Source organism: Heterocephalus glaber, unplaced genomic scaffold (assembly GCF_053883595.1).
Source record: "Heterocephalus glaber isolate CG9 unplaced genomic scaffold, H.glaber_assembly_v1.0 deba00001861, whole genome shotgun sequence".
NCBI classification, from domain to species: Eukaryota; Metazoa; Chordata; class Mammalia; order Rodentia; family Bathyergidae; genus Heterocephalus; species Heterocephalus glaber.
The window spans coordinates 842502-954459 of NW_028258501.1; the positions used below are offsets into that span (position 1 = coordinate 842502).

The 111958-nt window shown below is 56.0% G+C and overlaps 8 protein-coding genes, 1 non-coding gene and 1 pseudogene across 16 annotated transcripts; 9 read left to right on the forward strand and 1 right to left on the reverse strand.

The window, feature by feature from the left end:
- Window positions 1-3510: 3510 nt before the first annotated feature.
- On the forward strand, window positions 3511-5930 carry Emd (emerin). The gene is made up of 6 exons (XM_004874989.4): window positions 3511-3753; window positions 3840-3941; window positions 4092-4169; window positions 4395-4516; window positions 5138-5181; window positions 5263-5930. Exons 1-6 carry the CDS (start codon window positions 3672-3674, stop codon window positions 5591-5593), a joined length of 759 nt encoding a protein of 252 aa, XP_004875046.2. The 5' UTR covers window positions 3511-3671; the 3' UTR covers window positions 5594-5930.
- Window positions 5931-21141: 15211 nt separating this feature from the next.
- Window positions 21142-43309, reverse strand: LOC101703404 (transketolase-like protein 1). Of its 2 annotated transcripts, XM_087204072.1 has the most exons (14): window positions 43171-43309; window positions 40429-40583; window positions 40110-40198; window positions 39734-39823; window positions 38984-39084; window positions 38762-38874; window positions 38432-38680; window positions 32448-32612; window positions 28779-28935; window positions 26775-26905; window positions 24806-24889; window positions 22513-22609; window positions 22160-22279; window positions 21142-21485 (listed from the first exon to the last, which is right to left on the reverse strand). In XM_087204072.1, the coding sequence occupies exons 2-14, from the start codon at window positions 40561-40563 to the stop codon at window positions 21307-21309; spliced, it is 1710 nt and encodes a 569-aa protein (XP_087060198.1). In that variant the 5' UTR covers window positions 40564-40583; window positions 43171-43309; the 3' UTR covers window positions 21142-21306. The 2 variants fall into 2 exon arrangements, with proteins under 2 accessions (XP_087060198.1, XP_087060199.1); XM_087204073.1 differs by lacking the exon at window positions 24806-24889.
- On the forward strand, window positions 33515-37101 carry Rpl10 (ribosomal protein L10). The gene is made up of 7 exons (XM_004874993.4): window positions 33515-33657; window positions 33838-34285; window positions 35463-35521; window positions 35613-35720; window positions 35850-35988; window positions 36650-36812; window positions 36885-37101. Exons 2-7 carry the CDS (start codon window positions 34014-34016, stop codon window positions 37035-37037), a joined length of 894 nt encoding a protein of 297 aa, XP_004875050.4. The 5' UTR covers window positions 33515-33657; window positions 33838-34013; the 3' UTR covers window positions 37038-37101.
- LOC147820550 (small nucleolar RNA SNORA70) lies at window positions 36467-36601 on the forward strand. Its single transcript, XR_015448415.1, has one exon. It is a non-coding gene; the product is annotated as a small nucleolar RNA SNORA70 (small nucleolar RNA).
- A 1803-nt stretch (window positions 43310-45112) lies between the features above and the next one.
- Window positions 45113-51194, forward strand: Tafazzin (tafazzin, phospholipid-lysophospholipid transacylase). The gene is given in 10 exon segments (XM_087204097.1): window positions 45113-45495; window positions 45650-45778; window positions 46286-46331; window positions 46473-46558; window positions 48708-48788; window positions 48856-49013; window positions 49015-49141; window positions 49266-49318; window positions 50224-50301; window positions 50384-51194. Coding segments are annotated over 10 exon segments (969 nt in total). The 5' UTR covers window positions 45113-45386; the 3' UTR covers window positions 50486-51194.
- Window positions 51195-58875: 7681 nt separating this feature from the next.
- Atp6ap1 (ATPase H+ transporting accessory protein 1) lies at window positions 58876-66005 on the forward strand. Of its 2 annotated transcripts, XM_087204078.1 has the most exons (11): window positions 58876-59078; window positions 59325-59451; window positions 61973-62047; window positions 62577-62770; window positions 62990-63030; window positions 63718-63803; window positions 64016-64102; window positions 64205-64254; window positions 64710-64757; window positions 64839-65070; window positions 65173-66005. In XM_087204078.1, the coding sequence occupies exons 1-11, from the start codon at window positions 58921-58923 to the stop codon at window positions 65380-65382; spliced, it is 1308 nt and encodes a 435-aa protein (XP_087060204.1). In that variant the 5' UTR covers window positions 58876-58920; the 3' UTR covers window positions 65383-66005. The 2 variants fall into 2 exon arrangements, with proteins under 2 accessions (XP_087060204.1, XP_004875058.2); XM_004875001.4 differs by having other exon boundaries at window positions 64016-64254.
- A 731-nt stretch (window positions 66006-66736) lies between these two features.
- On the forward strand, window positions 66737-72753 carry Gdi1 (GDP dissociation inhibitor 1). The gene is made up of 11 exons (XM_004875003.4): window positions 66737-66917; window positions 68082-68189; window positions 68292-68391; window positions 68519-68653; window positions 69037-69235; window positions 69450-69581; window positions 70044-70143; window positions 70565-70736; window positions 71453-71597; window positions 71695-71749; window positions 71830-72753. Exons 1-11 carry the CDS (start codon window positions 66873-66875, stop codon window positions 71980-71982), a joined length of 1344 nt encoding a protein of 447 aa, XP_004875060.1. The 5' UTR covers window positions 66737-66872; the 3' UTR covers window positions 71983-72753.
- A 573-nt stretch (window positions 72754-73326) lies between these two features.
- On the forward strand, window positions 73327-82024 carry Fam50a (family with sequence similarity 50 member A). 2 transcript variants are annotated; one of them, XM_004875005.4, is made up of 13 exons: window positions 73327-73551; window positions 74623-74707; window positions 74790-74889; window positions 75357-75499; window positions 77092-77168; window positions 77252-77318; window positions 77405-77466; window positions 77553-77629; window positions 77869-77923; window positions 78054-78102; window positions 78201-78271; window positions 78358-78468; window positions 81619-82024. In XM_004875005.4, exons 1-13 carry the CDS (start codon window positions 73441-73443, stop codon window positions 81850-81852), a joined length of 1242 nt encoding a protein of 413 aa, XP_004875062.1. In that variant the 5' UTR covers window positions 73327-73440; the 3' UTR covers window positions 81853-82024. The 2 variants fall into 2 exon arrangements, with proteins under 2 accessions (XP_004875062.1, XP_087060219.1); XM_087204093.1 differs by lacking the exon at window positions 81619-82024 and adding an exon at window positions 78575-78746.
- Window positions 82025-88757: 6733 nt separating this feature from the next.
- Plxna3 (plexin A3) lies at window positions 88758-102840 on the forward strand. Of its 5 annotated transcripts, none has more exons than XM_004875007.4 (33): window positions 88758-88875; window positions 90490-91110; window positions 91375-91914; window positions 92247-92429; window positions 93259-93387; window positions 93455-93555; window positions 93763-93886; window positions 93965-94121; window positions 94206-94305; window positions 94525-94639; window positions 94747-94947; window positions 95070-95166; window positions 95277-95467; window positions 95537-95682; window positions 95762-95882; window positions 95986-96122; window positions 96212-96382; window positions 96488-96581; window positions 96659-96898; window positions 96982-97125; window positions 97195-97429; window positions 97511-97653; window positions 97736-97992; window positions 98165-98231; window positions 98324-98470; window positions 98554-98713; window positions 98802-98905; window positions 99035-99131; window positions 99217-99437; window positions 99712-99881; window positions 100248-100460; window positions 100561-100711; window positions 102430-102840. In XM_004875007.4, exons 2-33 carry the CDS (start codon window positions 90514-90516, stop codon window positions 102523-102525), a joined length of 5649 nt encoding a protein of 1882 aa, XP_004875064.1. In that variant the 5' UTR covers window positions 88758-88875; window positions 90490-90513; the 3' UTR covers window positions 102526-102840. The 5 variants fall into 5 exon arrangements, 4 of the variants coding, with proteins under 4 accessions (XP_004875064.1, XP_004875065.1, XP_087060186.1 ...); XM_004875008.4 differs by having other exon boundaries at window positions 99247-99437; XM_087204060.1 differs by lacking the exon at window positions 88758-88875 and having other exon boundaries at window positions 90254-91110.
- A 4653-nt stretch (window positions 102841-107493) lies between these two features.
- On the forward strand, window positions 107494-108245 carry LOC101707622 (Golgi apparatus membrane protein TVP23 homolog B pseudogene; annotated as a pseudogene).
- Window positions 108246-111958: the final 3713 nt, after the last annotated feature.

Below are 111958 nucleotides of genomic sequence, written 5' to 3' on the forward strand. Positions count from 1 at the left end.
CAGCTCAGGAGGCTGAAGCAGGAGGATCACCACTAGTTTGAGGCCAGCCTGGACTACATAGTGAGACCCTGTCTCAAAAAAACAGAGAAAAAGGGAGGGGACAAAAATGAAAGGAGAATGGAAATAGAATAGGGAGGAAAGATAGAAGGGCTTGGTGACAGCTGCCAAATGAGTTTGGTCATCTACAGTTTAACACCAAGAGCAAGGTGCTCATCACTTCTGCGCGGCTGCTGCATCCCCTCCCGTACTCACTTGCCACGGCAGTCTCCCGTGGGAGCCCTCCCTGGGGAGGCCAGGGCACGATCTTCACTTGTGACACCAGGGGGCTGAGCTCAGGCCCCTCAGTCTATGAGGCGGCTGCGCTGGGGTTCATGGCCGAGGCAGTCAGGCAGGGGTAGACTAAGTTAGGGGAAGCCCAGAAGAGGGCGTGGCTGTGTGGCTGAGACCTAGGCCCCACGGAGTTTGAATTCTGCACACAGCTGCTGCCCACTGCACGTACTCTGAACACAGGCCATTCTGTGCCTCAGCTTGTGCCAGGAAGGTTTGTGTCGCACTGACTGTTCCTCACTGAAGATCTTAATAAAGATATCTTTTCCTTGTGTTGAAGAAATCCCCCCCACACTCTTTTGAGACTGTGTCCTGCTATGTAGTTGAAGCTCGCCTTGAATCCATTATGTAGCCCAGGCTGGCCTTGAGCTCACAGTGATCCTCCTGCCTCAGCCTCCTGAGGGCTGTAATGACAGGTGTGCACCACCATGCCCTGCAAGAAGCATCCTCATGTAGACTTTTTCCTTCTAACTTCATTCTTGCTGGGATTCTACAACATACAACTCAGAAGCCATTGCTATCCTTAAAGACTCACTTTTCTTATTCTTGACTCAGAATTGGCTGCTCCCAAGCTCTTTCCCCCCTGGCTGCACCCCAATCTTACTCTGTTTGCCCTTCCCAGAGACCCCTAGAATGCCTCTCAGGGGACTCCTGCCCAAGAGGTCTCTGCAGCTCTGCCAGGTCACTGCCCAGAGAACTGGGTGCTGGCCAGGTGTGCCACTTCCTGGGGCCCTGGGAGAGCTGCTCCACCCTGGAACCCAGTTCCCCTCTGGAGGATGGGGAGGGTGGTCTCAGGTCTGGTGGGAGGGGGTTTCTGGTCAGCATGGAGCTGTGGTACCATGGGGCTACTTAGGCTTTGGGTCCCATGGGGTAGGCACAGGAGGGCCACCATGACTCAGCTTGATAGTGCCACAGTTGAGGGACCATGTGGTGGCCAGTGGGGCGGGGGACCCATGAGGCAGAGCACTGAGGCAGGTGTGCATGGGGCACTCCTTCGGGAGAAGGCAGACCTAGAATTCCTTGACCTCATAAGGAAACAGCCGGGATGTGTACAGGGCGGGGTGCTGGGCGCACACTCCGAACACAGCCTCTGGGAGAGGGGCCAGCCTGCAGAAGGGGGTGTGGAGAGGTGCTGGGGTGCTGGATTCTGCCCAAACTGAAAAGTCCATGAGGCAACTGCCGATGGCCCGGAGCCCACACTATCGTCCCTCTGCCATATACTCTCTTCTCAGCCCAATGAATACTTCCTCCTTGCTAGGGACACAGCAGGGCATTGTCTTTAAGACCTAGCCAAGTGGGCATGGTGGTGCATGCCAATAATCCTAGCATACCAGAGGCTGAGGCAGGAGCATCACCTGGAGTTCCAGGCCAGCCTGGGCTACACAGTGAGTTCAGGCCAGCCTGGACTACATAGCGAGACTCTGTTTCAAAAAAAAAAAAAACCAAATAAATAATAAATAAAACCTAGCCAACAGCAACCCTTCATTAGGATCTCCGTGTGTGGTGAAAACAGGGTTCCATTTCCTCACCATTGCCTGACCTCGTCAAACTTCTGTGAAAAACTGGCTTGTGATCTTCAGCAGCACCAGCCAGCCAGGAGAGGACCCAAGCTCTTGCCACTTTTTTGTCAGCAGGCATCCCAGGCTCTGGTTTCTTCACATTTCCCTCCAGCTCTGGGCTACTCTGAAACGTTACCAGAAACCTCTGTAGTAGGTTGCAGTCTCCTGCTCAGTGCTAGGGTGCAACCCTGAGAAAAAAACTAAAAGACAACTAAAAGTGACAGTACCGGGGAGCCAGGGAGGCTAATGCTGCTTAATTAGCAAAAAACAAACAAACAAACAAACAAAACGCTGGTGCATCCAAGCCACTCATTTTTATTAGAAATGAATTGGTGTAAAGGCAAGCTATGTGCAAAGGCGGGACTATGTGTGTAGTTATGCGGTTTCTGTGGAAACTAATGGAGGCAAGGCTCAGAAAGGACAAGACAAAGCATTCTCGAATTAGGAACAGAATAGACAAAATACCTGGTTGTAATTGGAACACTGTCCTTCTAGTTAAGAAGGTTTTAGTTGTGGGAATGGAATTTGGGTGCGAGTTACTCTGACCTCAGCACTAAGGCTTCAGCCAGACTCACTTCTACAAACAAGCCAACAGTGGGGTTAGCTCTTCATGGCCTGCTGCTTACAGCCTGCTTTGGGCATGATCAATATTGCGGTCCCCTGCACTGGGCCTGCCCCATGAGGGGCCCCCTAGCTGGCCCCACAGGCCACCAGCCAGCTTTGGTGCTGGGAAAGACCGTCCTTTCCAAGGGAGGTCCTCAGCGACCGTCGGCCAATCAAGGATCCTGAGCAAAGCTTGGCAACCTTCCACGGTATATCCCACGCCCCTCTGCGCCCTGCCCGGCCACCACCTGGGTCCCTTGGCTCAGGGCCACTCGCCAGGAGAGGAAGCCCCCTGTGGCCATGCGCCCACAGCCCGGCCCAGAGGCCCACACACGGCGCAGGGTTGGGCAGCACCGCCATCTGCCTGCTCGCACCACGGGGCGCGCTGTGCCGGTGCTCGCGCCCGTGAAGGTTGTGCGCTCGGCCCCCGGAGTGCCGCCGGCGGCCTCTTGGCCCGGCGCCCCATTTCCTCCCGGGGAAGCGAGGCCGCAGGTTGGGGGAGCTGGTGGGCGCAGGTGCGCGACGAGAGTCGAGCGGGCCAGGAAGGCAGCTGGGGGCCGCGTGGGCTCCCGGCTGGGCGACAGCCTCCGTCCTGGTGCAGCGCACTGGGACCGGGCGCCTCCCACTGCTGCCCTCCGGGGTGCGACCGAGAACTCTAGGTCTGGAGTCCGGGCTAGGCAGGGAAGTAGGGTGACGCCCAGGTGGCTCAGGGACTCGAGCCACCACCAGTACTCTGCCCCACCGGCCGCCACCTCCCGCCGGTTCCTGCGTGCTCGAATCGCGCGCATCCCTCCCGCCTCGCGCGTGTACCCGCGCCTCGACACCCCACGCCTGGACCGGTCTGCACCGCCCAGGCTCCTCTGAAGGCCCCGCCCCCTCGCCGCCCAGCCAATCCCGCACGTTCGTGACGGACAGGCTCGCTGGCCTCACCCCCGCGCGGCCCCGCCCCTCCTCACTGGCCCAGACTGGTCTGGGCCGGCTGCTCCCGAGGGTTGGCCCCGCCCCATGCAGCGCACGCAGCCTGTGGGTCTTACGGCCGTGACGCGAGTGGGACGCAGGTGTGACGCAAGCGCGACAGCTCCCGAATCGCTGGCGTTATATCTGCTGCTCTCCGAGGCAGCCGTTTTTATTCCAACCCCCGGCCGCCCCCGGGCCTTCGCCGCCAGCCTCCCGGTGGCCGCCATGGACGACTACTCGATTCTGTCGGACACCGAGCTGGCCGCGGTGCTGCGCCAGTACAACATCCCGCACGGGCCTGTCGTAGGTATGCAGAGGGGGGCGCAAGGGACGTCCCTGGAGAGCCGTGTCCCCCCCCCGCGCCCCTGACCGCCCCGCGCCCCGTGTCTACAGGCTCCACGCGCAAGCTCTACGAGAAGAAGATCTTCGAATACGAGAGCCAGCGGCGGAGGCTGTCGCCCCCGGACTCATCCGCCTCCTCCTACCGGTTTTCAGGTGGGACTCCGCCCCGCAGCACCACTAGCCACTGCCACTCGGGAGACGGGGCTGGGGCCGCAGGGAGGATGGATCGTGAGGGTGTGGTGGGGCGTGGGGAGAAGGGAGGGAAGCTGGGGGGCAGCTGCTCCTGTCCCCTTCTCGATTCAGACTTGGATTCAGCATCTTCCGGCTCAGACATGTATGATCTGCCCAAGAAGGAGGATGCTCTGCTTTACCAGACCAAGGGTAAGCGCGGGGCTGGGCTGGGCCACTGTGTGCCTGCCCACGCACACGTGTGCGTGCGTGTGTGCGTGTGTTCGTGTGTGTGTGACACTGTCAGTCCCATCAGAGAACCCTTCAAGGGGAAACCAGGAGACCCCCACTCCTTACCAGTCCTAGAAGGCGTTCACATTAGGGCCACTGGCCCAGGTGGGGGAGACCACTGTTTTTTTACCCTTGTCCCCTCCAAAGGCTACAACGATGATTACTATGAGGAGAGTTATCTGAGCACCAGGATTTATGGGGAGCCTGAGGCCAAGGGCTTCCGCCAGCCAGTGACATCCTTCTCGGATCCTGACACCTTCCATCACCAGGTTAGCGAGCTGACTGTCACAGCTTGGGTGTGGCCTTCAGTCACAGCTGGGTGAAAAAATCCAGGCAGCTACTGAGAGCGAATGGTGGCTCCTAGGTCCTCAGAGAGAGTCAGCACATAGCTCTTTGGTCGAAGCCTGTTTTGGGGGTCCATCAAAACTATTTGATTAGGGCCTAGGTGTGTAGCTCAATAGTAGAGCACTTGCCTGGGAGTTGATGCCTAGTATCCCAAACTATAAAAAATTTGATGAGAAGCCAGGTGTGGTGGTGCATGTGCCTGTGCTTGCAGTACAGGAGGCTGAGGCAGGAGGATCCCTGAGCATTCCAGGCCAGCCTGGACTACATAGGGAGACTCTCAATTTTAAAAAAGACAGTGCCTGGGGTGTGGCCTGGGATCTGGGCTCATGTACTTTCAGAAAAGCCTGTGTGTGGGGGGGGTGTTGGGTACAGACAGCTGGGACAGTCTTCCTGAAGACAAGAGCCCAGGAGCCCGGTATGGTTGGGGCTGGGGGGGAGCAGGTGTTGATCTTTGAGCAGGGTCAGTGCAGGCAGGCCAAGACATTTGGTCTGAGGTAGGACAGGGCCGTTACTGCCTGCCAGGCTCCTGAGCATCTCTCTTGCAGGTGCGTGAGGAGAGCGTCTTCTCTGAAGAGGATGGCAGGGACAGGTGAGCAGTGCACAGGCCCAGGGTGGGGGCAGGCCCGGGGCTCAGCCCTCCTGGCCTACCTGCGCCCTTCTTTTGCTGCAGGGAGCGCCCTGTCTACGGCCGGGACAGTGCCTACCAGAGCATCGCGCACTACCGCCCCGCCTCCAGCATCTCCAGGGGGTCCGTGGGCTTCTCCTACTACCCGGGATCACCCACCTCTTCCGGGTCCTCATCCTCATCCTCTCCACCTTCGTGGCTCACCCGCCGGGCCATCCGGCCTGAAAAGCAGGCCTCTGCAGCGGTGGTGGCCCAGGAGCGCCGGGTCCCACTCTGGGGCCAGCTGGTACTCTTCTTGGTGTTTGCTGCCTTCCTGCTCTTTGTCTATTACTCCATACAGGCTGAGGAAGGCAACCCCTTCTGGATGGATCCCTGAGGGCCCCACTTGGAGCTGGCTCGGGGAGCCTGGCTGGCTGCCTTAGCAGTGTTCTGGGGGTGGGGGTGGGGTGTTGCTGTGTGTTCTAGCTTGGGGTGCCGGGCTTGCCCAGGGCAGTGCCTGCCCTGCCGCCTGGCCCTGCCTTCCTTGGGAGCCTCCCACCCCTCCTTGCCTCTGAGCCTTGAAACTGGGCCGAAACCTTGTCCTTCCAAGGGGAACATAATTGTTGTTCTGCATGCCACCTCTTGTTCATTGTCACCTGTTGTGGGATCAAGTAAAGGCCGCCCTGATACTGTTTTCATGGACACACAATAAAAGACCGTTTATTTTTACCGTGGCGGCACAAGTCCCTGGGTCCTGTGTGGCTGCTGCCTGGTTGGGTCTGCATCGTTGCCTCGGTCTTGGGAGTGGGAAGAAATGCTACCCGTAGATATGTTCCTGTTTCGTTTGTAGGTTTTATTTCCTGACTCATTTCCTGGAGCACTTGTGACTACTTAGAGACATGACTACCATATGACAAAGTGTGTTGACAACCAGTTTGGGGACACAGGTAAAGCTGTGTGGATAGTACTGACTGTAGGTATTTTTACACATTTGGAGGCACAGGGATGAAAAAGAAATGACATGCTAGGTGCTGGGTTATGCTCCTGTAATCACAGCACTCCCGGAGGCTGAGGCAGGAAGATTGCAAGTTGAAGCCCAACCTGGGCAACTTATCAACTTAGTAAGACCCTGTCTTAAAATTAAAAGGAACCGTGGGCCAGGTGTGGTAGCCCACACCTGTAATCCTAGCACTTGGGAGGCTGAGGCAAGAGGATCACTGTGAGTTTGAGGCCAGCCGGGGCTACATAGTGAGATCCTATCTCAAAAAAACAAAATGAAAGAAAAAACAACAGAAAACAAAAACACCATGGGATCCTGGTGATCGGTCATTGCTCAGCACCACAGGGGCAGGTGCACAGGATTGGTGGGAAGCAGAGCCATAGCCAGGGATCAGGCCCTGGCTTCAGTCCTCTGGCCTGTGACCTGCTCCTTGCTACAGGTGGCCACACTCAGCCCAGCCATGTGCAGTATCTGCACATGTGCCCCTGAGCAATCAGGGCTCTTGGCTGTCTTAGCCATGCAGTCTGGCAGGACAGGAACCCTCTTTATCTGCACCCTCGTCTCCCCAGTGCTTCTGATCCAGAAGTAATAGGTGGTTCTTGTGCATTTAAAACATATAGAAAAGGGACTACCGTGTGGTGTAGCTCAGTCCTTGCTTCAATCCCCAGCACCAAAAGTAAGACAAGCAGATAGGAACAAACCACTTCTTTCCTGAGTGCTCCTGTGACCTCAGCCTGCCTAATGGGCTGCCTCCCACTTGGCCCATTTCCCATCCCCCAGCAGCTACTTCGTGGACCCTAGGCCCCTCCCTTCTGCCCCTTGCTGCCTTAGGCAACACACAAGGTATTGAGGGCTGGTGCTACCACAAGGCCAAGGCCCTCATGATTCTCTGGGAGACCTGGGCATGCGTGGGCAGGAGGTGCCGCCTTCTCAAAGCACTGCAATAAGGACCTGGTGGCCACACCACTGCACCTGTGCGTGGGGTGCAAAAACAAGCAGTGAGTCCTCACAAGGACTTAGGGACACAGTGACACATCCTCCTACTCAGAAGTAGGAATGCTGAGAGGAAGGACTGAGTCATCGCTCGGGATTGCTGGGGGACAGGACCCGGACCCGTGGGGACCAGCAGAAATGCAGGGGCTCTGGCAGAAGCCCTGATGGCTTGGGCTGGTGGCCATCCTGAGGATGGGTGCAGGCACACTGAGGCTTCAGGACAGACCGACCTCAGGTCTCAGGCCCTGGATCTGCTACCCGAGGGGCGGGCACAGCAGGTGGCTGGGTGTATGTGGGAGCCATGCAGATAGCTGGCAGCAGAGAGGAGAAGCCACCCAAGGGTTTCAGTGTCCCCCTTTCTCATCTGTTCACTGTTCCAAGGACTCCAGGTCTCTACCTGGCCAAGGAGCAGACAGAAGATGGCTGAGGCTGTACCAGGTGGCACCATGCCCACCTTCCTGACCACTCAAACGGAAGGCCTCCACTGGCCCCAGTCCTCAGGGACCCGAGGGTGCCAAAGCCCATGTCCCACCCAGTCCCTAGCACTCGCAAGTGCTCAATCACAGGGACCTTGAGGAGGAGAGGCCCCAAAGGCTTCTGCGGTCACCATGGGGCTCCTGGGGCTCTAGTACCCCCAACTATCCCTGCTTCCCACACGGTAGGTCTCAGTGAGACTCTGAGCGGGGCGCTTTCCACTGTCCTTTGGTTGTCACCCTCCATTCCCCAGAGGGCAACATGGTGCCAGGAGAATACCACGTCTGCACTGGGTGCCACTGAGCCGGTGAAGAGCCCTAACAGCCAAGGGAGGAAGTTAGGATAGGACAAGGAGAGGGGACAGAAAGGAGAACCTATAGGGTTTCACCATCTTACCCAATGACCCAGCTCTTCGTGCGCCCTCCTGGGGGTGGGTTTTGAGGGGTACGCAGCCCTCTGACCTCTGCCGCCAACCCCAGCCAGGCAGGGCCCTATCTCACCGCCCAGTCACCAGGAGTCCAGGGCACACCTGTGCTTGCAGCGGCCAGGACGGAGCCCACCCCACGAGAAGGGGAACAGGTCCCGGGCACACCTCGGGAGAGGTGACAGGCCACTTGTCCCTGAGCCCACAGGGTAGTGGCCCAGCCCAAAACACCAGCCCCGAGCCCTATTGGGACACAGGTGTCCGGAGCAGGGGTCCCAGGCACAGGCCCTTCCAAGGCCGGACACACGTGCCCTGCTCAGACTAAGCAGGGGACCACGGGCTGGTGGCCTCCTGTGCAGAGCAGGCCCCAGAAGGAAGCTGTAAGCTCAGGCAGGACTGGGCACAGGGTTTCCAGCACAGCAAGCAGCCCTCGGCCCCCAACAGACGGCATCAGCCTGGCCAGACACCTCACCTCCGCCTCCTGGCCGCCCTGTGCCCCAGGCAATCTGGGAGGGGTGGGCAGGACTGGGCCCAGTGAGGAGCAGAAAGCCCCATGGGGAGACCAGGGAGAGCCAGGGTCCCGAGCTGGTGGGGGCCCACACAACACAGGACACCAGCCACAGGAGGGTCATGGGGAAGAGGCCCAGGGCCACCCAGGGCTCCGAGAGACAGGGCATCATGGCACAGGTCCCCCAAGTGCCTGGGTGCACCCCATCCCCACAAAGGGCCAGTGTGTGACATTTCCTGACACGACACCCAGGGCAGAGGCCACACAGGCCAGGACCCTCTGACCTCAGACGTCACTGATCCAAAGCAGGCAGCGCCGGAGGTGTGGGCAGCACCTTGGGAACAGGATGTCCCCAGAGAGGAGTCCTGTCCCCTCCCACCCCAGGTCCCCTGTGGGCAGAAAGGTACCCCGGAGCAGGAGCACCGGCTTCTGACTGCCCGGGAACAGCCTTGGAGGCTCTGGGCACAGGTGCCTGAGGGCGGCCACCCTAGGCACTACCTGGGACAGGGCATACTGGGGTGGCTCCTGGCACCCCCGGTTCTGGGACCCTGGTCACAGCGCTTGGAGCAGCTGCCCTGGGAAGCGGGAGGGAGGGTGCCGCGGGGCCAGAGGCCATCTGCCAGGTCGGGGCGGTGCAGGGTGGGGGGTGCAGTGGGGATGATGCGCATCTGCAGAGCAGGCCACGGGGACGGCACGGCCTGGCAAGGTGCCGGGCAGCTGGGAGGGGGCGCGGCCCCTCCCTGGTCCTCAGCCAGATCCCCAGGGCTGGGAAAGGCGAAGTGGCTATGTCAACACGAGGGGACAGGTGGGACATCGAGGGGACACGTGGCCCAGGAGAGCGGTGGCATACTGAGCTCGAGTGTGTCTTGGGGAGCCCAGGACCCTTGGGCTGACACCCTGGCTGAGGGACTGTCCCTGCCACGTCAGGTCCCACTGGGGAGGAGAAGGCACAGCCCTCTGCCTGCCCCCACGCCCAGCTTCAAGATGGGCAAGGCGGTTTGGGGGGTGGTCAGGAGCTGTCACCGGAGGCCAGGGGGTGCCCAGCGGTGACAACCAACAGGAAAAGTATGCGCCAGCCGCAGACACTGCGTGACCAACTCCGAGCCACCCAGGCGTCATCAGCGGGAAGTCCCCTGGCCAGGGAGCAGCAAGCAGGAAGGAGGCCACTGTCACCAGAGAAAGGTGACAGAGAGGGTCTTCGGGCCCAGAGGAAAGCCCCCGCCTGCCCACGCCCCAGGCCCCAAGGGTCCCGGTGTGAGATGTCAGAGTCCAGGGCCCAGACACACCCCCCCAGGGGCCCCGCCTTTCCACCCGGGGGGGGGGGGGGGGGGCACGCCCTTCCCCTCTCCATCTGGGTGGAGGGAGAGGGGAGGCCTGAGCTGAGCTGAGCTCGACCCAGCCGGGTCCCCGAGCGGGCGAGTGGGCGCTGGGCTGGGCGCTGGGCGCTGAGCGGAGGCCCTGTGGGGTCCCCCAGCCCGGGTGGGGACTCCCGCCGAGTTGAGCTGGTTGCCATGACAGGAAAGGGCCTCCTGGCCCTGATGCCAAGCCTGCAGGACGGGGACTTGGCCACCGCAGCTGACATGGCGGCCTCGAAAGGGCCAGGAGGGAGCCTGGCTGGCATGGGGGCCACACCCGCTCTCGGGGACATTCTCCTTCCTAGCTCGATCTCTGGGTTCCCAGCTGGACCCTGAGAGATGGCAAAGCCACCCTCTGCTCTCGCCACGAGGCCTCTCCCTGTCTGGGCTGCAGGGACGCAACACAGCCTGTCATCCGGGTGTGCACGGAGGACACGGTCCTGAGGCAGCCTTGCTGGGGACCCGGACAGCAGGGCAGGTTTCTGGCAAAGGTGCCCATGAGCCCTTCTTCTGACTGGAGGAGCAGCCAGGGACCCCGATTCCCTGGGGTGTTACCCCATCAGCCCCATTCCAGCTCTGGCCTGCCGGCAGGAAAGCACAACACCGGTGCCTCAGTCCCCCAGGAGAGCCGTGGGGTCCGGGAGGCGGTGGCTCAGCCTTGGGGCAACCCCGGCGGTCTGCTGCTCCCCAGCACTGGTGCTGCGGAGGCCTCCCACCCCGAGCGGCCCCGGTACAGGAGGGGTCGGGAGCAGACAGGGAGCCAGCTCCAGCCTCCTGCCAGGCCCCACCACGGGGCACCCGGAAGGGACCCTGAGCCACAGCCTGGCTCTGAGGGTCCTCCTGGGCAGTCCCTGGGGAACAGGGCGAGGAGGCGGGACAGTCACGTGGCGGCGCTGCACTCGGGTCACGGGCTGCAAGGCAGTCAGGACGGGCACAGGACTGTCGTTGGGGACCCTGCCAAGGCTGAGCCCGGGGCAAGCAGGCCCAAGCCCTCAGGAAAGGCCTGGCCTTTCCGATGTTGCCCAGACTTGAAGCCAGGGGCTGCTCGGGAAAACTCCCAAACCTAAGCACCAGGGACCGGGACAGCATGAGGACAGCCAGCAGTGAGATGAGAGCGAGCGAGCGCCCAGGCCCTACTGGCAGAGGGCAGAGGGCAGAGGCCAGGGACGGAAACCGAAAGCAACATGCTATCCTCTGCCAGGCGACGCACCTGGACACGAGCCCTTCTGTTTCCTCGAGAGACCCTGGGCCTCTGGTGGGGCTCCAGGGAGACGACGGCCACCCTTGGACCTGCGCGGAGACCACCCAGGCAGGCCGAGAGTGGCCAGGAGCGCCATCCCTGGGCGGGCCCGCAGCCTGGGCAGCAGCACCAGGAGCTGGGAGCCCAGCCCAGGGAAGCGAATTGCGGGGGCACGGGAGACACCCAGAAACCCCGAGCGAGCGGCCGCTCCTGTGGGTGTCCCATCGGCCCGGGGGCCGGGGGTGGGGGGATGGTGCTCCCAGGCGCAGTGTAGGGGGCCAATCGCCCGGAGGGGTCCGTTCCCTCCCACCTCCAGGTTCCACCTGCTTTCTCTGCGGCCACCCGGACCTCCCTCCCACACAGGGCAGCCCGGGAACTGAAAGGGCCCCAGGTGGCACTCAGCCCCACCGGGTCCTGACGTGGGACAGAACACCCGCGGCCTCCCCACCGCGCGGGCCGCAGCTGTCAGGTGAGCTGGGGACGGGTCAGGCCTGTTGCCTGCATCCCCAGCGCCAGAAGCGAGGGATCCCGGACCCCTGTGACTCGGGCGCCAGCTGCCACCTCTACCTGGACAGTGCCTGTGTGTGTGTGGGGGGGGGTGTCCGTGCTCAGGCGAGACACAGGCGCGTCCCAGCCACTCCGCCCGCGGGGCGGGGCGGGCAGGAGGGGACAGCCACCCTCTGGGTCCCGGGAAGCTGAAGCGCGAGGGAGAGGGCGCGAGAGCGCTGGGGCCGGACTGAGGCGCGGCCGAGCCACGGTGTTCACGCTGGGTGGCCAGCCCCGGCGGCGGCGGCGGCGGCGGCGGCAGGCTTCTCGCCATCCCCTGTCCCCTAGTCTCCCTGGGAGGGCGACGTCTCCTTCCCGGGCCTCCTGGTCGGGCGAGGCTTGGGGGAGCCCGGGACGCACTTCGGAGGCCCACGGGTCCCCAGTCCCGGATCTCCACGGAGGCTCCTTCCGCTCTTCCTACCGCCAGGGCGCAGACGCCCGGTTCGTCGGGGTCGGACCGGGCGGGTCGGACCGGGTGGCACAGCTCTTTGGAGATCCCCAGCCTTCCAGCCCCGTGCCGGACTGGACCTTCCCATCCCGACCGCCTGCTCCCACACCCGCCTGCGCCTGCGCCCGCGCCCGAGCCTGCGCCCGAGCCTGCGCCTGGGGGCACAAGCTCCGCCCCTGGGAGCCGGCCCCACTCCCACACACGCCCCTTGCCCCCGGCGGCCCCGCCTCGCCGCCTCGAAATGGCGCCTGCGCAGGCGCGCTGGAAGTTGGGCCTCGACTTCCGCCTGGTCGGGCTCGGCTCGCTCCACCAACGAGAAGGCTCCTTCGAAAGGGAAGTTCCGTCCCCCAGCGGGGGCGGAGGGAGGCTTCGTCTTTCCTCGAAATCCGCCCGGTTACGTGCGTGCTCCCGCTGCGGCCCTGGGCATTGCGGGCTGCTCTTGTGTGCTTGGGACGGCGGGGGGACCGTGCGGCACCAGCTCCGCGCACATCTGACGCTGCCGGGTCGTGCTCGGTTGTGGGCGCCAGGTCCTGCGCTAGTTAAGTGCACCGGAAGATGCGGGGGAAAAAACTCGGGAGACCGCCCGCCCCGCGTTCCCAGCCTGCGCCTCTTCCCCGGGGCGGGTCCGCCGGCGAGGTGTCCGAGGTGTCGCTGCCCCGTGGTCCCGGCTCCTCGGGAGGCTGGGCCAGGGCGAGGCTCCCACGTTGCAGCCCAGCCCTGCAAGTGAGCGAGACCCTGGCTCCAAATAATGAGAGCGAGGATGCGCCTGCGTTCCCGGGGTTCACCCCCCCACTACCGCAGAAACCCGGACGGAAACGGTGCGGGAGGTGTTCCCGGCGCGGCGCAGGCGTGCGACTGCGGGACTCTAGCCTCTGTCACCAGCAGCAGCCAGAAGACAGCCCTCCCCACCCGAGGGTCTCTCCTGTGGACCCGATGTAGACTCGGCCTCCACCTGCAGTCCCAGCCACCCGTCCGTCCCCTGTTCCCGCGCCTGGGGTTTGTCACGGGAGGACTGTCCCATCCATGTCGCCGCGGGAGCTGCAGCCCCTGGGAGGGCTGTGACTCCCTCCAGGTCCCTCTGAGTCCGTCCTTGTGCCCGCGACTCTCCCTTTTCGCCGCCTGGTCAGCGTCCAGGCTTCCAGGAAGCGCAGTTTGAGTAGTGGCCCCTTCCAGGACAGGAGTTGCTTTTGATCCTTAAGGCACTCACCCAAGAAGCCGAGGTCGAGCACTGGCGCCCAGGTTTTCGCGGGGTCCTGTTTCCTTCTTGAGTGCCCAAGAGAATGGGTGCTGGGTCTTGTGGAAGTGGATTTGCAGTTTCCATGGCAGTTCCATACTGTCACCAACACAGTCACTCACATGGGTGTTTTAGGTGGTTGGGGTGTGTGCGTGTGCGAGACAGAGAGAGACAGACAGGCAGACAGGCAGACAGGCAGACAGCGTCTGGCTCTGTAGCCCAGGCTGGCCTCGATCTCACGCGGATGCTCCTGCATCCGCCTCCCGAGTGCTGGCATCACAGGGGTGCACCACCACACCCGGCATTCCTACGGTTTCAAAACACTCATGCTGTGTCAGGCGTGGTGGTGCACCCCTGTGATGCCAGCCCTCGGGAGGCTGGGACAGGAGGGTCGCTGCAAGTTCAAGGCCAGCCTGGGCTACAGAGTGAGCTCAAGGGCAGCCTAGGGTACAAGGTGAGGCCCTGTCTCAAAAAATAAAGCAAGAGGCGGGGGATGTAGCTCAGTGGTACCACCGCCTACCTTGAAAGCGCAAGGTCCTGAGTTCGATCCCCGGTACCCCCCACAACAAACAAAACACCTTTAAAAAACCCAAACAATTCGGAACAGGCTATTCACTCTTGCAGCGGTTGTCTTTGGCCGGAGCGGTGCATCTTGCCGATGCCTTTCGTCTGCCCTCGAGGTGGTGTCTGCTGGGACCCCTGGGTGGCGGTTTCCCCGGGAATCCTCAGCGACATCCTGCAACTGGTGTTTATCCTTGCTGTCAGGGTGGAGGTGGCCCCTGAGGTTCTGTCCTCCAGGTGAACGCCAGGCGACACCTGAGCCTTCTACTCTCATAGGCCTGAGGAGTCCCCTCGCAGAGCCCATGCCTGTGGAGCCACGCCTGCCCTGTCCCGGCAGCCGCCGACCAGGCAGTGGAGGTGGGGTTGGAGGACGGGCTCTGTGTTCCCCTCTTCCTGGCTCTGCTCTGGCCCCTTCCTTCCAGTGCCTCGAGCTGCGTCTCCTGCCTGCAATGCCGTGCATCCTGGGGGAAATAGGTCGAGGCGCCAGCACCTGGCTCGGGCTGTGTCCTTCGTGCAAGTGGCTTGTCCCCCACGAGTCCTTGTGCTGAAGTCCGGGCCGAGGGCAGCTGGGTCGTCACTCAGGAGGGTTCCCGGCCGTCTCCCATGGCCCTGGGCACCCAGGGCGCCCGCTTTCCTGCTGTCCCCAGCTGCTCCTCAACAGGGAGGAGGACACTGGGTGGTCTCCCTGGGCAGGTCCCGCACCCGAAACGCTCCCTCCTGGCTTCCACGACCCCGCCGTCACCACTGCAGGTGCCACTGGCCACAGGGCCCAGGACACAGCAAGGGGTGGAATTGCTGGCGCAGAGGCAGGGACCCCTGTCACGGCACACAGTGCCACCCGAGAATCCTCCTATCCCCATAGCAGGCTGGTCCCCTTGGCGCTGAGCTGCAGTGCGAGGTCCGTGGCACCCGGCTGCACCCCATCTCGGCCCTCTCCTCCCAGTTCCTCCGGTCTGGCTCCTGAGCCTTTGGCGGCCCTGGTGGGGTGGTGGTGGTGTGTGTCGCCTGACACTAGGGCCCCTGGTCCCCAAGCAGAGGTCTGTGATGCTGCTGGTGTGGACCCCCCGCCCCCCGGGGGGGGGGTGTGCTGAACCGCTGCCTTCTGATTCAGGGTGCGGAGCTTGGCCCATCCCACCTCAGCCTCCGCTGTGTGCTGCTCTGTTCTCTTCGGAGTGGACGACCTGCCCCTGACCCTTTCACCACGTGGATGCCGCTGCCCGGGGTGAAGGGGCTGAGCGAAGGCACTTGGGGCTTCCCGAGCTCCTCCCTAGCTCCTCTGGGTTCCGGGTGACCAAGCCCCAAAGGGGCCTGGAGCCAGTCACCTCCCGGATGGGGTGGAGGCAAACCGGGGGTCTGGCAGGGGCTACTGCCTGGGGCTGAGCCAGGATCTGAGGTTTTCAGCAGCTGACATTAGTGACCCTGCCTGAGTCAGGTCGGGGTGGCAGCACCACATTTCCATCAGCGCCCCACCTGGGTGGAGGAGCCTCCTGCCTCGGCCTTCCCGGGAGACTGGCTTTGCTCCACCTGTGCCCGCGGCTCCCTCAGTGTGACACTCAACCGAGTTTGCTCCTTCCTGGGGGATGTTCTTCCCCACCCGGCGCCCGCCCGAATGAGGTTTCCCATCAGGTTGTCCATGGTCACAGGACACCCACATCCCCGATTTGTGGATTCTCAGCATCGCTTTGTCCCGGGAGCCCTCGGCCTCCCCCAGGCAGGAGGGGGGACTTTCCCTGCCGGTGCGTGGGCCTGGGCCATTCTTGCCCTGCTCTGCCCAGCCCTCGGGTGCTGAGCGCCACTGTGACAGTCCCTTAGGTCCTTCGAGAGGCTCCTTCCCACGTGTGGCATCGTCCACAGTGCCGCACTGGGGCTGAGGCCGTGGCCAGGCCCACGGAGCCGACGTGTGGTGCAGCGGAGAACGGAGGGTGGTGGTGCGGAGTCCTGCCAGAAGTGGCTCGTGCCCAGGGCATGGGTGGGAGGAATGAAGGGCTTGGCGCCCCTGTCCCTCAGGCAGGAGCGCAGGAAGGTGTGGCCCGTCTCTCTGGGGCCAGAGCCAGCCAGGGTCCCTGTCCCCAAGGCTGGGGGGCCTCGAGGTTCCTGGGGCCCTGGTAAGCCCCTTCCCGTGAGTCCCTGCAGGCCCGTGTGCCCAGCAGCCAAAGGCTCTCTGCCCTCTCTGCCGGGGCACAGGGCAGGCGAGGGCACAGGAGACTCAGGCCTCCCGGTCCTAAGGAAGCGTCCTTGTGCGGTGAGCACCCTGCCCCACCTTCCAGGGCACCTGGGTGTACAGAGCACCTTCCCTCTGGCTCATTCCCAGCAGAGACACAGAGAGACAGGGAGGGAGGAGCGGCTGGACCGAATTCTTTTGTTGTGGTGCTGGGGTTGATCCAGGGCCTTCTCAGTGAGCTTGATCGCAGCTCTTCTTCATTTCTTATCTGGAGACTGACCGGGTGTCCCTAAGTTGCTGAGTTGCCCGGGCTGGCCTCTGACTTGTGCCCCTTCTGCCTCACCCTCCCTCCGTGGCCTGAGCACAGGCAGGCACCCTCGGACCGAGCTTCTAGGGAGAATCTGGATGTGGAGTTGCCATTGCTGGGTGGGCCAAGGCCGGGGCGGGTCCTCTGGAGCCCAGTCATGGATCAGGCTGTGGGTCTCGGCCACAGGAGCGCCAGCGCTTGCTAGGCAGGGACAGAGGGTGGCGCCTCGCAGGCCCCTGGCCTGTCCTGCTGCGGGGAGGAAAGCAGGGAGGAGACCATGCTGCCCACACAGGGGCCTGGCCCACGGGAGGGGTGGGTACGGTGGCTGAGGGCCAGTGGGGTGGGGGCCCCTGGGCTGGTGCCCTCCCTCAGGGTGGGACCCCCTGGGAGCTGAAGGGCACTGGTCTCCAGGGCGTCACCCTCAGGGCATCTGCTGGTGTCCTCAGGGGTGAAGGCTGCTTCCTACAGCCAGGCTGTCCCAACGGCCCCTCCAGGTCCCTCCATTCCTGGCCACGGCCCCCAGTGCCGTCAGTGTCACCAGGCTGTGCTGGCACAGGAGGCTCAGTGGCTGGCGGCCGCAAGTAGGCGGGATGCGTGGTAGAACCGGCTGGGGCCTCAGCCCCTGCCTGCTGAGCCTCCTCCTCCAGCAGCGACCCCAGCCTGGATGGAGGTGCAGAGCGGGTGTGTGCACGTGTGGGGTGTGTGTGTGTGTGTGTGTGTGTGTGTGTGTGTGTGTGTGTGTGTGTGGGAGGGGAGCGTCCGGCCTGGCCTTCCTCGTCCTGCCTGGCCGGGTGGCACAGGGACGCTAGCGCGGGCCTCAGACATCTGTGGGGGCACAGCTGGGCCGCCTCACCCCGCGGGTGGTCATTGGTTGCCGAGATGCGGCAAGATGCAGATGGCAGCAGCCGGGGAGGGAAGGGAACACGTGAGGAGGACACGCACCAGCTGCCCCCGGAGCGTCAGCACTGTGTCCTGAGACAGTAGAAATCATAAATAAAGGACGGCTTCAAAGAGAAGGGATAAGTTTGAACATCCAGGCAGATTTGAAAAAGATGAAACCAGAACTTTTAGTTCATCATTATCCATTTTGGGGTCCTGGGGGTTGGACCCAGGGCCTCTGGCAATGAGCCACATCCGCAGGCATTTTTAAAGTTTGTATTTGGAGATGAGGTCTCAATCTGTTGCCCAGGCTGGGCTCAAACTTGCAGTCCTCCTGCCTCAGCCTCCCAGAGGGCTGGGATGACACGCGTGCGCCACCTGGCCCCACCAGGCTGCAAAGAGCCCTATTAGCAGAAGAAATGGACAAACAAAACAGCAGCCGCAGCGACTGGAACCGAGTTTCCGAGTGTTGGGTGAGGAACCAATCGGGCCCCGAGGGGAGAAGGGCTGGGGAAGAAGGTGAAGGTGCGGAGGGCGCTTCCGGCTGCCCTGTGCTTGCTCTTGGCCGGCGGCGAGGCCTCCTCCTTCCCTGAGGAATCGGGGCCTCTCGCTCCGCGCCGGGGGACCTGAGCCCCGGCTCTTCCTGTCCCTCCCCGGCCCCTCTAGGGCCAGGAGCTGCTTCCTCCCCGGCTGTGTCCCTTCGGTGTCCCCTCTCCACTTTCTGGCCCAGCCCCAAGCAGGCAGCGCTGTGGCCCCCTCTCCAGGTCCCTGGCTCCCAAGCCACTCCTCCCAGGCTGCCCTTTGGGGACCAGAGTGTGCTGCCTTGGGCGGGGGCACAGGCCCGAACCTTTCCCTTGGGGCGGCGGCCGCAGTGAGCGAAGCTGTCGCCTGCCTGTAAGGGTGGCCTGGGCCCAGGGACCCCGTGGCAGCCTGCACCTGCAGAGTGCCAGTCCCTGCTGTCCTTGGCTGGCACTGTCGTGCTGCTGGTGGCTACAACGTATGCAGTGCCTGGGGACGATTGGGACCTGAACCCTGGGACTGCGACACCTGGGTGGTCTGCGTGGGGGCTGAGATTGGAGTGGGCCTGTCCCCCTCAGCGTCCCCTGCCAGCGGGGTGGCCTGGCCTCCTGGGGTGGGCAGTGTTGTCTTCCGTGCCTTGTCTCTTGTCGCCTGTCCCTGGCGGGGTCTGGCAAGGAGACGCTCGTCACTCCCCAGAGTTGGCAGGCGCTCCTTCTAGACACTCGACACATGACACCCGAGGCTCCATGTCGCCAGGCTCCCGCACACAGGGACACAGAGAGGAGCGGCCCTCCGTTGCCAGTTCCTGTACTACCTGGTGTGCTCCTCGGTTCTTGCCACTGAGCACTGTTAACTCTTAGTTTGTGATTCTCATTCAGGTTTGATTTGCTTGTGTGATTTCATGTTTCCTGAGTGCCAATGTCAAAGCCTTTGTTCTGTCAAACTCAGACTGGCTCAGGTTGATCCCTGTTGTGAGGCACGCACGTGTGTGTGTGTGTGTGTGTGTGTGTGTGTGTGTGTCTGTGGTTGTGTACAAGGAGACTGAGACAGCCCTCACTCTTCCTGGCTGTGGGACTGACAGAAACTTGGAGCTAAATGGCCATCAACTGACGAACAGATAAGATGTGGTTTTTGTCGTTTGTTTTATTGGTACTGGGGATCAAACTCGGGACCTTGCACTTGCGAGGCAGGCGCCGAATCCACTGAGCTAAATACCCAGCCCCAAGATGTGGTTTTTTTGTGCAGAGTTTTTTTTTGGGGGGGGGGTACTGGGGATTGAACTCAGGCCCTTGCGCTGGCGAGGCAGGTGCGGTCCCCCTGAGCTGAATCCTTGGTCCAAAGATGTGATTTTTTTATACAGTGGAGTACTACTCTCCCATAAGGATGAGCTTGAGACATTTCTAGTTAAATGGGTGCACCCTGAGACCACACTCTTAGTGGCATAAATCGGACACACATGGTTAAATGCTGCATTGTCTCTCTGGTGTGAGAAACTGGAAAATGGAAGTAAGGACTAAGATGCATAACAGATGTTGGGGAACGGGAAGAAAGTGTTCAAATGGGAAGGGGAGCAAGGGAGGAGGGAGGGGGAAAGGAAGGCAGGGACAAGAAAACAGTGAAAGTAGAAGGACAAACTGGAAACCGCTTTTGTACACAGAGAGGGCAGGGGCTTGAGGGGGATGGGAGAAAAGAGGTGGGAGGGGCCAGGTAGAGGTGCAAATTCCCTAGGATGAGTGTTCGCACTATGTGTGCCTAAAGTGCTCAGTACATGTTTTGCTATGAAAAAATGAATTAAAAAAAAAGAAACTCGGGGCCCTCTTTGTCTTTCCTTGCTGTCCCTCGGCCTCTCTCGCCTGTCCCCGCTGCACGTCTACATCTTGTGCACCACTAAGTCGTCGTTTCGCTGTGGCCACCCGTTTCACCGCTGCTTCCGTGGCGATTAGGAGCAGCGCCCGCAGACATAGCCCGGCGGATCCCCAGGAGGCCGCCCCGATCACCCACCGGAGGAAGGGACCCGGGTTCGCCGGGGCGGGGACCATGGTGTTCGCTTGGCGCTGATTGGCTGCGGGTGCGAGAGTGACGGCAGAAACCCCGGTGACGTGGCACAGGCCGCGTGTGGATTGGCTGGTTTGGCGGCGGAGGGCGGGTCAGTCGGGAGGGCTGGGGCCATTTGGGGGTGGTCAGGGTCGCGGGGAGCGAGAGCGTCGCGGGCCAGGCGGCTCGGCCTGCGGGGGCGGCCGGGCTCCCCGTGGAGGGCGCCCCAGGCCAGGGCCGCCGCCTCCCACCCCACGTAGCGGTCCCCACCGACCGGGGAGCAGCTGAGAAGGGGCTCGAAGGAGAAACCCGCCAGCCGGGCAGGGCGGCCTCCAGGGGCGTCTGGGTGGCCGAGCAGCAGACAGTGGCACCATTCGCCCGGCCGGCGTTCCTCCGAGGACAGCAGGGAGGCGACCACTTGAGCTGGGCTCCCCAGCCCACAGGAGAGGAGGGCGGGCGTGAAGGGCAGGCCGCTGGGGCCCCTCCCCGTCCAAAGGGCGCCACTTGCCCGACATCGTGGTGCCCAAGCGGAAGCGGGCTGTCCAACCACACTTGGCCTGGGCAGGGCTCGGCACAGCCGTACCCACAGCAGACAAAATGGGGCCAGCCAAGTGCCCGCCCGGTGACAACAGGGACATACAATCCGCAGCAGCAATGGAGTATTGCTCGGCCAGAGAAAGGATTCATTCTGATGTAGGCTGCACACCTTACTCGGTGAAAGCGGCCATTCTTACAGAACAGCCCCGACGGGGAATCGAGAGGTGGCCGGGGCTGGGGGGGCAGCCGTGCTCCTGGAAGTCCCCTGGTGGTGAGACTCATCGCCAGCAGTGTCGCTCGGCTGTCACCCACTTTCTAGCATCACCCTCTGTCAAGGGTCACCTTGTGAAATGTCGCTGAGACCACACTCCCTTTCCAGGCCTGACCAGGGAGCAGGCCCCAGGACCTGGCAGTGTCTGGGGATGGCTGTCTGCGGTGCGGTCCCCTTCTCTGGGTTTCCCTTGGGGCCCTGTCACTCTCCCATGTGTCTCTGCAGGGCATCACTGCCGCCAGCAGCCCAGGACACCCCAAGCGCTGCTCCAGCCCCAGCGGCGCACGGGGGTCACCGAGGAAGTCAGAAAGGCTGTGCCAGGAGCCCTGAAGTGGCGACAGCAGTGGGGTACGTCACTGGCCTAGCGCTGAGGGCAACACACCGCTAAGGACAGGGCCTCCACACCGACCCTCAACCCACTTCTCCCCAGTCTCTCAAAACTCACTGCCAGGTGTTGATGCATGAGCTGTATTTACCACTTAAAGCTTGCTAAGAAAGATTCAAAATGGAGCCTAACAGTTCGGCTAAAGGGAGGGTGCTCACTGGGATGTCTGAGAACAGAACAAGAGCTGAGACTGAGCGTCACAGGGGCGCACGGGGTGGGCGGGGCGCACGCGCATCACTGTGTCAGCATGCGCATCACAGCCATCACGATGTGTCTGGCGCTGATGCCGAACGTGGGGAGCACCTCGCCGGGCCTCCCGCTGCAGGACACACCCATGACCGGCACCGCCAGCCGGCACACCACGATGTCGGGCTCCGTGGAGACAGCAGCACACACAGCTTCCCCAAGGCCACCTGGGGAAGGACACAAGGGACACTGGGATCCACTCTGGACGCATGAGGGAGACACAAGCTGGGCAGCCCGCAGAGGAAGTGAGTCTCCTCCGCAGCCCTACACCGTGCCCTTGCGCAACCAAGGAGAGGCCGCTCTGCCAGATGGTGGGATCCAGGGCTTGGGACTGGAGTCTCAAGCTGCTGGGGACCTACAACCCACTAAACCAACACAGCAGGGGTGTCTTGTCAGAGGGGGGTGACAGGCAGGCCTGGCCGCGCTGCGCTGCCTATGCAGAGCACCCGCCTTCCACTATGAAGCCGGGCATCTCCGTGCGCGCCGGGCACAGGTCCCACATGACCCGCCTGCCAGCCGAGCAGGGATGGCACATGGCCGGGTGCTCTGCAAGACTTCTCCGGTCTCCCTGAGCCCCCACACTGGTGCTGTGTGGCCCTCAGGCAGGACAGCAACCACAAGCTGGGCCCCGCGTGCCCCCTCCCTGGCACACCCCCCTCCGTGGTCTGCATTACGCAGCGCTGCCTCTGGGGTAGCGGATGGACAGCCAAGCAACCGGAAGGACTAAGTGCTCCCTGCCCAGTTAGCCGCACACAGAGCCAGCACAGGTCAGCAAGAGCCCTACACCGACACTGCAAGCTGCAGGTGACAGAACGCTTCCCCCGGCTCCCAGTGCCCGCACCCTCTGGGTAGTGGTCCTCCACTGTGACGATCCGGCCACCAGTAGCTTTTGCGTTGGAGATGATGGTGGCAGTGTCCAGGGGCTTGATGGTGAACGGGTCAATGATGCGGACGGAGATGTCTGCAGAGGAGCGAGACCGATGGGGGTGAGGCAGGCTTGGAGGAAAGAATGGGCCGTGACAGGGTGGGGTGCAGCTCAGCGGGACCACACCTGCCCGGCACACGCAAGGCCAGGCCGGGCCCCACCCCGCACCACCAAGGAGAAGACACCCGGGCCAGAAGTGCAGCAGCCGCTCTCGGGAACGGGGCTCCAGCTCGCAAGCCTCACTCTCCGCCCGCCCACAAGCAACTGACCTTGTCGGCAGAGCTCATCGGCAGCCATTAAAGCTTCCTGCAGAGTCACCCCGGCTCCAATCACGGTGACTTTGTCCTTGTCACTGCAGGAGATGACCTGATGCAGTGACAAAACAATGCTGTGGTTCCATCTCCATCCACAGCTGTTTAAGAGCATTTATTCATTCTTTCTTTCTTTTTTTTTTTCTGGCACCAGGAAATGAACTCAGGACCCTGTGCTTGCTAGGCAGGTACAGTGCCACAGAGCTAAACCTCCAGCCCTGTGGTTCCGTGTCAAAATGGAGGGCGCTCTGCTGCATGCTACTCCCCAACACCAGCAGTCTCATCCCTCATAGTCCACTCGTTAAAAGGTAGCTAAGAGGACTGGGGATTTAGCTCAGTGGTTCCGGTGCCTGCCTCGCAAGCACAAGGTCCCGAGTTCGATCCCCGGTACCCCCCAAAAATAAATAAATAAAAGGCAGCTAAGACACTTTGTTTGAAAAGTCAGGACACTGTCTTTTTGCTAAGCCTCGTTTTATATTTGTTTTACACACTCATCTACCTCTCCTCATGATTTACAGTGCAAAATTATCAAGTTCTTATGTAAGACAAGATGACCTCTAGCCAGCTGTGATGGCACATGCCTGTAATTCCAGCATGTGGGAGGCTGAGGCAGAGTGATCACCTCGGGTTCGAGACCAGCCTGAACTACACAGTGAGGCCCAGTCCTACCCCTCCAAAAAAATGATGACCCTCTAATGGTCCAGCATGCACAAGGCCTGGCTTCCAGTCCCAAGTGTCGCAAAATCTGTGTGTGTGGATGCACACACACATGCACTGACACACACACCTATGTCCCCTCTGCCAAACTCAGCCCTTTACACTTTAAAGAACTCATGTTCTTTACCAATGGGAATTTTCTTTCTTTTTCCGGGACCAAAAAGTTTGAGGAAAAAAAGCTGGGCATGGCGGTGCACACCTGTAATTCCAGCTGGGGCAACTGAGACCCTGTCCCAAACTAAAAAATAAAAAGGGCTGGGGATGTAGCTCAGTGCAAAGGCCCTGGATTCAAGCCTAAGTATTGCAAAAAAGACCAGAGAGATGGAAAAAGCTGTGCAAACCATGCAACTGAGAGACAGATGCCCCCTCCGAGGTGCGGCTTTGGGTTTAGGCAGGGGCACAGAGCACAAAGAGCCCAGACTTCACACAGAGGGGAGCTCTCCACCGCTCTCTTCAGCAGTGTTGCCAGCAGCAGCCACTCGCAGCCCAGACACAGCTGTCCTGAGTACAGAGCTGTGACTCTGCCGCAGCCCAGCCCTTCAGGAGCAAGGTGGATGTTACCTGCAGATCGTTCAACAATGCACTGCAGTAAGCATGTCACACGGTTAAGCAGAGTACCAAGGGCACGTTAAACTGCGTGGAAGGTGCTATAAAAGCAGGGCACAACACTTGTCTACACCAAGGCAAAGACAGGAGAGAAACCTGACCGACTGTCCGCAGCCTGGCTGTCTGGGTGGTGAGCAGCGTCACAAACCTTTTCCACGGGCTTGTCTGGCTGCCCCATGCACGGCTGCCCAGGGAGACACAGGAAGAGAGGATGGGGTGGCCAGGATCCTGGTCTTGGTGCTCAAGGCTGGGCGCCAGTCTTCTCAGCAGGCATGCGGGCGAGGCTACACCCCCACGTGCAAAGGCAGGCTCAGGGCACTGAGCCTCCATGGGCACAATGCCGCATGTTCTTTTCCACCGGCCTCGGGTCTGCAAATTCTTGACCCAATGGACCCGTTCTTGTCTTGGACCGCTTTCTATTATTTTGTTTACCTTGAGGTGGGGACCAATTACAGCCAAGACGCGCCAGGGTCTTCACATTATTATTACAGTGAGAGCTCAACAAAAGCCAGGCTTGATGGTCCACACCTGTAGTCCCAGCTACAAGGGACAGGCTTAATGCAGGAGGGTCGCATGTTAGAGGCCAGCCAGCCTGCAACTTAGTGAAACCCTGTCTCAAACAGTTCTAAAGGCGACTCCATTTGGAAAGGAGAAAAGTGTACATCAAGCTGAAATTACTGGAATATTCCATCTTGAGGAAAAGCAGGCAAAGGTCATAATTTGTTTTTTTCTTTTTGGTACCAGAGATCGAACTCAGGACCCTGCGCTTGTGAGGCAGGCGGCGGCACCACTGAGCTAAATCCCCGGCCCTACGATTTTTTTTTTTTTTTTAAGCAAGAGCAAAGAAAGAACGATGTGTCAACTGTGGGGGTGCCTAGCATGAGATTTAGAACAAATGCTATCAGCAGTGGTGCACTGTGGCCCCTACCTTAGCCTGTCCGATCTTAAAGAGCTCTTTAGGGCCATAAATAACTTCAGTTTCCGGATGGCTGGTCCGAATGTAGCATATTTCCTAGGGCCGAAATGCAAATCAGAACCAGTCTTTAGAAAAAAGCAGAGTGTGAACTTCCAACTAATAAAGCATCAGCGTGTGGGGGAGAGGAAGCCTATGTACTGAGCCAAGCCGGGGCGGGGATTCAGCTCAGTGGTGCCGCTGCCTGCCTCGCAAGCACAAGGTCCCGAGTTCGATCCCCGGTACAAAAAACAAACAAACAAAAAAGACAGATAATAAGAGCAAAGCCTAGCAGGCTACACAGGCAAAAGCCTAAGCTGGAACCGGGCAGTTGCCCTTGGTGAACCGGCTTCCCACACTGTTGGCTCTGTCTCCACAGAGCATCAATGCAGGGAAGGGGCGCTGACCCACATGGACGACGATGACGTCCAAAATGCAACGTGAGAAAGTAATTTTCACCCCAAGATAGTGTATCATGCTTTCTCCTTTGAAACTGATTACTCCCCCGGACACGAAGGGACCCGTTTGCAATCACCACCAACTTGTATGCGTACATACATAGCAGCAGCCAACACAAGCAACATGAGGACGCATTAGAAACTAAAGTGTCAATCAAAGAACTGTCTTTGCCACTCCCATGAGAGGAAGTGGCTGGAAAATGCACCCCTGCTACGTGTTGCAGCCAAGTCCTGGTGAGGATGCGTGCCACGTATCCTGCCCAGGTTCCGACGGGATGCCCACTGGCTCCCCATTTCCCTGTCTGCCTCTTCCAGTCCTCCTTCCACACCCTAGGAAGCAGCCTCTACCCTGAGGTCTATCACAGTCTTGACCCTTCGAGGCCAGGAAGACAGGGATGTAACAGGTAGGGCCAGGTGTGGCTCCATCGCAGCACCACACACTCCACCAGAGTCATGCCTAGGAAGTCAAAGGCGGGCACAGACGGTGCGCGGCAGGGGGTCACCGAGGAAAGGCTCAGAGGCACGCAGAGCCCAGTGGCACAGGCCGGGAAGGCAGAGGCACTGGCTGCTCGCTAGGCTCTCCTGCTGTGTGGGCTGGCCCAGGCCCAGGCCCAGCGAGGACAACGCCCTCATCCCTCTGAACTCTGAGCTGTTTCGGGCAGCGGGGGTTTGTGTGGTGCACTCCCTGTCACCCACTCTCACACTGCTGGGATTTAGGAGGTGTGGCTGCAGTGGCGGTGGCTTGCCTACCCCTGGCTTCAGTAATCGGGGTGCCGTTTTCTCTTTTGGGGGGACAGGATCTCACTATGTTGCAACTCCTGGGCCCAAGCAGTGCACCCACCACAGCCTCCCGAGTAGCGGGGCAAGGGTGTGTCTAAGTTTCACAGGCGCCACGGTGGGCTCCGAGATGGCAGCTCCACTGGCCTCTACTTTACCCACAGGTGGCCTGTTACACCTCTTCCTGTGGAGACATCCAGGGCACTCTGTCTTGGCCTGACCCCTGCCTGAGGGGCCCAGGCCTAGTTCGGCACCCTTTGCACCACATGACTTTCACCACCTGTCTGTAAAGGCTATGTTCTTGTTCTTTTCAGAATCCTGACACTTGTCCGAAATCCTAGCACTCTGGGAAGCTGAGGCAGGAAGATCACAAATTGGAGACCTCCCTGGGCAACTTAGACTCTGCCTCAAAAAGGGCTGCGGATGTAGCTTGATCCCTGGTACCAGAAAACAAAAACAAAACCAATAATCCTATCATTGGGTTTCTTGTTGAGGATTTTTTTTTTTTTTTTTGGTACCGGGGATCGAACTCTCGGGACCTTGCGCTTTCGAGGGAGGTGGTGGAACCACTGAGCTAAATCCTGGCCCTCACTGGGCTTCTACAATGCATGTAACATTGATGCTAAAAATGGGGGGACATCCAGTCAGCCACAAACTTGTAGCAGAGCCGAGAAGCAGTCTGCGTCTAAGCCAGCGTCCCCTACACGTACCTTGGAATTGGCGGCCAGATAAACAGCATGCTCCATGGACACAGCGTCACTGGGGTAGAAAACGGTGCAGTTGGGGAGTGCTCGGAACATGGCCAGGTCCTCCAGGGCCGTCTGGGTGGGGCTGTCTTCACCTGAGACAGCCACAGGCAAATCAAAAGGTGAGTGTGCAGCCCTGGAACGCCCCCCCCACCCCCACCCGGGTCTCTGAGGAAGCTCAAATATTGTTGCCCCAGGGTACCATGAACTGTGCTGTGGCAGAGCCCTAGAAAAGGTCCCGTGTGATGTCACAATCCATCATGTTTCTCGAACTTTCCTGCACCTGTGTCCCTGGCAGCTTGAGGAGATACTCTGGGTCAGACCTTTATAGCCTAGCCTCTCTGTCTGAGCGCACTTCTCACTGACTTCTGCCTCTTCTGCCCCACCAGGTCTCTGACCTTGTCCTCTTCACAGGAAGGTCCCCTCTGTCCTTCCCTCCCTGCTCCTCTACCCCTCTCCCTCAAGACACTTTTTTCCTTATCTTTGGTGTACTGGGTATGGAACCCAGGGGTGCTCTACTATTGAGCTGCATCCCTAGCCTTTTGTTTTCTTCCCTATAAATTTTAATCTGTGATAGGCAATGTTAAAAGACATATATTAGAAAACAATATAGCGATCAAATTCCATTTGGTAAATACTTTTGTGGAACAAAGAGAATTCCCTCATATCTGACTTTGTATTGTGCTTTGTTTGCCTTCTGAGAACCACACTAACAACAAATAACATAAAGAACATATGTAAAGCTTGTTAAAATGGTTCCTAGCCCTTTATTTTTAATCTTGAGACAGGGTCTTGCTAAGTTGCCCAGGATGGCCTTGAACTTGCAACCCTCCTGCCTCAGCCTCCAGAGTAGCTGGGGTCACAGGCACATGTCACAGTGCCTGGTGACATACGGGGCATTTTCAGGTTGACATAGCTGACTCACTTTCCCGGATGTCCTGGTAGCTGAGCATCATGCAGCTTTGGGACACCTGAGGGGTTGCTGTTTTGACTAAGGGGCCCTTGATGTGGGTTGAGAGACGTTTCCAGCCATAGCACTATGGAAGGAGGAAGTACACAGTGCACAGCTGGAAGGGCTGTCACTGTACACACTGTCTCTCCTCCACCTACGGTCACCGCTCCCTATAGCTGATACCAAGGATCCTTGCCCGCTTGCCTACCCACCCTGAGATGCGGCTGTGCCTCAGGTGCCCTGGCCCTCTGATCTGCCCGGGCTCCCTGGATGTCTCCCTGTGCCTTCTGCATCACTCATCCAGCCGTGACTCCAGCTCTACCTAGAACCCTGTCGTCTAGTGCCAGGTAGACGGCACCCCCAGCATTCTAGCAGCAAGTGCCAGCCACCACATCTACCGAGGTGACCTGTCCCAAACAAGCACGCCAGCTGACTCACCTTTCCACGGGACTCCCTCCACTCTCCCCAGTGAGCTGCCCCAGAGACTTGCTTGGCACAGAGCTCTGAACCCTCCATCTGCTAGCTGTACTTCCTCCTCCTCCTCCATGCTCCTTCTGGTCCACTCTTGTGTCTTCCTTTGTCCTCTCCCAGCCCTTCCTAGCATGTCACTGCTCCTGGGACCATGTGTCCCCCAGCCTGCTTCCCTGCATCATCTTCCTCCAGGGGCCCCACAATGCCCCTCCCTTCCCTCTGCCTGGGCTGCTAATCCCAGTCAGATTGCCACCACGTAGAGGGCGGAAATGGATGCTGGGGCTCTGTGTTGTCCCCATTCATATCCAGCGCATGGGGCTCAGGGCAACCATGTCTCAATGAGTCGAGTGGCCACGTTTACACAACTCAAGAGATGCAAGGGGTACCCAGAGCATCTTAAGCAGTTCAAACAGGACATGGCTTTCTACAAAGACATTCCGAGCAGTCCCACTTGAGAGGGGACCCTGAGAGCTATAACAACGCAACCCCCCTGCAACGGCTGGGACATTAATCAGCCCCCACGATGACGCACTCCCGACTCATACCCACGGACACCCCGCAGTGGGAGCCGACGAGGCAGATGTTGGTCTCACAGATGGCGCATACACGGATCTGATCAAACGCCCGGCTCAAACAGACGGCAAAGATGCTGGCAAAAGCAACGGTTCGGCCACGCATGGCACAGCCCAGCGCCACGCTCACCTGCAACACAAGGAGCACAAGTCAGAACCCCTCTGGCCTCTGCTCCCTGCCCTCAGTGGCCACAGCACAGCACCAGAATGGCCCCTACGCTCTGCGTACACCCAAGTGCTCCCCAGTCTTACGTCTTTCTCTCTCGCTCTCACCTTCCTCCCCACCATGGTGCCCTTGCTGCGCACTTCCTGGGGCACGAGGGCCTCCCGTCCCCCTGTTCACTTTGCCCCTACCCACCTGGGCCTGCATGTCACTTCCGTCCTCTCCAGTCCCCGATGAGGTCACCAACCGTGCAATGACTCCCCACCGACCCAGTCTCCCCTTCTCTTGAATCACCATTCCCACTATATACATAGGTGCCTTCCTAACACTCTCCTATCACACCCTGTCCTCCCTCCGGAGACTGCCTCACATCTCTGTTCTCCTGCATGGGACTTCCTGCCCTACTATCTCTGAGCCTACTCCATCTATGCTGCCATCCCCGCCTCAATATAGGAGTGTCCCCTGCCCTGCCCTGGGTTTTCAACATCTCACTGGGTCTCTCGGGAGCACCCAGCACGAGTCATCCTCCTTTCTCAAGCCACATCTTGCGGCCTCCTGGATTTGCTGCAAGGTGGCCTGTGCCATGGGCAGCTGGATACTGTGTCCCAGGGTCTGGGGAGCCCTACCTGGTCCCAAACTGCTTTAGACCTTCATACGGCCCCTGCTTTTTTCTATCACCATTCCTTACCTTCTCGGTGGTCACTATAACCCAAAAGGCTCCCATGGATACCGTTTCCCCAGAGCAGCCCTTAAACTAGAATGTGAATGACTGTGACAGTAAATGAGGCCTTTCCAAGGGGTGTGCAAGGCAACCAGGTCCCACATTCACCCCTCAGAGAGGGGCCTGTGGCTGCCTCACCCACCCTCTCCCTATCAAACCCCAAGGCCTGGCCTGGCCCACCTGCATCTCCCAGAGGGTGCTAGTCTAGAGTGCAAACCTCCAGCTGGAACTAATGCACACAACAGGAAATGATCATGCAGCGCTGAGCACGTGAAGAACTGAAATGATCAGATAATTCCCAAGCCAGGTGGCTTCCAATTCCTTTAGCAAAAATCAAAGAAAAGATAGAACTACCGACCTAAATAATTTTTTTTTTTTTTGCGGAACCAGGGACCGAACTCAGGACCCGGCACTTGCCAGGCAGGCACGGTGCCACTGAGCTACATCCCCGACCTGACCTAAATAATTTTTACAAATCACTTTTTCTGCTCACACAGTCTCTGTAAGTTAGTTGGCTAGGCTGGCCTTGAAATCACAATCCTCCTGTCTCTGTCTCCCAAGCAGCTGGGACTACAGGCATGTGCCACTAAATCTGGCTACGAACAACTTTGAATGAAAGACCATTGTGTGATGTTTAGTTTGCAATGGGGAAGAAATTCAAGGAATGAAATGACATTCTCCTAACAAAACTTCCATTCCCATCTACTTATTCATGTAAGATTTCTTAGTACTTGTATCATTGAAATGAAAAATAAAAATAGAATCTGTTCTCAATCTTACCCTCATTGAAGTTACAAGTGTATTTATCTACTGATGTATATAAACTAATAATAGCCACAGCTCAACTGGAAGAAAAAATTCTAGGGCCGGGGATTTATCTCAGTGGTTTCGTCGCCTGCTGCGCAGGCGCAAGGACCCAAGTTCGATTCCCGGTACCAAAAAATAAAAAATTCTAAGGTTCAGAGGTCTATGGTTTTAAGAAAAATTTAAAATATTATCAATTTATATGCATATTTTTATTGCAGAGAAGAACAGGACAGTCAATAAAAACCTTTCATACATATTAGGGAAATGGAACACAAATAACAGTTCAAGTAGAAAAAGGGATTTAATTTCTGACAAAGGAAAGGTGTCTTACAGTAACTTTTGGATGATTTATTAATTTAAAATACCAAAATTTTAATACTTGGGCAATGACATCCTTTCCAACTACTTGAATTTGTGATTAAAAATTCAGATGGTGTACTCTTTTTTTTTTTTTTTGTACCGGGGATCGAACTCAGGTCCTTCCGCCTGCGAGGCAGGCGGCGGAACCACTGAGCTAAATCCCCGGCCCCCAGATGGTGTACTCTTAAGTGAAATAAACCAGACACCCCTGTTTAAATGCCACATTGTGTCTCTGGTGTGAGAAACTGAATGTGGAAATAAGGACTGAGATGTACAACGGATGTTGGGCAACGGGAAGAAAGTGTTCACATGGGAAGGGGAGCAAGGGAGGAGGGAGGTAGAAAGGAAGGCAGGGACAAGAAAACAGTGAAACTAGAAGGACAAAGTGGAAACAAAGCTTCTGTCCCAGAGCCCCTGACGGTGCCCAGGGCCCATTCATCCTCAGGCTTGTCTAGGCCACACGACTCACCCCTGGCGCTTGGTGGGCAATACACGCTTCAGGCTCCTGCCAGGGAGACACAGGAGCTTTCTCTGAGACCCATCCCCCTCCAAGCTAAGTGCTACAGGGTCTCAGGCAGGGCCAGTCCTGCTCAAAGCCCTCCTGTGGATTGCCAGCAAACTGCAAGAGAGCTGGGACACTGGGAGTTGGTCTCTGAAAATGCTGTTTTCACCACCTGGCCTGGCCGCCTTCCTTCCCTCCACGCCCTCAGCACCGGGCTCCCCAGGCCTCCACTGGGAGCACCATCGCCCGAGTCCATGCACAAGTGCGTCCCCGGAGGCTCAGCCTGGACATCAGCTTCCTGACAAGCTGTCCCTGCTCACCCCTAGCTTTCCCGCAGCCGCCTCTATCTCCTCACCGCCTGCCGGCCTCTTCGGTACTGCTCACTCCCAGTGCCAGCATGCACAGCACACGGCTGCTGGCTGGAGGACTAGTGAGGTAGGAGCAAGCTTTCTGGTAAGAGGGTCCGTCCACAAAGCTACGGACTGAATTTTCTTCTTTTCAAGACAGCCAACGGAGACAGCTTACTGAGATCCAGGGATGCTCTAGCCCTGAGCTACAACCCCAGCCCTTTGTATTTCTTGAGACAGCGTCTTGCTAAGTTGCCCAGGCCAGCCTTTAACTTGCAATTCTAAGTATCAGGTATTACTGGCATGTACCACCATGCTTGGCTTCTAACTCTTTGTATTCTTGTTTTTGGTACCGGGGATCGAACTCGGGACCTTGCACCTACGAGGCAGAACCACTGAGCTAAATCCCCAGCCCACTATTTGTATTCTTGAGGCTCCACTTAGTGTAACAGATGCCTAACTGTATCAGTCCCTGTGCCACAGTGGTGAGGGAGAAAGCTCATTTCTGGTGGCTGCAGGACTGCCTAGCTCTTGCTCTAGCCTGCTGCTCCCTGGACATGGTTCCCAGGGCCACCCCAACCCCCTGCAGCCAGCACACCTGGAAACCACCTCCCTGAGTCTGGCTCCTTGCCTGTTTGCCTGAAGGCTTTGGGAAGAAAAAGCTGCCATGCAGGTGGGCTTCTGGGTCCAGTGGACCCTGATGGCCACCAAGAAGACACGAGAGGATCCCGTGGGCACTCACCATGTTTTGTTCAGCAACAAGGCACTCAATGAACCGCTCAGGATGCTCCTTCTTGAATATCTCTGAGAAGGTGTAGTTCTTGGTGCCACTATCCAGCACAACGACTCTGTCGTTCGAGTAGCCCAGCTTAGCCAGAGCCAGACCACATGCTTTGCGAGTATCCATCTAGAAGGGTAAAGTGGCAAAATTTCCTGGAATGTACTTAGAAGAGAGATATGTTATCCATCTTGAAGAAATTAAAATGTATCATTTACAAATAATCTTCCTTGTAGCTCAGTGGTTCCGGGGCCTGCCTCCCAAGCTCAAGGTCCCGAGTTCGATCCATGGTGCCAAAAACCCCCACCAAAGAATACAAATAATCTTCCTTAACATTGTAAACTTGGATTGTGAGCCAATCGTAAAATGGTACAAGGCTTAGGATCAATTTCTCAAAATTCCATCTCACACATGGGTAATGTGGTGCTCATCTTTTTCTCAAATTATGATTTTTTTTTTTTAGTTCACATACTCCTAAACCTCACTTCCCGAGCAGGAAAACACTCTAAAACTCAACGGATTTCAGACATTAGCAGTTCTCACTGTAGTTTTCAAGAAACTTTGCTACACTCATGGATCTACTGTCTAAAATTCAGACAGCTTTTTATTTGAAATATTTGCCTCAACTAAATTTGCTCTCTCTGTCCCATCCAGGTAGCTTACTAATTTTTTTTTTCTTTGTGATTCTGCAGATTGAACTTTTGGTCTTCACACTGAGTTATATCCCCAGGCCTTGCTGTGAGACAAGATCTTACTAACTTTCCCAGGCTGGACCCAAACTTGCCATCCTCCTGCCTCAGCTTCCCGAGTAGCTGGGATTACACACATGTGCCACCACACCCAGCCACGTAATTCTTTTTAAAAGAACAGGGTTTTTTTTTTTTACTTCCCTGTGTAATCCAGAGAGGAAGTTAAAAAAAAAAAAAAAGGCCAAGCCAGTCCATCTTTAACAGTAGACAGAGAATAGCGGCAGTTTCATGTACACTGGACCATCAGGGCACCATAATATATATGAGTTTCCGGGACGGGGCGGGGCTGCTCCTCCTAGGCCTCCTCTCCGAGGCAAGGCCAACACCGGGGTCTCTGGGAAATTGGGACTCAGTGCAAGGCCGGCTGCGTATTTGTCGGTTACGGGAGGGGCTGATCTCCCGCTTCAGCCTCCCTTTTGACAAAGGTAAGCGGGCCGAGACGCCACCATGGCTAATGCCTGCGGTGCCTGGCGCCTAGGAGACCCGGAGTGCCAGTCCTGGACTCCGCAAGCTAGGGAACGCCTGCGCGTCCCCCCCAAGCCCCCCCAAGCCCCCCCAAGCCCCACCCAAAAGTCATTCTTTCAACTCCTGTATTTTAATTACAGTAATTCCTATGGCAAGAGTCCCACGCCCAAGATGGCCAGCCGGAAGCTGGCTCCTCAAACCTACGTGTCCAAACCTCATTTGCTAGCCGGCCGCCCATGGTTCGGGTGTCGTCACTCTCTGCTTTGCGCATGTCTCGGACCGCTCCCACACGCAGGCGTAATAGGCCGCTCTATCTATGGTTCAGACGTCTGATAGAGCGCCCACTCGCTTTCGCTGCGACTCTATGGTTTCTGCGTGTGATGCTATTCGCCTATATAAGTCACGCGCAGGCGTAGGTGCGCCTCTTTTCCTCCGGCTCGGTGAGTACATGTACCTTAGAGGTTATTTGATGCCTTTTCCTTTTTGCCGTGGCCTGAAGCTTTTGGTCATTTTCTGTTCCGATTTTACTTGTCTCGTCACAGCCCTCAAGACCCTTGGTGTCGCCATGGGACGCCGTCCCGCCCGGTGGTGAGTGCCGAGTCAGCTCGAATAAGCTGTTGAGAAATGAGGGATTATTGCTTTTGGCGCCTTGGACAACCTTTGGGTGGAGCCTCCGTCGCGGCCTATTCTTGTCCTGGGATATGAGTCCATGTTTCCTCTAACATTTCCCTGGTCGCCTTTATTTCTCGTTTATACTATATTTTCTTTTAAAAGTTCAAGCTTTTCGTTGATTTTGTTGTTGGGGTGGCGGGTTGGCCCGAGACTGGAAGTGGAGCACCAGCGTTGAGCTGGAAGCGATCTCCGCCTGCATCTAGCCCTCTGTTCGGGACGTTCCCCTCGTTCTAGGAGGTGGATGACTCTCAGGGTCATTGTTTCCGAATCTTGCCTGAATTTCCCGGAGTCCACCGTGTGCTCTTAATCGGATAGCAAAGACAATTCGGGCGCATTCGCTTCTTGCCCTGCAGGGGGCGCCTGGCGCGGAGGCGGATTCCATGCCACGTGCCCGGAAGTCAGCTTGAGTGCCTGGACTGGTGTACGGTGCGCCCACTGTAGTGCGCGGTACTGTGCAGAGCTGTGGGTTGTTTCTAAGCTGGGAGGTGGGAAGTAAACTGTTTGCTTTATCAGGAACAAACGAGGGTGGTAAGGGAAGTATTGACTCTTTAGTGTTAGTCTGGGTGTTTTCTCTTGGGGCCCCCTGTTGGAGTATCGTTTTACAGCAAATGTAGAGCCTTTTTCTGCGAATGGAGACAGCTTATTGGTGGATATTCATTTCTTTTGGGCCTCTTGGTTGTTTTTTTTTCCTCTTTTCATGTTGGGCTGGGGACTTAATTAAGTGCTAAAGAGGGCCTGGGCATGATCCTCATCACCTCAGAAGAAATAAAAAACGCTTTGGGATGTCTGCCTCAAAATTTCTGGGCTCAAGAGATCCTCCTGCCACCACTACCTGGTTGTTGGGATGCACTAAGGGTGTGCATCCACCTGCTTCACGATTGTTTTTTTGTTCGTAGTACTAGAGGCTCGCCCTGAGCCGCATTCTCAGCCCTCTTGTGCTGAGTTTCCCAGGCCAGCCTGTAAGGTGAGATTCCTCTACCTCAGCCTCCTGAGCAGCTGAGATTCCAACCATACGCTGCCCTTGGGCTGTGATTGTTTAGGGAACATTTCAGCAGTTTGAGTTCCTTTGTGACTCGTCTTTTTTCCTATGCAGTTACCGGTATTGTAAGAACAAGCCGTACCCAAAGTCCCGCTTCTGCCGAGGTGTCCCTGGTAAGTATCAGGAGAGCTCCAGACCTGGTTTGGCCACACTGCCTCTGCTGATCCTGCCATGCCCTCCCACACTCACCCAAGTCTTTTCCAGATGCCAAAATCCGCATCTTTGACCTGGGGCGGAAGAAGGCAAAAGTGGATGAGTTCCCACTGTGTGGCCACATGGTGTCCGATGAATATGAGCAGCTCTCCTCCGAAGGTTAGGCGGCCTCCTTTGCCGATGACGCTCCCTGGCACCCATGGGACCCTACGCCACAGCCCTTCTGCAGCCTTGCCCAGGTAACAAGGCCCTACCAAGTGACCTGCACTATTTCCTCTCCCCTCCCAGCTCTGGAGGCTGCCCGGATTTGTGCCAACAAGTACATGGTAAAAAGCTGTGGCAAAGATGGCTTCCATATCCGCGTGCGGCTCCACCCTTTCCATGTCATCCGCATCAACAAGATGTTGTCCTGTGCTGGCGCTGACAGGTAAGTTGGGCTTGTGTCTTTTCCTGTAAGTTGGGGACCCCTGTGCTGGATCACATCTAGTAAGGGTGCAGAGGTGACTCTACATAAGTTCAGCTGCCCTTGGTGATTAAATTTTTAAAATCATGATAAGAGCTAGCAAATGGGTTTTAATGGACATGTGCCCATTCTACAACCAGAGTGGGCTTCCTCCCAGCAAAACCCAAAAAGCACGGGCAAGTCCTGGCTTCCTCTGGGCCACAGATAGCACTTCAGTGCTCCAGGCTTCTCTGCTTAAAAAAATCTTGTTCCAGAAGCTGGGCATGGTGGTGCACATTTAATATCTCAGCACCTGGTAGGCTGAGGCAGGAATTCAAGGCCAACTTGGGCTACATAGTGGGAGACCCTGTCTCAAAAAAAAGTCTGGCAGCTGGTAGTTAGGGGGGTGCCTGGGCCCACCGCACCATTCAGGGCTTCACACTTTGGGGGCGGTGGTCTCAGGCTGCAGTCAATTAAGCCGACTGGGTTCCTCTGCTGGTAGGTGCCCAGTGTGCAGTGGCTGCGAACAGCAACATCCTTGGTAGTGTAAGTGGCCTGTTGCTTGTACGGGCTGCTCCAAGGGACCTTGGAGACACTGATTCCAGGTGGATGTTCCTTGTCTGACCTCCTGCCATCCCTAATGCAGGCTCCAGACAGGCATGCGAGGTGCCTTCGGGAAGCCCCAGGGCACAGTGGCAAGGGTTCACATTGGACAGGTCATCATGTCCATCCGCACCAAGCTGCAGAACAAGGAACATGTGATCGAGGCCTTACGCAGGGCCAAGTTCAAGTTCCCTGGCCGCCAGAAGGTAAGCAGCACCACAGTTCCTGGCTGCAGTTTTCCACACTGAACTAACCCTAACTCTTTGGTGTCTCCGTAGATTCACATCTCCAAGAAGTGGGGCTTCACCAAGTTCAATGCAGATGAATTTGAAGACATGGTGGCTGAGAAGCGCCTTATCCCTGATGGCTGTGGGGTTAAATATATCCCGAACCGAGGCCCCCTGGACAAGTGGCGGGCCTTGCACTCCTGAAGGCTTCCACTGTGCTGCCCCTCCTAACAAGTTCATCAATAAATCTTATCTCTGCCCCACTTAACTTGTGTTCTTTTTTTTCCGGTACTGAGGATTGAACTTGGGACCAAAATCCCCGGCCCACTTGTGTTCTGATATTCAGAGGGCAGGGGTGGGAAGAAGGCCTGCAAACTGTTAACAGCTTTTACAGGCAGGGCCAGGCTTTTTCCCAGGTGCTGCTGGATTAGCCCACGCCAGGCTGTTTTCCTCCCAAGTGTGATTTTTGCCATCTGGCTTCCCCAGTCCAGGGCTTGGCAGTGCTGGGCCTGATGATGCTGTTTTCCTGCCTGTCTGTAGCGGCTTGGCTCCCAAAACTTAGGCTGCTCCCCAAGGTCCTGTGTACCCAAAACCCACAGTGGAGTTTGCTGTGTCCTGGCCAGGGTCTGTCCTGGACCCCAATTCTAGGAGAGTTCCAGGGGTCTGGTTTCAGAGCTGGGGCTCAGACACCTTTCATTTCTGTTTTGTTTTTTGGGTACCGGGGATTGAACTCTGGTCCTTGAACTTGCAAGGCAGGTGGTGGAACCATTGAGCTAAATCCCCAGGCCCACCTTTCATTCCTTATAACCTTCACTTAGAGCTATTTCCAGTGTTGAAGATTACCTTTATTTTTGACCTTGCTCTAGGTTATAGATAGGTTTTCCAATCTGTCAGCTTGTAAACAGCCTTGGCACTGCTCCTTGTGCCCAGCACTGTGTCTCATAGGCTACCCTTGTTGCAGGACAGTGGGGTGGGTGGGCTTTTGGGGGCCCTTAGCTCGTCCTGTGTCTTACCCGCTTAACCCACGTGAGCCCTGTGCACAACAAAGGGAGCGCTCCACGAGCCTTATCCCTCCAGTTGGGCTTTGCTCCCAGGGTGTTGGTTTTCCTTTAATCATAGACTTGAGAGCCCTGCAGGGTTTGGCTGAGGGGAGAGGTGGAGATCCTGCCCCTTCCCACACTGACTGCCTGAGGGGCTGGCCAGGGTCCAGCCTGGCTCCCAGCTTCAACCCAACTAAACCATGCAAGCCAACCTAAACAGGCAAATGAGGGGGGCACAGATGAAAGCCCCTCAGGGGTTGCTTCGGCCCCAGGTAGGGGGACAGAGGCCAGGGTTTGAGTCGGGCACCGTGCTTGACTGAGGGCCCAGGAGAGGCAGCAGCAGGGACAGCAGCAGCAGGGTGGCCAGGCTGGGGGGCTGCACACGGTGTGGCGCCTGATCCAGCTCCACCTCCACTGGGTAGTGGTCACTGATGCCGAGGGCCTGGGAGGGTGAGGATGCACTTTAGGCGGGGTGGGGGGTGGGAGCGTGCGTGTGTGTGCGCGTGCGTGCAGCCCTGCTCGCCCTCACCCCAGCCCGTCCCACCTCCCAGCCCTTACCTCCTCCTCGGAGAGCCGGAAGCTCTGGGGGAAGTTGAAGGCGGCAGAGGCGCGGATGAGCCCCCAGCAGGCCTCGCCATGCAGCACGATGCGGTCGTAAGTGCAGTTGGTGCTGGCCCGCACCGTGGTGTCCTCACCGTCGGCGATGGCCCAGCGGAAGCCCGCCTCAGTGCGCAGCAGCAGTGTGCTCAGGCGCTTTTTGGCCAGTGAGGCGCAGTCGGCATTGAAGTCCCCAAGCAGGATGACATCCTAGGAATAAGAGGCATCAGGCCTGGCTTTGGGGCCAGCCTGTCCCCACCGGTGGCCCCCGTGCCAGCTGCCTGGCCTGACCTTGATCTGCCAGCGCTGGGCGACATCCAGGAACACTTCATGGAGGGCGTTCAGCTCGTTCTCCACGTCCTTTGGGGTCGTGTGCAGTGGGACCAGGACCACGCTGGGAAGGACTACAAGGCGCGGGAGCCAGGGTCAACACCCAGCCCAAGCCTCTCCTGACCTCCACCCCCTCTGTCCCATGGGAGCCAGCCAGACTCTCCCACCTTTGTCCCCTCCTACTTTTGCTAGGCAAAGTGAACTGGGCCACAAAGGGTGCCCGGGCAAATAGGTCATCCTTGTCTTCATACTGGTAGAAATTCAGGACTTGGGTCTTGTCGGACCTGGGAGGACAAAGGACAGGAAGCAGTTGCCCTGAGTCACTGATTTGGGGCCAGGGATTTAGCTCAGTGGTGCCGCCGCCTGCCTCAAAAGCACAAGGGCCTGAGTTCAATCCCCGGTACCAAAAAAAAAAGAACATTTAGATCCTAAGTCACTGATTTGGTTTTTTTGGTTTATTGGTTTTTTTGAGACCAGGTCTCTCTGTGTAATTCAGGCTGGACTTGAACTCACAGTGATCCTCCTGCCTCAGCCTTCAGAGTACTGGGATGACGTGGACCACCATGCCTGGCATGCTGGTTTTAGCTTGCATGTGCCAAGAGCACAGGTGGCACTTGGATGGCCTCTCCTGTTTCCTGGCCCTGCCTGTTTCATGTTGGCACAGCCTTTTCTCTAGAAGGTGGTTTATTCTTATTTTTATTTTTTTGGTACCGGGGAGCGAACTCAGGACCTTGCACTTTCGAGGCAGGCGCTGGAATCACTGAGCTAAATCCCCAGCCCCTATTTTGTTTTTTGAGACAGGGTCTCACTATGTAGCCCAGGCTGGCCTAGAACTCTCAGCGACCCTCGTGCCTCAGCATCCAGGGTGCTGGGATGACAAGCCATCTCAGAGTAGGGTCAGGGCTGCCCTGCCACCTCTCACCCTGTGCTTACCGGTAGATGTACACATACTTCTCCTTGTACGTGCTGCGCCCGAGCTGTGAGCTGTTGAGGAAGCCATAGCACCGGGAGCCATCAAATTTGCTGCAGAACAGAGAAGTGGAGTCAGGGCCTGCAGTACGGTGGCCCCCACTTGGATGCACAGAGTCCTGCACAGCATCTGAGTTTGTTTGTTTGGTTTTTTGGTACCGGTGATTAAACTCAGGACCTTGAGCTTTTGAGGCAGGCGCTGGAACCACTGAGCTAAATCCCTGGCCCCCTTTTTTTTTTTTTTTTTTTTTTTTTTGAGACAGAGTCTCACTATGTAGCCCAAGCTGCCCTCGAACTCATGGAGATCCTCCTGCCTCAGCCTCCCGAGTGCTGGGGTTACCGTCTGAGTTCTTGCAGCAGGAAGGAGATGGTCTTGTTGGAGGAGTCCACCACCTCCTGCAGTACCATGATGTCACAGCGAGCCAGGATCTGCAGGACACGGGAAGGCCAGCCCTGCTCAGAGCTGGGCCTGGGCGCAGAGGGCAGTGGGACTCAAAAGTGTCACCCATGGTACAGAGGGAAAAGACTGATTGATGACAGCAAGCACCATCCTCTGGTGGCCCGGATGTCCCCTCCCCGCTGGGGCATGTGCCAGATCAGCAGGGACTGGGCTTTGGGTCATGGTACTTGGGGCACAGAGCACGCCACCGCCACTGTACCTGTACTAAGGTGTCCTTCACTTGCTCCCTCGTCGCCTTGGCCAGTGTCAGCCGGTGGGCATTGAAGGCGCAGATACGAAAGGCCTCAGCCTGGCCCGCCAGAAGGAGGAGCAGGAGAGTGGCAAGGCCGTGCATGGCTGCACATGTGTAGGGCCCTGTGGAATGCGGGTCCTGGCTGGGTGGCGCTGGCCCTGCTGCAGCCCTGCAGGTGCCCACCTCCCTCCCAGGAGAGCCCTGCCAGTGTCTGCCACAGGGCCGGCCCACACAGCAACACACGAAGGGGCTGGGGATTTAGCTCAGTGGTTCCGCCACCTGCCTCGCAAGCACAAGGACCCAAGTTTGATCCCCAGTACCAAAAAAAAAAAAAAAAAATTTGCCAGCACACGAGGCACAGGTTAATGACAGTTCAGTGACCTGGAGCATTTTCCCACTGTTGTGTGGTCACCTCCTCCCACCCCCAGAATGTTTCCATCTTCCCAAATTGAAATTCTGTGTTCTAACACTAAGAAGAACTTCCACAAAGGTCCTGCACCCAGGAGACTGAGGCAGGAGGATCGCCATGAGTTTGAGGCCAGCCCGAACTGCATAGTGAGACCCTGTTTCAAAAAAACAAGAAAAGTGCCTGGGATTTAGCTCAGTGGTTCCACCGCCTGCCCCACAAGTGCAAGGTCCCGAGTTTGATCCCCGGTACCAAAAAAACCCCAAGAAAACATAACTCCCACCCTTACCTCCAGGCCCTGGAACTCTCCATTCTGTGGGTCGCTACACATTTGACCACACTAGGGACCTCAGAGAAGTGACACAACATAGTATCAGTCCTTTTGTGACTATCTTGTTCATTGATAGCGTGTCCTCATGGTTCACTCATGTTGGCTAGCAGGTGTCAAAATGTCCTTCCTTTTCAAAGCTGAATACTATTCCATTGTATCAAGGACATTTTTTTATCTACTCGCCCACCCAGGGACACTGGGTTCCACCTCCTTTTTGGCCACTTTGAATAACAATGCTGTATAAATATCTTGATTTTTTGTTTTTTGAACAATTAATTATTAATGGTCTTGGGTCTTTCTTTCTTTTCTTTTCTTTTTTGGTACTGGGGATCGAACTCCTCGGGACCTTGCACTTTCGAGGCAGGCGGAACCATTGAGCTAAATCCCTGGCCTGTTTTTTTTTTTAAATCAGGGTCTTGCTATGTAATTCAAGCTGGCCTGAAGCTCACTGTGTGGCCCAGGCTGGCCTTGAACTTTTGGTGATCCTCCTGCCTCAGCCTCCTGAGAGCTGGGATTACAGGTGTGCACCACCACACCCAACTAGATTTCTTGTTTTTGATGGCTTTGGGTTCATACTCAGAAGTGGAATTGGTTGGAATTGGTTGGGGCCGGGGATGTGGCTCAGTGGCGTAGCGCCTGCCTGGCAAGTGCAAAGTCCTGAGTTCAAGTTCCAGTACCCCCCCCCAAAAAAAGAAGAAGTGGAATTGGCAGGTCACATGATGATTCTATTTTGAATTTTTTGAGAAAATGCCATACTGTTTTCCATAGCTGTTGTACCATTTCCATTACCGCTCACAGTGCACAAAGTCTAGCCTCCTAAACTGCTGCTCACCCACCGATTGCCCTCCCACTGCCCAGCCCCCACCTGAAGAAGGCCCAGCTTCTCCCTTCCATTAGCAAATAAGGAACCTCTTTATGCACTGCTGGCCTCGAGGGCATATGCATTTAAAATGACCCCAGATGGCTAGGCACAGTGGTGCACAGTCTGTATTCCCAGAACTTGGGAGGCTGAGGCAGGAGGACTACTGCAAGTTTGAGGCCAGCCTGAGCTACATAGTGAGAGCCTGTCTCAAATAAAGAAATTAATTAATAGTTGAGCCATCCCAGATGTGGCCACATCACCTCAGTGCAATGTGTGAGGGGCACCTTCCCATCACTGGGAAGCCTTTGTTGTTCACCTTGCTGGCTCAAGCTCTTTTCTTCCTGAACATCTTTCAGTTGTCTATGTCTTGGTCTCACCTTGAACTTGCCCTACCTTTTTCTTTTTTATACGGGGGATTGAACCTAGGGCCTTCACTGAAGCACATCCCCAGCCCTTTTAAAATTTGTTTTGTTTTTTGAGACAGAGTCTCGCTATTAATTCAGGCTGGGCCTAAACTCACTATGTAGCCCAGGCTGGCCTCGAACTCATGGTGATCCTCCTGCCTCAGCCTCCCGAGTGCTGGGATACAGGCGTGAGCCACCACACCCAGCTCTTTTTTAAAATTTTTATTTTGAGTCAGTCTTGCTACATTGCCCAGGCTGGGTTTGAATTTGCGATCCTCCTGCCTGAGCCTCCCCTCGTGCTGACATACCAGGTGTGCTCCTGCAGCCCTGGTCTTAAACCCATGCTTTCTCAGCTACCTCTGCCCTTGCCCTCCAGTCACTTCTGCCTCTGTCTGTTCCTCTCTCTCTTCCCATCGCCCCCGCTCTGTGTCTGCACCTGCTGTGTCACTCACGCTAATCTGGGATATATTTGGACAGCCCTGTGCTGCTACCCGCGGGACTGGAGGCCACGGGAGAGAGGGACAAAGAGACGACGGTTGTGGCCCCAGGTCAGCGCTTAGCCCCGGGGCCTCCAACGCCAGCCACCGCCCCAGCCCTGGCCTCCGTCGCCTCTCTACACGTTCCCTCCCTCCCTCCGCCCGCCCGCAGGGGTCCCGTACCTGTCACACCCGTCCATTTCCACAGTCCATTTCCACGCTTGCCTTACCTTAAACGGATCGCACACCTGGCAGGATCGCAGCGCCCGCCTCGGTGGGAACCAGAGCCCAGAGAATGAGGAAGCTATGCTCCCAAGCCGAGCCACCCCGGTCGGGCGCGCTCCAGCCCCAGTCGCCGGCCAGTGGCCCGGGCCCCGCCCGCAGGGAGGGTGGTGCCGGCCTGGGAACTGCCAAGCGGCCCGCCCAAAGCCCGCCCTCCCGGGCGGGGTGGAACTGGGCGTCGGCCCAGGCGGGGCCTGTGGAGCCTGAGAGCCACGGGAGCGGGGTTGGCCCGGCCGCCGCCGGCCTGCAGAGTGACCTGGGCCAGCGCCGGGGCGGTAGGAGACGGTGCCGAAGGAAGCCCCGGATCCGTCCAGGTCCCCATTGGAGGGTTACCAGTGTGACCGTGCAGTACAATGTCCCCGCCGGGCAGAAGTTGGCAAGCTTTTGGTTTGATTTGGGGCCGGGGATGAACTCAAGGCTTCCCGTATGCTAGGCAAATGCTCTGTCACCACACTACAGACCAGACCCTTGGAAAAAATGTTTAGGTCAATGAAATTATGGTTTGAGCCGGGCATGATGGTGCAGCACTCGGGAGGCTGAAGCAGGAGAATTGCCGCAAGTTACACAAACCTTGATAGGGATGGGTTTTAACCATGCTTCCTTTTGGTACAGGAGATTGAACTCAGGGCCTTCGCACTGAGCTACATCCACAGGGCTTTTTCATTATTATTTTTAAAATTTTTATTTATTTATTTATTTTGGTACTGGGGATGGAGCTCAGGACCTTGTGCTTGCAAGACAGGAGTGGAGCCACTGAGCTACATTCCCGCCCCCACAGACCTTTTTAAAATTTTGAGACAGGGTTTTGCTTAAATTGCTCAGGCCGTGCTCGAAAGTGAAATCAATCTTCCTGCCTCAGCCTCCCAGAGTGCTGGGTTTACAGGGATGCACCACGTCACCCGGCAGGGACGGGACTTTTGGGTGAGAAGTATGTTTTGCAAGGAAAGGTAGTGGTTGACAGTGTTGTTAACATACACTCTACAATACATATATAATATTTGACATCTTATTCTTTACCTTACTATATTAGCATGTCCTATCATTACATTCTATTTTACAGACATATATACATACTATATGACATAGTCATGTGATATCACAATTAATGTAATTTTTTTTGAGACAGGATCTTGACATGTAGTTCAGGCTACCCTGGAACTCATGGCAGTCCTCCTGCCTCAGCCTCCCAAGTGCTAGGATGACTGGTGTGGACCACCACGCCGCCTGGCGCAATTATGTAACGTTGTATTTTTGTTATTGTTGTTTTAGTTTTTTTGACAGGGTCTTGCTATGTAGTTTAGGCTGGCCTGGAACTTGCGAGGATGCTCCTGCCTCAGCCTCCTGAACGCTGAGATGACAGGCATGCGACACCACGCCCAGCTGTAAAATTGTATGTTCATAATTATGTAAAACTACATAGTGGAATATATAGGTGCACGTATATCATTTATATTATATGTCACATAAGACAGTCCAAAATATAAAATGGTTAATTCCATATCATGCGAATTTTACCTCAATAAAAAGGAAGGGACCAGGGATTTAGCTCAGTGGCACTGAGCCTGCCTCGCAAGAGCAAGGTCCTGAGTTCAATCCCCGGTACCAAAAATAAATAAATAAATAAATAATAAAGGGGACAAATAAAAGGCTCCCGCAGCCTAGACTTTGGTCATCTCAGGTAATCGTGCTGTGCAGCCCCTGTTACCTACACACTTCAGTTAGGGACCCTGACCCCAAAGGCGCCGCAGGCTGAGGATCGGAGGCCGGGATCCAGCAGGGCCGCGCGGGAGCGCGCAGGATCAGCCTGGCCTCGTCCCCGCTGCCGTCAAGCGCCTGTGCGTTTCACGACAGGTGGGTGGGAGCCGGACGCCTTCTCCTGATCGCTTTCCGGCGGTGCGCAGCTGCCAGGCTGCCACTGTGCGGGTGCGTCCCGCTGGTCGCTGCGATCCTGGCTTCTGATCCTGGCGGCGGGTCCTCTGTGGCGCGGCTCTGGCCCCATCTACGAGGTGGCCCTGGCCCGGGTCCCCGTCGCGCCGATCCGCGGCTCCCGTTTGTGCTCGAGGCTGTCCGAGACCCCCGGCGACTGAGGACACGGACCCAGGCCGGCCGGCCCCGCGGGCTGCCCAGGGCGGCGCAGTACCGGCGGCGGGCGGCGCCGGAGGCCATGCCCCTCCATGTGCGCTGGCCGTTCCCCGCCGTGCCGCCGCTCACCTGGACCCTGGCCAGTAGCGTCGTCATGGGCCTGGTGGGCACCTACAGCTGCTTCTGGACCAGTGAGTGGCCCATGGCCAAGGCAGGGTCTGTCCGGTGTCCCCACGCTGGCCAGAGCTGGAGCTTGGGGTTTGGGGCAGCGGTGGCACATCCCCGAGGAAGTTAGCCTCAGGCAGGTGGGAGGAGGCCGAGACTGAGACCCCGTCGTCCCCTCAGAGTACATGAACCACCTCATCGTCCATAACAAGGAGGTGCTGTATGAGCTCATCGAGAACCGAAGCCCCACCACGCCCCTCATCACCGTTTCCAACCACCAATCCTGCATGGACGATCCTCACCTCTGGGGTAATTGGGCCGGGTGCTGGGCACAGGGAGGTAGAGAAGGAAGCCAGGTGGGCTGGGCCGGGCTGGGCAAGCAACACCAGCACGGATCACTGCCCACTGGGCTCCTTGCACAGCCCTGGAATTCCTAGGTCGGAGATGCCCCGCCTCCTCGGGCAAGTTGCCTTTGTGGTCCCTTGGGCATTCCCTTGGGGTCTCAGAAATGTGAAAGGAACAAGGAAGTGGCTATAGGGCAAGGCTGAGGCAGGAGGGTCACTACGAGTTTGAGGCCAGCCTTGGCTTCATAGTGAGACCCTGTATCAAAAAACAAACAAAAAGAATGGGAATTGTCAGGATGTAGCAGGGAGGTAGGTAGATCATACTCAGCGATGAGCAAGATTATAGGGGCCAGGGGGAAGGAACTTGGAGGTCCAGCCCAAAAGTCTAGAAGCTGCCACTGAGATGAGGGAACCAAGGACCCGTCCTGAAGGAAGGTGAGTCAGGCATGAAGCCTCTTCTCTCCTTACCTAGGGATCCTGAAGCTCCGCCACATCTGGAACCTGAAGCTCATGCGCTGGTGAGCAGGCCCTGCCCTCCGGGCCTTCCGCAGATTTACCCCCGCCCCCAGGTGGCAGCCGAAGTCCAGACAGGGCACAGAGTGCGGCCCACAGGCCCTCAACCTGGGTGGCAGCGGTGACCGGGCCTGTCCTTGCCCCAGGACCCCAGCAGCAGCGGATATCTGCTTCACCAAGGAGTTCCACTCGCGCTTCTTCAGCCTGGGCAAGTGCGTGCCTGTGTGCCGAGGTGAGCCCTGCCTGTGGTGTCCGGGATCCTGGGGGTGGGCATGCTGCACCTTGCTTCTGTCTCCGAGTGGCCCGTGTGTGACAGGCTGCCTGGGAGCCAGGGGTGGCACCGCTATGGGCTGGGGTGGTAGGTACGCACCACCACAGCGGACCTGGGGAAGGCCATTTTATCCCCATTCTCCAGATTGGGCTGTGAGAGCTTAAGCGGCTGGCCAGGTGACACAAGGTGAGAGGTGGCAAAGCCACAGTTCAAATCCAGGTGGCTCTCTCCTCTGGGGAAGCAGAGAGGAAGGGAAAGGCGTTCGGAAGGTGGCCACACAGGTGCCGGGTACTGGAGAGGTAGAAAACTGTGGTTGTAGGAAGAATGGGGAGGTTCTGGAATAATCTGGTTAAGAATTTTGGGCTCTTATCCAGGTGTGGTGGCCCATGGCTGTCACCCCAGCCTCTGGGAGCCTGAGGCAGGAGGATCACCATCAGTTTGAGGCCTACTCGGGCTGCGTAGTGAGACCTTGTCTCAAAAAACTAAAAAACAACCACAAAAACCTGGGATTCAGGGGAGGGATCAGTTGAGGTTCAGCTGCAGACATGGAGCTGAGATTCCAGAGGAGGTGTGGAGAGAGCAGAAGTCCTGGACAGAAGCCACCAAGGTGCCAGAGAATGACAGCCAAAGAGAAAAGTGAACCAGGGGCCTGTGTAGCATGGATCCCATTGGTGACCCTAGAGAAGCCATTTCCATGGAGTGATGGCCACAGGAAGTGGCCTTCTGTGGCCCAAGAGGGCTGGTGGCACTGCAGTGGGGGATAGTAGGGGTGGTCAGTCTTCTTAAAGGGTTGCTTGTGAGGAAGAAGAGGGAGGAGAAGGGAACCAAAGGATTTAAGAAGTCAAGGGAAGTTGTTTATTTTAATTTCCCATTGGCCAAGGTAAAACATGGCAAATCCTCAAATAGCCTCGACCACACCTGTAATCCCAGCAACCTGTAATCCCAGCACTCTGGGAGGCTGAAGCAGAAGGACTGCAAGTTTGAGCCCAGCCTGGGCAATTTAGCAAGACTCTACCTCAAACAAAAACAAAAACACAAAGCTGAGTATGTAGCTCAATGTGAGGGCCCCGGGTCCAGTACCACAAACATACAAAAAAGAGAAGAAAAGAAGAAAAAAAAAAGTGCAACCTTAATCCCAAGCACCAGCAGGGAGAGAGTGGCAGGGACAAGTTACCTATCATGCACATGTGACCTACCCAAAGCTTTAATTACAGGGCTGGGTATGCAGGACATACCCAGCATGCCTTGCCCCTCCCTGTCCCCAAGCCCAGGCTCTGTAACGTGATAGTCCAGTGCTTGGGGGCTTGACGCAAGCTAATTAGACCCAGCATTGGCAAAAGCTACGCCAAGACACGCTTTGCAGGTCCCGGTGCTAAACTCTGTAGATGGGCACTGGTAGAGAAAGCCACACCCACTACGAGCACCTGCTGCAGGCTGCAACCCCAAGGGGAAGACCCCTAGCCTCTAGGCAGCTGCGACCCAGGTCCGAACTTCAGTGATATTGACACTGCTTGATCCCTGACTAGAATCGGCCTTGCAGAGAATAGGGTAAGAGGCCGTTGTTAGCTCACTGTCCAGAGATGGTCCTGGTGTGTCTGCTGTGTCTCCCCACTTTATTTCATTTATTTTTTGTGGAGGTTTTTTTGGTTTTTGTCTTTGTGAGACAGGGTGTCACTATGTAGTTCAGCCTGCCCTTGAACTACAGGCTGGCCTCAAACTCGGAACAATCCTCCTGCCTTAGAGTGCTGGGATCACAGGCGTGCACCACCATGCTCGGCTTTATTTTGGGGGTTTTGAGACAGGGTCTTACTTTGTAGCTCAGGTTGTCCTTGAACTCAGCTATCCTCCTGCCTGAGCCTCCTGAGGGCTGGGGTGACAGGCATGTGCCACAATGCCAGCTGATAGGATATTGAATTCTGAAGTCAAAGGCCAGGGTGGCCAGGGCGGACCAGGCCCTGGCACAGTCATCTGGCCATTGCAGGGTGTCTGTGTATGGTACGGTGGGCGTGACGAGTCCCTGAGGTGCCATCTGTGTCCCAGTGCAGCACATGAGTGTCTGGGCGAGTGGGGTGCAGGGTGGAGACTGACGGGGACAGGCCCTTCTCTACAGGAGATGGCGTCTACCAGCGGGGCATGGACTTCATCCTGGACAAGCTCAACCACGGAGACTGGGTGCACATCTTCCCGGAAGGTGGGTGGGGCCACAGGGGTTGGGCTGTGAGGGCCCAGTGCCCGGCCTCACCACACTTTCTCTGCAGGGAAGGTGAACATGAGCTCTGAGTTCCTGCGCTTCAAGTGGGGTGAGCCCTGCTGGCTGCCCTTGGCCAGGCGTGTGGGAAGCAGGGGCTGGGGGCCAGGCAGTGACATGAGGGTTACGCAGCTAGTGGGTTTGACTGGGGGCTGGCAGGGTGGCACTGGCTAGGGGGTGGGCAGGGCAGCTGGGCATAGCCCATGCCAGCCTTTCTGCCACTCCCCTGGCAGGAATTGGGCGCCTGATTGCTGAGTGTCACCTGAACCCTGTCATCCTGCCGCTGTGGCACGTTGGTGAGCCCGGGGGACAGACGAGGGGCTCCCTGGGTGGGGCGTGGGAGTTCTGCTGGGCAGGCTCTGTTCCCGGGCTGTCTGTGGTCCCAAAGCAATGTGTGGCCTTCTGTGTCCTGTGCCGCAGGAATGAATGACGTCCTTCCTAACAGCCCACCCTACTTCCCTCGCTTTGGACAGGTAGGTGGGCACTGCCACTACTTATGTCCGTGCATCCGTCTGTCTTCTTGCCTGCCTGTCTGCCGTGTGTGTCCCAGTCCATGCTGCAGAGGACTGGGTTGGAGACCTGCCCCCAGAGCCTTTGGAATAAGGGGTCAGAATGGGACAGGTCATCTAGGATGGGTCCCAGGACTACAATGGCTTAATTTATTTGGTTCATTGAGACAGGGTCTCACTGTGTTGCCCAGGCTGGCCTTGAACTCATGGCAATCCTCCTGCCTCAGCCTCCACAGTGCTGGGTTGGCAGGTGTGCACCACCATGACCAACCCCAGCTCTTGGGTTTTTTTGGTGTCAGGAATCAAACTCAGGACCTTGCGCTTACGAGGCAGGCACAGAGCCACTGAGCTAAATCCGAAGCCCCTCCCTACCCTTTTTTGGAGACAGGGTCTTGCTCTGTAATCCAGGCTGGCCTTGAACTTACTGTGTAGCCCAGGCTGGTCTCAAACACACAGCAATCCTCCTGCCTCAGCATCCAGGGTGCTGGAATTATAGGCATGCACCACCATGCCTGGCTCCCAGCTGCTTGTTTTTTGGTTTGTTTGTTTGGTACTGGGATGGAACTCAGGATCTTGCACTTGCCAGGCAGGCGCAGCACCACTGAGCTACCTCCCCGGCCCTCCAGCTGCTTGTTTTAAGGAGGGAGATCAGAGCTGGGGATGTAGCTCAGTGGCGCCGCACCTGGCTGGCAAGCCCAAGGTCCTGTGTTCCATCCCCAGTACCAAATAAATAGATAAATAGGGAGATCAGTGAAGGAACACATGGCTTATGGGGGTTGGGAGGGAGGACTTGGCTGTGGCTCCAGGGTGGCCAGGGCAGGGATAGTGGTGGCTCCCTGCTGTCATCCAGTGGCCGCCTCCCTCCACAGAAAATCACTGTGCTCATCGGGAAGCCCTTCAGTGCGCTGCCCGTGCTCGAGCGGCTCCGGGTGGAGAACAAGTCAGCCGTGAGTTTCCTCCCAGCCCCTTGGTCTGCCAGGGGGCCACCCATGGTCCCCAGGTCCAGGCCAGCCCAGTCCTCGCCCCCAGGTGGAGATGCGCAAGGCCCTGACCGACTTCATCCAGGAAGAGTTCCAGTGCCTCAAAAGCCAGGCCGAGCAGCTGCACAGCCGCCTGCAGCCAGGGAGCTAGGCCCGAGCCCATCCACCGGCCGCAGCCATCCAGGCCCAGGCCAGTGTGCTGGGCTCAGGGTGGTGCCAGGTGGGCCCAGACCATGTTCAGTGCCTGCTTCCAGCTGGTGCTGCAGCCCAAGGAAGGGCTCTGTGCTGCTGGCCTCTGGGCCATGGAGCCAGAGGAGACTGAGACAGGGCTGCTCCTGGGGCTGGCATTGGGAGGGCCAGAGTGGGCTGGCTGGTGGGGACAGGCAGCTCATGAGGCCATCCAGCCTGGTTCTCCTTGCCCACTTGCCAGTCCAGAAGCTGCTTACCACCTCCTCAGGGATGGCTGTTGCCATGTCTTCCTTTCTTTTTTTTTTGAGACAGGGTTTTGCTCTGTAGTTCTGGCCAATCTGAACTCACTTTGTAGCCCAGTGGCCTGCAACTTTGGGCAATCCTCCTGCCTCATCCTCCTGAGTGCTGGGATGGCAGGTGTGCACTACCATGCCCGGCTCCCATGTCTTCCTCCTTGTAGCCCAAGTTCTTCACTCTGGGCCCTGGCCCTGGGCAGGGTGGTCACAGTAGCCCACAGGCCGTAAGAGCAGAAGATGAGCCCAGGCAGTTTGTGGCAAGGCCTGCCCTGTGCAGGGCCACTGACTGTCCATCCTCCTGCTCTCAAAGCCCGCCTGGCCTGGGTCAGGGTTTCTGGTTTTTAAACAATAAAGCATTTGTGTTGTGCTATTGTACCTCTGGCCTCTCTATAGGGAGGGCAATGGGCAGAGACCTCTGGACAAGAAGGCAGGACTTGCTGGGTGTGGTGGCACTTACCTGTCAACCCAGTACTTATAAGCAGCCCCTTCAGGGGACAGCAGTCAGGCCGCTCAGCAACATGTCTGCACAAGCATGTGATGCGGTGCTGGGGGCTGAACCTAAGGAGCACTGAAGTGCAGCCCCAGCCCTTTAATTTTTGTTTATACTTTGAGACAGGGTCTCACAAAGTTGCTCAGGCTAACCACAAACATGCTATCCTGCCTCAGCCTCCTGAGTAGCTGGGATTACAGGCATGTACCACCACGCCTCGCTTACATGCACACCTCTAAACCCATAGGAAAAAGAAAAATTCTATTATTGTTATTTTTAAATTTTTTTGCAGCACTGGGGATTGAACTCAGGACCTTGCACTTGCAAGGCAGGTGCAGTGCCACTGACCTAAATCCTTGGCCCACGAAAAATTATACTTGAAATTAAATATTTATGTTCTTTAATTTTTTGTTTGTTTTTTTGAGACAGGGTCTTCCTATGTAGCCCAGGCTGGCCTTGAACTCCAGTAATCCTCCTGCCTCAGCCTCCCCAGTGCTGGGATGACAGGTGTGTGCCACCACGCCCAGCAAAATTATTTAGACTTGAGAGGGAATCAAAACATTACCACAAACCTAGCAGAATGCAGTGAATAAAGGATCCAGAGGGCAATCTGTAGCCTTAAAGTTTATGTTAGGAAAGAAGGAAGGGTGGAAATTAGTGAGCTGGGCATCTGTTTCAAAAGTTAGAAAGCAGGGCTGGGAATTTAGCTCAGTGGTGCTGCGCCTGCCTCGAAAGCACAAGGTCCTGGGTTCGATCCCTGGTACTGGAAAAAAAAAGAAACAGCTGGCATGGTGCCTACCTGTAATTGCAGCACTGAGGAGGCCGAGGCAGGAGGATTCCTGTGAGTTTGAGGCCAGTCTGGGCTACATAGTTTAAGACCAGCCTGGACTATACAGTGAGACACTGTCTCAGAAATAAAATGAAATAAAAAGTTAGAAACATGGCTTAAACCAAAGAAGGTAGAAGGGCGGAGTTAAGTAAGGTCAGCCTGGCATATTCAAGGCCCTAGGCCCGACCCCCACCACCACAAAAGTAAATCAGTAATGCAAGTAAGAGCAGAGAGGATGACAGGAAACATAATGGAGAGGAGCACAAACACCAATAACTGGTCCTTTGAAATGGCTGACAACTGGGGGCTGAGGCAGGAGGATTACCATGAATCCAAGACCAGCCTGGGCTACACAGCGAAATCCTGTCTCAAAAACACCAAATAAAATATTTATAATTTTAAAATTGGGGAGGGGAGGGAAGGTGATTGGGAGAAAAAGAGGAATCAAACTGTATCATGTACAGGTACAAACCCCCTTTGATGAATGTGATCATTATGTATATTTAAATTATACCAATAAAATTAATGATAAAATAAAATTTCCCTGGGTTTGAGCCAGGCGAGGTGTTGCACACACCTGTCATCCCAGCAACCAGGAGGCTGAGGCAGGAGGATCATTGCGAATTCAAGGCCAGCCTGGGCTACATAGTGAGTACTGAGACCCTGGCTAAAAAAACATCAGCAACAAAAAGAAGATGGGAGGGGGCCGGGGATTTAGCTCAGTGGTTTCGCCGCCTGCTGCGCAAGCGCAAGGACCCAAGTTCGATCCCTGGTACCAAAAAAAAAAATGGGAGGACTTGCTCCATCAGGCATTAGGTTTTATTATTGATATTATAATTATAATGATATTATATCATAATTAAGACAGCATTATATTAAGTTAGGGATAGTGGTGCATACTTCATCCTCACACTTTCAAGGCTGAAGCAGGAGGATCACAGCAAGTTTGAGGCCAGCCAGGGCTACACAGCAACACTTGGTCTTAAAACAACAAAAAGCACCACATTGGCTAGACAAATTCACCTGTGGGATGGCATCTGGCCTCCCATCTATGTGGACATTTATTGTATGACACAAGCAGGATCGCAAGCCAGTGGGAACGAGGTTCTTTTCAATGGAGGGCACCGAGACCACTGCAGCCTCCCAGGGAGGAAAGACATTTCTGCTCTGCTGCGCCCACTGGAACACTGAAAATAAAACAACTACTACGAGGTGACGGAGAAGGATGCACCCCTAACTGTAGGGCTCACTCCTGGCACGTGAAGAAGAACTCCAAACCAGCATGGGCCAGGCTGCCTGGACGGGTGGTCATGTGACCCAGCATTTCCCAGAGGATCCTGTGCTTCCCAGAGGCCTCCTCACCCCTCCACTGGCAACTGTGCCTCTCGATCCCTGCCTCATCCTCCTGTGGTGCTCTCCTCTCCTTTGTTCCCCTTAGGGAGACACCAGTCTGGGCTTAGGGCCCCTGTAATCCAGTATGGGTACTTCTTCCTTTAACTTGATTGGATCTGCACAGATCCTATTCCCAGGCGAAGTCACAGTCAGAGGTTCCAGGTGGATGTGACTTGGGGGTGGGGACCCTATCCAGCCCTGTACATACACCCTATGATGTGGCAATTCCATGCCACGTAATATATCTTTGAAATGCCATATTATAACTGAGCAAGGTGGTCCATGCCTATAATACCAGCACTCTGGGAAGTTGAGGCAGGAGGATCAAGTTGAAGCCCAGCAGTGACTTAGCAAAACCCTCTCTCACAATAAAAAATAGAGGGCTGGGGATGTGGCTCAGTGGCAGAGCACCTGCCTGGAAAGTACGAGGCCCTGAGTTTGATTCACAGCAAAAGTGAAAAAATAAGAAAAAGACCAAAGCAGCCCCTAAAATAAAAACTAGAAGCTGGGGCTGTAGCTCAGTGGCGCCACCACCTGCCTCGCAAGCGCAAGGTCCTGAGTTTGATCCCCGGTACCAATAAAATAAAATTTGGAGCTGATTTTTAAAAAGTAGAAACGGGCTGAGAATGCAGCTCAGTGTGACGGCCCTAGCTTCAATCCCCAGTACCACAAAAAGAAAAGCAAAGCTGCGCGCGCACACACACACACACACACACACACACACACACACCCAACAGCATACACATACTTGCCATGACAGCCCACATGGGGCCACTCAAGGACAGCTGCAGAACAGCTCGAAGGACATGGGGTGCTTCGGCCACGGAAGGGTGTGGCCATGTGCAATGATGCAAATTAACATCCTCATGCTGAGCATCTAATCCAGACCCAAAATACTAAGTAATTCCATCTATATAAAGTCCCCAAACAAAAGGAATCTGTATTTAGGGATGCATACTTAACTGAGGAGATATTAAGACCAAAGTCTTTCCCCTGAGTATTGGGTTTGTGGTCACTTTGGAAATGTGCAGGGCCTACTAGGGGTTTTAGGGGGTCTGACATTTTAGTTCTTGGCCTGCTGATGCCATAGGACCCTGCTGTTTTGTTTTTTGAGACAGGGTCTTGCTATGTAGTTCAGGCTGGCCTTGCACTCGAAGTGCTTCTCCTGCTTCAGCCTCCCTCCTGAGTGCTGAGATTACAGGCCTGTGCCACCACACCTAAGACTTTTGATGAGTCATTGTGCTGTGCATGTTTGTTTTGTGTACCGTCCTGTCTTTTATGGGCTATATTTCTTTTCTTCTTCGTCTTTGGTTTTTTTTGGTACCGGGGATCGAACTTGGGACCTTGCACTTGTGAGGCAGGCGACGCAACCACTGAGCTAAATCCCTGGCTGGGCTCAAACTTTTGATCCTCCTTCCTCAGCCTCCTAGAGTTCTGGGATTACGGATGTGTACTACCTCGCCTGGCAGTGTTTTTATTTTTGTATCTCATCTACAGGCAACACATATGTGTAACATACTTCTTACACATGTATATGTAACATTGCCGGGGATTTAGCTCAGTGGTTTCGCTGCCTGCTGCGCAAGCACAAGGACCCGAGTTTGATCCCCGGTACCGAAAAAAAAATTGTTGACATGTATATGTAACATATATGCAAATACGCATGTTGCACACTTTTGGTATGCACTCCATAGTACAGTGAGATAACTTAAGATGCCTGTAATCCCAGCTGCTCAAAGGCTGAGGCAGGAGGATGCTGAGTTTGGAGGCCAGGCTGTGCAACTTAGTGAGAGGGTCTCAAAATTAATATAATACTAGGCAACAGAGACATGGCAGGGGGTATCACAATCTCCAACTTGAAACTATACTACAAAGCTACTGTGATAAAACAGCATGGTACAGGCAAAGAAACAGACTTGAGGACCAGTGGAACAGATTAGAAGATGCAGAAACAACTCCAGACACACTCAGCCACCTCATCTTTGACAAAGGAGCCAAACACCCTCATTGGAGGAAAGATAGCCTATTTAATAAATGGTGTTGAAAAAACTGGATTTCAACCTGCCAAAGATTAAAACTAGACCCATACCTATCACCATGCACTAAACTAAGATCAAAGTGGATTAAAGATCTAAATAATAAAACAGAAACAGTAAACTTGCTGGAAGATAAGTTAGGTAGAATTCTTGAAGACATTGGCATAGGAAAAGACTTTATGAACAAAACCTCAGTAGCACGGGAACTAGCCCAAAGAATCAACAAGTGGGATCTCATCTTATTAAAAAGCTTCTGCACTGCAAGAGAAACCACCAACAGAGCTAAGAGACAACCCACAACGTGGGAAAAAATTTTCAGTAGCTGTAACTCAGACAAAGGACTACTATCTAGAATATATAAAGAACTTTAAAAAAATCAGACCCCCCCAAGTTTAAAGACCCAATTCAAAAAATGGGCATCTGAAATGAACAGGCATTTATCAGACAAAAAAGTAGAAGCAGCAAATAAACATATGAAAAAATGTTCAACATCACTGGTCGTTCGAGAGATGCAGATGAAAACAACACTGAGATTCCACCTCACCCCAGAAAGAATGGCTTCGATCATGAAATCAATAACAAATGCTGGTGGGCTGTGGGGAGAAAGGAACCCTTCACCATTGTTGGTGGGAGTGCAGACTGGTGCAACCACTGTGGAAATCAGTATGGAGATACCTCAAAGAACTAGGACTAGAGGTCCCATTTGACCCAGCTGTTCCCTGCTGGGTATCTTCCCCAAAGAATTAACAGAATCATATCACAGTGATATATGTGCACCCATGTTTATAGCGGCACAGTTTGTAATAGCTAAAGCTTGGAAACAGCCCAAGTGCCCATCAACTGGAGACTGGATAAGGATGACGTGGTTTTTTTATAAAATGGAGTATTACTCAGCCATAAAGAACGAGAAACTAGAGACATTTATAGCTAAATGGATGCACATTGAGGCCATACTTTTAAATGAAATAAATAGGATGCATATGTGTAAATACCAAATAGTTTCTCTAGTGTGAGAAACTGAAAGTCTAAATAAAGATTAAAATGAATAATTCACAGTGGGAAATAGGAAGAAAAGGTCTAAAATGGTAGGGGAAGTGGGAGGGGTAGGGAAAAGGAAAGAAGGAAAAGGAAAAATTATGAGAAAAGGAAAAAATGGAAACAAAGTCTTTGTAAATAGGGAAGGGTGGAGGGGGTGAAGAGAGGGCAGGGAAATGGGAAAAAAATAAGAACCAAGATACATCATGTACAGGTACACGTACCCAGTGATGAATGTAAATGTATTGTATACCTACAATGTCCCAATAAAAGAATTTAAGGAAAAAATTCATATAATAGCTGGGTGTGGTGGCACATGCCTGTACTCCCAACACTCCGGAGGCTGAGGCAGAGGGATTGCCACAAGTTCGAGGCCAGCCTGGGCTACATAGTGAGTTCAAGGCCAGCCTGAACTATATAGTGAGACCCTGTCTCAAAAAAAACAAACAAACAAGGGCCGAGGATTCAGCTCAGTGGCACCGCGCCTGCCTGCCTCAGAAGTGCAAGGTCTTGAGTTTGATCCCCGGTACCAAAAAAAGAAAACAAAACCCCAAAACAGAGGGCTGTAGGAACTAGGGTGGTGCTCCGCTCCCTCACTGTAGGAGGCCTGGGTTTGATCCCCAGCATCAGCTTCAGGGAGGTGTCACTAACATTTTAACATTGTGCCTCACCACACACCTCTCAGTGAAACACCCTCTCCACTTTACTTTCGGTGCATTCAAAGGAAGTTGCAGGTATTGGGTCACTTCCTCCTAACTTAAACAGGATGTATACCCTTAAGGAAAGTTCAGGATTTGGTTGTATCACTTTGTTTGCAAACATCTCCAGTCTGAGAAAGAAAATGAAGTGGGACTCGGAGGGCAGGCAGACCAGGAAGAGCGTGGCACTCAGAGGACTGAAGAGAAAGCAGGTTTATTATCACTAGGGGCCCAGTGGGAGTCCCCTTCCAGGGCCTGAGGCCCGCTTCTCCGTTTGTTCTATTTGTTCTTTTTTTTTTTTTTTGGTGCCAGGGATCGAACTCAGGTCCTTGCGCTTGCGAAGCAGGCAGCAGAACCACTGAGCTAAATCCCCAGCCCCAGTTCTATTTGTTCTTTAGCCAGGGCGGGGGAGCAGGCAGAATTTTACAGAAGCAGAACTTAGCAAAGGGCATGGAGGTGGAGGTAGTGTTTTTACAGTTTATCTTTAAGACATGGGGAGGTGGGCAGCTGTGTCTCAGCAGTTCATCTTCTCGCACAGTGACCTTTGTGGGTTTGGGAGGAGGGGCAGGCCTTAGATGGTCAGCCTCGAGACCCTCAGTCTCTGCCAAGCTTTGAGACTGTCGGTCTCCAGTCTGTCTATTATTTTCATTTCAAAAACACGGCACAGAGAAAGACAAAAGCCTCCCTATTGGCTTAAGGCTGTGACCTCTTTTATTTTTTATTTTTTATTTTTTTGAGACAGGGTCTCACCGTGTACCCAGGCTGGCCTCGACCTCGTGGTGATTCTCCTGCCTCAGCCTCCCGAGTGCTGGGATTACAGGCATGAGCCACCACGCCCGGCCTGTGATTTCCTTTTTTTGTGACAGGCGGCTGCCAGGCTCCTACCTGTGAGGCAAATCTTAGGAAAAGACAAACCTGGATGGTGTGTCCCCCAATTCACACTGGCATCGCTCCTGGCCAAGCTGCTAGTCGTTGCCGCGTCCAAGGAGCTGCCTCCTGTCCTCAGTCTGCCTGCCTTTAGCGACGGTCGACACTGACACTGTTGGTCGCGGAGACCTCGATGTTCTGGCGTCCCCGGGGTTCTTTTGCTTTTCTGATGGTTCTTTCTGGACCCTCCTCCTGCCAGATCCAGGTCAGTGCCATGTCCCTCCAGATGCTCGCCTGGGCCCTCTCCTCTCCTCCCTCTAAGGGACTGCAATCTCCTCACCTCTGTACCACCCCTATCTGCAGGAAAAACATGCTACTTTTGCAGCTGTGAGCAAAGGGTAAAAGGGAAGGTTAATGTTTGGGTGTGGGCTCAGCGCAGGCACCCCGCCCAGCGCAGGCACCCCGCCCAGCACAGCCCAGTCAGCCCTAGCCCAGCCTTGCCAGCAGAGCCCAGCCGGAGCCGGTAGAGCTCAGCCCCATCCCTTTCCCACTCAGAGCTTGCTCGCCTGGAAATACATGCAGCCAACCAGTAAAGAGAAGTGTCTGTGAGTGCCACGCACCTGGTCCAATCGCGGGTGAGTCTAGGGAGACAGCCTGCGCCCAGGCCAATGGCGGGGTGGGGCGGGGCTCCGGCGGGGGCGATCGGTCATCTGATCTGCTCGGCCCAGCGTCTGAGGCGGTGGAGGCTGAGGCTATGATGGCGGTCACTATGGCGGTTCGGGTTCGGACCGGGAAGCAGCGGGCTCCGGCCCCCTGGCGCATGCCAAGGCCGTTGTTGCTGCTGGCGGCGGCGGCGGTGGCAGCTGCGGCCTCGGAGCAGCAGGTGCCACTGGTGCTGTGGTCGAGTGACCGGTGAGTGGGCCGGGGTGGGGGGGCGGCTGTGCGCCGCGCCACAGTGGCTGGGATCTTCCCCCACCCCGGGGCTGTCCTCGGAGAGGGCTGTGAGGCCCAGGGGGAGCTGTGTCCCTCGCTTGGGGGGCTCATCTCAAGTCGGCCGGCGTCAGAGCTCGGCCCCGCCAAGGGAGTCGGCAGTCCAGCAGTCTTCGGATCTCAAGCCATGCGCCCCCGCATAACACTGCCTCTTCTGTCCCCTGCCAGGAATCTTTGGGCTCCTGCGGCCGATACTCACGAGGGCCACATCACCAGCGACATGCAGCTTTCAACCTACTTAGACCCCGCCCTGGAACTGGGTCCCCGGAATGTGCTGCTCTTCCTGCAGGACAAGGTGCGCCGCCCCAGCCTGCTCCCTGGGTCATCTGGAGGCAGGCAGACCCCTGTCCCCATAGCCCGTTCCCCAGGGAAGCCCAAGTGACCTTGTTCCAACCGTGACAAGTGTGGCTCTCCTGTTGTGAAGGCCCCTAGGAGAAGCTTCAGTGGAATGTTGAGAGCTGACTTAATTAGGTGAAGTAAAGGACAGAGGCTAGAAACCTCTAAAGTACCCAATACTTTAGATAGGTTCTTTTTCTTTTTCCTGCTTTTTTGGAGTTTCACTATGTAGCCCAGCTTGGCCTCACACTCAAGGTGATCCTTCTGCCTTGGCCTCCTGAGGGCTGGTGTGAGAGGCATATGCGCTGCCACAGCTGTCTAATGTATTCTGACTTCCTCTAGTATGGTGGGGACTCTGGTCAGTTTGCAGATGAGATGCTGGGGAAGAGAAGCTGTCGCTCAAGGCCACACAATGACAGAGCTGAACTTCTAGCTGTAGTAGGGACAACCTGGACATGATCCCTTAGTGCTCCCTAGCCAGGTGCTCAGCTAATGCCATTAGCTGGGTCGGATAGCCAGGGAAAATAAGGCTTGTAGGCTGGAATGATTTGCTGGTGTCCCACGGTTTAGAGACTGCACATGGGGTTCAGCATGAGTACGTCAGGCCTGTCTCCCTATGTTTGTAACCATCACAGTGTTCCTTCCCCTCCAGGCTTCTGCTCCCACAGTGGGTGTGTAGACCAGGGCAGCTGGGGAAGCATGGGGCTGGTGTTTGGGAGGCTGTCAAGCCTCTGCTTGTCCACTCCTCATTAGTGGCTTGCCTGGCTCAGTCCCTGTTGCTGTGTTGGCAAGTAGCGGCTGTCATGCTGGCCTATAGTTCCAGGAGGTGGTATGATATGTAATCAGAGTTAGGCGTGGTGGGGCACATCTCTCTTCTGAGCATTCAGGAGGCTGAGGCAGGAGGATCACCCCAAGAGTTTAAGGCCAGTCTGAGCTGCAGAGTAAGTTCAAGGCCCAGCCTGGAATACACAGCGAGACCCTATCTCAGAAAAATAAAAACCAAAAAAATGTAATGAGACTGAAACTCAGCCCTAGTTCTACCACTTGTCAGCCTTTGGGGCCATGAAATGATTTTGTAAATGATCCTACATTGGAGGGTTGGGAGGCATAGATCTTTTTTTTTTGGTACCTGGGATTGAACTCGGGACCTTGTGCTTTCGAGGCAGGCGGCGGAACCACTGAGCTAAATCCCTGGCCCGGGAGGCATAGATCTTAATCTACAGAAAACTCCTATTTTGGGTCTGCCAGTCTTTGGGCATTCTTATTTTCATTCATTCCTTTGCCAAAGATGGCACAGTGAGTAGGTAACAGGGATCGAGTATTGGGGACATTGCGTGAGCAGAGTGACCCAAGCCCCTACCCTTGGGAAGCTGACGCTCTTGTGAGCACAACCGGTAAAAGCTGTGATGGTGTAGGCTGTGGTGTCACTGCTATGGGCCAGAGAAGGACACAGTGGCTGGGGACAAGGTTTTAGATGAGGGTGGTTAGGCAAGGCATCACTGAGGAGGTGATATCTTGAGGGAGGGTGGGAGCCATCAGCTTTGGACAGGGGCGTGGGTTGCAGCAAAGGCCAGTGTGGCTGCCGCAGGGCCAGAGAAGCAGAAGGTGGCAGTTCTAAGTGGGCATAGTGGCACCTTGGGAGGCTGAGGCAGCCGGGTAACTGCAAGTTCGAGGCCAGCTTGGACTACATAGTGAGACTTTGTCTCCCCCCCCCAAAAGGGCCAGGGGTTTAGCTCAGTGGTTCTGGCACCCGCCTCTTGAATGCCAGGTCCTGAGTTCGATCCCTGAAAAAAAAGTGAGGTCAGCCCCCTGGGCATAGTATAGTTAGCCACATGGGATGGAGCTCCTGGCCAGAAGGCAGGGAGGCCACGCAAGTGTGTGTACTAAACAGTGAGGTTAGGGAAGCTGGCTGACATGCCTGGCTAGAGGAAGCTGGGGGCTGGGGTGGTGGCAGGAGTTAAAGGACGCCTGGAGCTCGTGGAGGGCAGAGGGGGTAGTGCTTGGGTTACCATGGGCCCTAGAGCTCTGCCAACCTTGGTGCTTCTGCCACCATGCTCCCAGTGTCTTTCCTTCTCTCCTGTCCTGTCATGAATGCTGGGGTGGGGACTTGTCACCCTGCTGGAAAGGATCCCATCCGCGGGACATTGCTGGGCCCTTGCTCCAACGCTACTTCCGTGTTGGAGGTGGGCTGTGCTGGCTTCTGCCCACCCCCCCTCTACTTCCCTCCTGTTCCTCTTTCTGGCTGAATCCTGCTCTGGAGGTGACCATGAGCCAGCCCCATGACTGTCTTCCAGGCTTGTCACCCTGCCCTGAGAGTGCTGGGGACAGGGCTGACGTTCCCACCCAGTCCCTGCGGCCCACCCTCCTGCTGCACCAGGGCTGGCTGGAACAGAGGATGCAGGCCCTGAGGCAGCACTGGCCCCTGCCCTGGCCCTTGTCCTTGCCTGGCCACCTGAGGCGCTTCTCTGCCTCACCCTTAGCTCAGCATTGAGGACTTCACAGCGTATGGTGGTGTGTTTGGAAATAAGCAGGACAGCGCCTTTTCTAACCTGGAGGTAAGCATCCCCTTCTAGCCCCAGGCTGTGGGGTGGCCGTTCTGTGCTCCCTCTCCCAGCACAATAAGAACTGTACCCTCCTGTGCAAGCACAAGGACCCAAGTTCGATCCCCCGTACCAAAAAAAACAAAAAACAAAACAAAACAAAAAAAGAACTGTTCCCTTTGGGCAAGGCGCAGGGGCCCACATTTGTAATCCCAGCACTCCAGAGGCTGAAGCAGAAGGATCGCGTGTTTAAGCCTAACCTGAGAGACTTAGCAAGCCTCTGTCTCAAAAGTCTGTGTGTGGGGGGTATGCTGGGAATATAGCTCAGTGCAAAGGCCCTGGGTTCAATCCCCAGCAACACACACACACACACACACACACACACACACACACACGTGGGACTGCTCCCCCATGCAGGCTTTGAGCATTGAAAGGATTGGGGTCTGAGTGTCAAGGGCCCCAGGGGCGTCTCTTTCTGACCACAGTGGGGACACTGCATGGGTGTGGTCCCCAGCTCAGTTACCTATCCTCCCTCTGTCCCCAGAATGCCCTGGACCTGGCCCCCTCCTCATTGGTGCTGCCTGCAGTCGACTGGTATGCAGTCAGCTCCCTGACCTCCTACCTGCAGGAGAAGCTAGGTGCCAGCCCTCTGCATGTGGACCTGGCCACCCTGCGGGAGCTGAAACTAAATGCCAGCTTCCCCGCCCTGCTGCTCATCCGCCTGCCCTACACAGCCAGGTGCGTCGGGTGTAGAGGTGACGGGGCTCCCTGTGAGCTTCCACATTCCCAGGGCAGGTGATGGGGACTTGGCCTGAGTCACAGGGGACAGGGTTCCAGGCAGGGATTCTGAGGTAAGCGGACATGCGGGGGGGGGGGTCTCCTGGGCACCCAGGTGGGGGCTGTGGGCTGAGGGAGGGCGCGGGTCCCTGAGAAGCTCATGCTGTGTTCCGTCCACAGCTCCGGTCTCATGGCGCCCAGGGAGGTCCTCACAGGCAATGGTGAGTGCCCTAGGGAGGGCAAGTGTGTGCACCGCAACCTCAGGCCCCTCTTCCTGCAGTGCCGCTGCCCCCAGCGCAGCCCTGGGGGCCTAGGCTTTGCCCAGGTTCACGAGTCCCAGGACTTCACATTGAATAGACCAGAAACAGTTGGGCAGAGCAATTAGGAGGTGAAAGCCGAGTGTGGTGGTGCAGGCATCATCCCAGCACCCAGCAGGCTGAGGCAGGAGGATTACTGTGAGTTCAAGGCCAGCCTGGATTACATACCAAGACCCTGTATCAAAAGCAAGCAGACCGGGGCTGGGGATTCAGCTCAGTGGTTCCAGCGCCTGCCTCGAAAGTGCAAGGTCCCGAGTTCCATCCCTGGTACCAAAAAAACCCCACAAAAAACCAAACCAAACAAGCAGACCAAAAAAAAAAACAAACCCCAAAACAAAAAACCCAATTAGGAGGACTTGTCTGTGCTATAAAGGACAGTCATTCCCACTACCCTTAGGTTGGGCCGCTCACTGGGGACCCAGAGGCCCAGGCTGCTGCCGTCCTGGGGAGGCTGGCTGGGGCGGGGGTGAAATGGCGGTCGGTGCCCAGGCTCTGGCCACACGCTCTAGCCAGTGTCTGAATAGGTGGGGCGGGGAGTGTTTCTTTAGGCTGCCACCTGGTGACCAGGTCCTCTGCTCTTGCACCCTTCAGATGAGGTGATTGGGCAGGTGCTGAGCACCCTCAAGTCTGAAGACATCCCTTACACGGCTGCGCTCACAGCGGTCCGCCCCTCCCGGGTACGTGTCCTTCAGGGTGCTGCGTGGCCCAGGGCTCCAGGAAGCAGTGTGCAGAGAACCCCAGTGGGGTCCGTGGGGACAGTGGGTGGGAAGGGCCTCCTGTGCCCTGTGGGCAGACCCTGGTGTGCTGGCGGGGAGAGCAGATGCTGAGTTGGGGTGTGCTCCCGGAACCGCTGATAGAGGCTTTAGAGGCTTCCTGCCTCTTCACACAGGTGACTCGAGACATAGCCATGGTGACTGGGGGGCTAGGTCGCCAGCTGCTCCAAAAACAGGCAGCATTACCTGTGACCCATCCCCCGGTGAGTTACAATGACACTGCCCCGAGGATCCTGTTCTGGGCCCAGACTTTCTCTGTGGAGTACAGAGGGCATCTGGAAGACCTGACCTCCCGCACCTTCCAGTCGCAGGAGCTCAACCTCACTGGCTCCTTCTGGAATAACTCCCTGGCTGGGTGAGGGCCAAGGGTGGGGCCTCCTGCCACTGTGGCCCAGGAACAAGGCAGGGAGCTGGGGCCGCTCTCAGTGGGACACAGTCACCAGGGGGATAGTGCTGGTGTCTTGGGTGGTGCTGCTGGAGGGGGCTACTCATGCCCATGAGGCCTTGGTAGGCTCTGGGCTGTGGACATTGGAGTCACCCGCTCTGGGGCTCCTGGACCCTCCTGCTGTCCTCACCCCAAAGCCCCACCAGGTGGCTCAGTAGTGACCCCAAGAGGGAGCTGACAGGAGGGATGGTGGACTTAAGGACCAGAGGTTTGGGACCTGGGTGCTGTTCGCGACTTGATTCTGTTCCTACCCATTCAGTGGGGACATTGCCTGTTCAGTAGCTGTGGGGGCCTGGGGCAGGTCTGGGCAGTTGCTCCTCAAAGCCACTCCGGCCCCCTGACACACGCTTCCGCCTTGACCACAGACTGTCGCTGACCTACAATGGGCTCTTTGATGCCACAGTGACGTTCAAGTGAGTCCTAGAGCCGTGGGCTGTGGGTGGGCTCGTGCAGCATGGTGCCCCTGCTCACCTGCCACTCTTGCTGCCTCCCAGGTTCATCCTGGAAAACCGCTTGTACCCGGTGTCTGCCCGCTACTGGTTCACCATGGAGCGCCTGGAGATCCACAGCAATGGCTCCATCATCACCTTCAACGCCTCCCAGGTCACAGGGCCCAGCATCTACTCCTTCCACTGCGAGTACGTGAGCAGCAACAGCAACATGGGCAACCTCCTGGTGCCCCGCATAAAGCCCTCTCTGTGGCAGGTCACTCTCCAGGACTTCCAGGTGCGCCCAGGGTGGGGGCATGGTGGTGGCAGTCGGGAAGGGAGTTCTCAGGCTGCATGGAGCCACCTGGTCTCTCCTGACCTGCATTCTTGTGTCCTCCAGATCCAGGCCTTCAATGTGACAGGCAAGCAGTTCTCCTATGCCAGCGACTGCGCGAGCTTCTTCTCCCCAGGCATCTGGATGGGGCTGCTCACGTCCCTCTTCATGCTTTTCATCTTCACCTATGGGCTGCACATGATCCTCAGCCTCAAGACCATGGATCGCTTTGATGACCACAAGGGCCCCACCATCGCTTTGACCCAGATTGTGTGACTGTGCCAGTGAGGGGTTGAGGCCTTGGCTGTGTGTCCCACCCTGTGGCACAATGGATGGATGGAAGGGCTTCCCCTCTCTCCTGTAGCATGAACCGCACACTCCCCTCAGCCTGTCCTGCTCCCCCTTCAGCCATTGCAGGCTTCCTGGGGCTGTCCCCGTCCCTGCCAACAAGGTGTACATATTCTTCATAGACAGTAGATCAGTCCCCTGACTTGATGATCAGGAGAGAGGAGGACATTAGTTCTAGGGCCCCCTTTCTACCTGTAATTTATTCTCATCTCGCCACCATCCCCCCTCTTTCTTCATAGTGCTTTTGTGTGCAATTGCCCCTCCCCAGGCTCTGGGGCTCCCTGGAGCAGCCATGAGCTTGGGGTCCTTCCAGTGTGTGTGTGGGGGGGGTTGGAAGTACTACTTCCCCTTCTGACTGAGCTGCTGTTTGATTATGTGCTAATGATACTCTGTACATGGGTTTGTATCTGTGGTCAGAGAGGGAAGGGACTGACTTCCATGACAGGTAGGACGGGTGTGATCACTGGGTTTCTGGCATGTTCTCACCAGGAGCGCCTGGCGGGAGTCTGGGGCACTCTGTTGTTTCCTTCCAAATAAAATAACCAAGGGTCGCCATGTGTTGGGTTTCTTTTTTTCTTTTTTTTGGTACCGGGGATGGGTTTCTTGTCACTCATTTCTGTCCTGGGTATAAGGTGTGCGCCTGCTTTGGCTGATGCATTCACTTGGCTTGGCGGTGCGGGAGGAAGCATCCGGATGCAGTTGAGCTGGGCCAAAGTCAGACCCCAGAGGGCTCTCTGGCAGCCAGGCAGGTCTGGGGGGTCTTTAGCACGCTTCGCCCCAACCAGTGAGGTACGAAGGGGTGGTCTGAGCCTCTCTGGGCCTCGTCTCACGGTGTCCTTGGATCCTCCGCAGGCGCTCATCGCGACAATGGCAACTCGCATCACCGCGGTGGGGGGTGTTTTTCACCCTGGCTGCCGCAACGGTGCGCGGCTGGCCCGCGGGAGCGCGTGGGAGCGCGCGGAGGCGCCCGAAGGCCGGGGCGGGGCGGGGCGGGGCGGCGGCGCGCAGCTCCCGCGCAAGGATCCCTCTAGTGTCGCAGCGCCTCGCCACGCCTTTCCCGGGGCCCTGGTGTAGTGGCGTCGTCCGTGGAGTCTCGCTCGCTCTGGGCCCCGGGCGTCCGCGGCACTCTCGGAAGGCGGAAGGCGAGCCACGGAGGCCTTGGCCTGGGTCCGGCGCGGCGGGGTGCGGGGAAGGGGTGGGACTCTTTGACGCGGCGGAGGGGTCGGGCAGAGACCGCAGATCCGCCATTTTTAGTTTAGTGCGGCGGCAGCGCCGGTGGCGGCGGTGGTGGTGGCGGTGGTGGTGGTGGCGGTGGCGGTGGCGGCGGCGGCGGCGGCGGCGGCGGCGGCGGCGGCGGCGGCGGCTGCTGCTGTGGTGAAGAAGGAGGAGCTGAGCGGTGCTGGCACCAAGGCCTGACGATGGACGAGGAATATGATGTGATCGTGCTGGGGACTGGTCTCACTGTAAGTGCGGCCCAGGGGCCTGTGGTCCCTCATAATGCACCCCGCAACCCCGGCGATGATGCAGCCCTGGCCGCCGGCCCCATCTTCCCGTTATTGCCATCTTCTATTCGGGCTCCCGAAACTCCAGCGCCGTGCCCATCCTGTTCTCTCGTCCCTGCGGTGCCTGCTGTCCTCCACCGCTATGCCTCGTCTCCTGGGAAGGGGGCCCCTCCTCCCTGCCCAGGTCCCGACCCGGCCCCTGCGCCCTCCAGTCCTCCCTCCCTCGGCCTGCCGCACTGGAAAACGCACCCTACTCGAACTGGTGTCCCCTGCCCCCGCCCACCCGGCCCCTACCCATCGCCTGCACCCGTCACCCGCCCAGCATCCCCTCCCATCTCCTGGGAAGCTCAGTAGGGATGAAGTCCGAGGCCATGGGGTCTGAGGGCTTTGCCAGGGTGGGCCCACAACCTACCTCCCTGGCTTTTTTCGGAGATTGAGGACTCGGGGAATGTTCCAGAAGCAGCAGCGGTGGGGGTAATAACCAGATTCCCGCTACCCCACCCCCGTTTCCCATGGAGACCTGAGGCTGAGCACTGTTTGCAGCCTTTGTCCTTGGGCTGGTAACCAGGATTTGGGTGGGTATCTTATCTTGCCCCTTCCTCAAAGCCCATCACCCATTCCCCCGAGGCTCACTTCCCTCCACCAGTCCAGACACCCACAGTCCAGACACCCCTCCTTCCAGGGGACCTGGCTCCTTGGAAGAAAGAGCAGCCCAGGGGGAGGCCTGCAGTTTCAAGGATTGTATTCATCTGCATGTCCCAGCTGGGTGCCCTTTCAGGTTGAACTGGGTTGTTGGTGGCTCATTGTGTCTTATCTGCCTTCTTGTGTACTGTGTGTGTGGATAGATGACTTTCTTGGCACGCTGGAGCCCTAAGACTGTTCGTGTGTCTGCTAGCCACTGGCCCCCTAAAGCCTGTTATTTCTCTCTTTGGTCACCTCTTTGCCGAGCAAGATTAGACCTGAGAATGTGGCCAAATGAAGCTATCGCCCCCAATTGTACTCCCTGCAGCAAGCAGGGAGTGAAGGAGCTGTCCATTGTGGCAGCTTTGGGGTGGAGAGCAGATCAGGGCTGCAGGAGAACTCTGGCAAGTGGAAGTTCAGCAGTCAATGGTGCCCCTCCCCCAGGAATGCATCCTGTCGGGCATCATGTCTGTGAACGGGAAGAAAGTGCTGCACATGGACCGCAACCCTTACTATGGGGGTGAGAGTTCATCCATCACACCCCTGGAGGAGGTGAGGCTGCCTCAATTCTTGCACAGGGGCATGCCTAGGTTTTCTGGGTGGGGGTAGAAGGAGAGTCTGTGTGAGATTTCTCTTTTTCCCTCCTGATTGCAGCTGTACAAGCGTTTTGAGTTGCTGGAGGGCCCCCCTGAGTCAATGGGCCGAGGCCGAGACTGGAATGTTGACCTGATCCCCAAATTCCTCATGGCCAATGGTGAGGGAGATGAAGGGGCTTCGGTGGAAGGAGGGGTTGGGGGACACGGGAGGGCTGGGCTCCAGGGCAGGGGCAGCCAGCCTGGCCTGAGCCTCTCGCTGGAGCCCTGCTGACGCCATCCCTACAGGGCAGCTGGTAAAGATGCTGCTGTACACGGAAGTGACCCGCTACCTGGACTTCAAGGTGGTAGAAGGCAGCTTTGTCTACAAAGGGGGCAAGATCTACAAGGTGCCCTCCACGGAGACTGAAGCCTTGGCTTCGAGTGAGTGTAGGGGTGGGGGAGGCAGCTGTCCACGGCAAGGCCCCCCTTTGCTCATGGTTCTGTTCCCCAGGTGGCACCAGAGGCCCGCTGCCCTGCATTCTCTGTTGTCTCCTACTATTCCTCACGTAGCAGGGCCATGGAGGGGAACTGGAGTTTTACAGATTTCAGTCTTTGGCAAGGGCTCCACTTGATCCCAGAACATCCCCAGGCAGTGGAATTGGGAGTTCCCTGTCCTGTCTACAGCCCTCTTCACACAGGGGAGGACACTGGAGCGGAGAAGCGTAGAGGGTTTGACCCTAGGTCATGTGGCAGCTCAGCCTCTCCCAGCAGGCAGGGGACTCTCGTACTTCCACGTGCACAGGGTCTCCTCACACCCTCCCCAGATCTCATGGGCATGTTTGAGAAACGGCGCTTCCGCAAGTTCCTGGTGTTTGTGGCAAATTTTGATGAGAACGACCCCAAGTCCTTCGAGGGTGTGGATCCCCAGACTACCAGCATGCGTGATGTCTACCGGAAGTTTGACCTGGGCCAAGATGTCATTGACTTCACTGGTCATGCCTTGGCGCTCTACCGCACTGACGAGTGAGGGGAAGCTGGCGTGATTGGTGCCCTTTTGCCTGGCTGCACCTGTCTTCCCTCCACCTGCCCACTCTGCATGTCCCTTGTCCCCAGGCTCACCTGTCACCTTTGTGTCCCTTTCTACATCCTACATTTGACCCGTCTTACCAGGCCAGGCACCTGGGTGGGGGTGAGCAGGGTGCTTCTGTTGAGTGTCTTCCTTCGCTACTCTCCCCAGCTACCTAGACCAGCCCTGTCTTGAGACCATCAACCGCATCAAGTTGTACAGCGAATCCCTGGCCCGGTATGGCAAGAGCCCGTATCTATACCCACTCTACGGCCTGGGCGAGCTGCCCCAGGGCTTTGCAAGGTGAAGACACAGCTCTCTTCAGATGGCATCATTAGGTAGAACTGAGGCTGAGGGTGGAAATGGCCCTGGAGCCTTTCTGTGCATTGCAGGCTATCTTGGGTGACGGGGGCACAGCCCTAGGATGCTGAAGCACAGGCTCAGGAACGTGGCCTGCTCATCTGGCAGCACAGGGCTGGGCCTGGGCCTGAGACCTCAAGCAGTGCTTAGCTGGGAGTTAGCCCTTCTGTAGTATTCCTCGCAGGCCCCCTGGGCCTTTTCCTTGTGGAGCTGTACCCTCATTACCACCCTCGCACCCACCCTTTGTAGACTCTTCTTGGGGGGTGTCTGGTGAGGAAGGAGAGCACTCAAATGGGTTCCTACTTGGTGCCGGGACAGCTGGGATGAACACCACCTAGACCTTGGTGGTGCAGCAGGGAAGGTATGGTGGAATTGGCCCCTGTTCATTCCCTGTCCCCGCTGCAGACTGAGTGCCATCTATGGAGGAACATACATGCTGAACAAGCCTGTGGATGACATCATCATGGAGAATGGCAAGGTGGTGGGCGTGAAGTCCGAGGGAGAGGTGAGCCTTCCCCGCAGCGGGTCACCTCCTCGGGGGTTCTTTGTCCTCAGGGGCCACATGCTAGGTCTGTGGTCCAGAAAGTGTACCTGACCTGCGGGGCATGGTGGTGCACAGCTGTCATCCCAGCACTCAGGAGGCTGAGGCAGGAGGATCACTGCGAGTTTGAGGCCAGCCTGGGCTACATGGTGAGACTGTTTCAAAAAAACCAAAAAACAGAAAGTCTACCTGACCATGGTGTCTCAGCAGTGGGGCCACCCAGCCCTGTGTGCCAGCCTCATCACCCTGAGCTGAAGGGAGGGGCAGCGGTGACAGAAGAGCAACCTGCCTGCCATGGGCCGCCTGGTGCCACTGGGGGCCCAGCTGATGACCAGTGGGGTAAGGAGTGACCTGGCAGGAGCAAGGGCTCATGGTGCCTTCACAGGTGGCCCGCTGCAAGCAGCTGATCTGTGACCCCAGCTACATCCCAGAGCGTGTGCGGAAGGCTGGCCAAGTCATCCGCATCATCTGTATTCTCAGTCACCCCATCAAGAACACCAGTGATGCCAACTCCTGCCAAATCATCATCCCCCAGAACCAGGTCAACAGGAAGTCAGGTAGGGAGGCTGGAGCCCACTGCCTCCTGTGCACTCCAGGCTGCCATGCCCGATCTCCCCAGCCTTGGGGCTCCCCGTGTGACCCCATTGTAGAACAAAGGGAGTGCTCCTGTGGCCCTGGCCATTGGGTGGATGGGTCGGACTCTCCCCTGCCAGGAGGATGACAGCTTGGATGCTATGTTAGTCATCTTCCTGTGGCTGGGACCCAACCCCCACACCCACAATAGGAGGAGGACAGGTTTCATTTGGGTCCCTGAGGTTTCAGCCCACAGCTGCTCCAAGGCAGGAAGAACACGGCGGAAGGGCCAGGGAGAGCTGTGCACCTCATAGCCACCCTGGGAAGCTAAGGGAAGGGAAAGAGGCGGAAGGAAGGGGCTGGGGTTTGACACAGCTTTCAAGGCCCTGTGCGCCCAGCCCCTGCCCCTGCCCCTGTCCCTGTCCCTGTCCCTGTCCCTGTCTCGTCCGCTAGGCCTCGCCTCCCAGGGAGCCCATTGGGCTATGCCGTCATCCGCGGACCAATCCGCTGGAGAGGGGCAGAGCCCTGGAGGCCACGCCCCTCATCAGGCTCCACCTCTGGACGTTGCTGTAGTGGGAACCACCGGGCTCTCTTACTTGGGTTGGGTTCTTGGGGGCCCGCTGCCCAGTGAAGGCACGTGTTTGGGGCTGGGGAGGGGCGTCTCCCTTGCCTATGTTAACAGAGCACTTCCCTTGAGCAGATATCTATGTGTGCATGATCTCCTATGCACACAACGTGGCGGCGCAAGGCAAGTACGTCGCCATCGCCAGCACCACAGTGGAGACCGCTGATCCCGAGAAGGAGGTTGAACCTGCTCTGGAGCTGCTGGAGCCCATTGACCAGAAGTGAGGGGCTGGGCTGTACCTGGGGCTGGAGGTGGGAGCTAGAGCTGGAGGCTGGGGGGATGCAGGGTCCGACACAAGCGCCCCCACCTGTCCATAGGTTCGTGGCGATCAGCGACTTGTATGAGCCCATCGATGATGGTTCTGAAAGCCAGGTAAGCAGCCTCCCAGCCCTGGCCCCGGCTGCCCCCAGCCCCTTCCCCAGTCACCCTACCCCAGGGGCTGCTCCTTTCAGGTGTTCTGCTCCTGCTCCTATGATGCCACCACACACTTTGAGACGACCTGCAATGACATCAAAGACATCTACAAACGCATGGCTGGCTCGGCCTTTGACTTTGAGAACATGAAGCGCAAACAGAACGATGTCTTTGGAGAAGCTGACCAGTGATTGGTGGCTCCTGCCCCAGCCCCTGCTGCCCCTACTCCTGTGTCTGTTCTCCTCCAGGGCTGGGGAGACGTATGGCTGGGCACCCTTGCGCCCAGCATCCTCTGCTTCCCCCACATTCCTGTCACCCACCTCACTGATTCACTGACCAAATCCTTAACCCTAGCGATGGTTCGGGAGATGGGGGTTGGATGGTGTCCTTGTTCTCGGCCTTTCCTTGTCTTAGGAAAAGAGGATCCATCTCCCTGTGTGTCTCCCCACCCTAACTCTTCGGTGTTCGGGAAGGACGGAGACGAAGTGACTTCTGCCCCCCCTTGCCGCGCTGTAGTGGCCTTTGGAGATGCCCCCTGCCTCCCCCCGCCAGCTCTCCTGCGTGTTGGAGAGAAGGGGCCCTCCCAGCACAAATTGCATTCCTCCCCCATAATTTATTCTAATTTATTAACCAGCTCCCACCCCAAGTCAGAGCCCCCAGCCTTCTGGTACCACCGGGGCTGCAGAGCCGGAGGGAGGAATGTGTAGGCGTGGCCTGTTGAAGGTTGACCCCACTGTTTCAATTCCTTGTCTTCGTGTTTGTGTTTCTGGTACTTGCTGAGAAAGGAGATGTGCGCAAGGCAGAAGGAGGTGGTAAAATGGACCCAACCCCAGTGTGCCCCGCCCCATGCCTTCCCTTTAGTGTTGGGAAACCCTTACCTTGCAAAGTGAATGTGTCCCTTTCCCCAACCTGTAGTATATTTCACAGGAAACAAAATCTCCCAATAAACTGTTAAAACCTGAGCCTAGATCTTTACCTTCCTTTCCCTAAAGCTAAGTGCTTGGCAGGGACTTGGCCCTCGGGTTTGGGACTCTGGCTTAGAGCCTGGCGCCGCACCTATATCTTTCCCGATCCAATCCAGGGAAGAGGGCAGACCAGGCTGGCCTCGGTGGGGGAAAGGAGGTAGAGGGCACCAAGGGCCCGCGTGGGAGCCTAAGGAAGCAAGGGGATCTGGGTCTGCCTACGTAGCCGGGCAGGGGTGCCGGCGAAGCCGGGGCTTGGCCTCTGGCACGAAGGGAAAACCAGGGGCTCCCTTGAACCTGATCAACACTGAGGCGCAGGGGGTAGGCCCAGCCTTGGGTCCCCAGGAGGCAGCGGGATGGGCTGGATGCCCAGTTGCGGGGCGGCGTTAAGGTCGAGGCAACGCAGGAGCCTGGGAATCCAGCCCCCGTGTCCAAGACTAGGAAGCGGTCGTGGGCCAACTTCGCGGGAGTCAACCCTAGGGCCAGGGATCTCGCAGCCCAGGTGGGCGGGGGGGGGGGGAGCGGACGTCACGGGCGATAAAGGCGGGGCGTCCTTGGTCACGTGGTGGGAAGGGGCCGGGCAGGAGCAGACGTCAGGTGTCAGCTGACTGCCCTGCCGCCGCCAAGACTCTACCGGGCTGGGCCGCTGTCACTGTTGTTGCTGCCGCCACCGCCACCGCCACCGCCATGGCTCAATACAAGGGCGCCGCGAGCGAGGCCGGCCGCGCCATGCACCTGATGAAGAAACGGGAAAAGCAGCGCGAGCAGATGGAGCAAATGAAGCAGCGGATCGCAGAGGTCGGGCCAGGTGGCCCGGAGCATGCGACCCGCAGGGCTCCGCGGTGCCCCTAGTCTGCAGGCTGGGAGTACTGGGGACGGAAGGCGGCACCCTGGCTCGCCGGCGACGGTCTCATCTGTGAAATGGGCCCACGGGTGGGCCGGGTCCGAGGCAGTTAGCGTGTGCCAGCCCCCTGCGGGATGGAGCCTGTGATCGGCGTTCCCCTGGTGCTGGTGGCGCCCTTGTCCAGCACCTGGTGCTTCCCGGGCTAGCCCCGAGACTGCTTCCCTGGACTTTCTTCCCTGTGAGACCCGCAGTGCTGGTAGTCCCCTCGGGGCTTCCGTGAATGGCCGGCTATGACCTGGGGCTGAGGGACCCCAGGACTCTCAGGAACTCAGGCCTCTTAGCTAAGTGGGAAAGCGGCTGAGCAGGCAGCCTTCAGGCACAGGCTCATCCTCAGCCCCAGCCCCTTTCTCAGTGGGGACTTCCTGCAAGGTGGTTTTTTTGTTTGTTTGTTTTTTGGTTTTGGTTTTTGGTGTTTTGAAACAAGTTTTCACTATATAGTTCAGGCTGGCCTTGAACTCGTGGTTCAGGTTGTCCTGGAACTCATGGTGATCCTCTTGGCTCAGCCTCTGGAGGGCTGGGTTGACAGGTGTGCACCACCACACCCAGCTTGAGGATGAATTTCTCTGCCAGCCACTCTGTTTGGAGGCCTTGGTTAGAAGGGGACCTGTATGGTGCTGTAGATGGGATTGTGCTGGAGGGGAAGGCAGTATCTGGGCCTAGGAGGGAGGCCAGCCACATGGGGAGAGGCTGGGCCTTTCACTCACCCTGTCCTCTTTCATCGACGTTGTTCTCTGGTGACAGACACTTCTGGCTGGGGTCTCGGGAGGGTCAATTTCACAGCCAGCAGTGTGAGGCTAGCACTGAAAAACCTCTTCCAGCCAAGGAAGGGGGCTGTGTGGCTTTCTGAGATCACACCGTAGAGCATTGAAGGGTAGATCTAGGACTGGAACCCAGGTCCCCGACAGGCAGCTGTGGCTTCTGGGAGGGTGGCAGTGGTCTTCACAGCTGGACTCCCTCCCTTGCAGGAGAACATCATGAAATCCAACATCGACAAGAAGTTCTCGGCACACTATGACGCCGTGGAGGCGGAGCTCAAGTCCAGCACCGTGGGTGAGCAGGGTGTACGTGTCATGCTCTCCCAGGCACAGGGCTGCCCCTGCGCTGGCTCTGGGTGACCAGTCCTTCCTTGCAGGGCTTGTGACACTGAATGACATGAAGGCCAAGCAGGAGGCGCTGGTGAAGGAGCGGGAGAAGCAGCTGGCTAAGAAAGAACAGTCAAAGGAGCTGCAGCTGTGGGTTCCCTCCCACCCCCACCCCCTCCTGTCCCCTCCCGTCTCCTCCTGTGCCTGCCCCTCATATGCAGCTCACATGTGTGGGCTCTGGGAGCGACTCAGGCTACTCTTGTTCCAGGGGGAGCTCCGTTTCCTGCTTTGGGAACAGGGGTAGCATCTAGTTTGGGCCTCAAAACAGTCCTCTCGAGTTTGTGGTTTGTTTCTCTACTTCCTGACCCCGAGAAGGTGGCGAGTCCTTTTAGCCCCCTCCTTTCTTTTGGTGCCCAATAGCCTGCATCCTCTCCATCCTCTGCATGTCACAACCCTGTGTCTCTCTCTGCCTACTGTGTCATAATCAAGGCCCTGCCCAGGATCTCGGTGACCCAGGGCAGTTGGACCCCTCCAGCCTGCACTGGCGCTCCCCTCACTGAGCATGTAGCATCTCTAGATCTGGATACGGGGCAGAATGACCACCTGTGCCTTGGTAGGAAGCTGGAGAAGCTGCGAGAGAAGGAGCGCAAGAAGGAGGCCAAGCGGAAGATCTCAAGCCTGTCCTTCACTCTGGAGGAGGAAGAGGAGGGAGGAGAAGAGGAGGAAGTCGCCATAGATGAGGAAGAGCTGGAAAGGGCAGGTGAGCATGAGGGGCTCACAGAGAAGAATTCAGGGAGCCAGAGCTAGGCAGGGAGAGGAGTCCCCGCCCACGGGCCGCCATCGAGGCTGCTGGCAAAGGCTCGGCCTGAGTCCTCACTGCCCACTGGTGGTGAGGAGCATGGGTGCACACTTGGCATTGATCCATGTCATCAGAGTCACCTAGCCACAGAACTCAGTGGCCACCATGGGCCTCGGCCACCAGGGACAATTTGCGGAGGCCGGGATCAAGGCCAGAGCGCCCAGGTGCCCCCACGCACCGTACACCCTCCTATGCTGGGCAGGGTGTGCAGGGTCCTGCCCCTCTCCTGGGCGAGGCCTGGCCTGAGGTCAGGGAAAGTGTCACATGGCAGGGCACATGGTGGCAGGCCTGGATGGCTTTCTTTCTATTTTTCACTGGTACGAGTTCTTAGTCCATCATGATTGTCCTCCTCGTGGAAACCTGGTACGTGTACAGGACACATCTTCATTCTTTTCTTGCCCTCCCTCGCCCTCCCCACATCCTGTGATCCCCTTCCCCTGTTTCTTGTTATCTACTTTTAACATACTTTGCTTTTTATATTTTACATATTTCACATAAGAGAAAGAAACTATTTGATATTGAAGCCTGTGTGTCTGATTTGTTTCACTTGACATTATGGTCTCAGAGTGCATGCATCTTCCTACAAATGACCCAAGTTTATATTTCTTTGTGGCAGAGTAGTGCTGTACTGTGTATAAAGCCTGGAATGTCTTAGAAATTTGTTTTTGTTTTTGTTTTTTGAGACAGGGGCTTGCTATTTAGTTCAGGCTGGCCTCAAACTCATAGTAATCCTCCTGCCTCAGCCTCCTCAGTGCTGGGCCGACAGGCATGCACCACCACACCCGGCCCTATTTAGTTGTTTTTAAATTTGTTTTGGTACTGGGGATTGAAGCCAGACCTTTCACACTTGTGTTTTAGAAGCTGTAATGTCCTGACAGGAGACCCTTGCGGGGCACTGTGTGGGCGGTAACCATCTGGGTGCAATGGCTTTTTGGGGAATGGTTGGGATGTCCTGAGGAGGAACCTGCCCATGGCTTTGAGCATGAACAAGTGAACTTCCCATGATGCATCGCGCCTAACCTGACACCCAAAATGTGACCCTGCAGCTTCTGGAGCTCCAGCTATGTGTCAGGCCCATGCCCCCCAGGGTGGGGGGCCAGCAGCAGAACCCTGGTGTCTGCTTTGCTTGAGGGACACTGGGGGTCTGAGAGACCCTTACGGGGTCCAGAAGATTAAAACCCTTTTCAGAATAATGTCTAGGTTGCTTTTTGTTTTGGGGGGATTTTTCTGTTTTGTTTGTTTGACACAGGGTCTTGCTATATAGTCCAGGATGGCCCTGATCTCACTATACAGCCAAGGCTGGTTTGGGTGATCCTCCTGCCTCGGCCTCCTGAGTGCTGGGATGACAGGTGTGCACCACCACATGCAGTTGCTAAACTGTTCTTTGGTCTCTATTTTTGATACTGAGGATTGAACTCAGGACCTTGTGCCTTCGGGGCATGTGTGGTGCCACAGAGCTAAATCCCTGGCCCTGTTCTTTGCTTTTCTTATAGAGGTCACCACAAAGAAAAGGAAGTTAGGGAAGAACCCCGATGTGGACACGAGCTTCTTGCCTGACCGAGACCGGGAGGTAAGAGCTGCTGCCCCTGCCCTTGGTGCTGGTGGCCAGTGGGGGCAGCCCTGTGCCTCAATGCTGGGCTATGTCCTCCACAGGAGGAGGAGAACCGGCTGCGGGAGGAGCTGCGGCAGGAGTGGGAAGCCAAGCAGGAGAAGATCAAGAGTGAGTGCGGGGGTGCGGGGGGTGATGTGGCCTCCGGAGGCTGTGGTGCCAGCGACGGGTGACTGAACAGTCACTGTGCTCCGCAGGTGAGGAGATTGAGATCACCTTCAGCTACTGGGACGGCTCCGGGCACCGGCGGACAGTCAAGGTAGGTGCTGTGGAGCTCCCGGGGTCCTGGTCCAGCCGCTCCCTGAGTGTTGCTCGGGCCCCTGCTTCCTTTCCAACCCTCTGCAGATGAAAAAGGGCAACACCATGCAGCAGTTCCTGCAGAAGGCGCTGGAGATCCTGCGGAAGGACTTCAGTGAGCTCAGGTGAGGCTGTTCGTGTGCAGAGCTCCGGCCTGGCTGCTGCTCCCTCCCTCCTGCCACTGAGCTGAGGTGGGCTCCTCCCTGGGCACCCTGATCCAGAGGCCGTGCATAGTGGGGTGCCATGTGTCCCCTGCTTGCTGAGCTGCCTTCCCCTTCCTGGCATAGACTGAGGATGGTGCTGTCCACCCGTCTGTCCACTGAGCTGTCCCTTCCCCAGTCCGACACCTGTCTTCTTCCCCCAGGTCAGCGGGGGTGGAGCAGCTCATGTACATCAAGGAGGACTTAATCATCCCCCATGTGAGTCCCCTCGGCCCTGGGTCACCCACTGGGTGCTGCTGGCACCTGGCCCATGTGTAGGAGCGTGGGGTGCGGCAGGTGTCAGGGGCCAGGATGGGGATTGAGCAGGTCTCCCCTCCTTGATCCCTAGCATCACAGTTTCTACGACTTCATTGTCACCAAGGCACGTGGGAAGAGCGGTGAGTGCCTGCGGCCCAGCAGGTTGAGTTGGGGAGGCCAAGTGACCTCGGGGCAGGACCTTGGGGTGGGACCTTGGGACAGCTCCTTCTCCCTGCAGGGCCACTCTTTAACTTTGACGTTCACGATGATGTGCGGCTGCTGAGCGATGCCACCGTGGAGAAGGATGAGGTGCACTGGGCAGCACAGGGGTCCTGACAGGGTGGTCATGTGAGCCGTCCCCAGCAGCTGGCTGAGCTGAGCTGTCCCTTCCCCAGTCGCATGCCGGCAAGGTGGTGCTGCGCAGCTGGTACGAGAAGAACAAGCACATATTCCCGGCCAGCCGATGGGAGCCCTACGACCCGGAGAAGAAGTGGGACAAGTACACGGTGAGCACCGAGGGACCTGGTGCGGATGGGAGGGGCACGTGGCTGTCAAGGGGAACACCAGCCACCCCACTCATCTCCCACCTCCCATCCCGTGTCCCCATACCAGATCCGGTGAGCCTAGGAGGTGGCGTGGCCTCTTATGTGTGTCCACAAGGCCTGGTCCCTGGCGCTGTCCTTACTGCTTTCTTCTTCAACCCTAAGGAAATGCGTGAGTCAGCGCCGGAGGCCCCACAGCATGAGAAAGTATGTTTCATAAAGTCAGTTTTTATTGAGATCAAGCTCACCTGCTGTGGATTCCTTCATTTCAGCCAAACTGCAGTTAGCAGTGTTTATCCATTCACAGTGCCATGCAACTGTCACCTGTGTCCACTTCGGACCCAGGCCCATGTAGCAGTCATGCCCCACATGGGTAGCCCCTGGTCACCTCCAGTCACATCCTGTCCCTGTGGACTGGCCAGCATGGGACCTGTCAGGTATTCCAGGGAGGAGGTCATCGGCATGGCAAGCCCCCACATGGTCCCCAAGGCCATCCCACCTTCCTGAGGGGCCAGGTGGTGCTGCAGTCCTTACTGTGGGACCTCATGCTCATGCTCATGCTGGGCTCTCTGGCTGCCCCTCCCTAAGGGCACTGGTCACTGTCATCGCCCCTGTCCCACTCTCCAATGTCCCCTTAGGTAAGCCAAGGCAGCCAAGCAGGGGATAGTCCCCAGCCACCAGTGGAGAACACCTCACCTCCCCGGCTGCCGTGTGGAGCTGATGGTGGTGGGATTGGGCTCTGCTCTGCACATGGGCCGGGTCCCGTGTGTCCTGTTCAGCCTGGGCTAGGGCCACCTCAGGGGTCTTGCAGGAAAGAGGCCAGGGAGGCCAGGGCATAGCAGGGGGGGTGGTCAGCCTGACCCTGGCTCCCGGAAGTGAGCAGCAAGTCTGAGGACCCCAGTGGGCCTGTGCTTGGGCTTCCAGAGGCCCTGCTAGCCCTGGCCTGCTCTTCCGCCCATCTAGCTCTGGATGCCACCAAAGAAAGGCTTCCTAGGGATAGGGGCCTCCCAGCCAGTGCCGGCCCCCCCAGCACCGGGAATTGAACCTAGGGCCTTCATTCTATGCTATATCCCAGTCCTTTTTGAAAATTTTTATTAGTACATATTTGCAGTATCCACATTTTACAATCATCTTTGGGAGTTGGTACATGTACATAAATCTCAGTGCCGCAGACCAGCTGCAGTCGATGTAGGGTAGGAAGGGGAGAGGTCCTGGGACGGCGATGAGAAAAGAACCTCCACAAGCAATGTCCAGGTTCCCTCTGAGAAGTCTCAGGGTCTGATTTATTTTTATATCTTTAAGCAGTAGCTGGGAGGCATTGGGCGGAACATGTTTACATTTTAAGTTGCCTTAGCAATTTCTATTGAAGTAAAGGTTATTTTCTTTTTAAACAAAGTACAATTCCTCTAAGCTGTTTCATTTCATTGAACGTCATGAATACATATTTAAAAATTACAATTGCCCCCTTGTTTACCCACACCTAAACAGAACAGAAAGTAACTTAATCAAAATCTTTATATCAGCGGGGGTACAAGCAAGATTTAATCAACTAAGTGTCAAACTTGTGGTCGCCAGCTGGCCCTTGAGAAACTGCACAATGGTTAATATAGTTTGCTATTAGCTCTCTATTTTACTTTACCTCTATTCATCTTAACTAAATGTCATTTGGGTTCATTGTCCATGAGCAGGAGATATTTACAGCACTTTGAGAAATATTGAGTAACTTGCCTCCTTAATGCATTTACCTGTCTTAACGTTCTTTCTATTTCCCATTTTCCACTATTTCTTACATCTAAAGTCTGTCCTTCCAATCTCTTCATAAGACCCCTTTAGTAATAAGAAGGTCAGCAATAAGAGGGGGAGTCATAGTAGTGGGGGAAACAGAGGGGGTTTTAGGAGAGGTTTCTTTAGGAGTGGATGTGGCAATAGAACTAAGAGAAACTGGAATTTGGGACTTGTGAGCCAGATCAGATTTCAATACATTATTGTCAATTTGCCTCATGGAGAGTTTGTTGTTAGTCACAAACACAATGACTCCTGTGATCAGAGTAACAATTATAAACATTATGGCATGAAAAAATAAAACATGAGGGTGCGATGTGTTCCACCCTTTCTTTCCCCAGCTAGAACTTTGTCAAGCAGCCATGGAGGTCGGTTGGGCTTCGCCATCTCAGCCCTTTGTATTTTTAATTTTTTTGGTATTTTTAATTTTGAAACAGGGCCTCACTAAGTCACTCAGCTGCCCAGGCTGGGCTGGAACTTGCCATCCTCCTGCCTCAGCCTCCCAGAGTGCTGGGATTGCCGGTGTGTGCTGCCACAACTGGGTTCCAAGCTTTCTGCTGAGCTCCTCTTTCAGACAGATCTGAGGTTCCAAGGGACCACCAGCTGAGCCGCCCTTAGACAGGGAGGCAGCTCCAGCCCTGTACCTTGTGGACAGTGAGCCCAGTGGGGCTGGTGCAGGTCTGGGCAGAGCAGGATCTAGTTTCTGCAAACAGCTCTGAGCTCCAAGAAGGGGGACAAGGTTGTCAGGGAGGCAGAGCCAGCAAAGCGTCAGAAGAGGCTCTGCCATAGAGGGAGGCCTGATGGGACCCCCTTGTCTGAAAGCCAAACTGGAAACAAGGTCGGGACCCAAGTCCTGCGGAGGAGGGAGGGCTGTCCAGGTGTGGCCCATGGTTCACATGGGGTTCTGAACAGAGCTAGGGGGCTGCAGAGAAGTGAGGTCACCTTCAAGGCAGATGCCACTCGATGCCCTGGGACTGGATGTGGTCAACAACGACCAATGTGCACTTGTACAGTGGGTGTAGCACCACGAGGAGGCCATTGAGGCACAGGGACATTTAAACTGACATCCCCAAATGTGAGAGAATACTAAGGGCAAAGACTGGAGCCTGGTGTGGTGACTCACGCCTATAATCCCATCACTTGGGAGGCTGAGGCAAGAGGATCGCTGCAAGTCTGAGGCCAGCCTGGGCTGCACACTGAGACCCTGTCTCAAATTGCTCCTCAAATAAGTAAAAGACACTATCAGGTGGCGGGACCAGTGGCTGGAGAGAAGGAGGGGGTGGCAGGACCCCAGCATTGGACCTGGTAGACAGTACTCCTTTCTCTCCTCAGCCTGGAGGTGTCCAGCAGAGGCCATGTTCTCCCGGGCTCACCCCACAGGGTGAAGGGCAGCAGCGAGGTGACCATTCCCAGCACATCCCAGCAGGGAGCTCTCCTGCTCCCCATCCCTCCTCTCTGTGTAGGGAAAAGCTCATGTGGATCAGCGTCCTGTTTCTGGAACCCCCTCTCCTTCCCTCCCCGCCATCTCTCTCTGTGGCACTGAGGAGCCCATGGCCTTCACACTGAGCTGTACTCCAGGCCTTTCTACTTTTTATTTGGAGACAAGGTCTCACTGAGTCACTAAGTTGTCCAGGCTGATCAAATCTGCGATCCACACCCGTCTTCTTGCCTATAAATGTGGCCCATTTGCGCTTTGCTCTACACCTGGCCACCAAGTGCCATTTGCTGATCTGCCAGCCACCCCGCACATTGGGTTCGCTCCTGGCTCACTCCACTCCACAAGCCTCCCCCGGGGCATGTCCCAAGCCCCAGGAGGGAGACAGATGCTGAGCTGAGATGAGAGACACATTTTCACAGTGCATTTTATTTTTAATTTTAGTGTATATTTAAAATTTTTTCAACCAAGAAAAAATTTACATAATATAAAATTAGCCCTGAAGCATTTGCGTTGCACAGTTCTGTGGGATTTCAGCCGCCCTCCTCTGGACTGCAGCCACCCAGGACCCCTACCAGCCCCTCGGCTTCAGGCTCCACCACTCTGGAGTAAACAGAATCACACAAGGTGTGGGCCTTGTGTGTAGCTCATTCCACTCTGCATGTTTTTGTTGTTGTTGTTGCTGTTGTTGTACCGGAAATCGAACTCAGGGCTTCACGCTTGCCAGGCAGGTACTATGCTGCTGAGCTACATGGCCAGCCCACTCTGCACATTTTTGAGGGTAGCCCATGCTGTAGCTGGGATCAGAATTTTTTCATTTCTCTTCTCTTTTCTCTTTTTTTTTTCCTTTGGGTACTGGGCATTGAAGCTAGGTCTTAGCACTGAGCTGTATCCCAGCCTTTTTAAAAATTTTGAAACAGGGTCTCACTAAGTCGGTAAATGGCCCAGGCTTGGCTAGAACTTGTGACCCTTGTGCCTCAGCCTCCCACAGTGCTGGGACATGGTCCTGTGTGCAGAGAACCCTAAGCCGCCTCTTTCATTTATTTTTTTTCATTAAGTTTATCAGGACGTGTTAGGTACACAATAAGTTACACTCATCAATGGGATCTTGTACCTGTATGTGATGTATCTCGGTTCTTATTTTTTCCTCCTTCCCGCCCTCCCTTCAACCCCTCCACTCCTCCCTGTGTACAAAAACTTTGTTTCCATTTTTTTCTTTTCTCATAATTTTTCCTTTCCCCTCCCCTTCCCACTTCCCCTTCCCCTTTGCCCCTTTTCTTCCTATTTCACATGACCTATTATACATTTAGTCCTTATTTACACTTTCAGTTTCTCACACCAGAGAAACTATTCGGTATTTATATATGTGTGTCCTATTTATTTCACTTAAGAGTATCACCTCAATGTGCATCCATTTAGCTATAAATGTCTCTAGTTTGTCATTCTTTATGGCTGAGTAGTACTCCATTTTATTAAAAAAAAACACATCTCTTTATCCAGTCTCCAGTTGATGGGCACTTGGGCTGTTTCCAAGTTTTAGCTATTACAAACTGTGCCGCTATAAACATGGGTGCACATATATCGCTGTGGTATGATTCTTTTAATTCTTTGGGGAAGATCCCCAGCAAGGAAATAGCTGGGTCAAATGGGACCTCTAGTCCTAGTTCTTTGAAGTATCTCCACACTGATTTCCACAGTGGTTGCACCAGTCTGCACTCCCACCAACAATGGAGCAGGGCTCCTCTTTCCCCACAGCCCCGCCAGCATTTGTTATTGGTTGATTTCATGATAGCAGCCATTCTTTCTGGGGTGAGGAGGAATCTCAGTGTTGTTTTCATCTGCATCTCTTGAATGACCAGTGATGTTGAACATTTTTTCATCTGTTTATTTGCCATGTCTACTTCTTGTCTGAGAAATGTCTGTTCATTTCAGATGCCCATTTTTGAATTGGGTCTTTAAATTTGGGGGTCTGATTTTTTTAAGTTCTTTATAGATTCTAGATAGTAGTCCTAAGGCACCTCTTGTAAGATAAACTCAACAAGGTTGCAGGATAAGAGATCAATGGAAAATCCAAAATGAAACTAAGGTGATTCTATTTATAGAAGTGCCAAAAAGAATAAAATACTTGGGAATCAAGGCCGGGCATGGTGGTGCATCCCTGTCATCCCAGCACTCAGGAGGCTGAAGCAGGAAGATTGCTAGTTCACGCCCAGCCTCAGCAATTAGTGACTTAACAAGACTCTCAAAAATAAAAAATAGGGCCAGGGATTTAGCTCAGTGGTTCCACGCCTGCCTCGCAAGTGCAAGGTCCCGAGTTTGATCCCTGGTACGAAAAAAAAAAAAAAAAGAAATTAATTGCCACTAAAAAAAAGAAAAAAATTAATTGCCATTGTGCTGGTATGAAGAAGTGGGAATTGGCCATTCCAGGTAGTTGGGTGCCCGTGATCCCAGCTAGTCAGGAGGCTGAGGCAGGAGGATTACAACTTCAAGGCCAGCCTGGGCAACTTATTGAGACCTTGTCATAAAAATAAATATCTAGGGCCGGGGATGTAGCTCAGTGGTGCTGCTGCCTGTCTTGCAAGCGCAAGATCCTGAGTTTGATCCCCGGTACCAAAAAAATTTTTAAAAATATATTTAGCTCCGTGGTAGAGCATCTTTGGGTTCTTTTTTTGGAGACAGGCTCTCACTATGTGGTTCAGGCTGGCCTTAAACTCACTTATGTAGCCCAGGCTGACCTCCAACTTGTGACGATCCCCCTGCCTCAGCCTCCCAAGTGCTGGGAGTACAAGTGTGCACACCCCTGGGTACCACACACATACTCATAACCCCCCTGCCGCCACCACCACCACCAACAAAAGAGGTGAGAACTTTGAGAGGTGATTAGGTCTCGAAGGCTGTGTAATCACGAATGGGTTAATGCTGTTGTCCCAGGAGTGCCCTGGGTTGGTGATACGGCTTAGATCAAGATGTCCCCCCAAAGCCTCATGTACCCATCAGTGGGGATTGGGGTGTGATTGGTTCCATGGGGCTTAATGCTCATCAGTGCTGATGAGTTTAGGGGTAAATGTGATCCTGGGGAGAGGAGCCAGGTCTGGGGGGGGCAGTCATTGGGGGCCTGGAGGGGTTTTTCTGTCTCTGGCTCCTTCACTTTCTGCTCCCTGCTGCCCTGCCTGGGAGTGGCCAACTATATACTGAACCTCTACAAAGCATGTGCCAAAATAAACTTCTCCCTTAAGCTGTGGGTGTTGGATATTGTGTCCCAGAGACCAGAAAGTGACTAAGACAGTTATCACGGGTTCACAAAGTGGACTCCTAATAAAAGGGTCAATCAATCAATTAACCATCTGGCGAAGCCCAACCGACCTCCAAGGCGGCTTGACAAAGTTCCAGCTGGGGAAAGAAAGGGTGGAACACATCGCACCCTCATGTTTTATTTTTTTCTTGCCATAATGTTTAAAATTGTTACTCTGGTCACAGGAGTCACTGTGTTTGTGACTCACAACAAACTCTCCATAAGGCAAATTGACAATAATGTATTGAAATCTGATCTGGCTCACAAGTCCCAAATTCCAGTTTCTCTTAGTTCTATTGCCACATCCACTCCTAAAGAAACCTCTCCTGAAACTCCCTCTGTTTCCCCACTACTATAACTCCCCCCTCTCATTGCTGACCTTCTTATTACCAAAGGGGCCTTATGAAGAGGTTGAAAGGACAGAGTTTAGATGTAAGGAATAGTGGGAAATAAGAAATAGAGAGAAAGTTGGGACAGGTAAATGCATTAAGGAGGCGAGTTACTCAGTATTTCTCACAGTGCTGAAAATATCTCCTGCTCATGGACTATGAACCCAAATGACACTTAGGTAAGATAAATAGAGGTATAGGAAAGTAGAGAGCTAATAGCAAACTATATTAACCATTGTGCAGTTTCTCAAGGGCCAGCTGGTGACCACAAGTTTGACATTTAATTAATTAAATCTTGCTCGTACCCCCGCTGCTATAGAGATTCTAATTAAGTTACCCTCTGGAGACTTTGATTAAGTTACATTCTGTTCTACTTAGGTTTGGGAAAATAAGGGGACAATTGTGATTTTTAAGAAATGTATTCATGATGTTCAATGAATTGAATCAGTTTAGAAAAATATATTGTTTAGTAAAAATAACCTTACCTCACTAGATGTTGCTAAGGCAACCTAAAATGTAAACATGTTCCGCCCAATGCCTCTTAGCTATTGCTTAACGATATAAAAATAAATCAGACCCTGAGACTTCTCAGAGGGAACCTGCACATTGCTTGCGAAGGTTCTTTTCTCACTCGCCGGCCCGAGACCTCTCCCCTTCTTACCCTGCATCGACTGCAGCTGGTCTGCGGCAACCATCCCCCCTTCCATCTTGCTCCATGTTTCCATGTGATGCCTCCTGGTCCTACCTCACTCTCCAGAGCCATGAGCTAAATTTGCTTATTCTGTTTATAAATGACCCAGGTTCCAACAGTCTGTCTTGTTGGGGCATCAGAAAACAGACCAAGACAACAATCCAAAAAAATACAGATATCTGCATGGTTCTCCAGAGAAACCTGAGTGACAGGACCCACACATGCATGCATGCATGCACGCACATTGATTTTAAGGACTTGGTTCACACAGTTTTTGGATTTGGCAATTTCAGTCCTGAGGCAGAATCTCTCCTTTGCTGAGAAACCTTGCTTTTTGCTCTCAACCCAGTGGATGAGGCCTTTCACTTGAAGTCCTCTGATTGTAGCAATGCCATGAGGAGTGTTTAATGAAATATCCAGGGGCTCTAGTTGGGACAAGGTGACAGGTGACAACATCCTGTGATCAGTGGCAACTCCCTGTGAATCACTTCAGTCTCTAGCAAGTCCCAGCTGGCTTCTCTGCAGTCAGGTTTATCCAAAAGTTTGTATGGAAATGCAAGTGCCCTGAGTACTCAAAAGACTCTTGAGAAAGATCTAATTTGGGAGCTGGGCAGGTGTGTAATCCCAGCTACTCCGGGAGGATCAAAAGTTCAGGGCCTGGCTGGGCGTGGTAGCATATGTCTGTAGTTCCAGCACTCAGGAGGCTGAGGCAGGAGGATTTCCATGAATTCAAGGCCAGCCCGAACTACATAGTGAGACCCTGTCTAAAAAAGAAAAGTTCTGGGGCCTGGGATTTAGCTCAGTGGTTTCGCTGCCTGCTGTGCAAGCGCTAGGACCCAAGTTCGATCCCTGGTACGAAAAAAAAAAAAGTTCAGGGCCAGTATGGACAAATTAGGGAGACACAAAAAATTAAATACATAGCTTGATTATACCTCAGTGATAGAGCGCTTGCCTAGGCTGCAGAAGGCCCTGGCTTTAATCTCCAGTACCACAAAAAACAAATTTAGATGACTCATAATTCCCAGTTTCATTTAAAATTTACTGAAGGGATGAGGATGTACCTTGACGGTGCCACACCTGCCTGGCAAGCATAAGGTCCTGAGTTTGATTTGTGGTACCAAAAAAAAAAAAAGTAAAGAAAAATATTTTCACTATCTTGGGCATGTAGCTCAGTGGTGCCTCACCTGCCTGGCAAGCACAAAGTCCTGAGTTTCATTTGTGGTACAGAAAAAAAAAATACTGAAAGCTGGGAGTGGAGGTACACACCTGCATTCCAGCGCTTTGGGAGGGTGAGGCAGGAGGATCATAAGTTTGACCCCAGCCTGGGCAATTTAGGTACTTAACCTTGCCTCAAAATGAAAAACAACATTTTCCAAAAACGGCTGGGGATGTAGCTCGCTGCAAAGGCCTTGGTTCCATCCCCACTATCACAAACCAAACTGATCCAAAAAACCAAAGCAAAACCAAACAAAAAAAGCAGTGTGTAGTTGGGGGGGGGGGGTGGCTGGGGATTTAGCTCAGTGGTTCTGTCACCTGCCTCGAAAGTGCAAGGTCCTGAATTTGATCCCCAGAACAAAAAAAAAAGCAGTGCGGTCATCTTGTGATGGGCCAGGTCCTCTCTTCTGTGTACACCCAGACAAACACAAACGTGTTCACACTAACGTCCATAGACATTTTCAGCAGTTTCTGCACTACAGGTGGAAACAGTTGATGTATGGAGAAATGAAATGTGGTATATCCATGGAAAGGAACATTGTTTGGCCCTAAAAAGAAAAGAAGTCTTGATTGATGATGGAATACAGATGAACCTTGAAATCATTAAATGAACGAACCCAGCCAGGCACAAAAGATTCGTCCGGATTGTGTGATTGCATTTGCATTTATCTGAGATGCTCAAAGTGGCAATTCCACAGTCAGAAAGTACAGAAGCAGGTGCCAGCCCTAGTGCAGGGCTTGTTTTGGGGACGCCCAGACATTCTGGAATTAGACAGTGGTGACAGCTGCACAACTCGGTGAATATACTGAAAGCCAATGAATTTTCTACGTTAACCCGTGACTTACATGACAGGTGAATTAGATCACATTAAAGCTGCTTGAAAAGAAAGCAAGGGGATAAAAGACACACGGGGTTCTGGGGACTGTCAGGGGAAGGAGCCAGGTGTAAATGGCCTGGAATCCTTGAGCCAGACGCTTGCACGACACCGACTATCAGGGGAGTCCGGGTGGGTCGGTGGGCTCCACTCGGTGTGCACCTGCCCAGCCCGGACCAGCGAGCCAGGTGCCGCGGCAGGTGTCCCCCCTTCCCCGGGCGCCCTTCCGAGCGCCGGGCGGGGCAGGGCAGGCATGTGCCTCGGGCCCCAGGGGGTGTGGCGCGGCGGCGCGCGGGTTCCAGGGTTGCCCGAGGCAGTCGGCGGGGAACTGGGGGGGCTCCGCGGACGAGGCCATTGAGCGAGGGGTGTAGGCCATCGGGCCGGGCTCCCCACGGCTCTCGGGTCGCCGCGTTGGGCACTAGGGCTCCGGGCCCAGGGGAGGAGCGTCTCACACTCCTTCGCCCTGCTGCTCTGCGTCCCGGCCGCCCTCCCTGGGTACCCCCCGCCGGCACGATGGTACGGTCCGGGTTTAAAAGGCCCCAGCGGCCGCGGGCCGGCCCAGTGTGTGGGCGGTGGCGGCGCGCGCGCGCGCGCGGGGCGCGGGGCGCGCGCGGGGGGCCAGTGTGGGGCACGGGGGCACGTCCACGTGGCTGGCGGGCGGCTACCCGGAGCCGGCGGCAGCGGAGGGACAGGTAGGTGGCCGCCATACCACCACCCTAACCCCTGGATTTGGGGAGCAGCAGTCTCAGAGACCCGGGGCTCGCGCAGCCCAGGGGTCGAGCTCTGCCTTTCGGTGGTCATGCCCTGCCCTGCCTCCCGGCACCTGCCTGCCAGGCCCTTCGTGCCCTGGGCAAGTAGGGACGGCCACCCTGAGCCCAGCCCACTCGCCCACTAGAACCCTTTGTAGCGGAGGAGCAGCCCCTCGGAGGATGGCTGCGAGCATCTCCAGCGACGAAGGACCCCAGGCGGGCCGAGGGTGCCCTGTGGGGGCAGGGCGGGCGCGGAGCCGCGTCTCTGCCCTGGGCTGTCCCTATCACCACCTTCTCTGTTGGCAGGGCTGTCGCACAGGAGCCAGGGGTCGGGCGTGCCTGTAATGTCTGAGGTTGCCACTCATTCGTGAGGGCTGGGCTGGGGGTCAGGGCTGCAAACCCCGCCTCTCCGGGTCGCCCCCTCGACCTGCCTCCAGCCTCTTCCCAGAGCCCTCTTCCTGCAGGCCGCCGAGGTCCTGAGGGCAGGGTGCAGCCTCTCTTCTCTGGTCCCTTTCTTTCTTCTCTGGCTGTTGGGTGAGGGTCCAAGAGGCAGAGCTGACAAAAGAGCCCCAGGAGATGATCGGGGCAGGCTGAGACTGTGCAGCCTCGAGCTGGGCCGCTCCTGTTCTAGCCAGTGCCCTTTCCTTTCTCTTGCGTTGCCTTGCTTTACTGCCCTCCACGCCCTCTGCCCCCGTGGACGTTCCCTCTTGTCTCACCTGGGGCTCCGGCACTGGGAAAGCAGTGCAGAGTTTGGCCACCTCGGCTGCCTTTGCAGCCCAGAGCTGGATAGGTGTGGCCTGGAGGCCCAGTGCCAGCCCTGGCACTGTCCCTGAGGCCCTCACCCTGTCTCCCCAAGGCCTGCTGCACCGGGGGCTTCTCCTCCCATCCACAGTGCTCTGAGTCCCCTGAACCACTACCTCTGGACCTGCAGGGCACCTGGGCATCTGTCCTCCTGTACTTGAGCAGAGCCTGACTTATGTCTGTCTCGGTGCATGGTGTGAGGGCAGGCTGGACTTGCTCTGTGTTTCCTGGACAGCTAGCCGAGGCGGGGGTGGGGGGGAACACAGCTGGGGCCAGGGGCACGGTAGATGGGGAGCGCAGAAGACAGACTCAGGCTGTGCTTCTCTACAGCTCTGTCCCTGGGCTCCTGGTGCCAGTGCCATTCTGGGCTGGCATAGCTGTGCCAGCATGTGATTGTTTTCTCCCTGCTTCCCCTGCTCCAGCCTGGGCGCAATGGGATCTGAGGCCTAGGGCTTTCTTGTGGTCGCTCTCCCCTGGGCCTGGATGCGCTCTGGGGTGATAGACGCTCCCTTCTTGGAGGCTTGCCGCCTGTCTTCCCACATGTGACTTTGCTGCCCCTTGGGTGTGGCCTGGCTGAGGCGAGGCCTCCTGGCTGCTCTCCAGCATGGGGGGCAGGGGTGATTGATGGCCCCTGGCCTGTGCACCCAGCTGCTGTCACCATCTGGGGCTCTGGCATGCTGGTGGGTGAGTGCCTTGGGGCCGTGGCACAGAGCCCAGCTGCCAGGGCCCCTGACCCCACTTACCCTCTCTCCTCAGGCCTGTCCACAGTGGCTGCTGGCCATGCTCCCTCTGTGCCTTGTCTTGCTTCTTCTTCTCCCAGTGGCCAGGGGAGCAGGTGGTGGCAGGCCCTTCCATGCCTTTGTGGTGACAGATACCACGCTCACCCACCTGGCCGTGCACCGAGTGACTGGGGATGTGTTTGTGGGCGCAGTGAACCGAGTCTTTAAATTGGCCCCCAACCTGACTGAGCTGCGGGCCCATGTGACGGGGCCTGTGGAAGACAATGCCCGCTGCTACCCACCCCCGAGCATGCGTGTGTGTGCCCACCGCCTGGTGCCCGTGGACAATGTGAACAAGTTGCTGCTCATAGACTACGCGGCCCATCGCCTGGTGGCCTGTGGCAGCATCTGGCAGGGCATCTGCCAGTTCCTGCGCCTGGATGATCTCTTTAAGCTGGGGGAGCCACACCACCGGAAGGAGCACTATCTGTCAGGGGCGCAAGAGCCAGACTCCATGGCCGGGGTCATCGTGGAGCAGGGCCAGGGGCCCAGCAAGCTGTTTGTGGGCACTGCTGTGGACGGCAAGTCAGAGTACTTCCCCACCTTGAGCTCCCGCAAGCTTATTGGCAATGAGGACAGTGCCGAGATGTTCAGTCTGGTGGGTGATTGCACCTGTCCATGTGGTCTGCTCCCTGGCCTGCCATGCACTCAGCCCCATGCCCTCCTTCCTTCTTGCTGTCACAGACATGCAGACAAGATGCTGCCCCTGTGGGTCCCCATCTGGAGGAAGGCCATCACTCTCTTCTGTGGCCTTCCTGGCCCAGGTTCCAGGCGTGGCTGGGGCAGGCCTGGGGTGCTGGAGTGGCCAGGGGGTGGTGGGTCTTGGCCTTCATGTCTCACGTGTCTTTGCCCCACCTCCCAGGTGTACCAGGACGAGTTTGTGTCCTCGCAGATCAAGATCCCCTCTGACACGCTGTCACTGTACCCTGCCTTTGACATCTACTACATCTACGGCTTCGTGAGCGCCTCCTTCGTGTACTTCCTGACTCTGCAGCTGGATACCCAGCAGACGCTGCTGGACACGGCCGGCGAGAAGTTCTTCACTTCCAAGATTGTGCGCATGTGTGCGGGGGACTCGGAATTCTACTCGTACGTGGAGTTCCCCATCGGCTGCTCCTGGCGTGGCGTGGAGTACCGCTTGGTGCAGAGCGCCCACCTGGCCAAACCTGGCCTGTTGCTGGCCCAGGCACTGGGTGTGCCAGCCGACGAGGACGTCCTCTTCACAATCTTCTCCCAGGGCCAGAAGAACCGGGCCAGCCCACCTCGGCAGACCATCCTCTGCCTCTTTACACTCAGCAACATTAATGCCCACATCCGGCACCGCATCCAGTCCTGCTACCGTGGGGAGGGCACGCTGGCCCTGCCCTGGCTACTGAACAAGGAGCTGCCCTGCATCAACACTGTGAGCCCAGGCGGGGCACCTGACCCCACCCACCTCTCCCAGCTGGGAGCCCCCACCCTCTCCTCTCTCCGCCCTTCCTTCTTTGTCTCTTTTGCCAGGTGTCCTTTCTCCACAGAATGCCACTGTCCTCTTCCTGCCTTCCATCCGTTCCCAGCGATGGTCACCCAGTCTTCCGTGTCGCAGGCCCAGGCTTCCACTTCCTCATCCTCCCTCTTCCTTGTTCCCCTGGGTTCCCGTTGGGTCTGGGTGGCGGGGTGGCAGCATCTTGGGCTCATACCTCTGTGGCAGCCTCTGTCTGGCAGGGACCCTCACAGAGTCCTCCTGTTCACTAGCCCATGCAGATCAATGGAAACTTCTGTGGGCTGGTCCTGAACCAGCCCTTGGGCGGCCTGCACGTGATCGAGGGACTGCCCCTGCTGGCCGACAGCACTGACGGCATGGCCAGCGTGGCCGCCTACACCTACCACCAGCATTCTGTGGTATTCATCGGCACGCGCAGTGGCAGTCTGAAGAAGGTGAGGTTGGAACTCTTGCCATATGGGGATGAGGGTCTCAGCATGTTCCTCCCTGGTGCCAGTACCCTCTGTGGGGCCTCCCTGCCACCAGAGCAGGGCCGAGTCCATGCTGTCACTGCCGGGTGCTGTGAATAAATGAAGGAGCAAGCACCAACATGGCCCTGTGTGCTGCAGCTTTCCTGTCCCCAGGGCACACTCGTCTGCAGCTCGCTTCGTTTCCTCCTCCTGCTTTTTCTCAAGATGACAACTTCCTGGAGAGGGCACTCATGCCTGTCCCTACCCATTGTTCTTTCTATCATGGGCACTAGGGCTGCTGCTGTGTTGCCTATAAGGGAAGAGGCCAGGTCACAGCTGCTTCTCTTCCAGGACTGGGAATGGCTTGGCATGATGGGACAGGGGTCAAGGTGATGGCACTGTTCTTGTTCTGCTCACCTGGTCAATATGGTGTCATCCCTGGGGAGGGGAAGGCCTGGTCTGTGGGTCCAGGGAGTCTTGGGAAGGGACGTGCTGAGGCTGCTCCCCCCTGGGACCCAGGTTCCATTTGTGACCACTTTATTGAGCTAGAAGCCATGTACACCACAGGTGCCACCCCTTCAAAATGTCTGCCTCGCTGGATGGTGGCACTATAAGCCAGGACCAGGCTCTGTGGTGCTCCCCAGCACTGGCACCTGTCTGCCTCTGTCTCCAGGAGGCATCTTCCTGCTGGCACCCAGCCTCTGGCTGTGGGTATCAGGGCAGCCCCAGCAGGCCCTGGCCTCAGCTCTGCTGCAACCTAGAAGGCTCTGGCTCCAACCAGGCCTGTCAGCTCTGCTCCTGTCTCATGGCTCAGGTGCGAGTCGATGGCTCCCAGGATGCCCACCTGTATGAGACGGTCCCCGTGGTGGATGGCAGCCCCATCCTGAGAGACTTGCTCTTCAGCCCCGACCACCGGCACATCTACCTCCTGAGTGAGAAGCAGGTGGGCCGAGGGGCGGCAGGGGGCGAGGGCGCAAGGGCAAGCCGGGTGCTGACGTGGCCATCCCCAGGTGAGCCAGCTCCCAGTGGAGACCTGCGAGCAGTACCCAAGCTGTGTGGCCTGCCTGGGCTCGGGAGACCCGCACTGCGGCTGGTGTGTGCTACAGCATAGGTGAGGTGCCTGGCAGGCCTGCCCTTGTCCGTCCCTGCTTCTCCCCAGCTGTGCCCTCCTCCAAGGTCTCCAGCTAATGAGCAGTCTCTTCCCTGAGTGACACCCCTTAGGTCCCAGGGGACAAGGCCAAGGCTTGCCGTTGCCTGGCACCAAGATCTGGGCAGTCTGTCCCCATTCCGCCTGTTCCCACCAGCTGTCCTTGTGCAGGTGCTGCCGGGAAGGGGCCTGTCCAGGTGCCTCCACCCCTCACGGTTTTGCTGAGGAGCTGAGCAAGTGTGTCCAGGTGCGGGTCCGACCCAACAACGTGTCAGTGACGTCACCTGGAGTGCAGGTGAGTGGTAAAGAGAGTGCCAGGGGCACATGGACTGTGTCGAGGGGTGCACCCTGCTCTGAGCCCTGTTTCTTCCAGCTGACGGTGGCCCTGCGCAATGTGCCAGACCTCAGTGCAGGAGTGAGCTGTGCCTTCGGCGAGGTGACAGAGAGCGAGGCCATTGTGCTGGCCTCCGGGGAGCTGCGGTGCTCCTCGCCTTCCCCCCAGGAGCTGCAAGCTCTCATCAGAGGGCATGGTCAGTGGGCTGGGGGCAGGGCAGGGGAGGGGTAGAGCAGCTCCTGTCCCTGGCCCAGTCACAGCCACCCCTGGGCTTCCGCAGGGGCCACCCGCACTGTGCGGCTGCAGCTGCTTGCCAAGGAGACTGGTGTGAAGTTTGCTGGTGCTGACTTTGTCTTCTACAACTGCAGTGTCTTGCATTCGTGAGTACCTGGCCTAGTGCCTATCCCTACTTCTGGCAGGACAACTGGGTGGCTGGCTCCAGGGGCACAGGGGCCTGCCTGCTCCCTGTCCCTACATCACTGAAGCCCCTCAGGCAGGCTCCAGCTGTCTTCTGCCCTGGTTGGCTGGCATGTGTGTGTCAGGGGAGGTCAGCTGGGAAGTAGGGCCTTCCCCATCCTCTGAAGCCACTTCCCCTCCAGGTGTATGTCCTGCGTGGGCAGCTCTTACCCCTGCCACTGGTGCAAGTACCGCCACATGTGTACCAGCCACCCCCACGAGTGCTCCTTCCAGGAGGGCAGGGTCCACAGCCCGGAGGTGAGGCGGGTGCAGCATGCTGCGCAAGGGCTGTGCTGGGCGCCACTGAGTTCTGTGTGCACAGCATTGCTGGGCCTGGTTGCCGCTGATGCTGCTCTTCCCCCTAGGGCTGCCCTGAGCTTCTACCTCGAGGGGACCTCCTGATCCCTGTGGGGGTCATGCAGTCCCTCACCCTGCGAGCGAAGAACCTGCCACAGCCACAGTCGGGCCAGAAGAACTATGAATGCGTGATACGGGTGCAGGGGCGGCAGCAGCGGGTGCCGGCTGTGCGCTTCAACAGCAGCAGCGTGCAATGCCAGAACGCTTCAGTGAGTGCCTGGCTCTGCAAGCCACAGGTGGCCTTGGCAGGGACTTCCAAGCCTTGTGCTAGGAACATCTGAGTGGGGGGGGTACTCTTTGCATGTGGGGTCTCACGGGTCTGTCTTCCCAGTACTCCTACGAAGGTGACGAGTATGGCGACACCGAGCTGGACTTGTCTGTGGTCTGGGACGGAGATTTCCCCATTGCCAAGCCTCCGAGCTTCCGAGGTGAGGGTCTTCAGGGGCTCGGCTGGCACTGCTGGGGCCAGGCTGGGGCTCGAGCGTACCCCGCCTCTCTGCCCAGCCTGCTCCGTCAGCAGTGCCCTGTGTGCCCACAGCCCTTCTGTACAAGTGCTGGGCACAACGGCCCAGCTGTGGCCTCTGCCTCAAAGCCGACCCTCGCTTCAACTGTGGCTGGTGCATCTCAGAGCACAGGTGCCAGCTTCGGGCACACTGCCCCACCCCCAAAACCAACTGGATGCACCCCAGCCAGAAGGGCACCCGGTGCAGCCACCCCCGCATCAGCCAGGTCAGCCCTGCCCCCCACCCCCGGGGACTGGGAATCTGGGCCAGAACTCTCACTTCTACTGCTCTGCAGATCCACCCACTCATGGGGCCCAAGGAAGGGGGCACCCGGGTCACCATCGTGGGCGAGAACCTGGGCCTTGCTTCACGGGAGGTCAGCCTGCGGGTGGCTGGAGTGCGCTGCAGCTCTATCCCCACTGAGTACGTCAGTGCTGAGAGGTGAGTGTAGCCTTCTGGGTGTCCTGTCCTTGTCCCCATCCCCAGGGCCATGGTGGCCCTGACCTCCTCTGACCCATAGGATTGTCTGTGAGATGGAGGAGTCGCTGGTGCCCAGCCCACCACCAGGGCCCGCTGAGCTCTGTGTCGGCGACTGTTCTTCCGACTTCCGCACTCAGTCTGAGCAGCTGTACAGCTTTGTGGTGCGTAGCGTGGCCCCTCCCCGGCCCGGCCCCCTGGCTATGGGAGGGCGTGTGGGGTGGCCCTCCCAAGCCGTTCTCCCCCTCAGGGCTGCTTCTTCCCCAGACCCCAACCTTTGACCGGGTGAGTCCCACTCGGGGCCCGGCCTCGGGGGGCACACGGCTCACCATTTCTGGTCGCTCTCTGGATGCTGGCAGCAGTGTGACAGTGACTGTGAGAGATGGCGAGTGCCAGTTTGTCAGGTGGGCTGAGCAGCGGCCGGGGCCGGGGCCGGGGCCAAAGGTCTCAAACTCCTGGCTGCCTGTGCCAAGTAAACCCATTGCCTACACAGGAGAGGTGCTGAGGCGATTGTGTGTATCTCACCTGTCTCCACCCTGGGCCCCAGCCAGGCCCCCATCACCCTCGCCATTGATCGTGCCAACATCTCCAGCCCAGGCGTCATCTACACCTATACTCAGGACCCCACTGTCACGCGCCTTGAGCCCACCTGGAGCATCATCAAGTGAGACCCTGGATGCAGGAGCGGGTCGGGGCCTGGGGTGTGACCCCTGCCTTGGGCACTGAGTGACGCCTCATCTGAGCTTGAGTTCCTTATCCCTGTCCCTAGTGGAAGCACTGCCATCACTGTGAGTGGGACGCATCTGCTGACGGTCCAGGAGCCCCGGGTCCGGGCCAAGTACCGTGGCATTGAGACCACCAACGTGAGTACCTGCTGCCCTCACCCTGCCCCTGCTGCCTGTGCCTTCACGTGCTGGGCTGCCCACCTTTGTCCCTACAGACGTGCCAGGTGATCAACGACACTGCCATGCTATGCAAGGCCCCAGGCATCTTCCTTGGGCAGCCCCAGCCCCGGGCACAAGGCGAGCATCCAGATGAGTTTGGCTTCCTGCTAGACCATGTGCAGACGGCCCGCTCCCTCAACCGCTCCTCCTTCACCTACTACCCTGACCCCAGCTTTGAGCCTCTTGGGCCCTCTGGGGTCCTGAATGTCAAGCCCGGATCCCATGTTGTGCTGAAGGTGCCACTGGAGAGGGGCGGGGCAGGAGGGGCAAAGAGCCAGAGGGCCCTGGGCAACCCTGTCCTCTATCCCTCCATCTCCAGGGCAAGAATCTGATCCCTGCAGCGGCTGGCAGCTCCCGCCTCAACTACACAGTGCTGATCGGGGGCCAGCCGTGTGCACTCACGGTGTCTGACACGCAGCTGCTGTGCGACTCGCCCCGCCAGACTGGCCGCCAGCCTGTCATGGTGTGTGCCTGGGGCCACCAGGGAGCCCGGGGCATGTAGGCGCTGGCTCACCACGGCTTGTCCCCACAGGTGCTGGTGGGTGGCCTGGAGTTCTGGTTGGGCACCCTGCACATCACAGCGGAGCGGGCGCTAACGCTGCCAGCTCTGGTGGGGCTGGCGGTGGGTGGCGGGCTCCTGCTGCTGGCCATTGCTGCCGTGCTGGTCGCCTACAAGCGCAAGACGCAGGACGCTGACCGCACGCTCAAGAGGCTGCAGCTGCAGATGGACAACCTGGAGTCCCGCGTGGCGCTGGAGTGCAAGGAAGGTGCTGAGGTGGGGGGTGGTGAGTGGGGGAGCCGGGCCCCCTCTTGTCCTGCTCACTCCTCGCCCCCTGTCCCCCACCTAGCCTTTGCCGAGCTGCAGACAGACATCCACGAGCTGACGAATCACATGGACGGAGTGCAGATCCCCTTCCTGGACTACCGTACCTATGCAGTGCGCGTGCTCTTCCCGGGAATCGAGGCCCACCCAGTGCTCAAAGAGCTGGACGTGAGCGCCTGCGCGGCCCCGCCCCTACCTACGCTTTGGCCCCTCCCCTCCCCGCCCTCTCTGAGGCTCCCTGTCCCCACAGACTCCGCCCAACGTGGAGAAGGCCCTGCGCCTCTTTGGGCAGCTGCTGCACAGCCGCGCCTTTGTGCTCACCTTCATCCACACGTTGGAGGCCCAGAGCAGCTTCTCCATGCGCGACCGTGGCACTGTGGCCTCGCTTACCATGGTGGCGCTGCAGAGCCGTCTCGACTACGCCACTGGGCTGCTCAAGCAGCTGCTGGCTGACCTCATAGAGAAGAACCTGGAGAGCAAGAACCATCCGAAGCTGCTGCTGCGCAGGTGCGGAAACCCCAGCGGCCCTGCCCACCCCGGCCCCGGGCCCCGCCCCACCCCACCCCGCCCCGCCCCACCCCACCCCGCCCCACCCCACCCCGCCCCACCCCACCCCACCCCACCCCACCCCACCCCACCATCCTGAACCCCCCCGCCTGAGCCCCTTCTCCTGCCCTAGGACGGAGTCGGTGGCCGAGAAGATGCTTACCAACTGGTTCACGCTCCTGCTGCACAAATTCCTGAAGGTGCGATGGGGCAGGGCGGCAGGGTGGGCGACCCCTGGGCAACCGCCGTCAGGCCGACGGGCAGGCAGCGAGCCACGCTGACCCCACCACAGGAGTGTGCGGGGGAGCCGCTCTTCCTGCTGTACTGCGCCATCAAACAGCAGATGGAGAAGGGCCCCATTGACGCCATCACGGGCGAGGCGCGCTACTCCCTGAGCGAGGACAAGCTCATCAGGCAGCAGATCGACTACAGGACGCTGGTGAGCCGAGCCGGCGCAGGTTCAGGCAGGCAGCGGGCGGGAGGCGGAGGCCTGGCCCCACTCATGCCTGCCCCGCCCAGCAGACCCTGCACTGCGTGTGCCCGGAGAGCGAGGGAGGCAGCCAGGTCCCAGTGAAGGTTCTCAACTGTGACAGCGTCACCCAGGCCAAAGACAAGCTGCTGGATGCTGTGTACAAGGGTATCCCCTACTCGCAGCGCCCCAAAGCTGAGGACATGGACCTGGGTGAGCCCCCATCCCTGCTGTACCCTCCGCTCCCCGGAAGCACAGGCCCTGGGCCTTGGGGAGCCCTGAGGACTGCCTCTGTCCACAGAGTGGCGCCAGGGCCGCATGGCTCGAGTCATCCTCCAGGATGAGGACGTCACCACCAAGATCGAGTGTGACTGGAAGAGGGTTAACTCCCTGGCCCACTACCAGGTGAGGGGCTTGGAGCCTGTTCACCCAGGACCCCCTCCCAGGGCCTGGGTGCCACCTCTGTGCGCACTGAAGGATCTGAGGTGGTGGCCCCCAGGCTTCCTACATTGCCCCTGTCTCTGTGACCCCCAGGTGACAGATGGTTCCTTAGTAGCCCTGGTGCCCAAACAAGTATCTGCCTACAATATGGCCAACTCCTTTACCTTCACGCGCTCCCTCAGCCGTTATGGTGAGTGTTCTCAGCCCTCAGGCACCCTGGCACTCCTTGGTGGGGCATGGGGCGTGGGGCCAGGTGCTGATCATGGCCCTGGCAGCCGAAGGGTCATTCCTGCCTTCTGCCCCAGAGAGCTTGCTCCGCACCACCAGCAGCCCCGACAGCCTCCGCTCACGGGCACCCATGATCACACCTGACCAGGAGACGGGCACCAAGCTGTGGCACCTGGTGAAGAACCACGACCATGCCGACCACCGGGAGGGGGACCGTGGCAGCAAGATGGTTTCAGAGATCTACCTAACACGCCTGCTGGCCACCAAGGTGAGAGCCTGCCCTGGGCCTCCTTGGCCGCCGCCAGACACCTCTGAGCCCAGCCTTGGGCCTGGGTCTGGCTTGACCTTCCCAGCAGGGGTCACTTTCCTAGGGCCTTTGGTCAGGAGTGCCAGGCTTGAGGTGCAGGCCACAGTCTTCATAGAGGTGCCGACCATACTAGGACTCCTCTATCTCCGGAGAGCCTTTCTGCTCCTGCCTGGAGGGCTTTGGGAGCATCCTGGCCTGGGTTCCTCTAGCGTGTTGGCCTCGCTGTCCTGTGCAGGGCACGCTGCAGAAGTTTGTGGATGATCTCTTTGAGACTGTGTTCAGCACAGCTCACCGCGGCTCGGCACTGCCCCTGGCCATCAAGTACATGTTTGACTTCCTGGACGAGCAGGCAGACCAGCGGCAGATCAGCGATCCTGATGTGCGCCACACCTGGAAGAGCAACTGGTATCAGCTTTGCCAATGCTGCCAGTCCCATGGGATTGGGTGGTATGAGAGGCTGGCAATCAGCGGGGGCTGAGCAGGCAGCCAGAGAGGCTGGGGCTGGGCGTGGTGCTGACTGTGAGGCTTCAGGGGTCAGGTGTGTGCAGAGGGTCCTGGTGCAGGTGGTGACAGTGGTGACAGAGGGGGTTGGCCCCTCTTGAGTGCAGAAGTGCCATTTACCCTTGGACCACCCTGCCTGCAGGCCCACAGAAACCCAAGACTTCCCAGTTACCCAAAGCTGTCCCAGTCCTGGCATGGGCCTGGCCTAGCTGTGGGGGCAGCGGCGGGAGGGTCCCCAGGGAGCCTCACTGCGTGGCCCTCTCTCTGCAGCCTGCCCCTGCGCTTCTGGGTGAATGTCATCAAGAACCCACAGTTCGTGTTTGACATCCACAAGAACAGCATCACGGATGCCTGCCTGTCGGTGGTGGCCCAGACCTTCATGGACTCCTGCTCCACCTCGGAGCACCGGCTGGGCAAGGACTCGCCCTCCAACAAGCTGCTCTATGCCAAGGACATCCCCAGCTACAAGAGCTGGGTGGAGAGGTGTGCCCGGGAGGAAAAAGCCCCAAAAGTTGGCCGGGCAGTGAGGGCAGTGGGGTTGGCTATGGTGACATGAGTGTGACTGACCTCAGGGTCCCAACAGGTACTACCGAGACATTGCGAAGATGGCGTCGATCAGCGACCAGGACATGGATGCCTACCTGGTGGAGCAATCCCGTCTGCATGCCAGTGACTTCAATGTCCTAAGTGCACTCAGCGAACTCTACTTCTACGTCACCAAGTACCGCCAGGAGGTGTGTACTGCACCCCACAGGACCCTGTGTGCATGGCCTGGAACATGCATCAAGGGGCACTTGGGTAGATGGGAGTAGTGAATTGCCACAAGGGGGCAGGCAGATGGGACACAGGGGACACAGCCCTTCTCGTGTATGATCCCTCCCCAGGAGGCCCTAGGGCCAACACTGGTGATACTCTGCCTGGATGCTGGGATTTGGAGGATACAGAACAGTCCCAAGTTAAAGCCCAGCCTGGGCAACGTAGCGAGACCCTGTCTTAAAATGAAAAAGGGCTAAGAATGTAGCTCAGTGCAAAAGTCCTAGGTTCAATACCCAGTGCTGAAAAAAAAAGGCTCAGGGCCTTGCTGGACCCCAGAGGGGTCCCCGGGGTGCTGAGGGGTAGGGGCAGGGCCTGTGGGGTTTGTAGGGTTTGTGGGGGGGGGGTTGTAGTTTGAGATATCAGCTGGCAGAGGATGTGAACGTGTGGACTTTGGGATTCATCCTGGGCAAGAGATTGGATGTGGGCCACGAGAGGGAGGAGTCAAGGGGCAACTGCTGGGTTTGGGCGCAAGCGGCATCAGGATGGGGATGGAGAGGAGGGGTCTTCAGAACCACCGGGCAGTCTGGGTGAGGAGTGCCTGGAGAGACCTGTGGGTGGGAGGCGGGCCAAGGGCCAAGGATGCACATGGGACTGAACCGGGAAGGCTGCGCCCACCTCGGCACCATGCCCCAGCTAAGTGGACTTTCAGGCACCCGCAGGCAGGAGTCTGGTGCTCCAGGGAAGGACTGGGACTGAGACACGCCTTTGTGAGCCAGTAGATGGCATTGAAGGCCCTGAGCTTGGTTGGGTCCCCCGAGGAGGGTGAGAGTGGGCTGAGAGGGAGACAGGGCTGAGTGCCAGCCCAGAGCTCCTCCGTGGAGAGAGAAGAGGAGCTGGCAGAGCGGGGCAGGAAAGCCAGCTGTGCCAGGGGAGTCCTGTAGGCCAGGAGCGTGCGAGGTCCTAGGGGGTCGAGGAGGGACAGTCAGCTCTACTCTCTGGCTACTCAGGGGAGGAATGTGCGACTGCAGCTCCTGGGGTTGGCCCAGGAGGACGTGGAGACCTGGCCAAGGGAGGTGTGGGTGGGACAGGTGGGGTCAGAAGGGAATGAGAAAGGAGCAACCACACAGAGGCTCTGGACCACTCTAGAGGGGCTGCGTAGCAGCTGGGAGTGGAGAAGACAGGTCTGTAGGTGGAGGGGAGCGAGCCCCACGGGAGGACAGTAGGTGTCTTAGTTACTTTCTCATTACTGACACAGGATCCGACACCCACAGTTACAGGAGAGGCTAGCTTGGGCTCACATTTCAGTCTGAAGTCTGCTGGCTCCAAGGCAGCACAGCATAGCAGAAGGGCCTGGCGGAGGAGAGCTGCTCCAGGCATAGTGGTGGGAAGCACAGACAAGGGAGGAGAGAGCCTGACAAACCCTTTCACGCCACGCCCAGTGGCCGCCTCTTCCCACCATACCCCACCTCCCAACAGCAAGTTAGCTAGGAGCCCCCTAATCCAGTCACCTCCAGAGGCCCCATCTGTGGTCCCAGGAGGCTGTAGATATGCTTCTAGATATGAGCCCTAACGGTGGGTTCGTTCAGAGCATGAGAAAGTGCCGCGGTGGAGGGCAGAGCCGGCTGAGGACTTGGGGCTCCGCACGGGAGGACCTGGGCTGTCCTGGGAGCCCAGCTGAGAGGCCCCCTCTCTGCAGCTCCTCACTGCCCTGGACAGAGACGCCTCTTGTCGGAAGCACAAGCTGCGCCAGAAGCTCGAGCTGGCCATCAGCCTCGGGTCCAGCGGCAGCTGAGGGTGCGGGAATCGGCGAGGAGGGGGCTTCTGGTTGTGGAGGCGGCCTCCTGACACGGGCAGGGGCTGGCTCCGGCCTGGGTCCCCAGGTATCGTGGGGGAGGCTACCAGGCCAACGTGACCCCAGTGTACCTGGGCCCCTTCCTTAGTGCCTTGCTTTGGGCCCTGCAGGGGGAGGCGGTGACAGGACCAAGTCCTACACCCAGCATCAGCAATACCCCACCCGCCTGGCCCTGTGCCCATGGGTTGGAAATGCCCCACCCTCTGTGCTACTTATATCTTGACCACCTATTTATTAAATTTATGTCTACCTGGAGCTCCAACTGTAAATATGCATCCTCTGTGCGATGTTGACATCCTGATTGTTCTCCCTCGCCTTCATTGATTGTGTGTCCTGACATACGTCCTAGACCCAGCTGTTGACACCTTGTCTTGCCATGGCTGACCCACTTGAACCCAGAAGGGTGCCTGGTGGCCTCCAGTGCCCAAGTGGAGTGATGCCTTCCCACAGGGTGTGGCGAGCCAGGACACGCCGTCCCCTCCAGGGGTGTCCAGGACACTGTTCTCAGCACCCGAGGGTCTAGAGCCAGGCTTGGGCCGGCCCCTGCCCTGGGCCTGGGGGCTTTCCCCCTGTACCGCCAAGCGTCCTCAGCGTTGACTGCCTGGCTGTGGGTGGCCCCACACCCCAGCCTCAGCAGCCCTGGGGAGCACCGGGCCCCAGGCGTCAGTGCCTTCCTGCCTCCTGCTTCCTGTCTTCTGCTCCTCTGGGGACCTGGCCCTGCCTCGGCTCGCCTCCGCACCCGCATTCTCTCCTCAGTCCCATGAGCTCTGTCAGCACCGTGATGTTTCCTGATTAAACGTGGGGAAGACGGCAGGGGTCCCCCTGTGCCTTCTCTTTGGGGCAGGTGGGTGGGCCCGCTGGGCTTCCGCCGCGGGGGAGGACAACTCTCAGGGTTTCTTTCCGAGGGCTCCAGGGGGTGGAAGGCCAGCGTCAGCCCCACAGCAAGTCCTGGGGGGCCCCAGCTGAAGGGGTCTGCAGAATCTGCTCCTGTGCGTGCCCCCACCAGCACAAGGTGCCCAGGCCTCTGGCCCGGGGGCTGCTCCCCGCTTCTGCCAGGCCCCGTGGGCCCCTGCTTCCATGGAGGCTGAGATGCTGTGAGACCTAAGGCAGCGCGGAGCTGCTGGGCCCTTTTCTGTAGGGGACTTTTCTGGCCTGGGCCCTTACAAGATGCTTCAAGGTGAGCAGATCAGAGTGGCTCTGAGCTTGGGAGGTGATGGAAGTGTTCAGTAGATTGATCGTGCTACTCCTTTAGAACATACATGGATTTGGAAATGAGGTGTTATATACCCCTTGAGCATGTAGGCTTTTGTCAGCAGTGCTCAGTAAAGATACCAGAAACCAATGGAGAACAGACAGAGGGCATAGCACACAGCACGCCCCGCGGTCCCCGCACCCTCGGCTGGGTGGGCTTCCATGCCTCCCAGACTCCTCGAGTCCTGGCAGCTCCTCCTTCCAGGGGGTCTGTGACCCCATCACGTTCACCTACCCGTGTCCCGCCCCCCACAGGGTGAAGCCATGCAGGTGCGGTGGCAGGATGCAGTTCTAAACAGCGTGGCCAGAAGAGCCCTGCCCAGGGTGACATCTCCTGTGTCTAGGGGGATGCAGGGGAGGACAGCTGCCGATGGGCGGAGCCAGAGCCAAAAGGCCCCGAAGCAGGAGGGCTCCTGCATGGCCTGGTCAGAGTGCAGTGCAGGGAGCAGGAGGGAGCAGGCAGGAGAAGACAGGGGCCTCATCATGGTGGCCTCTGCGGCCACTGTAAGCCACTGTAAGGGCCTCGGTGCTTCGGGCTGTGCTGGGGGGAGCCCAGGGCCCCAGGCCTGCTAGACCAGTCCCTGCCATTGAGCTCCACCCCCAAGCCCAGGGCTCTGCCTGGGACTGAGGGAGGAAGGAGCCCAAGGTAGGTTTAGGGACAGAGGAGTGCTGTGACCTGACTGAGGTCTGAAAGCCACTGAGAGCCGAGGAGCTCACCAATGGGGATGGCCCGGTGGTGGCGATGGCTGCGGATGATGTCTCGCCCTGAACACTCACTGAAAATGGGTGAGTTTGACAGCGTGTCCCCTGTGCTGCCTCTGTATCCTGTGTCACCAAAGGAAAACAACAAAGCCAGCAGGAAAGGGCTTGCTGCGGCCTGGCTCAGTGGTAGAGCACTGGCCCAGCAGGTGAGGGCCTGGGTTCTACCCCAGGAGCGCACACACAGGTACACGCACGTGCGGAGTACAGCAGTAAAGAGAAATCCGTGTGATGTGGGGTTAGGGTTCCTGCTCAGGACAAAGGGAAGCCCCAGGGTGTCGCCCACGGAGTCCCTCGGCCTGGAAAGGACCATCTGGACACAGGACAGAGATGAAGGAGATAGTTTCAAACACTGCCCTTGTCAGAGCACAGATACTAAGCCCAAGAGGAAAGCAAGGCCAGCATTTACCGGGGTGGCAGTGGGAGTCCCGGCAATGGGCAGAATCCTCTTTAAGCACACTGGGGGTAGGAGGAGGGGAGCAGCTTGGACAGAGCAGGAAAAGAGATCGCTCTCCTGTTTCATCGGAAAATAGTGCCTCTCCTGTATGCATCAGCAAAGACAGGGAAACAGAGGTAGCAGAAAGAGTTCCAGAGAAAGAGAGAGAGAGCGCGCTCTAGAGCCACAGCCTCGCCATGTTCACTAGTGCTGCCTCTGCAGCCAGGGACAGCCTCCACAGTCCCCATCATCATGCAACCTGCACCCTGTGTCCATCTCTCTCCAGCGCACAGCTGCACAGCTCCCCAAATTCTGCAGAGGCCACGGTGCACCCTGTGAGTACCAGGGCCTGGGCAGAGCCTGCCTCTACCAGAACCCATCACACCAGGCAAAATACATACCTGGGATGCAAGGGATAAACGCATCACTACCAGGCCTTGAAGGCCAGGCTCCCTCGGACACAGGTACCCCAGGGGCCTGGGTGCCTCAGAGGGCCTGGCTGGCATCCCCGCAGTCCACGGATGGGCACAGAACACAAAGTGTGTCAAGAACAGCACTCGAGAGTGACAGGGCCAGCAGCGTCCTATCTGGCTACCAGGCCGGGGCCTCATCAGCCAGGACCCGAGCAGCGCCCTCAGGAGGGTTTCACCTCAGAGCTGTGGACGTTTCTCCCACACCAAGCACTGCTCTGGTGCCCGCAGCTGACCTTCAAGGCGAGACTCAAAAGGCTCAAACCGTCTCCAAGGCACAGCCAGCACCACAAACACAGCTCATGGGCACAAGAGGACCCAGCGCTTAGGATGGTGCTGGATGTGACAGCTTGTTGCAGAAATCTCGGAAAGAAATACACGGAGATACAGAATTCGGATAAAATAATAAAATTTCTTCTGGTGAGCGGGTGGGAACGCCAGAAACCAGTCTGGTTAGTATATGTGCTGCCGAAGCAAGCACACCAGTCTGGTTAGTATCTGCGCCCCCTTTGTCCAGCATTTCCCTTTTTATATCTTTTTTAGCCATTATCTCATCCCTAGTGGTCTTTGATGTGTAAATACAATTCCAGTTCCTATTTACAAGTCACAGACACAAGATAGGCCATATACATTGTAAATTCACACCCCCCCATGGTAACTTTGTTAGGTTAATGAAGTTACTGGTTAAAGAGTCAGATAACCGTCACCTTAAACAAGGAGTTATGGGAAAAGCAAATCTTAAAAGAACACATTACTTATTTTGGTTCTACACTTACCTTAATATTTATTCTATTAAGTTATCTAAAACTTTTCCCTATCATTCCTCCCTCTGTTTACTTTGGGATAATTCTTCTCTCCATTACAAGCTCTATCCAGTTTTTCTACATTTCCTTTTTTTTTCTTTTGGGTACTGGGGATTGAACTTGGGTCCTTGCGCTTGCGCAGCAGGCGATGAAACCACTGAGCTAAATCCCCAGCCCCAAGTTTATCTACATTTCTTAACACTAGCATTTGGTAGTCTTGAGCTGCAGCACTGCGCTACTGTATAAATTTTGAAATCCATTGGATGACACAAGGACCAAACATTAATATTAATATTATAACAAGAAGGGGACTCAGAAGAGGTCCTATCCAAGTGTTTTTCATCCTGCCCAAGTAAAATTAATCCCATAGGACAGCTCTCCTATACCAAATTTCTCATCAAGAGCCTTGATCTGATCTTTCAGTTTGCCTAGTGATTCTTGTACTACACCAGATTTATTAGCATATTAACAACTCTCTTCACCAAGAAATAAGCAAGCCCCCCCTTTCTGGGCTGTGAGCAAATCGAGAGCATGCCTATTCTGTAATACGACATTGGCCATTGACTCTAGTTGGGTTTCTAAAATCCTGGCCTAGAACAAAAAAGTGTAAAAAAGAAAAGGTACGTCAACACCTTCTATTCAATGTATATTTTATTATTTTATATATAAAATTCTATCAAATTTTCCATGTAATATTATGTTCTGGCTATTTCTCCAAGTTACTGCATTTAAAAAAATATGTGCATAAATTTTAATAGGTGGTTACATCAAAATTCACTTAGCCATTCTATTTTTTCCATTAAGTTGTTTCCCATTTTTCTGCCAATATAAATGTTATGAAGAACATGTTGGTGTGTAAGATTTTCTCCATACATGGAATTATTTCCTTATGACAGATTTCTAAGTGAAACTAGACCAAATTTGGAAGGTGAACATTTAAGATCTTAAATACACTCTGACAAATTATGCCTCAAGTGCTATACCAATTAATATTATCAACACCAATGTGTAAGAGTGCCAGTTTTGCCGGGTGTGGTGGTGCACACCTGAAGTGCGTCTCTAATTTCCTCAAGATCTTTTTTAATTTCTTGTCCTAATGAAATATATTACTCCTTGTAGCCAAATAAGATCCCATGGGGGCCGGCCCAGGGCCACCATGTTGCTGCAGGACAGTAATGATGATGCTGAAGATGTTTCACTGTTTGATGCAGGAGAGTTAGTAGACCAAAAAGATCCAAAATCAGACATTTGGTGGCATCATTTTTCCATTTGTTCTTTCGAGTCAGTGCAATTATAGTCTATCTTATGTGCGAATTGCTCAGCAGCAGCTTTATTGCCTGTATGGTGACCATTATCTTGTTGTCATGTGACTTTTGGGCAATGAAGAATGTCACAGGTAGATTAATGGTTGGCCTACGTTGGTGGAATCATATTGATGAGGATGGAAAGAGCCACTGGGTGTTTGAGTCCAGGAAGGCAACTTCTCAAGAGAATAAAAGTGTTTCAGAGGCCGAATGAAGAATATTTTGGTTAGGACTTATTGCCTGTCCAGTGTTGTGGGTGATATTTGCCTTTAGTGCTCTCTTCTCCTTCAGAGTAAAGTGGTTGGGTCTGCCTGTTTTTCTCCTGGTCCCAGGAGGTGGTTATCATGGGTGTGGTGCTACAAGGTGCCAACCTGTATGGTTACATCAGGTGTAAGGCGGGTAGCAGGAAGAATTTAACCAGCATGGCTACCTCATATCTCGGGAAGCAGTTTTTAAGACAAAACACTGGAGATGACCAGACTTCCTGAGTAGAGAGAAAGCTTATGTGTTCTGTTACCTTGGGGAACAATTGAAGGGATTTTTGACTCTGAACTGTTTAGAGCTCCATTCATTTTACAAAGAAGAGTGTTGGGTTTGTTTTTCTGCTTAAAAACTTTATTAAAAAAAGGAAATAGGTTTCATATTATTTTTACTTTCTTTCTAGTGGTTGGGGCTAGAGAGTACAGTATCATCAGAAACACTGTCAGAATTTGTGTATGCACAACCATGTAATAGCAGTATATCCCAAGTTAATGTGTTCATTTACATATGTAACAGATCTTTACATTTTGATCCATAGCACATAGGACCATGTTCTTAGTGTGTTTCATAGTTCTGTGTGTTTACATATTATTTCTATAGATTATTTTCAGAAGTAAGGCTATTTTTGGGGGGTGGGAGGGCAGTACCGGGGATTGAACTCAGGACCTCACACTTGCCAGGCAGGTGCTGTGCTGCTGAGCTACTTCCCCAGCCCAGAAGTAAGTTTTGATTCTTTGTAAAAGTGAGCACTTTGGCTTATATACGAGTTAGAAAAGTTAGAAATAATTGTTCATTTTTAATATGTACTTTATGGTGAAATTTCTTATCTAAGAAATACAAGTAGGTAAAAACAAAATTCAGGCCAGTAGTGTTGACTAGTTTCTAAAATTATATTTTTATCTTGAGGCCAATAATATACAAACAGAATGTTCATAGTTTATGTTTAAGGTATACCTAGGGATTGCTGCTGTTTTATTTATTTTAGGGAAAGGATAGTGAGATTTTACTTTGGAAATCCCTGGAAGCCTTTCAGTGGTCTTTGGACTGACTAATAAATCTTACTTTTACCACTAAAAGAATATTATTCTTATGGTAATGAGAATAATCTTTTGACTACCTGACATAATAAATGCCTAAAAGACATTTTGTTTTATGAATCTATTTTTTTTCTGCAATAATGAGGATATTGTAAATCATACATTTGTATTAATGGTATTTCTTAAAGCAATATATGTAATTAAACTAAACTGATCTACAAACTGTAGGCATCTGTAAATTCTGTTGTAGGTACTATAAACTTCATTAGAGTCTTAATGGGGGGAGATTATGCTGTGACTGTATTATTAAAATACATTGTCAAAATATTTTAGATGTTTTTGTTAAATTGAATAAGTGTTTATTGGAGTAGTAACTTGGAAAGTGCATAACTTTATATTTGTATAAAGCTCTATTGTTTACAAAGCAAAAAAAAAAGATCCCATGGGGCTGGCATATACATAGACATAGGATTACATTGACCTTGTTTACAATTGTTACAATTACCAGTGGCTCATCCGACAAGGGAGCCATTGATCCAAACTTGTGTTTTCTTTGCAGTATAATTTTTCATTAGAATAGCCCCCCCCCCCCCGCCATGGGGACAGGGATTGAGCTCAGTGGTTCTGGCGCCTGCCTTGCAAGCGCAAGGTCCCAAGTTCGATCCCCGGTACCAAAAAAAAAAGAAAGAATAGCCCCCCCACAGTCAGAAATTACCCCAGGTCCCCCATGTTTTTTAACAAAGAATACTGTAAATGGATAGCCTTCCAGTTCTCATTTTACCATTTAAAAAGTCACATATTGTTCATCAAACTTTTCATAACTAGGCCTAAACACCCGTAGTTTGAAAACAAGTAAACTTAAGGCAGTGGTGATCTGGCACAGCACAATAATCCATGTCGTCCTTGTTGGTGCTTCCATCCTTCAGCCGTGCGTTGACTCACCAGCCTCCGGAGTGGTGAGAGCAGGGCTTTGAGTGCGTTGTCTTTCTCGGCTTTCAGCATCAGCTTTATTGTTACCTTGTGCAACGAAGTCTTTGCCTTTCTGATGTCCTGAACAATATATATTACTGCGACTTTGCTAGGTTCCCACACTGCCTCTAGCAACTGTATAATTTCCTATTTTTAATTAGCTTCCCTTCTGCCATGAGAAGACCTCACTCTTGGTAAATCATGCCAATGATGTGTAACGTAGCAAATGTATAGCGAAAGTCCGTATATATATTTACCTTTTTACCCTTTGCCCATCAGAGTGCCTGTATGAGTGCCCAGAGCTTAGCACACTGTGCCGACTAAGGAAGGGGCCCCAGCTAGGATCACCTCATCCTTCATGGTTACCACATATCCAGCATGACGAACCCCATCTTCCACGAAGCTGCTCCCATCCGTGAACAGAACAAGGTCAGCATCGGACAAGGGTGTCATTTGTAGGTCAGGGCGGCTGGAAGAGAGCTCATCGGTGACACTCAAGCAGTCATGATCGGGAGGGCCTGTCTCTGTGGACAAGAAGGTAGCAGGATTTAAAGCTTTTACAGGAATAAACCGTAAGCAGGGGTTCTCCCAGAGAAGGGCTTGATACTGAGTAACCCAATTATTTGTGAGCCAACAATGCTCCCTTGTGTTCAGTAGTTCTAGGACTGCGTGTGGAACCTGCATAGTCAGTTCCCGACCTAAAGCCAGCTTGTCTGCTTCTTGGATCAACAGAACTGAAGCTGCTAAGGCCCAAAGACAAGGAGGCCATCCTTTTGCTACTGGATCTAAGTTCTTAGACAAATATGCCACCGGTTGGTTCCCTGGGCCTACTTCTTGGGTCAACACTCCAAGGGCCACATGGTTCTTCTCAGTCACATAAAGAACAAAAGGCCACTTTACATCTGGTATGCCTAAAGCAGAGGCAGCTGATAAGGTCAGTTTTAGTCTCTTAAAAGCCTTTTTTTTTTTCCTATAGCCCAAAGTAAATGATTTTTTCCTTTAGAGCTTTATAAAGAGGTTTAGTGATCTATGCAAAACCAAGAATCCAAATTCTACAGAAGCCTGTCGCCCCAGAAACTCCCTCAGCTGTTCTTTATCTCATTCATCTTTCCTCTTAGCCCGTTCCTTTTCTTTCATTGATTCTCTTTTCACAGACACTTTTTTAGCCAATTGTAGCAACTGTGTTATATTCATACCCTCCCAAGTTTCTTGTTTTTGAATTTTCTTCTAATATCTTGAGCTGACTGGGTCACAAAGTCGTATTGATTAACTAACTGATGGTTATCAGGAACAGCAGAATCAAAAGGTGTATACATTCTGTAAACTTTACAGAGCTACTCATAAAATCTCTCAGGGCTCTCATCGGGCTCCTGCTGTGTTTCTAGCACTTTAATCATATTTGTAGGCTGTTTACTCGCAGCTCGTATCCCTGTCAGGAGGGCTGTCTCATAATTGCTTAAGCTGTTCTGGCCTCCTGGGGTGTTGGGGTTCCAATTGGGCCGCTCATTCACTGGAAATTGCTGTTCACGTCAAGCGTCTGGATTTTGTGTGCCTGCCAACATTCTAGGAGCATTGATCTTTTTAATTTCTCCTAAAACTCGCTGCAGTTTTAGAGGTTAACAAAGTTTTATAAAGTTCTTTACAGTCCTCCCAATTAGGACAATGGGTAGCAAAAATGGAATCAAATAATTGAAGCATTTTGGAAGGGTCTTGGGAAAGAATAAATGACTTTCCTTTTCTCTGGACCTAGCCTCCTTTGTCTTTTCTTAAGTCAAATCTCAAATACCACACCTTGGTCTGACATATTTGTGCCTTTTTCCAAGTCTTTTTTCTAACTCACTATAAAGGAGGAGGTCATATTGTAACCTGTTGGCTCTTAAACCCTTTGAAGATGACCAATGTACACACATTATAGTAACATATTTAGAATTTAACCCTTTGATGACAACTAATGTAAACATATTTAAACTTTTTATAACAAACTTGAAACCAACAAACATACATATTTTTTGATAAATCACTTTTGTGCATCTTTCGACATACCTAGGCCTTCTGGTCTTGTATATTTTTTATCTTTTTAACA

Excerpts from the sequence above, each read along its gene's own strand:
- Emd (XM_004874989.4), top strand. The coding sequence starts at position 3,672 with ATGGACGACTACTCGATTCTGTCGGACACCGAGCTGGCCGCGGTGCTG. Across the intron at positions 4,170-4,394 it reads TCTGCTTTACCAGACCAAGG|GCTACAACGATGATTACTAT; the intron begins GTAAGCGCGGGG and ends TCCCCTCCAAAG. Across the intron at positions 5,182-5,262 it reads GAAGAGGATGGCAGGGACAG|GGAGCGCCCTGTCTACGGCC; the intron begins GTGAGCAGTGCA and ends CTTTTGCTGCAG.
- LOC101703404 (XM_087204072.1), bottom strand. The coding sequence starts at position 40,563 with ATGCACGGCCTTGCCACTCTCCTGCTCCTCCTTCTGGCGGGCCAGGCT. Across the intron at positions 40,199-40,428 it reads TGAAGGACACCTTAGTACAG|ATCCTGGCTCGCTGTGACAT; the intron begins GTACAGTGGCGG and ends CGTGTCCTGCAG. Across the intron at positions 22,280-22,512 it reads CGATGAGCTCTGCCGACAAG|ACATCTCCGTCCGCATCATT; the intron begins GTCAGTTGCTTG and ends GCTCCTCTGCAG.
- Fam50a (XM_004875005.4), top strand. The coding sequence starts at position 73,441 with ATGGCTCAATACAAGGGCGCCGCGAGCGAGGCCGGCCGCGCCATGCAC. Across the intron at positions 74,708-74,789 it reads GCTCAAGTCCAGCACCGTGG|GGCTTGTGACACTGAATGAC; the intron begins GTGAGCAGGGTG and ends CCTTCCTTGCAG. Across the intron at positions 74,890-75,356 it reads CAGTCAAAGGAGCTGCAGCT|GAAGCTGGAGAAGCTGCGAG; the intron begins GTGGGTTCCCTC and ends GTGCCTTGGTAG.
- Atp6ap1 (XM_004875001.4), top strand. The coding sequence starts at position 58,921 with ATGATGGCGGTCACTATGGCGGTTCGGGTTCGGACCGGGAAGCAGCGG. Across the intron at positions 59,452-61,972 it reads TGCTCTTCCTGCAGGACAAG|CTCAGCATTGAGGACTTCAC; the intron begins GTGCGCCGCCCC and ends CCTCACCCTTAG. Across the intron at positions 64,758-64,838 it reads GATGCCACAGTGACGTTCAA|GTTCATCCTGGAAAACCGCT; the intron begins GTGAGTCCTAGA and ends GCTGCCTCCCAG.
- Plxna3 (XM_087204060.1), top strand. The coding sequence starts at position 90,358 with ATGGCCCCTGGCCTGTGCACCCAGCTGCTGTCACCATCTGGGGCTCTG. Across the intron at positions 91,111-91,374 it reads GTGCCGAGATGTTCAGTCTG|GTGTACCAGGACGAGTTTGT; the intron begins GTGGGTGATTGC and ends CCCACCTCCCAG. Across the intron at positions 99,882-100,247 it reads CACACCTGGAAGAGCAACTG|CCTGCCCCTGCGCTTCTGGG; the intron begins GTATCAGCTTTG and ends CTCTCTCTGCAG.
- Gdi1 (XM_004875003.4), top strand. The coding sequence starts at position 66,873 with ATGGACGAGGAATATGATGTGATCGTGCTGGGGACTGGTCTCACT. Across the intron at positions 69,582-70,043 it reads CTGCCCCAGGGCTTTGCAAG|ACTGAGTGCCATCTATGGAG; the intron begins GTGAAGACACAG and ends TCCCCGCTGCAG. Across the intron at positions 70,737-71,452 it reads CCAGGTCAACAGGAAGTCAG|ATATCTATGTGTGCATGATC; the intron begins GTAGGGAGGCTG and ends TCCCTTGAGCAG.
- Rpl10 (XM_004874993.4), top strand. The coding sequence starts at position 34,014 with ATGGTTCAGACGTCTGATAGAGCGCCCACTCGCTTTCGCTGCGACTCT. Across the intron at positions 34,286-35,462 it reads GGACGCCGTCCCGCCCGGTG|TTACCGGTATTGTAAGAACA; the intron begins GTGAGTGCCGAG and ends TTTCCTATGCAG. Across the intron at positions 35,989-36,649 it reads TCCTGTGCTGGCGCTGACAG|GCTCCAGACAGGCATGCGAG; the intron begins GTAAGTTGGGCT and ends TCCCTAATGCAG.